Below are 144,179 nucleotides of genomic sequence, written 5' to 3'. Positions count from 1 at the left end.
CTGGCAGATATGATACTCTCCTAAAATAGCTATTCCTTCTGCTGCTCCAGATTCAGAAAAAAATCATACAACACAAGTGGAGATGCAGAAGAAAGACTAACTTTTCTAGCATAGAAACTATGATGATTTTGTTGAAGAGAGATGTTTTTGAAGCTGCTGGCAGCAACTTGTAGCTAGCAACTTTTGTGAGCCCAAGAGCAATGATGTTGAAACAGAGCTGAGTGCAACACTTTTTGGTTTCAATTCTAAGTTTTTGAAGTGGTCAGAACCCCTAATGTAAGGCTTACAATAATTTACTTTGTTCTGCTAATATTTGCCCTTCTTATCACCAGGCAAGAACTGTGACTTTGAACCATAAAGTATCAAAAATTAAAAGCCTCTACAACTCCAAAACGGGTCATGAACAACCATAAAGAATGTGTACCTCATTGTAATCACTTCTCCAACAAAGAGTTTTCATCTGTAATCTCACACTTGAATTATTCTAATTCAGAGAGATGCCCTGTTCTCTGCTGAAATTTTAAAATTACACTCCAATTATACTCCAGTTTAACACTGAATCCTGTCTCTTAAATAACGAAAATACTTTATGGTTGGCCTAGAAATTCATTTAGGGATTAGTGAACCCTGTTTTGCCTAACATGAATGATTTGCCTCACTTTTGTCCACTCAGAAGTAATTTTATCTTAACACTAATGAAACCAAAGTGTTTAACTTTTGTCACTTAACAGAATCTATTCAGTGAATAATTTTGGTATGAGCAGTGACTTATAACTGAGGATTTAAAACCCATATTAAGCCTTACTCTTTCTGCTCATTACCATTTTCAGCTTATACCCTTCAGCTCAGGAAAACGTAAATGAAGATGCTGCTAATACTTTTAATTTCATTAGTATTCTAATATTTCACCAAAATAATTTCAAATGGAATTGTATTTAACCCCTTTTGCAATATTTGGCAAGATTTATTTCATTAAGGAGGCCTGTGGCATCTGTAATGTATTCATCATGTTTCAAAATCAGTGCTCTACGTGAAAGCTGCTGTTTCTTGAGGTGTGGTTTGCAGTTATTTTGGTCTCCTTCACTGTTTGTTTTTTTTTTAACTGTTGCTTGCAAGAATGTACAAAGCAAGCTCAGTGACAAGATTATGCTGAATGATTGAAATGAAATTTACTGCTGAAGAACATTTCCAGTTTCTTTCTGCATACAGAGTAATTTACAGTACTTTCTACAACTGCAATGAAGAGCTAGCCCACTTCTTGCAGGGGTTTGGTGACATGAAAAATCAGCTGCTAACAGCTCATCGACCCATCATGAGAGTTCGGCCCCGGACTTCAGCATGGACTGTCTCCCATAATATTCTCATAGGCAAGCTTAGAAAGTGTCGACTGGATAAATGTACAGATTGGTTGATTGAGAACTGGCTGGCTGGCAGAGCTCAGGGGGTTGTTATTAGTGTCACAGAGTCTGGCTGGAGGCCTGGCTGGAGGCCTGTAGCTAGCAGTGTCCCACAGGGATCAACAAGGGGGCTAGTATTGTTTAACTTATTCATCACTGACCTGTGTGAAGTGATAGAGTGCCTCTTCAGCAAGTCTGCTGATGATAGAAAACTGAGAGGAGTGGCTGACAGTACTGTGCTGCCATTCAGAAGGATCTTGACAGTCTGGGGAGATGGAAAGAGAGGAACCTCTTGAAATTCAACAAAGGTAAGTGGAGGCCCTACACCCAAGGAGCATACATGATACCACATGTATCAGTATAGGTTAGGGGCTGATGTGCTGGAAATTAACTCAGAGGAGAAGGACCTGGGTATCCTGGTGGACAACAGGTTGGTCATGAGCCAGCAGTGTGCCATTGTGATCAAGAAGGCCAATGGGATCCTGGGGTGAATTAACAAGAACATGGCCGGCAGGTCAAGGGAGGTGATCTTCTGCCTCTACTCTGCCCTGGTAAGGCCACATCTGGAGTACTGCGTCCAGTTCTGGACTCCTCCATTCAAGAAAGACATGAGGATACTGGAGAGAGTCCAGTGATGGGTTACTAAAATCATGAAGGAGCTGAAGTTTCACTCCTTTGAGGAAAAGCTGAGGGAGCTGGGCTTGTTCAGCCTGGAGAAGGCTCAGGGGTAACTCATCAATGTCCAAAAGGATCTGAAGGGCGGGTGGTAAGAGGAAGGTTCCAGACTCTTTTCAGTGGTTCCTAGCAACAGGACAAGAGGCAATGGGAACAAACCAGAACACAGGAGGCTCCCTCTGAACATAAGGTAGCTTTTCTGTGCTGTGTAAGTGGCAGAGCACTGGCACAGGTTGCCCGGAGGCTGTGGAGTCTCTTTCCCTGGGGATATTCAAAAGCTGCCTGGACACAGTCCTCGGTAAATTTTTCTAGGGGACTCTGCTTGAACAGGTTGCTGGGCCAGGTAATCTCCAAAGGCCCCTCCCAACCTCAAGCAGTCTGCAATTCAGCGATTCTGCAATTAGTGCACATTCTAATAGGAGCTGAATCCCAAAACTTGTGTAAGCATTCTGAGAAAAAATGCCAGGAAACCTCTGTTAATGTAAGAGTAAACTAAGAGATTCCTAAACTGTACATTTCATACAAGAAAGAAAAAATATAAGTATCATAGGTATAAAAGTAATACTAACCATTCACAAGTATTCAATGAAAATAAAGACAATGTCATAATAATCTCTTTATAAAACTAATTTCTAATAATTCTAGTCATTTTTCTGTGTTGAAATGAAAAGATCTCCCATTAAAATACTACTAGAATTCTGTTGATTATATTATTATCACTATTCATCATGTTACTGGAAAGATAGAGACAAAGAAATGCAAATAGCTGATAAAAAAAAAAAAAAAAGATAAATGAGAGGCAAAGACACCTTTTTCCAAGAGTATCTCAATGTACATCACAGTAACTTTTTTTGTGTTTTGCACTGATTTTCTTGTAGCCACACACTCATTATTTTCAAATAATCAGTTTCATTAAGCTAACTTTATTTAGGATTTGTTCCATAAATTCAGTAACTTAATATATTTTAGAAAGATGTGGAATTTTTTGCAATCATGAAACCTGTATCTTAAAACAGTTGAAATTTCACTCATTGAATGGTAGCTTTTCAAGGAGCTAACTTTTAAATTGTTGTAGTCAGTGGTAACAGATGGAAACACTGTCCCCTTGTGGATAGGAATATGAGGAAAGTGATATTGTATCCTACTGATAGCAACGGTAACCTTGGGCATTAGGAGCTTCATTAAGAAATTAATTAGAATTCTGCCTTATATACTCCTCATGAATAAAAAAAAAATTGAATGTAGAAAATATCTGGAGGTCCTTTTAATTTAAATTGGTTGGCCTGACAGACAACACAGGGTAAAGACTGAGCTAATGTAACATCTCTGCTAACACCATCAGTCCATGCTATCATCTAAACCTAACTGCTCTAGGCTGCAGTGTTGCCCTCATTTGAAGAAGGCAGTTTTGGGAAAAATATCTTCAGAGTAGAGAACTGGAGAGGGCTCCAGTGACTGCAGGGGTATTGATTCATAGCTGACTGGAGACAAAGCTGTTGTTTCAAATGCTAAATTTTCCATAAATGTTACAGATTGCCCACACACATCATCATCTCTGATCTATAAGAACTACCAGAAGATGCTAGAACATCATAACTCAGATCTGGGATAATCAACAGCAGCTTCAAATTTGTGCATGAGGAAGCAGAACTTTCCAGAACTGCTTAGAAATTAGGGGATATTTCTCATAGGAAGTACTCTGGTTTACAAGTTCAGTCCCTCCCTGCTGCAGGCAGTCAGTCATAGCTTCTCTAACAAATTCATCACGTTCTTTATCAAGATTTGTCTCTTGATCATCTCAACTGAACGAATACTCTGAAATGCCACTAGAAACCTCACAATTCACAGCTCAGACATATTCCTGGTCACCATATTCCTTCCATCATCCTTTTGTTTAAATACCTGTTTTCGTCTCCTTATTGTTTAATCTGTGACAGACAGTAAGACTATTCCCTCCGAGCCTTCGTTTTGTTGAAGTAAGCGAGCCACCACTTGCAGCTTCATTGTACAGGAAGAGCTCTCCAAATGCTTTAATAAAATGAATGCTTTTACTCTTATCAATGCACAGTATTTCTCTGTCCCCAACAGAAACACTTTGATCGATACCTTCTTTGTCAGCTGTGCTTTTTTTACACCGAAATGTCTCACAGATACCCCCAGAAAAGACCAGCTAACTCACTAGTTGATCTCATCATTCATTTCTACTCATTATTTCCCTATTTATAGCAGATTTCTTTTTTCCCATCAATGCATGAAGCTCCACTGATTTAGAAACAAGCTGTTGCTATCCTTTGGAAATCTGCCACCACAAAGTCCTAAAGGTTTGTGGCTAAGCAGTTTCATACTGAGGTGCAGGTTTGCATGTGGCTCAGAGGGGAGTGATCGGTCATCTGATAAGAAGACTTCCCAAACTGCGGTAAGTGGAACTTGCAGAGTTGCTCTCCACAAAGAGTGTGTGTTAAATCTGCTGCTCTTTGTACGTGAATTAACTGAAGAGTTGTTTGAAGGGTTGAAGATGGAAATGTTGGGGGAATCATTACAGACTTAGATAGAGACAAACATTTATAAATATCTATTCCTACTTTTAGTTCAAAATATGTCCCATTCCTAAATCTGTCACATCAGATGAGTTCAGTGTGCACATCAGCAAACGGCTAAGGGACACCACGGGATTCCAGTAAAAACATCCAGCTATGTGCAGCAAGTCTACGCGGCAGATGCACGTTTGTTTGGTTTCATGCCACAGGCCACTGTGACAGCCAATTACAAATCAAAAGTGAAAAAGAGGAAATACTTTAAACTCATTTCCTCTGTCTCGGTCTTTAGTGCTAGGAAGGAAAGAACAAGCAGACTTTATTTCTGTGCTTCTGTAGCCCCCAGCCACTCTGAGCCACTCGCTGCCGCCGCAGCCCGCCTCAAAAGCAGAAGCCCGCTGGCGAACCGCACGGCCTCCCCGCTCAGGACGGCCCCACGGGGGTGGTGGCCCCGCGGGCGGAGGCGGCGCCTTCCCCATGACATCGGGGCGGCCGCGGCGCTTCGGCCCCCGCACGGCCCGGCCCGGCCCGGCCCTCCGTGCCTCCTGCCCGCCATGCCGGTGCCGGGACAGGGAGCCGAGGGGCGGCCGGCTCTGCTGCTGAAAGTCGTGATGGCCGGGGAGTCCTGCGTGGGGAAAACCTCCATCGTGCGGAGGTACACGGAGCCCAGCGCGGCTGCCACCTTCTCCTCCTCCTCCTACCTGGCCACGATCGGTGAGTGCCCGCCCGCCGCGGGCCGGCTCTGCCCGCGCTCTCCCGCAGCCCTGGCTCGGCCCCGCCCGCTCCCCTTTCAGTCCTCCTCGCTGTCCTTGGGCTGTCCGTGCCTGCCTGGCTTTTGCTGCAGGTGCCCGGTGGCATCCGCGTGTCGGTGCCTGGAGCTGGAACTGCCGGTTGGCTGGCCGGGGTGTGAGGGAGCACCGCAGTGCTGTGGTTCTGGCTCCAAAACCGCTTTGCTCCAGCTCTCGTGGAGGCAGTCTGTTTTGTGTTGTACTGATGCTCGTGGCTCCAAGTGGAGGCCTGGCTGTGGTACACCGCTGTGCCCGCAGAGAAAACTGCCTCTTCAAAGAGCTCTCGGACTTCAGTAGTACTCTCAGTTCCTCCGTCTTTTCTGACAGAAACTCTTGACTTTGTGTTAATGTGTTTTGATGGTGTAAAGTCAAGACATTTGCTCTAAGTGGCCATATATGTGACTGTTGAAGCAGAACCACTGTTGAGTTGGAAATGATCAGTCCCGCTGGGCCCAGAGGATGTAGCTGAATGGGGGACCCCATCCAGTACCCCAGCAGCCCTAGGGTGGCTGTCAGCTTTCTATTGCCACCGTGGTCCCATCTCTTGTCGCCCACAGAATGGTGAGCTGACCCCCTGCACGCATGATACAGACATGTCATGGATTTCTGAGTGAGAAATTTTAATTTTTAAAAGACTGCCCATATATAAAGTTACTTGACTTGCCCACATCAGGGTTTAAACCACTTCTCATTCTCCTGCACTTTCTTCCAAAGCATCTTCTGAAACCAACACAAAGACATAGTGAAATGGATCCTTAAAGCCGGCAATCTGTTTTGAGGTTTATCTAGTACTCTCAAGGAATGTCCATGAAAGTAAACATCAGCTTTAACAGTGCATTTTGTATTGGAACTTAGATTCCTAGCCTTGAGATTATTACTTTGAAACAGATTCTTTTTACTTTTAATTCAGACCGCCATAGAGTCAAAAACTCTGGTATACTGCAGATATTGAGAATATATTTCTCCTGTTGTAGGTTGAAAGACTAAAGAATAGCAAAGATGAAAACTGTTTTGTGACCATTGCGGATTGAGCATAACCTTATATAGTTTTATTACTGTTCCTATTCTTGAGTGATTTAAAAACATATGCTAATATGTTTATCTGAAATGGAAATTAATACCTCACATGTAGTATTTGTTACCTGCATGTGATTTTTAAAGTTATTTCTGAAATACTCCATCCCACCTAGTTCCATTTTACAAGACATATTAGAGCTTGGACTCTTAAACTCAATGAGATTGTTGGTGACGGCTTCCACAGTAGTGATGTTGAAGGTGGAAGTTCTGTACTCACAAGGACAGACACAGCTGAGAATATGGAAGTTTCAGTCTTTGCAGCACAGCTGTGGTCAGTAATGGTGTTAAGGAAGAAGACTCATTGCAATATTTCAGATTTTTTTTAATCATGGTGTCTTCTTCCTCTTTGTCGCCACTATCAAAATGAATATTTTCAGTCACGTGCCAGTTTTACACAGACTCAGCCCAGAGAACCCTATCTGTTGTGCAGCCTGTTGAATGTTCATCTGATACTAATTGATTTCCCTCTACCCGTTGTCCACCTGGAACACTGACGAGAGTAGCAGGAAGCTTATCCAGGCTGTTCAGACATCTGAGTTTCCTGACTAAACTGTATGTCACCACCACCCTCAGTGGCAAAGAGTCACAGCTAAAGAAGCTGAAAGGTTGTCTGGGAGCTGCGAAGAGTCTCATTTCTGTGTTGTCATGAATCACGGGTTTTTGCTACTAGAAAAAAACTGACTGTCATTGCAGGGGAAAAAAAAATCCTGCTAGGCTCCAGTAGTGAAATTTTCTAAAATTATGTATTTTATGAAAAAAAAAAAAAAAAACATGCATCCACAGTAAATTTTCACTGAAAGCCCTTTATGTGACACTTAAACACTCAAGGATGGATGCCCTTCCTCCTCCTCAATTATGCAGTTTGGGTAAATTATAAGCAGTTAAAGTTTTATAATTAAACTTATACGCATCATAAGGCAGGTGCATTGCATTGTGAATAGTAGGCTGTAGTAATGTTTTTGTTTAAACAATGGCATTGCATATAACACCACAGGGAAAGTTTATGAACAGAAAAGCCCCTCTTGTATACAAGTGAATAGGATTGCAAGCTCACAATCTCCCTGACTGTAAGGCTTTTACTTTGCTGGACTGTGGTGGCTGTGGTCCCACAGGCATGTTTTGTGCGGGAAGGTCTGTAGAGGGGTGAATCCTCCCCAACCTACTGTAGGGAACGTGCTTTAGCAGGGGGTTGGACTTGATGAACCCCTGAGGTCCATTCCAACCCATACAATTCTGTAATCTCTGTGGATACCCCAATACTCACTCACTCAGGAAATAGAACTTATGAACAAAAATTAATGATATTGAAGGTAAACATGTTGTGTGTTAACAATCCTAGTAGTAATCCACATCTTAATTCTGGTGGAGTTTATTTTCTGCTATGATTTTTGCAGTCGTTCTTAGCAAGCTATCTTATCCCATGAGTTGTTTTTCTTAGGGAAACAGTAATTGTTGGTGTTTGTGAGCACTCAGATACTACTCACATTCAGATATTCCTTGATGTGTACAGGAAAGAAGTGTCTGGATGAAGTGATGCACCAACATGGTAAGGGCTCGGTGTTTGATAGGAGAATCATGGTTGACACTCGACCCAAGTAAGGTTGCTCCAGGACTGGAAGAGTGAGTCCCAGCTGTTCCATGGGCTGAAGTCCGTCATCAGTCATAAGCACTCACAGCACAGCCATGGATTTCTTTTCACCAACTGCTGTTAGATTATGAGGTCATTACAACAGCAACCCGGTTGTTTCCTCTCGTTCTTGCCAGGAGCTCCCAGCCCTTCCTTTCAGCCCTGGCTATTGCTGAGCAGGACTTCTTGCCAGGAGCTCAGCGTTCTTCTAAGTTGCTCCAACTTGTGTTGTATCTGGACAGGCATATTTTTGAGCCTTCTATATCAGGACGTTCTCAGCTGTATCAGGGTGAAAAGTCTGTTGTGGTTTTCATAGAATCATAGAATCTTTTGAGTTGGAAAGGACCCTTAAAGGTCTTGTAGCCCATTGGAAGTCCTCTTGGAAGAGGACTTCTGCAGATGGTCAGAAACTGTTTCATAGATGTTGAGGGAGGAGATGAGCAATTCACAACTGAATTCCTATATGGCTGACTATTTTAATTCTTCTTAGACCTTGCTGTATTTAAGGTGCCTCAGTCCTCATGTGGGCATACTTAATATTTTGAGTATAAAGAAAAGAAATTAATGTCATGGCTATAAAACTTGGAAATAACTAGAATCTGAGCTTTTACCCAGTGTACACATTCTTTGTTTAATTTGACAGGTTAAAAGAAGCAAGTACAAGCTGTTGCATTGATGTTTATCTCAAGAGTGGTAATCAATGCTAGCTTTGTTATGTTATTCATCTTGTATAGTACATGGGCTGAAATGCATCTGAAATCTGTGAGCTGTCTCTTTGGCATTGTATTTCTCATTTTTCTTTTTTGTCTTTTCAATTTGCTAAGTTTGCATGAAATTTCATATAAAGACATGAACAATTCATGCATGCAGAACATATTGACTTCTGCTTTTCACTAACATTCATTGACCTTCTAGGTCAATAAATTTTGAAGTTGACTTAAGAAGTCAATATGCCTTATTTTAATTTAGATTAAGGTTTAGCCTGATTCAGCACTCTGCCTCCCTTCTTATAAACAAAAAAAGCTTATATCAATTTATTATTAAAATGTATGTCAAATCAGAACTGTTTCCTATAGGGCTGGGGATCCCTCACTGCATTATGGTTTTTCCCTGTGTTCCCAATGCATTGTTTGAAAGTGACATTCCAGCCTCCCAGTGCTCTCTTGGTCCCTTTCAAGTGCTCTAATATCAGTTGTAGAAAGTGATACAGATAATTAAAAAAAACTGTGTGAATTTCAGGAGCAAATGTTTTCCATAACGTTCACATTTCAGCTTACATGAGCACACGAACAAATTTGGCTTAAATTACATTTCCAGCTAACATTATTAATTCCATCAAGGAAGCTTTGTGTAATATTAATTACGGACACTGATTATATAATTTCATCTTCCCTTGCCATTGAAGCTTCAGTAAAAATTCATCAAATGAAGGACATGATTATCATAATAATTTTTAACTCTTTTGCCACATATACCCAAAAATGTTATTACCATTGGAATGTTGTATGTGAGCACATACTCTCCAGCGGACAAGCTACCCTGAAGTTACATGGCTGCACTTTGGCCTTGTGGATTCTTGACCATGGAGAAGGCCGTGCAACCCGCTATCACAGTGTTAACTTACCTTTACTTAACTTACCTTTACTTAACGTAGCTGACAGAAATAGCCTTCTTAATTTTTAGGGGGAAAATCTGAGCAGAGCAATCAGTAAAAAGTATTTCAAGTGTCAGCGGAATAGTAACTGGAGAGGAACATAGTTACAAGTGAGGAAATGCATCCCTCTAAGGTAGCAGGTGATAGCGGGCAGATTCCAGCCTCAGGATTGGCGCTGCAACAGCCCACAAATCCAGAAATCATTTACCACACCCGGAGTAGTATTTTGATAATATAGTAAAGGAAAACACTACAAATTATGAGGAAAGTATCTTTAAGGAAAGATGTGTAATATACATAGAGACAACATACAGCACTGGTTTCAAGTGCTAATGCCTGATTTTAGCATTAACACCCTGTATTTGGGATAAAGAAAGATTAAGACTGTGGAGACAGATGTTGCTGATTTGAATGAAATCCAGTGTATGCTCATCTTTGCATTTAATTAATACAGCTAATTTCTATTCCTGTTCATGCGGCTCTAGATTATTTTTTTAGGGATTTGTAAGTAAAAATAGAAAAATGGCACTTCGCATGTAACAGCTTTGTAAGTGTTTATTGCTAACTATAGCTGTTCTGCGATGAAATTGGAAACAACTGAAATCACCAGTATATTTGCCAAGTATTATTGTGCCTAAGCCATGAAGCTGCAGTCCTGCCACATACCTTTTAATGGAAATATGTACCTGTAGTTTCAGGGTATCCTTTGCTTTGACATGCCCCTCCATTGCTTTTATTGTAATGTATTGACACATAGTTGTTTTCACCATTGAATAATTTTCTTTTGCAACTTCCATTTTGAATGTGTATAGTTAATGAATTATTCTTTGTTTGGTATGATTCCTTTTCATTTTCTGTTTTAAATTGCATGATAACTAGCCTTGAGAAAAATTCTTCAAATGGAAATCCATGCTACTATAGAAATGTTACAGATTTTCTTCTTTCTTCTAGGCATTGATTTTAAAGTTAAGTGTATAACGCTTAATGGTACAAGAGTGAAACTTCAAATATGGTAAGTTTTAATCTATGTCACAAATAAAAGCTAACTAATGTACATTACAACATGAAAAAATCTCATATCTCATCTTTTTTTTAACTGCATGCCTTCATAAGGTGCAATTGTTACGTAGTAGGTCATTTTAAAATCTGAGTTTAGTAAGTTAAAAAGAAAATTGTTACTAGGTTGCTTTATCAAAATTCTGCTGTTGCAGCATGCAAACAATGCAGATCTACAAAACACATTAATTATATTTAATTGTATCAGAACACTGGGGGAAGTGACAAAGCAAGAAAATTCTGTATTTCATTACCGAACAAGTGCAGGCTCAAAAGACTGCCAAAAGAAAGCTATTTTGATGGATCTTTGGGAACCTGCACTCTACTTTTTTTTGTTTGTTTTGAGGCTTTTCTAAAGGGTGTATAGGAATGCTGACAGCTGTGTCTACATGCATCCCATACAGCAGGTTATCTATATTTACTGGTACCTAACTTCTGGAGAAGTAACTCTGTACATTAATTCTCTGACCAGTGTTAGATCTTCAGTTGCTCCACCTCAGGTTTTAGTACAAGAATCTTGGAGACTTGTTGGCAGCTTTCTTAAGCGGTAATTGCAGGTGGCAATCTCTGCATCCTCTTACATTGTGTCTTTTTCCCAAAACCTGTCTTCCACCTAAACCAGCTCCCTGTCTGTGTCACAGTTTACAATGTGCTTGTCAGAATATAGGATGTTACCTGACTCCTGCAGGGTTTGTACTCCAGAAATCCTTTTTTACCACCTGAGTTGTACTGGTGTTCTTGATTAACTGTATATAAAGAAGCAATGGTAAGCTTGAACTTAGAATTTGGCCACTGGTTGAGCTTTCCCAGTAGGTCGTTATTACTCAAACTTTCAGTGTATTTCTTTCGTTGTTGAATAAATGTGAAATCTGGCACCCAGATTCTCTTTCATCCTTATGTTTTCTTGTTCTTTTCAAGTTAGGGTTAAAAATTTTGTCAACTCTTGAATATAAAGTGATTTTTCTTGAGAGAAGGGGTTCTACAGTTTATTCATAGATATTACATTTATTTATTTATTGGTGACTTTTTATGATTTCTTTCAGGGATACTGCTGGCCAGGAACGATTCCACACACTCAGTACAAGCTATTTTCGTGGAGCCCAAGGCTTTGTTCTTGTATATGATATCACAAATCTGGACAGTTTTCAAGGTGTAACAAGCTGGATGAAAGACATACATGAGGTAAATAAATCTAACAGTGGTTGATTTTTTAATGAAGGTAATCAATAAATTAATGCAGTTTATGTTTTAAATGACTGCATTAAATTTATTATTCCTTGAGCTGTACGTTCCTAACCACAATGTCTTACTTTTAACTCAGTACGTAGTATGCCAGTAGGATTACTGTTACGTGAAACTGAAATACCGCGTAGCTTATCCAGATCAACCCCTTGCTGATACAGGAGTGTTTTTTGAAATAAACTGAAAATACATCTCTTAATCCGGTTTTGCACATACTGAGTTAAAGTGCTTTTGTCACCAGCGTGACTGTTCACAAGACCTACAAGCCAATCTCCACGAGCTCATCCCAGGATTTTAATTAGCTTCAGTGTCAAAATTAACCAGTGATTTCCCATTCCTAATTCTACTATTTTTGCATAGTTGCTTCATCTCAAAAATCAAATTAAACAAATCAAACGAAAGATCCTATTTCTTCTTGCTGGATATTCCCTTTCAGAGGATGGTTTCAAGGGGAAGGAGCAGACAGAGAGAAAGGACCATCTTTTTTTGGTGGCTTAGCTCAGTTGCTTGTAGCACTGCAGCCAGGGAAGTGTGGTTTCAGGTGACATAGGAAGTGATTCAACAGCACATGGCTGCCAGATTAGGTGTTAGTTCCCACCTACTTTGTCCTGGGTCTGAATATGTTCTTCCCCTCTGCTTCTGGAGCCTGTCAGATCCCTCTGAGCTTCACGGTACCTCTCTAACATGGTGGAAAATTAACAGAAAAATGGTTGGGTAGGTTTCCACTGCATTACTGGGTTTATGAGGTTCACAGAAAGGTCTGACAGATATTAGAGTTGGCATAAGGTAAGGGGGAGGAACAAGAAGGCCAGGAGAATAACGCGTGGGAACAGTGTGAGGAAGGAACTGGGGAGGGAGGAGCTGACAAGCCCTCAGGCATCAGATCCTTGAGCTATTTGTAACCCAGTATGCTGAGCCTGTATTACTCAGTCCCTCTTGATATGGTAGCCATTGGATAGAGACAGGTCCATTTTCTAAGTAATAACATGAAAGTTTGTAGTTACTATGATTGTATATGATTCCAAAAAAGATCATGCTTGTTGTTGATTAAAATCCAAGAAACATGCAGGCAGTTGTTTTTTTTTTTACAATACTTAACAAACTCCTCTGTGACTTGGTAGGAATATGACATGATGGGTGGAAGAGCCCGTTTTAGAAAGCAGGTTCTGAAAAAAAAAACATCAAATGCATCCTTTTCTCTTGTCACCCATTCAGTATACAGATGAATTAACGAACAACACATGGTCATATATCCAATAATATATGCTTAGGATATTAATACTGTTGGTAAGACATTGCATATACATTACTTCAGTATAAAGAACATTACTATGGTAATGTAGTACATCATTATCCTTGACCTTACAGCTATCTTGGAAGTCTTAGTGTCAACAGAGCGTAACTTCAGTAATGTGCTACAAAGGAAACCTGATGATAAAATATTCTTACTGACTTGTCTGAACACACTTCAACCTAAAACATGTGTTTTATCATTTTGTTAAGAAAAGTGTGTGCCCTTCTGTTAGGCAAGCCAACAAGTCATAACTAGAAAAGCAGCTCGTTGGACAGTTTCATGATTAGCTACTACTTAGCACACAGCTTGATAGTGGCTGGAAGCGTAGGCTACCCATGTACATCCACTGAGATTATATATACATATATAGTATTTATGTATATATACATAGGTAGCTCTGAAAGTAATGCCTCCTATTTCTTTCCATGGAAACAACAGAAAAAAAGAGCACAGTAGCACTATTTGATAAAGCAAGTATTCAGCTACTGTAGGGGAACTGTTAGGTCACAACCTGAGCTGATGATTGAGCACCTGGTGAAGGGGGTAGGGGGGGTGGCCGCCCCAGGAAGCACAGGTGCAAACAGTTTACCTGTGCTTCCCATGCGACTGGAAGGGAGTCCACGACCCAGCCCCCTTCCCATGCTCATCTAAGGGCTATGCTCTAGAGCACATCTTATGGACAAAGGCAGCTTTTTTGAAAGAAGTGATCTACAGCCAGAGATCCTTGTCACTAGCTGAGTGAGTCAATTTTTTTTTTCCTATATGCAAATATTGGTATTCCTAACAATACTTTGCTTTGTATTGCAAAGAACTTGTTAGAAGCAGTTTTGCTGCTTCACAGGGTAGACAACTACAAAGTGCTATTTTTTGACATGGTCACCACCACTAGCTCTGCATTTTTGCCGGTGATAAGCAAGAGTCTGCATGCTGTGCTCATCAAAATCTGCCCCAGTGGAGGTGCTCCACGGTTGAAACGCACCACCCACCGCCTCACTGTGCTCACATCCACTGGTTGCTCTCCAGAAATATTCAGCAAGTGTTGATAAATATCAGTGGGTGCAGAGTTTTCCATGAGCAGGGCATCAGTAACAGATTATTGCTTCGTACACGTTTCCGTGTCAGTTGCTGTTTTGTCAGACTGCTCCTCTTCTGCTATCTGCCACGCGGTAACAAAATATAACAAAATATTGGTGGGAAGCTTCAATCTCTACTGCCATATCACCAACATCCACCTTTGAGATCGCAGGCCAATGTGATAAAATAGGAGACGTTACTTTTGGAGCAGCCCACACACATATCATATGAAATACAGGCATTGGAGAGGTCATTCAGTCCTGTCATCTTTTGTTACAAAAACAGATGGTTGAGTCACTGGGCTAGTATGGACAAGCATAAACATGCTGTATCTGGGCCATGTGGCTGGGGTGGAGGGAAGGATGGGACTGGCCCTCATGGCCACAGTGCTGAAGAGGCTAAGCTTAAATCAGCAGAAGTCAGTCAGGAAATCATACCCGCATAACCCTCTTTTTCTGTTCATGATACTTAAAAGCTTTCATGTAAAATACTCGAGCTATTAATATTTAGTTTGTTTAATCTTATTGCCTGAAAGTACTACCTTAGTTTAAAATGTTAAAAACATACAGAAATACTCAATTTGGGCAATTTCTAGGAATGTAAATTGCATGATTGATTGTACCAATCTCAAGGCTAGCAATTAGTGAATGTTGTAATGGAGCTAGATAATAATAAAAAATTTAATTTAGTCCAAGTGTGATATCAATTTCTGAAGTGTCTTGGTGAAAATATATGGGACCATTCATTGCAAAAGAAGTGTTTTTAAGCAATAACTGTTAAAACACAGGGCGTATCATGAAAATTAATTACTTGCTTCAGGATGGCGACATTCCTTGCATTTGCTTTGGTCTGTAAATGCAAGCCAGTAATTCATACCCCAGCAATGACCAGTATTAGAGTGGCTGCTGCTTCAGCACTCTTAAAAATCTGCAAGGGTAAAAAAAAAAAATCAAAAAAAGGAATCCAGGATGGGTTTTATTAAATGCCAGACTGATAAAGTTTACACCTGAGCCGCTCAAACAGGATTGTTTGAAATGAGTCAGTAATTACATTGCACTTTTATTTTTAATTCTATAAATAGAGATTTTAAATGGAAAAAAATTTAAAAATCTCTTCAGTGTGCTAAGCCATTGCTGTTTTCAACTGTTGTAAAAACCAAAGCAATTCAGCATTCCTAGAAAATCCATTGATTTCTTAAAAACTTGCTAGTCAGGGCTATGAGATTGCCGGTAATGCTGCCAAAAGGTAAGGGGGAGGAACTAATTGAAATATGAGGAACATATTTCAATTATTTTAAGAGTGGAATCATCACTTTCCTATTAAAAATGAATTATTGTTTAAGGATATTCAAGACATAAATACATGGTAGCATATCTCTTATTCTAACACTTGTATTCAGCACTAGAAGAAGCTAATGGGATGGTTTATAAAAGCGCTTACTGGAAAAACTGAAAAACTACACTCACAGCTGAGTATCTTAGGACTTCATTGACAAATCCAGTACAGGCATAGTGGATTCATAATGCACTCATTAGGAGCACGATCGCTGTCAGAAAATTACTTTAGAACCTGAAACTGTTAATTATTCATAGATGATGTCTTATTTATTAAGGTGCTCCTCCTCTTTGCTAACATGGTTTTTAGCTATTGAATGCAGCTGTTCTGAAAGGCTGATTCTATTTGGCCATTAAAAATCAAATCCCAGTAACCAGGTACCAAAACCAGTTGCAGAAAGCAGTTCTTTCCAAGATGTGTTGAGGAAGCTTACATACTGGCAAAAAAATGTGATGTGGTAGCGGTCAAATGCATGAAGAGGTTCCCAGAGAGGATCTGGATTTCCACCCCTGAAGATGTTTAGAACTCAATTCCACAAGGCCTTGAGCAACTGTCAGAAATTTGAAGTTGGCCCTGCTTTGGGCACAGAGTTAGACCAGATGACTTCCCGAAGTCCTTGCTAACCTAAATCTCTGCATGATTCACGCATGGTCTCTGGGTCACCGGAAACTAACACAGATGGCAGGCTCTAGTTGTTTGGGTTTTTTTCAAATATACTGGGCCTGTTTTAATTGTGCTGATCTGCCTATGAAGCTGGCATTACAATATCCTAATGATTACCACCATGCTGGAAATTTTCTGCCAGCACTTGCTGCTATAATGTACTGCTTCTGGAATACATTAGCTTTCTTCTTGTGGTTTCTAAAAGAAATGACCCCTTAACCAGGGTATTAAATGTATGGGTGTGGTGGGTTACTGCTTGTTTTGCATCGTGCCCTTTTCTGGTTCTGTGCAACTCAGTGCAGCTGAGAGCTGGGATCTGGGACAGTATTTCTGCATTATGCTTAAATGAAAGCACTACAGCAAGGTGCTTTGCAAATATAAATTAATCTGACTTTAAACTGTTCTGAGTTTTAATTTCTCCGATGGGAAAGCTTGGTGCCAGAAGGATTGAATTGTTCCAATTCATAGGTGGGTTTGTTAGTACTCTTATTAGAACTGAAAATTTCTTGTCCTTGTCACCTTGCTAAATTGGTATGTCTGTAAACCCAGACTGGTTTTGAGGATAAATTGTTCTATGTCTAATTGAGTCAAAGTTTACTAAGATGCAAACAAATCATGCACGGCTGAGCATGAGCCAGCAGCGTGCCCAGGTGGCCAAGAAGGCCAATGGCATCGTGGCTTGTGTCAGAAATAGTGTTGCCAGTAGGAGTAGGGAAGTCACTGTCCGTCTGTACTCAGCACTGGTGGGGCCGCACCTCGAGCATTGTGTTCAGTTTTGGGCCCCTCACTGCAAGAAAGACATTGAGGCCCTGGAGCGTGTTCAGAAGAGGGCAACGAAGCTGGTGAGGGGTCTGGAGCACAGGCCTTATGAGGAGGGGCTGAGGGAGCTGGGATTGTTCAGTCTGGAGAAGAGGAGGCTCAGGGGAGACCTTATCGCTCTCTATAACTACCTGAAGGGAGGTTGTAGTGAGCTGGTGGTCGGCCTCTTCTCTCTTGTAACTAGTGACAGGATGAGGGGGAATGGCCTCAAGTTGCACCAGGGGAGATTTAGGCTGGACATTAGGAAATACTGCTTTTCTGAAAGAGTGGTCAGGTGCTGGAATGGGCTGCCCAGGGAGGTGGTGCAGTCACCAACCCTGGAGGTGTTCAAGAAATTAGACGTTGTGTTGAGGGACATGGTTTAGTGGGGTTATTGGTGGTAGGTGGATGGTTGGACTGGATGATCTTGTAGGTCTTTTCCAACTTTGCTTGATTCTATGATTCTATGAAATTCCATCACTTGTACAATTCCACCCAAGTCCTGGGAACAAGACATTTGTAATTGAGATCTTACTGTGGCACTTGGAAAAGTATATGGAAAGAGATGCATCTGTGAGAATCATAGTATGTATGAATGCTACACCTGATGCTGTCAAGGAGACTGTGGGGTTAGGGTATTCCTAACAAATTATTCGTCATTAGTACAAAGGATGCATTTCTAGTGTCACTGTCTAGTGTGCAGGAGGAAGAAAATTCCTGGCTTTCTGACCTTCCCCAGCTTTGCCTCTATCTTGCAACATGCTAATATGTATTTCTATCTCATCTTGGTTTCTGAAAAATGATATTAATGCTACACTTTTTCCTCAACTACAAACTAAGGATTAGAGTAGTGTATTTATCAGAGCTGGGTTCTCAGGTTCACTGTTTGGACCCCGAAACAAACTTCTGTTCCCATTTCAAACTGTAGTCAATGATTACAAAAATAGTGTGGCCCTGAACAACTGTGCTGTGGAAATGTGGTGGAAGGACAAAGTGGTGTTTCTGCAGGAAAAACTCACTTCACTGGATGAGAGCTTGGTAGAAAGAGGGATCTGGAGCCTATGGTGCTGCTCCCTCACGTGGCCACCCATCACAGCAGCCTGTGAGCGGCAGCCCAGCAGTGAGCACCAGCTTATGCCAAAACCTGATGGATCCAAACTCTACCAGACTGCTCAACAAACTTGGGCAACCTCAAGCTTATAACTTCCATTTTTTGGGAAAAAAAAAAATACAGTGCTGATACTGCCTTGCCTTTTTGGTCATTTTCCAAAAAGATCAGCTAGGTTTTCTCCAAGTTCTGATTCTTTTTATGTGAAACTTCAGTAAAATGTGAACTTTGAAACATTAAAAGCAGAGTAAAAAATCAGGAGAGTGAACCGAAACTGATGTATTTTTGAAAGATACCAAGGCAAAACATTTTTCTTATTTTTATTCCCAGGATTCAAATAAATTTACTTTTTTTTTTTTCTTTTTGTCTTGATTACATTTTATAGTACTTTTCCGTGACATGGGAAAAATGTTTCCTAACTCAGTTAGCTTGGTGAGTGCTGGAGTACCTAATAGCATCTTAACGACTGTAAAATAATCGTCCTCTTTTTAGCTATAGATCTAGCATTTGGAAGGCTTATTTCTGAGCTATAAATAAAAGAAGATGAAAATACACAATCAGCTTTTAGAAGCAGTGTAGAGCCATATTTTTGGCCCATTCAAATCAGTGTATCTCTACAGTTTTTATGCAAACTGAGTACCTGGTCAGATGTCTGCACAGTCAAACTGTGTTAGCCTTTAAGACCTCACCAGCACAGTCAGTTCTTCAGAATGAAGATCATTTTGTGTATACCCTTTGGTTTTCTAAAAGAAAGAAACTGCAATTTAACATCTTAAAAATCCAATTAAAGTGAAAAGTCATTATTAAATTTTATTAATGTATGAATAAATACTTACTGAAAGGCCAGGTGTCTCTAGCCTTTAAATTTTGTTAGTATTTGAAGTAGTGTAGAAAGAACATTCCCACTTCAAAAAATCTTGCTCTTTGTGCAGAAAGAAATTTGCAGTATGAATTTCATGTTTTTGTACAGAAAGGATGCCAGCGTTTCCCTTTGACATTTTACTTCAGAGTAAAGTCAAATGTCACTGGTAAAGCCTTCTTCTACATAGAACAATCTTTCAAATAAAAAGTTGATTGTGTGATGAGATTAAATTGTCTGTTTACTGTACCCTATTTTAAGGACTGATGTGTATATATATGTATATTTATGTAGGAGAACCATTGACCTTAATGAGTAAAGCTCCAATGCATTTTGGTCTATTAATCCAGGTTAGATGGATTCATTATTTTAGGCCTGTACTTTATACTCTTATGATGAGCTTACTTCATTTTAATACTGCATTATCTTGAACATCAGCTGTGGCTATGAAATGAGATTAGCTGACTCTAAAATGAGAGTGGATTAAAAAAATGAAATGGTGTTCCTTAATAATAAATCATGCCTGCTGCTATACTCTTCACATGAAGCAACTTAGTTGTGAAAGAGCAAATAGACTAAAAATAATGATTCTGTCATCCCTTAATGAAGAGATTTTTCCTCTCATTTCTCAGAAGGGAGATACTTGTGTCCATGTGCATCTGCGTGTGCTCTGGGGAACTGACTTGTCTGGGTCCGAGTTTGTCTTCTGGTACAGATTCTGAGAATCAGGGTTTGAGGGCTTGAAGTTGTTCAGTCACAGTACAGGTGGCAGCAGAACAGCCGGCCCTCAGCCTGGCCTGCCTGGATCGCTAGTGGAGGTGACAGGTCATTCCTTATCCAATTTTACTGCATCTGTAATGATAAATTATCAGTGTGTAGTTTTGTTTTTTTCTTGAGAAGGGGCATCTTCTGTCATATTGGATAGGTAGATGTGTTTGTGCATGTCTCTCCCCAGAAAACTTCTGAAGACATGAGCCTGCTTTAATCCTCTCTGGAAGAGAGATAGGGACAGCCTACAGCTTGATTGGTGTTATAAGAATTAAGACTTTATTGGAGATCAGAGATTTCATTAGCAGATTGTAGGGAGATCAGTAGCCTTAGATCAAACCTTCTGAGTCTTCAGAGAAGCTCTGTGAGCATTTACTTTCAAAGTACATCATGGAAACAGATTGCATTTGAGTTACTCGTCTCTAGACTGAGACACTCATCTTTTTCCATTTAGGCATCAAAAGAGGGTTTTAAATACTATGTTTTTAACAGCAAACGTCACTTCGCAATTTCCACTGTTCCATTTCCTTGTCATGATTGCAGTCATCTACAGTTACAATAGCTTATCTTAAAATAACACTGATGTAAAGCATCCAGTGCATTTCACAGTCATCCTGCACATAACTGAATTAGTGGAACGAAGGATGGAGACAAGGTCAAAAAGCTAGCTTTTTCCTCCTTTTGAAATCAGTGAGGTTTTAAACATTTTACTTCATTAAAAAAATATACTGCATTCTTCAAAGTGTCTTAGAATAATCAAACTTTTATGTTAAGATTGAGCACTTTTGCACACAGACAGCATAATTATAGTCAAAGTGAAGTACGGAGAGGTACTCTTTCAGGTGCAGCAAATTCCTTTGTTTTTTTCTTTTCAGTGCTGGATATAGACCTGACTAACATGCTAATCTGTAAAGCCATTACTTCAGGGAGGGCAGTGTCTGTGACTTTGGAGCATTTCCAGTCACTTTGAAGCCTCAAGATCAAGCATTCATCAGAAGATGGAACCCATGCACCATATACTTTACTCCTCCTGAAAGGTGTTCCAGACTATACCTTTTACTTTTAAGTGGCTTTTTCCTGCTCTCTGCAGTCTTACTGTTTTCCTCAGGTTCTCGCTAACTGATGAAATACATTTCTACAGATGGAAAGGTCAGGAGGAAACTTAGCCTTTACTTTCAAGGGAATTGTGTCGACAGTTTATGTGAGTTGAAGGTGAAGGGCTTATGTTGTTTGATATATATAATTTTTTTGTTAACTTGATGTTTATTAATGCTGGTCCTCTTTTAGAAAGCAGGTGATGAAGTGGACATAATACTGCTGGGCAACAAGTGTGATAAGGAGTCAGAACGCGTAGTTCCAAAACATAAAGGAGAAAAGGTACCATTGATCATTGATGCTTTCTTTGGGTTCTCCTGAGTGTGTATGACTACGAGCAGTTCCCATGACAATGAAAAAAGGCTCCTGAATTCAAAAAAATTCTGTTAGGAATTGCTCCAAAAGAACAGTGGTTTTGTTTGTTTATTTTTAACATGTGAACAGAAATGCATTAAATAACTCCTAGCTGCTCTCTTCAGAATACTGATTTTTATTTTGAAAGTTAAAATGATCTTAAATAGTTTCAGGCATTATAATAAAAATTTATTTTTCAAATTATATTTTCAAGTATTTTAAAATCTGCATTTCCAGAGCACTGTTCTAATATGGAATGCTAGCATATAATACACCGCACATTCTGCATCACTTTATATGGCGCTCATCAATTATTTTTATTTTTTTTTGCTACAGCCTAACCATATAGAACTATCATGGCAGCTTGCACACCGTGATCTTAATTATCTATAAGGAATCCTAAATAATACTGGACATCTGGGGGACATCCAGGTCCCCGAGTTTGAACTGTAGGTTACACAGCTGAGACTACAGTATAGTTTAGAGGGAGAACTAGTGTTAAGTGGGGAGTGCTGTTTTAAAAGACAATGGCAAATTACCATCACTGAAAACCTGTGAGGAAATCCATGAGCTATTCAATGGAAGAAGAAATTGTGATACTGATTAAACGTCACAGTATAGAGTATGTCTGTGATGCTCCAAAAGTAATGCCTCCTATTTTATTATATTGGGCCACAATGCCAGAGGTAGAGGTTGAGTCTTCCCACCAATATTCCGTTATATGTTGTTGCCATGTGACAGATGGCAGCAGAGGACCAGTCTGACAGAATGGTGTTTCACATGGGAGTGTGTATGAAGCAAAGGTTGAATTCCTTCACATGGAGAAAATGGCATTCATTGACATTCATCAACAATTGCTGAACGTTTATGGAGACCAAACAGTGGATGTGAGCATAGTGAAGCTGTGGATGATGTGTTTCAGCAGTAGAGACAACAGTATGAAAGACAAGCCACGTTCTGGACAGCCATGCAGATTTTTGAGTGTGGCATGCAGGCTCTTGTTCATCACTGGGAAAAATGCATAGTTGAGTGGTGCCTGTATTGAAAAACAGTGTTTTGTAGCTGAGATTTCTCTATCAAATAATATGATTACGCTCTTTGTATCTGTTGTAGTTTCCATGGAAATAAATAGGAGCCATTACTTTTGGAGCTACCTATGTTGTATATACCTGTAATTTTTGCGATTTGAAATTGTATACATCTGTTATATGAATCTTGGAATGAGACCGTCTAGTATGCAGTCAGATGGTTGAGTCAGACACAGTATACTGTGTTTGAGGAATACCACACTGATCGTTTCTTTCTGATTATATAAATACAGATTAGGAAAATTTTAAAAACAGCATGAAGTGTAATGTATCTGTGTACATGGAAAAAAGGTTGCTGAAAGATACAGGTATACTTTCACTCAAAGAATACATTATCAGAAACCTGAATAGTCGCTGGATACATGTGCACAAGAGGGCAGTATTAGGGTTTTGCATGTGGTATTAACAATAGCATTTTATGCATCCTTAATCATGCAATCCAAGTTTCTCTTAATGTAGTGTCTTTTTTTTTGAGGAACAAGTCTTCACCTCTTCACCAGTGAGTCTGTTTTCTAGATTTCTCCTGTGTTCTGAGACAACTCTTCAGTTACACTGTTTTGTTCTTTAATATGATTTCAAAATGCCAGAGAACCTGACTGAGACAGCTGGAGAAAGATTGAATTAGCAGAGAGTGAGCTAATAATGTCATCTTACTCCAAAGAAGAAAATATCCATATGAAAAGGGAAAAATGGTTTACAGCAAGTTCTGCCACATAATAATTCATACTTATATAATTTGTATTGCCCTGTGAATATAAGCTGTGAGTATTGTTCTGCTCAGAGTCTAGCAAGGAAGATCAAAGGATTCTCTGGGAATCTTACTGTGTGCGTTGGCATTTCCATAGCAATCTGTCATTGAGCAGCCATGGTATATCAGTGTATAAACTAAAACAGAGAAATTATTTTTAAAACAAATTTAAAATTGCATCATTTTGATTACTCATAAATTGATATACTTAATTTTAACACTGTGAAGTATTTTCTTGTATTAATAACTTTATCTCTCTGATTCTACACTAAGAAATCATAGTAGGATTTTACTAGGAAATATTATATTTTGAGATAAGAAAATTAAAATCGAACTTTGCTTTGGAAAAGATAATGGCATTATTTATTATTGTATTGTGTTGTGTTATTATATATTATTTCTTAGTGTAAGATATAATCTTATTTCACTTGGGCTCTCCAGACAGTTCTCAAGGATGATGTAAAATAAAATTTCCTAGTAGTATTATTGCCTTCAGTTTGTACATGTACTTAGGTATTTTACTTACAAGTATACTCAAGATGTTCCCAAAGGCAAACAAAAATAGTAATTCTTTGTGCCTTTCCAGCTTCTTTGAGGTGAACTAAGACAAAGCTGTGCTCATACCTGCAACTGCATTAACACTGATTTTATTATTTTTTTAATCTATTCAAATTTGGAGATAACTTGCTTGCCACAACACTTACCAGTCTGCAAAGTGAATTTGAATAGTACGTATATTAGTACATATATTTCTGGAGTCTCCCTCCTTGCAAATACTCAAAAAGCTGCCTGGACATGATCCTGGGCAACCTGCTTTGGGTGTCCCAGCTTGAACAGGGGTTGGACCAGATGGACACACAGGTTCTTGTCAACTAGTCCATGATTCTGTGATTAATATTCTTTGTCCAACTTCATGCACAGATGGAGAAAATAGGAGCACGTTGATAGATGTAGTTGACAATGTAGTAACATCATGAAGGCTGATGTACTCAACGTTACTTTTTTCTTTTGTGTTGGTCTTTACATGTGGAGCTTCTTGCCAGACCTCTGCATGTTCAGACAGGGCTTGGGGAGGAAGCAGATCAGCCATCAGCAGAAGAACACTGGGTTAGAAACTGCTTAGGAAAGTTGAGCATATCTGTGGGCATGATGAATTTCACCCAACTGTGCTGAAAAAGCTGACCAATAAGTTTGAGGCCTCTCAATCATTTTTGAAAAATCATGATGCTTGTTAACTGAACAAAGGCCAGTATGACATCTGTGTTTAAAATAGGAAAGAAAGGAGGGTTCACAGAACTATGGTCAGTCAGCCTTCCATCCATGGAAGGATCATGTCATGAAATCCTTTTCCATCCATTTAAAGGACAAGAAGATTATCTGGCAGAATCAACAGAGGGTAAATTGTGCTTTGCCACCTGATTGCCTTCTGTAAGACCAGAAAATGAGTGTGTGAATGTGGAAATAATGGTGGTTTGAAATATATTTTGAATTCAGTTTTTTGTCTCTCTCTCACGTGGCATCTGCACTGGAAGCCAGGAAATGTGTGCGGGACAAATGGACCACTAGATGGACTGAAAATTGGCTGGACTACTAGATGCAAAGGGTAGAGATCAAGGCTGTATGTCTAGTTGGTAGCTAGTAAAGAACAGAGTACATCAGGGTCTATGGTGGGACCCAGGTTGTTCATCATCAGTGACCTGATGACAGAATGAGATTTGCATGTGGTATGAAATGTAGGGGTGTGACTGAAACACCAAATGGTACAGCTTTAATTCATTAGACTTTGATAAATTGCAAGCTGGGCCTACAGAAAAGTCATAAAATTCAATGAAGAACAAAGATTTCCAACTGAAATGGAATAAATCCAGTCATCAGTACAAGCAGAAAGTGGCTGTCTGAGATAGACCCCACTCGAAGGATCGATGGGTTACAGTGAACACCTGCTTGAATTTAAGTCAATGGTGTCCTCTCATTGCAAAAAAAAAAAAAAAAAAGTATACTGGACTATTAGAATGATAATGGGTATTACCCTGTCTATGTAGTGCTGGCACAGGGAGTATTGTGTAAGTTTTGGCTGTCCCATTTCATGAATGATGTTTAGGTACTGGAGAGGGTCCAGCAGACAGCTGCAAGTATGACTGGGATCTAGTACGAGTAATCCATGAGACCTGGGTAAGGAGGAGGCTGAAGAATGGTTACTGGTCTGTAGCAACTGAAGTGTAGTTAAAAGAATGACCAGAAAAGATTATTCTCAGTAGCAGCAGACAATAAAGCAAGGGACAGAAGGCACAAATCCTGGCTTGGGAAGTTCTGATTGGAGATGGGGAGAGACAATTTCACAAAAAGGGTGGCCTAGCCATGGAAGAGGATCCCAGAAAAAAGTTGCAGAATCTCCATCCTTGGGGGATTTCAAGACTCAAGTAGGCAAAGATGTAGCTGACCCTACATCTTATGGGCAGTAGTCCCATTTCAAGTGGAGTTATCTCTCCAAGCAATGTATGTAATGTTAAAAAAAAAAAAAAATTATTAACATGGTTTGTGCTTATCAGAGTTTCTACATAGGTCACCTTTAGACATCTCTGACGTGATGCAAGAAGGAAAAAAGGAATATTTAGTAGTAGAACCTGTGTACTTTTTAATCTGTGAAGCAGTCTTCCCCTCTTTATTAGCCCAGTACTTTAATTACCTGTATTTTTCTTTATAAACCCTAATCAATAATTGTTTTGTATTGATATGTACTGGCAGTTAAGTGATCTTAATTTTACGTAACAAGCTGTTGTGGTCCCAAAAACTGTTCATTGCAGTCAGTTTGAGTTTAGAAGCAGTCTGTCTTAAGAAACATACCAGATACCTTCTTCATTTTCAAAATTATATTTCATTATAGTATTTTGGAAAATAAGCCATTTTGCTTGCTTTTTTCCTACCTTAATATCAACCTTACAATGTTTTAATTAAAATATTACACTCAAATTCTTGTACTTTCATGTCTTGTTTTTGAATTCTTGTAAAGTGCCAGTTTTTTTTTTTTAGGTTGTTTCTAAAGCTCATTGAAAACAATCGTAACTGCCAATCATATAATGGGTTAGGCTGGAAGAGAACTTAAAGACCATCCAGTTCCAACCCCTTGCCATGAGCAGCGTTGCCATCCACCAGACCAGGCTGCCCAGGGCCCCATCCAACCTGGCCTTAAATACATCCAGAGATGGAGCATCCACAGCTTCTCTGGGCAAACAACATTAGACTTTCTATCCTAATGAAGAGTCTTCGAAACAAATTAAGTGGTGACTTAATTTGTGCTCATACATTATGAGCAGTAGGAGTGTTTTCTTTGATTGGGATTGCTTTCTCCAATGCGTACCAAGAGGGGATTTATTGCAAAGGGAATAAATAGACCCTCTCATTATGGCTTTTCTGGCAGATATTCTTCCCACCTTAGTCTTCTCCCTTGGGAGGCAACAGTCAACTGTTTTTCCCCACAAATTTAACTGTATAAATTAAAATAAGTTCAGAATCTTAAAAAGCAGGGGATTTTGTAGTGTTATTTTTCTTCATGCCTGTATATTATCCAACCAACTGTAAGAGAGGTACACTGGAATTGAGCAAAACCAAACAAATTAAATAAAATTAGCCAATATAATGTCTATGCTGCCAATTTCCTCTAAGCATTTTCATTATTCACCTATTACCATAATATGTTTTCACATACACGTCTGTTCTTTGCATGTTTGTTACCTCTGTTCTTTTCTCTCTTCTTGGTGAAAAGTTGCATTTTTTTTTTTTACTCCATCATGCCTGCTTTTCTATGTTTTTTGTCAAATTTTTACCTGTCCTTTTCTGCAAGCATTCTGCTAATTTCCTGTAAATAATTGCCTAGGAGACGATTTATTTTCTAAACAAGTCAAAACATTGAGAAGAGATCCACTAGGGTGTATTCTTATTCACAAGTAAAGGTAGGTCAAAAACTTGTTTTGAAATTGCAGAAATTTAAAAAGAATTATTTAAGACATATCTGAAATTTATACACTGAAGATAAACATAGAGTACTTTACTAAACGGACATTTCTTAGTCAATGTTTATATAACATGTTGAGAACCGTCAGAAGCACCTACATATCTATTGCTATTAGTATTAATGATTTTTTTTCCTAAAGACTGTTCATCCCATTGCCAACTTTTTTTTTTTTTTCAGCTTGCTTGGGAACATGGGATACCCTTTTTTGAAACCAGTGCCAAAGATAACGTGAACATTGAGGATGCCTTTTCAGTCTTGACTAAGGAAATACTGGAAAAGGTAGGCTGAGAAGAAATTAAAAGGAAGATTTCGGGAGCAGAAATACAGAATAGCTTTAGCAAAGCACAGCTCATGCTGGTTTTGCATTATGCAGCTATATTTGAGGATCCTGTAGCTGTAGACATATGAGGAGAGACATAGGGAAAAAGAACTGTGGGAGGGCATAGGAAGGGAAGAACAGGTACAGTATTGTTCAAGGAGAAGGTAAAAACTCAGGAAAGCTGCATTTGTGGCTTTCCTTCCCACCTTTTTCTTCAAGGGAAGGGTTAATACAGAGCAGTTATAGGATAGTTCCATTTCAGAGCCAGGAAAATTCCTTTTTTTCTTTTAAGTTTCCGCAGCATATGCACACTGTTATGAAGCAGCATGTTCATGGCAGGAGTGGACTTTTTACGTTCAGCAATTAAATGTTTTGTCCAGAAATCATAGCTGTTTGTTTGGCTGATTTACGCTAGTGCTTTTGAAGTTATTAGAACCTGAAGAGCTGAGTTAATTAGTGGTAGAATCAATATTGTAGCTGTCGGAATCAGCATCTTTAGCCACCTAGCTTGTGTTGATTAAAAAGGTCCTTGCTATTCAGGGTTTCCATACAAAAATCTTTTATGGGACTGAATTATTGTTAATTAGCTATGAAAATGTTTTGCTTCACAATTTATTTTTAGACAGTAGAATATTATTTTAGACATTAATGGATGTTCTTCATGCAATGCATTATCATTGCCATTCATCACCAATATCAGTTATACAAAACTAGCCTTCCATTCCGAATACTCGTGAAGTCGTAATAAAGATAAATGAGCAAAATTACTGACAAAGTCACAAGTTGCAGTGCTTTCGTTAAATAGCCAAAGGGGATGGTCAAGATAGTACCTGACGGTTGGACTGCTTCTAAATCAGGGTCCTGTCCTATCATACAACAACACAAGCTTTAGTTTGTAGGGTTATTTTGTTTTGTTTTTAATACATATGATTTGAGTTCCCTTAGCATGAAAATAAACTTGGCAACTTAACTGCCAAATATCATTTCGATGAGGAGAACAATGACGAGTCCTTGAATAGTTGGGAAAAAGTCAAAAATAAAATAACTCTGATTTTCTTGTAAATGAAAAAGACGTTTTCTACTGTAAATAAATAATATATTTGTAGTATGAAGCATGAAAACTACAATCCAAAAGTTATGATCATAATGCTGTGATGACAAATATCTGTGAAGCTATAATCTCTGCACATTGCATTTGGTAAGATCTGGGAGAATTCTCTGCAGCATTCAGAAATGATGTTTGGGTATTTCTCACTCCAAGATCACCTGCGTTCATTTTACTTTAAGTGGAGCTTTAGTATTCCTACTAATCTTCATGAAAATCCATGGGGTTTTAGTGTGGCCATGCAAATAAATTTAGACCATTATATTCCAGCATGGAGTATAATTATTAGAACTGCTTGAGAATGCAGTTGTACAGTCTACATGCATGTATTTGTGTTTGGAAAATATGTCCTTGGGAATTTGTAACTTTGTAGCAATATTTCACTCTATCTAGGAATATTTGGGATCCATATTGGGGCCTCATTTATGATTACTTTGGTGTGTAATTTGCAATTGTTATTGAAAGACATTTGTTGATAATATAAACAAGAACCCCTTTAGCCCAGCTGGTTCTGCCACTGGCCTAAGAAGAAAGAGTTCAGAGGAAAAAAAAGAAAAATCCGTTGTACAGTTTCATCTTGGTTATCAGGTTCAACAAAATAATTCGCTTGTTCACAAAACTGTGAAATCTGAATGTACTACGTAAATTTTAACTTCCTGAAACTGGTGAAATTTTGGAAAAGAAAAAGTTGTAGGAAGTGTGACTGCTAACTGTGAAAAAATGACACGATAGATGCCAGTCTAGATCACTTCAGTCATACATCCATTCTGCAGTAGTAAAATGCGTTCATACAGCATTGCGCAGCGCTTTGGCACAAGACAGGTATGTCTGAGGTAGACATTGGGCATTTTTTTATTAACTACTTTTAATAGCAAACACATATAGATTGCGAAGATCAGCATCTGGAGTTATATAGGTCATACTGAAGTAATGAGCTTCTCGATTTTTTTGAGATTTAGAACAAGTTGTGGTTCAAATGAGTATTCCCAATTGGACGTAAAAGGTAGATTTGTGTTATCATCATTTTGTGCTGCCTTTTTCTATTTGTAGAATAGATTTAAATCAGTAGAACGTGCTACTTTTGTAAGACTCTGCTATCTCTACTTTTGTGGCTTTACTTTTATTGAGCTTAAGAGAGGGAGATTACTTCCGTATCCCTGTGATTCAGATAACTGAAGCGCTATTTAATTTTTCAGATATTTATAGTCTGTGAAAACCATTCTCTGATGAGCTTCAATGCCACAGCTCTAAATTGCACAGATAGTCTCATTAAAACAATCAGATGTTATTTGAGAACTTACATTGGTAACAGCTGTGGAGTTATGCCATATTTTGAGAATAGTTAACTCTCAGTTTTCAGTCATAACAGTTAATAATAACTGATTTGATTATATTGGAAGGTCTGTAGTGGAAATGAATGTTAATGGCACTTAAAGCTTTTCCCAGAGGTTTGCTTAGACCTGTTGACAAATACGTTTTTTTTAATTCACAAGTCTTACAAGTCTAAGATATGCCTAAATGTGCTTATTAGTTGATAACAGCTGTTCCTTAGCAGTGTTTCAGGTTGCCAGTGAACTATTTGTACTTGTGATTCAGTCCTTCAAAAACAACCAAACCCCAAAAATTACCACCAAGAATGCAGTTACTGTTTACACTTCTGTGTTGTTTGGATTCATGGCTGACAAGCAGAACTCTTCTCAACAAGCTTTTAAAAAAATCTTGCAATTTCTCTCTTTGTGGGTGCAGTGGTTGGTGTTTTTCTAAAGTAGAGGCAGAAGGATGGAAACTATATATCAAAAAAAGAAAAAAAAAAAAAAAACTAAAGTTCTTGCTGTCTTCTGAAGACTGCTATGAAACTAACCAAAACTTATGTTCTGTCTACCTCCCAAAAGAGACTGACAGCTATTATTTTAATATTATATTAAATACATATCTTCTGAGCAGAGTACAGTCAAAAATCCATTTAAGAACTTTGCTTGTACTGTTTAGGTTAACATTTAGAGTTTAACAGTTGGATGTAATTTGAGATGAGTGTTTGAAAGTAGCAGGCCCCAGTTCTGTCTTTCCTTGATCTCTTTAACTTCCAAGACAACAAGATTTTTGAGATAACACAGTAGTGTCCCATTCCTTTGCTCCTACAGTACTTCAGGAACTTGCTAGCTAATCTTATACAAAGTTGACAGGTCAAACTAAAAGATAATTAAGCTCCTGCGGACTTCCTTGTAAATAGGATGCGTGGTGAAGGAGAGGTAGAATACTCTGCAGATAGAAAGTCTCCAGTGTTAGTTCATACAGTATTAGACAGAAGTAACTAAACAGAGACTAAAAAATGCTTCAACCAGCAACTCTAGCTGGAGCTTGCAGCATAGATACCAAATCTAATTCACTGCAAGACACAAATCCATAGGAAATCAGAATTCATTATTGCCAAGGTCCCGGGAATTGTAGTTTGTCCAAAAGATCCCTATCTTAAGCAGTGCACATTCAGTATTTATTGATCCTTAGTCATGCATGAAGCCTCTGGCTTTATTTGTCCTTTATTTATCTTGTACTGACCACAGAATATTAATTCTTCGTGAGGCTTTTCATGATGCTCTTAATGCTGTATTTTAGATCTATTTTAGATTTTTATCTTCATAACCTTCTTAGTAACACTAAGTAGTATGTTCAGCATTGCACACGTGGGAACTGTGGAACAGACATTAAAGCAAAAAGGATAAATGGTACCAACTCACATAGCGTTGCAACAGTGTAGGGCCTAATTTTACTATACAATCTTGTTTAATTCAGAAAAATCTGTTCTGAACACTGAATAAGCCAGACGTTCTTCTGGAAACAGTAACATATAATTAGGCCATGTAAATCAAAACTTAATCATAATGTTTGAGTATGCAGGATGAGATTCATCTTAGTGTGCAACCTTAGCTAGCAAAAATGACTAGGCTGCTGTAGTTGTTTGGAATCATCTACAGTCAGTGGAAAGAGAAGTCTTCTTAGGATGTAACTCTGTTCTGGAGGTGCCTTTCTCTCTCCATTGATGATAGAGGACTGTGTATCTCAGCCTTTCTGGTTTTATATTATTAAAGTTAAATAAGTTCAAGGAGATCAGAGTAAAGTTACACAGTTGGCTTACTTCTGACATTGACTGGCTCTGAGAGATCTTGACTTTGCAGCCTGATTGCTTTCTTAAATAGAGCTTCTGAGGTGAAATTATATTAATCCTGACTCAGATGATCAGTAGGGTTGAAGTTTTTTAAAGCATAGTTTTTTCTTAAGTTTGTGGAGCAACTGTAGTAAAACGTTGTCATAGTCTACATGTTGTTAACAGGAGAGGGAGATAGAGACCCACACTTTGTCAGTGGGTTAGACGTGCCTTAGACGTCGTGGAATAGCAGGTTTTGGGAACAAAGGCTTCCATTCCCATCTCTTGAAGAAGGTGTTCTGCAAGCAATTGTTGTCCTCTCTTTGTCCTCTCCTACTCCTATCTCTACCCCAGAAGTGATCACCTTCCCTGCTAACACATCTGATACTGCTTGTGTCCTGTTTGGAAAGGACTGTCTTGTATTTTGAACAAGTAACTTCAACCACAGAATTACACAATACAGAGAAAGTAGGACTCAAGGAAATGATAGGACTGATCTTAATAATTGAGCTCTTGTCTTCTGGCTGTGTGGGTGCAGAAGTCCCATGATATTCATTGCATGAGGTCCTCTGGCATGCTTTGCTAATCTTTGTCAACCATCACCATTAAATATAAACAGCAAGACTGCAGTCATTAACTACAATAATTTTGTATTTGGGAAGAATAAATTCCCCAGAATTTAAATAAGTTATAAATAATAGTAGCTTCAGTTACAGTCTGTTTTGCTCATTTCTCTAAAACCAATAATTTTCCAGCAGGCACTCTGAGTTTGCCCCCACACTGGCTGGGGGCATTGAAATGTATAGAGAAAAATTCTACAAAACCCGTGGTGAACTGTGTCTCCAAAATAACTAAAACAGTATAAAAATACTGAGAACTGGTGCCAGAGTAGGTGAATCCAACTTGGCTTAACACTGCTAATCTGAACAGATTTCCAGCAAGGACCAGGCAGCTGATCTTAAGTAAGCTGTATGAATTTATTATATTAGAAAGCCTTCAAAGAACTTCCCTTATTTTCTGATGCTATTTCTCTTTGTATACAAACTTACCTTTATTTACCTGATTAAAAAATAATAATTAGAGGGATTCCAGTCAACTTATCACAGTTCATTTATCTACAAGTTAGGTATCCATTGTAAGACAGTGACACAACCTCTGCTTAGAGCTGGTGAGGAGACCAGATGGCTGTGGGGACCAGTTCATCCTGTCTGATTTTCTCCACTGATTCTGCAGGGAGCTTAGAATGCTTAAACAGATGTCTGTCTGTTTGGTGAGACACGTCTGCTGTGCTATTTAGCAGGAAAAACTAGTATTTCAGCAGTAGATTTCAATGTCTTACTAGAATCATTATGGGGTAGAACAGCAACTATTTCTTTGGTGGTATTTTCAAGATTCCGCTTCAGCATCATGGACAAAGTGAAAACTTGAGCTTCTCCATACCACTTCGGTTCCTTTCACCTTTCTGCTGCTTTCTGTTGTTTGCTGGCTGCCTTGTAGGGAAGAGTTTCATTAGGCTGAGCTGAAATGTGAGCTAGAAGGGAGCCCTGAGTGTGGAATGTTGCCGGCCTTGTTCTCTGAGATGGGCGAAATTTGCATACCTCCCCTCCTTAATTTCATGTGAGGAGGGTGCTGCAGCTCTCCCAGGGCTTCGCTGGATCTCAGCACTATGTGGGGCTGCTCTCATTGCTTCAGCTCTTCGTGCAGGACTTGTAGCATCTCTTCAGGTTACAATTACGCCCTTCTTAAATGTGTGTAAAGCTCATTTGCTTAAATGAATCCCAAGCCCTTATCTGCTTGATGAAGATCCTGTATGAAAGACTTACCAAACTGAAGTGATACTTTAAGTTTTCAACATTTACATGTCTTTTAAAACAAACGATTGCCTCTTCTTTACTTGTGAAGAGGTAGTTCTTGTCTTTCTGTCCTGGGTAATTTGTTGCTAAGTACTATCACGTAATGATTTTACAGACAATAGGAACAACTTTGTTGTCAAGTAGTTTTTTGCCGTTATTAATCACCTATAGTGCTAAGGATCCTTGCTGTACCTACACATGAACGGTTTACTGGCTGCCTAAAAGTGGGATTCAGCAGTAAAATATTTTCAAATAAACATTCTAAGCATTTAAGGAACACACTAATTATTGTCCTTTAACTGAAAGCATGAAACGAAAACATTCAATGCCGGGGGGATGGGGCTTTGAGCAACCTGGTCTAGAGGGAGGAGTCCCTGCCTACAGCAGGGGTGTTGGAACTAGAAGATCTTAAAGGTCCCTTCCAAACCATTCTATGAAATTAGATATAACACTTTAAAATTACCTCTTTCCTCTAAAGTTAAATACATCGTGAATTCTGAAATTGTTCAAACAGGTATTTTTCTGTAACACTCTTAATATTTGAACTGATTTTTTTTTCTTCTTAAGAAAAAGCAGGTGTGAAATGAAACCTCCTCATCTTATGTCCGCAGTAATCAACGCTCAGTATTGCTTCTTGGTCTCATCAAAAGTGCATTTTAAATTTCTTTTTGAACCATTATCTTCCAGATTTTTTTTCTTAATATCTTATCTCTGAATCAGAGTGGTGTCATGTTTTTGAGGTGACAAGTGTATGGTTGGTTAGATTCTTCTGGAAAGGATTTCATACTTAATATTTACAATCACCACTCAAAGACTATAAAATACTGTCTCCATCTAGCACAAGTCCTAATGGCCACTACTTGTATTCAAGCATCCTACAAAGCAGCAAAAAAAAATGATTTCATGCATCTTCTCCAAATTTTAGGTCATGTTAAGTGTTGGCAGCTGAAGGGGAGTAAGACTTACTTTAACATTAGGAAACATTCATTTTCCCCACATTTAGATTCATCTGAGATATTTTAGGTGAACCTTTCTGGATATAGTCAGACAATTCTGTGGCACTGTATGTGTAATTTCTGGATTCTAAATAATGACTAGCATTGGACTACATTATGCCACTTTTTTTCTTCTCCCTTTTTCCCTGTGCTTTAAATATCATGGATTCCAGCTCAGACAGCTGTCCTTTCTGGAAGCTTCTCTTTATTGTGCGAAGTGGTTGTTTATGGCTGTTGGGTTTGGGTTGAGAGAGGAATGTGGTGATTCCAGTGGTTGTGCTCACTTCTCTGTATATCACTGCATACTTGGTTAACCTGCCAAGAGGCATACACAAGAATGGCAAGTAGAATTCGGACTTCTTTTTTTTTTCAAGGCCAGTGACAATGATCTCTATATCATTGTGTTTGACTTCAGGTTTCAGTATTCATATTTTTAGAGTCCAAAGTTGCAACATTTACTAGGACTGTATTGCACAACTGGTTTTGATTGTTTCTCTGGTCAGCACTAATTATCTAGTTGAGTTTATTGCCGAAAGGAAGAGTTCCGGTTTTGCTGATTTTGTTTTTTAAATCTGCTTTTGCAGTCTGCAAATAAATGTTTTACCAGGGTGGAGAGCTGTTTTGATAGTTCTATCGTGATAAAGACTGAGTTGATTCCATTTGGGGCTATTCCTGTTTTTTACGATAAAGAAAATACAGCAACTGTAGTGAATTTCACAAAATGCAATATCCTTTTTATCAAATAATGGTTTGTGCCTTTTTCTAATGGGTGCTCTTGACCTATATTTCTCTATTCATTTCAACTGGATTTTTGCATCTCATGCCTAATACTTCAAAGATTAAGGTAATTAATAGCAAATCTGTGAAAATTAGTGCAGTCAACAGAAGAACCGGTATATCTTGAACAGTTCGTGTAAGTAAAGATTTACATGATGGTTTGTAGTGTCTCCTCAGAAGACATTACATTCTCTGTCACCTTCAGAGTTAGAAGAGATGTTTGAAGCACCTGTAGAATGTAAATACACCAAGCTGTAACTTGCAGGAGCATCAGTCTCCCTCTAATTTATTAGAAAACTCTAATCTCATATTTAAACATGTAAAGGGAAAACATATCTAGTGGCCTCGACGGGTCTTTTATATATTAAAATATGTGAAAATTCGAGTTTTTCAACTACTGTGTTCCAGTTATCTTAATTAAATGTTTGCTTTTATTTGTTTTACAGAAGTCCTGGGTATTATATGACTTAGATGTTGTGGATCTAAATGAAAGTAAGAAGAGAACCTGCTGTGCATTCTGAAATATTGCTTATTATTTCATTTCCTCTTCAGAAAATATTAACTACTACAAGGGAACATAAAAGATTTTAAAAGGGAGTCTGTAATCCCAAAGCACAGAATTTAGGCATCCTTTTTATTACAGAAACCTTGCTGCCAAATATTTTGACATGTTTATATTATATTTTTTTATTTTTAATGTGAAGTTAAAGCAGTTATCTGACTTTTGAATCATTTGCATACAAATGGTTGCACAAGTGAAATCTAAGTGTACTAATTTTCTCTTATTAAAAACATTTACCTTAACATTTTTTGTGCTATTTGTATCAGATTTTTAATGTAATGAACATTGACATCACACAGGCAACCTTTCGATAGGTGAAATCATTTATACCGTCCACAAGATAGCATACGTTTAATCAGCTGATACTCAGTGTAGTCCTGTAAGATGGTTTTCTGCAGATTTTTGGTTTTGTTTCTTTAATATCCATTTCAGAAACGTATGTCTTACTGGAAAACTTTTGAACAGGGAGGTTGCAGAGATGATAGCTGAGGTAAAAGAATATCCCATATACAGTATCTGTATATGGGTTGCTGAACCTTCCTCTAAGGAAAAGCAGAAAGCACAAAACAATTGAATGCATCCAGTAATAATTATCGTGCTAATATAGCCTTATCATTCCATAGAAACATTCACATGGGTTTTAGCAGCATACCTGCATTTCTAAGAGTTCCTTTTGTCATAAATGATTACTGTATTAAAAGTGTACGCAGTGTTTGTTTGATGTGAGGAATTTATGTTATTTTCTTAGAGTATAAATACATCAGGGATCTGACTCTGTTCATTTGGATCGGTTTTATATTGATATATAATAGCTTTAATTTCAGAGGAGGATATCACATTTTAGTATAATTTGAATGAGGGCAGAATAAAGATGCCATTTTCTTTTTCTTCAGTTAAAAGAAAACAGGACACAGAAAGCAAAAGCAAGCTGGGAAATCTGAAGAATTTTTATGGTTATATTGTTCTTTTTTATTTTGTCTGGGTTCTTTGTTATTAAAGTTAATAATTCTACCACCCTTTGCAGAAGAATAATAGTACTAATAGTTCTGTGCAGGACTGTGTGGTGAGCTATCCTAGTACATCCAGAATAATGAACTCCATTGGCTTAGTGTTCTGGAATGCCACTATCTGAAGTGGGCCTGCTTCCTTTTTGAGGGCTTTCTTCAGGTTGTTTTTTCAATCAAATTTGGTATTGAGACAGTGACCTCAGCTCTCAGGTACTTTCTGAAGGATATGGGACCCAGTACATCCGAGCGTTCTGTCAGCTTACTGTGCCACCAGCTATTCAGTGCACTTGCAGAAGGGGAGTGAAAGACAAGGTTTATATATTTACATCTGATCACTAGACTACTACTTCTAGCCAGTAATTTAAACTAGCATTTAGAGCACAGTCTTAAAGAACAAAGGATAATCCCTGCCTTAATTATAGCCATAGCAGATGAAGAAAATAGTGCTGGAAGGGATTTTGAAAGGCTGTCTAGTTCCTCCTCTTATCTCATTCTCAGATCAGCTGTCCCTGCTGTATTCCAGGAAGATGTTTAAAGACCTGCGGTGAAGGAGGGGATTTCACTGTCTCTCTGAGTAGTGTACAATCCTTACTGAACTGGTTTTGCAGGCAGGAAGTTTCCTAATACCTTGCCTAACTGCTGCACATGGAAAGCAGGTTCTCTCTTTCCTCTTTATGTGTGTTCATACCTTTCTATGTCCTCCCTTTTTTAGAACTCTTTTTGCCATTTTCAGTGCACAACTCCTTATTTTTGAGTTGCTTCTCAGCTATCTTGATGTGTAGAACTGAGAAGTTAGCAGACTACTCCAGTTTAAATAGCAACAGCTGGTGAGGTTAAACTGACTTTTTTCATTATCTTATCCACGATCTCCCTACTTATGCATTCCAGTATCAGCATAATGGAAGATAGCCTAACGTAGCTAACTGTTCAGTGTGTGTGATCTTTAATCTCTCCTCTGAAGAGCTGCTTTTCTATCCTGGCACTTACTTGTGCAGTGGATTGTTCCTCTGTATGTGTAGAACTCTCTGTTTCCCCTTATTTAGTGGCATTTCAGCTTTTCCAATTTGCTAGCATCCTTCTGAATTGTCATGCTGCACTCCAGCATAGCTGGAGCCTCTTCCTGTAGATACAGCCTTTGCATGTGAATAAGTGTATTCTGTTTAGTCATCCAAGATGTTGGTGGAAATACCAAATAGCTCTGGATTCAAGACAGGTCTCAGTGAAGTTCCATTCAATACATCCTTTCAACTTGGGAGTACCAATTATTTCAATACAATTATGCACTCGTGCTGTATACTTCTCTAGACCTTCTATTTTCCTTTCAGTTAAGAGCAACTTATGTGTAACCCTATGACCCTCTCTTTTTCCATCCTATTCACAAAGCCTGTTACCATCTGGTAGAAGTGATCTAGATTGAGCTGGTGGTGGTTGTTACTGACAAACCCATGCTGTTACTTCTCATATATTTACTTTCAATATGCTTAAAAATGGTTGGATTGCCTGTTCAAATCAGGGTTTTTCTTAGAGTAGAAATAAAGATAATCAGTTTGTAGAGCTTTTTCCTTTCCACATTCTTCCTTTTCCAGTTTTGTGGAATCTCACTCATTCTCTGTTTATTCTTGGAGTTAGTTGCAGCTCTAATACTGCTTGTACCCTCCGGGTATTTCATCATATCCAGTCTATCAGAAATCTTTTACTTATCTAAGTATTTTCCAGGATATTTCTTCATTCTTCTAGCTTAAACTGTTAGTCCTTTGTCAGTGGTGCTAGTAGTGAAATCACATCTGCCTTTAACTGAAGACAAGGGATTAAAATATTAGGGTGTCTCAGTGTCACCAGTGACTGTGTGATAATTAAATAGATTTCTCCCTCTGTAGAATAATGGATCAGTTATTTCCTTGGTCTTCTCACTGTACTTTTTTCCATCTTCCTTGCTATCTTTCAATTGAAGTTGTTTAACATGTTTATTCATAATTCAGTAATTTGACCTACTTTCTGCTTTCTTTCATGTCACTGAAAAATCTCATGATTCGGCCAACTTAGTTCACTTTCTCTCCAACCCCTGTTCTGATGAAATTCTGCAGTTTTGCCTTCAGGAGTGGATTTCTGCTGAACTTTAAGCTGTCCTGAACTCACACAAGTTTTGCTACTGGTTCTCAGAGTTTGTGTCTCCATTCAGTTCCTCTTCCTAACAATAAATATAAATCAATAGAAGAGGGTCAGGTTGAGCTGCAGGAGTTTTGTTGTTTCTCTGTGTAATAGGAATTCCTTCGATGTATTATTTAGTCTCACTGGGTTTTCGGTTACGTTGGCTTAGGTACTATCCAGTCACTGGCCCATCTTAGGGAGGTGCAAATATTTAGGTTCCCAAACAACAACAAATGTTTCCAGGCCGCTCAAATCTCTTCACAATACTTTGCATGAGTAAAGGTTGCTTGGATTTTATCAGTTGAGCAGGAATAGCATTCTCTTTCAAAACAAGGGATTCACAGATGTCAGCTATATCAAACATTGCTCTCTTTGAGCTCCCCGCTCACCTCAGAGAAAGGCTGGTATTTAGGAACTGATCCTGAAGTGACCACTGCATCTCCTATTGTTTTCCACCGGACTTGTAAATTCTGCTAATCAGGCCTTTGATAAAGCGGCAAGTCATGTAGGAAGAAGGAATGCCACTTCATGGGTGGGTAAAGAAATGCCGACAAAAATGGTGTCACACGAAGCTTACAGTATGAGGCTTGGAATTCCATTTAGTGTATGCTTTCTACAGTATAAAGCAAGCTAGCAGATGCACGCTAAAATCAGTTTATTTCATACAGCTCAATTTCCATTGTTGGTGTAGATATGAACTGATGATCACCCTAAATCCTTTAAAAATTATTTTATTGGCAATTGAATAAATATATTGTTTTTTTTTCTGCCTTCTACATAAATATGTTGTAAAATCAACCCAGTCAATTCAAAAGGCATTGAAGAATAGGTTTTGGAGTGATTGAGTCCCCTTGCCACTCCTTATGGCTTTATGGCTGCAATTTTCTGTACATACATAGAAAAAAAAGTCTCTGATTGCTGCCTGAAAAGCACATGCACAAAAACTGTGATATAACTGAGGCCCCCGTCCTGGAGCAGATCCGCCAACATTCATTTCTCTAAAGATCTGGTGGCTTTGTTAGTATTTTGCAGCACCAGCAGGAGACTTGGGTAAGAGATCACTGAATGACTGAGGCCTTGCTAAACATCAGAGAAATGATTATATCTGAAGTGTTAATTACGCATAAGGTGCAGTTAAAACAAGAAAGAGTTGTGAGATTCTTATGTTCTGGTGATTTGAATACTTTGTATGCAGTAGTAAAATATACTTCAAGAAGGTTCAGCTACAGTACTGGTAGGACACATTACAAAGTCAATTTAAGAGCTCCACTAAGACATTTAAATAATAATAGGCTTTATGATTTCTTTTTGCCTGGAAATAAATAAATGAAATTTAGATGGTATCTCTAAGTTGCATTTAAAAATATGCATCCTGTTCCAATGGAATGGGTAAGAAGAGGTCAGGTTTCTACTGATGAGAGATGATGCAGGCATTGCTATGTTTGAAGACAGGCTTACAGATGTATGACTCCTAAAACTGACAGAGAAAGTAATCTTTAAAGAAAAATTAGCAGTAACTGAGGGGCAGCCTATTGCAGGGAACCAGCTTTAGCAGGAGGTTGGACTTGATGGTTACCAGAGGTCTCTTCCAACCTCTGTGATTCTGTGGGAGAAATGTTTCTGCCCAGGCAGCAGAGTTATGTGATGCCTGAGAGAAGCCTGTGAGGTGAGGCTGTGTCTGTCCTGAAATTAACACAGGTTGGGATTGCTTTTAAAGCCACGTCTTGACAGACCCGTGCTCCTGGTCCTAGTGAATCCCAGTCTGACCTGATCTGCTTCACCTTACACACAAAAACCTTGGCAAACCTAAACAAGTTAAAACCATACTTTGCTTTCCATATTTCAACAGCAATGCTTTTAGCTATTATATCACTTTGCACTTCAATAGCTCAATTCACCGAAGTAGTTCAAAGCATTCTGCAAACTTCATAAAAAGGAAGCGACTTTGAAAAAAAAAAAAATCCAGTGTCTCATATTTGTGAAGCTAGCAATTCCGGTAAGTGGAATCTAACAGCACCAGGACCGAGTTCAGAGAATGAAGGACTTTCATGGGGGTGGGAAATCCCTACCCAGACCCCTTTAAAGCAAGTTAACTTGGGTTTGTGTCACCCCCTCTGGCTTCCATAGTCGTCATTTCATCTTAGGGCATGGACGGAGCCTGTCTGCAGCCAAGCAGAACAAGAGCAGATCTGTCTCAGCTCTCCTTGTTCTCATGGTGCTGCTGGCAGCAGCCATATAGCACGCAGATATGGCAGGGCCTGATACAGGGCAGGAGGAGAAAGGCGCAGGGGACTGCAGGCAGATAAGGAACAGTGGGGGGGTAGCAAAACATTCTGTTTTATCACAGAATATCCAGAGTTGGAAGGGATCCACATGGATCACAAAGTCCAACCCCTGGTTCCACACAGGACCACCCAAATCCAAACCTTTTGTCTGAGTGTGTTGTCCAATGCTCCTTGCACTCTGGCAGCATTGTGCCATGACCCTGGGGAGACTGTTCTGGTGCCTGACCACCCTCTGGTGAAGAACCTTTTCCTAACACCCAGCCTGACTTTCCGGAGATTATGTAAGACTTCACAGAATCATAAAATCATTAAGGTTGGAAAAGACCACTGAGATCCCCTAGTCCAACCGTCAGCTCATCCCCACCATGCCCACTAACCACATCCCTCAGTGCCACATCCACACAGTTCGTGAACACCTCCAGGGACAGTGACTCCACCACCTCCCTGGGCAGCCTGTACCAGTGCTTCAGCACTCTTTTGGAGAATAAATTTTTCCTAACATGCAACTTGAACCTCCATTTGTGCAACTTAAGGCCATCGCCTCTTGTCCTATCACTGTTAACCGGGGAGAAAAGGCCGACTCCCAGCTCAGTACAACCTCCTTTCAGGCTGTTGTATTCCCATTTCCCTCAGCTGCTCCCCATAAGACTTGTGTTCCAGATCCTTCACAACTTCGCTGCCCTTCTCCAGACACACTCCAGGGCCTCGATGTCTTTTTTGTTGTGAGAGGCCCAATTGCATAGGGCACTGAGAAAGGAGAACCAGCAGCTGATTTTCTGTTTCATTAAGATAATTGAATAGGGAACACAATACTTGTGCATGCAGTGACAGTGGTACGAATAAACCAGAGATCTTCCAATGCCCGTGCACCGCTCTTCATCCTTGAAACATCCATTTGTGGCTGACAATTGAAGACTAAAATAATGAAGTTGACATCTAACTGGATTTTTTTCTAACGTAGGATGAACTTCACTACACTAAACAGCCGGACTGCTAACTGTAAGCATAAACGCACACACACTGACTCGGTTTCACGTTACCCTCCGTGCCTGACGCGAGCCCCGAACCCTCGACCTCAGCGCCCCACGGCTCCGGGCGGCAGCGCCAGGTGCGGGGTCGCGGAGCGCCCGCGCCCACCTGCAGCCCGCGGCGGCCGCTCCGCCCCGCCCCTGCACGTCGGGCGAGCGGTCGGAGGGTGGAGTGAGAGGGCCGGGCCGGGCGGCGGCGCGCCCCGCCGGGCGGGCAGCCCGGCACTTTCCTTTTCGGAGCGGGGAGGAGCGGCAGCTGCGCAGGCGTTGCTCGCACCCTGTTGATTAGTCAGTGCTGGGATGGCGCTTCCTGGGCCAGGCGCGGCGGCGGGCGGCCCCAGCCGGTGCCGGGGGGCGGCGGGAGCAGCGTTGGCCGCCCGGCGGCCCTCCCCCTCCGCCTAGCCCGGCATGTCCCGCGGCGGCAGCCGGCGCTGAGCGCGGCGAGCTGCCTCCCCGCTTCCTTCCCTTCCGTCGCCGTCCCGCCGGGTTTGAGCAGCCCCGCCGGCGCTGCCCGTCCGGCTCCCTCCCCTCCGCGCCGCTGCCCTGCCCGGGCCAGGCGGGAAGATGGACCCCGGCCCCTCGCTGGGCTTCAGCCTGAAGGACGTGAAGTGGAGCGCGGTGGCCGTCCCCCTGGACCTGCTCGTCAGCACCTACCGCCTCCCGCAGATCGCCCGGCTGGACAGCGGTGCGTGGGGCGGGCGGCGGGGCCGCGCGGGGGTCGGGCCGCTCTTGCCCGCGCCGCTCCGGTACCGGCATTGCCGCGGGGCTCGGGCTCGCGGCTGAGCGAAACGTGCCGGGGTGCGGGGGGGGCTGCTCGCTGCCAGCCCCGGTTAGAGCGGTGCGAGGTGCGGGAGGAGAGCCGGCGTGGTGGCGCGATGCTGCGGCAGGGCCGAGGGAGGGGGAATATGGCACGGCAGAGCCGGGCACGTCGCGTGTCACCCTGTCACCGCTCGCTAGGGAAGCGGCGGAGCTGTAAGAACGAGGGGTGACGTGAGGAGCCTGCGCGGCCCCCGGACAACTTTTTACTGCTGTTCCCTTGGGTACCCACCTGCACGAATCTGTGTGCGTGCGCCTCCCGCCCAGGGGATGAGGAGCCAGCCTGGGTGGTGGCGGTGCCAGCTGAGGAGGCAGCGTGCAGTGGTTGGGCAGCGCAGGGGCTTCTCCGGAGGCTCGCACTGCTACTTCGCAACAGCATTGCATCGCAGTTCCCTGAAATGGTCCTGCTTTCCCATCCCTGAAGGAGCGTGGAGGATAACTCAAAATTTGGAAAGTGTCTGGATTCTGTAGTGTGTTAGCATATGAAATGGCCTTGCAGTTGCTTGATGGAGCAGATTGGAGCTCTCGCAAAGTTTTCTGTTCATTTGAAAAGTGAAGGAGTGTGGGCACTGTGCACTGTGGCTCCCCATGTGCTGGGCAGGACTGGGGCTGGGTTATTGCTTAACTGCAATTCCCATAACCCGGCAGCGATCCCCGCCAGGGCTTTTTGACTTTGTCCCCTGGTTGTGAGGCATGCTTCCCAGCCTTTGCCCAGAGCTGCTGTGCAGGAGGAGGCTGGAGAAAGCTACTCTGCCATTTTTGCTGCAGCTGGCCATTCTTCATGCTGCCAAACCTACTTTGTCCTGCGATAGTGGTAAAGCTGCTGCGTGAAGGAGTTCCTCCTGTGGTAGTACCTCCTGTCCCTGAAGCAGCCAAGATGGCCTCCAGTCATTGCACTTAAGGCTATCAATGCACTTGCAATTCCTGGCAGCGGTTCAGTCTCTAACAGGGCACATGTATTGATGACTTACTGATTTCCCTCTCTGTGTGTCAGGCTCCTTCTCAGCCTCTCTGCTCCCTCTTGAATCGCTCCCTCTGGAGGAAGCTGGGAGTGCTCTGTGGGTGTTCTGAGGCGCACAATCCCTTCCCCTCCACCCCTTTTATGGATGTCTTTTTGGGGGATGTCTTGTGCCGTACCTGGTGAGAAGAATGTCCCGTAAGTGTTGCAGAGATGGAAGTGCTGCTCGTTTGTGCGAGGGCTGCTTGTCCCCAGTGCGCACCTGAAGCATATGCATACACAGGTGGATGCAGGCAGTCGTGGACTCTGTGACCATGTCCTGGGATGCCCAGACAGAGGCAGCTGCTGCAGGGAACAGGCGAAGGCTTTCAGGCCTGCTTTCCCTCCTTGTGCAGATGCACCTTTTAACTTAAGGGACTGCAGATGGCAGACAGATCAATATTTTATAAAGAACTCAGACGCCATGGTCTCAGTGATACGAAGAGGACGCTTTTCCTATCTTCAAGAGAAGCTGTCTTGCAACAAGAGAAAGCAGGCGCGAATCATTGCATGGTGTCCTGAGGAGACGAGCTGGGAACATGCAGTGTGTTGGCAGGTGACTGGAGCAATTCCTGTCCTGGGTGCTCACCCTGTGTGCCTGTCTTTGTCCTGCAAAGCTGCCAAGTAGAGCTCTGTCAGAATTTCTTGATGTGGTACTGAAGGAAATAAGTGCACAATCTGTTCCAAATGTGTATAATCCTGTGCGTTGAGAGCTGTACCCTAACCTGCCCATCTCTACACCACTGAAGGTACAGTTTGCAATTAGTCACCAGCACATCAGAGCGGTACTGGCATGGAAGTGGCCTGTTCTGTTCCTGAAGTGCTGAGCTCCTGCTGTGGTTGGTGGGAGCTGCATAGTGATGTCTGTCTTCAGGCACCTTTTTGACTTTGATAGGACAAGGAGAGGCAATTTTAAACGAAAAGAGGGGGAGAGTTAGATTAGAAGTTAGATGGAAATTCTTTACTCAGAGGGTGGTGAGCCACTGGCACAGGCTGCCCAGAGAAGCTGTGGCGCCCCATCCCTGGAGCTGTTCAGACCAGGGTGGATGGGGCCCTGGGCAGCTGAGCTGGTGGGGGGCAGCCCTGCCCATGACAGGGGGCTGGAACTGTATGATCTTTGAGGTCCCTTCCAAACCAAGGCATTCATGATTCAGTGGCTTCGTGACTGGCTGCTCTGTCCTAGCAGCTGACTGTTTTTCAGGCTGATTGTCTGATCATTGTGAGGTGCTGGGATGGAGTTCATTTCTTGTGTAGAACCAGGAGTTAGAGGGGGACTGAAAACCTGGAGGCATATTTTCTTGACGAGAGACATCCTTGCTGCATTGTTTCTTCATTTTTTTAATGGAGTTTAGCGCTCTGTGGATAATGCTCTTAGATGATACACACACAAGAGCTCCAGTTTTTCTCCTGCTGCCTCACCTTCAGGCCTTGCAGTTGGAAGGGGGAGAAGGGCTATGATGAATGTGGTTTCATGCTTGGAGTTAAGATGTGCATCTCCTGGAAGAGTGCCCTTAAGTAGTTCAGTTTGATTTCTTGACAGGATGAAGTTATGAAATATTGATGTGCACTAAATTTGGTCCTCTGCAAGAAGAGAGAATTTTTCTGGATGGCATGGGATAAAGGAGGGATGGAAGGAAGTAGTCTCTTGCTGCATCAAGGTGCAGGTGGGAGCAGTTAGGCAACAGTGCCTACCTTATCTATCCTTAAATGGTAAATTTGTCGGTGTCTGGTTCTCAGGTGATATTCTAGGACTACTTAGTTGGGTTCCAGTTATCCTTTTGGATGGAAAGTTGAGTTTTTGAGATGGCCATTTTGAAGATGGCCAATGCCTGCATGTTTGATTTAGTTGGCTTTGTGTTTTAATATTTTTCTGATGAATGTTGTTAACACTGACTGAACAAGTAGAGCAAATGGTGTTGCTCTTGAGAGGAATGTTTTTCCAACATATATAACAGCTTAAATGTTTCCAGAGGGCAACTCAAATACAAAGTGTCTGAAAGAGTACTTAGCACCATCCCACAGAAAATGAAAGAGCTGTGTATAGTGCTGTAGTGTGGAGTGGGCTGTTTCGGATGAAAAGAAGCAAGATTCAAAGAGTGGGAGGCGAGCATGCTTTGTGCTGTGCTTTTCCTGCTCTATTCCCCCTGCGCCCAGTGCTGCGTTGTCACAGCGCATCGCACCTCAGTGACGCTGTGAGGCCTGTGTCTGGGGTTAGCTGGGAATGATGTCCCCCTTGGAACCTGCAGCAGAAAGGGCTCGTGTTGGAGCCTGGCCATAGGGCTGGAGGTGTGCGTAGTTGGTCTGAGAACACGCAGGTGGATGCATGAGGAGGCTTGGGAGGGCTGTTTTTGAACAATGAGTAGAAATTGATGTAATGCTGAAGTGATGCTGTGTGATTATTTCAACACTTTATGTTTCTGGTGATTATTTTTCTAGGATAGCTTTGGAGGGTAAAAGAGAAGTGCTATCAAGGTTAAGATCTGGCAAATGTTGTTTTGCATAGAGCCGACCTTCAGGCCCAAGTGTTTTTCTGTAAGTTCACTGCTTGCTCTTGTGCTTGATGGGACTCCCTTTCACCCTGCCACTACTGCTGTGCAGCCAAAAAGCAGATTGCCGGCGGAGAGTTGGACCCACAGATTGGCTGCAAAGAGTTTTCAGAAATCTAGGCCTCGTGTATGAAGACCGGAGTTTCTGGGATTAAGAGGGCATGTGATCCTCTGGTGTAACTTCATTTTTTTTCTTCACAAGGAATAAACATATTTGTACGTACTCTAATAATGCGTGAGGGAAACACTCTGTAGAGATCAGATGTGGCGGCACTTAGCTGGGTTGGGGAAGCCCTCAGCTGGCGGAGAAGTGATTCCCTGCTGTGTGCTATGAAAAAACATTGGTGAAATTTTCTGGAGGATTGCTACAAGCCTTTAAGACTCAGAAGGAAATTATTTTCTGTAAATGTGTGGTTACTTTTAGGTGAAATGGCAGAAATAGTGGCCGGAAAGAAGGAAAAATCTATGTAATAGGCAGCAATCTATTTATAAAGGTGATTTCTTAGTCCTGACAGAACTCTTGTGAAGAGCAGCACTGGGGTGAATAGTGAGTTTGTGCTGCTGCTGCTCCTGGGGACAAAGAGATTTTATTTATTGTAAGTATCCAGGTTCCCTTTTTCTCTCCCCTTTTTACAACCTTTCCCTTTGACATCCTTCTGCTCCAGCACTCTCAGTGGCCTGTTGTTTCCTGCAACACGTTACTGAGAGGCTTATTCCAGTTCTAAGTAAGTTGAAACCGAGCACCCTTGCATCTTATCAAAGAAGATTGTACTGAAGGGAACATCTTGGCCGTGTACATAATGAAAAATTCATATTGCGTCAGTCCACAAATGTGGGTTATCTGTGCAGCCAAACAATGCTTGGAAACTACAAAGAATCTTATTCTTTTTGTTCTGGGTGCCGCTGCCCCTGCTTTGATAGTCCCGAATGACCTCCTTCTCTCAAGAAGCCGCTGCAGAGTGCCTTGGTAGCCTGCTGGTGGTGCGAGGGGGTGCGAGTCACATGGGGGTGGGACGTGGCTTTCAAGTAGACCAAAAAGGGACTTCAGATCTGCTGAGGCTTTGAGCAGATGCTGTGATCTGACCTCCCACTCTGGGTATGTCTGGCTGCTGTGCGCTATGCTGGTAGGTGACAGTTGTTGTAGACTGTGCAGATAGACTAAATTTTGATTTTTGTAACCTACCCATCCTGAAATATGTTATAGCCACATGGCTTGATTTCTTCCTTAGGTGCTGAGCAGATTTGAAACTCCAGTTGCCTGTACTATATGTTCTGCCACTGTAGTGAAATCTCAGAATCATCTCCTTGCTTTCTCATGTTTCCTCCTTTACATTATGGTCTACTGTATTTCCACCAAGACAATCAAATGAAAATGCAATTGACAGGTTGCCGCTAACCACTGGTACTGGTTGTTGGTTTTTGTTGTTGTTTTTCTTTTTCCCCTGTTGGCATAGATGTGTTCCAGGAACATTTTAGTGAAAAAGCTTTTAATTCATTTAAAATCTGCAGCTACCAAACAGTGTCTGTGAAGATTACAGTGCCCTGCTGGAGATGGAGTCCAGTAGCTTGGCAACACCTGCTCACAGGGGTACCACTGGCTTCTAATGAGGCAAATAACAGTTCAGCAGCATACCTGCTTTACACCTAAGATCCATGCTTTTTTTTTTTAAGCTACTTTCATGTTTGGCAGTGGTTTTGTGCATACTGTATGTTCTGTGACCTGTGTGTTGTTTGCACTACGCTGGGCTTATGGTAGTGCTGCTGTAGGACAGCTAAGTTGCAGGTAATTACCATCCTGTTATTTATTGCACACTTAATAAATGTTCAGATTTCTTGCTGCCATACATAATGTAGAACTTCAAGATTGTGGTTCCTGCTTCTAAATTTCTGACTCCATGTATGTACTGGAGCAAACTTCCTGGACAGTTCTGTAGTTCAGGTATTGGATAATGAAGCACCATTTGTCTTTTTGTAACTGAAATTCAAGAGCTGTAACTTTAAATCCAGGGACAGAATCCTAGGGGAAACTTAGTGTCTTGGCTTTTTAAGTTTCAGTTATGTATAGCATTTAGAAATGGCACAAGGCGTAGATAAAATCAAAAGAATTAAGGTGTCCTAAACAGTTAGTGAAACCCTCGATCTTAGAACAGATGAGGTGCAATGAATCTCATGCTGTTGTTGCAAAATGTGGTAGTGAGGAATGATGCATGTGTAGGAAAGAAGGTCTTTGTTTCTTAAGCTTTGTCTGTAAGTGCTGTTCTGGGACTAGGTGTTCCTGCTGCAGTGACTACATGCGTTGGTGCTCCCTGTAACAGCACCGTGAAGGCAACCCAAGGGAACATGCCAGGAAGCAGTGCTGGAGGAGTTGGACGACGTGGTGTGGTGCCCCAGGATCCTGTGCGCGTTGAGAGCGGTGTGTTCCCATCGTTTCTGCAGTGGTTTGTCAGCAGCACAGGGCATGGGTGTTGCTGTGTTTCCTCTTGGCATTAGGAGTAACAAGTCGGCTGGATTAGGGAAGCTTAAGTTCCTCCCCTATAGGAAAATATGCATCATCTTAGTGTGCATTGCGTATGACTCAAAGAACAACCTGCCTAAAACTCAGTGAGCTAATATTTCAAGTCCAAAATTTGTGCTCTGAGTGCTGCTTGCCTTTGGAATTCATTTCATGTAGCGTTTGCGGTCTGCTTTCTTCATGCCGTTTGTAGTATGAAAAGCTTGTGGAGCTAACTTCACTGTGCCCTCATCTGTGAGGCACATCTACTAATCCGAGCAACTGACACTGTAATCTAAAGACCTAGCTCAGTTTTATATTTCTGTTCTGTGTGAGCAGATAGAAGGGAGCATCTCTGCTGAATCATGTCTGCCTTGGGGTCTTTGTGTTGGTGTGAACGTCAGCATAAAACTCCAAACACTGTGGCCTTGCCAGTGTACCTGCACCCCTGGCTGAGGCCTAGCGCCAGCTAGCAAAGCTGCTCTGCCCCAGTGCCTCTGGCATGGCCCTGCTGGGAGTGGGGCTGGCAGAATGTGGAGTCCTGCTGCCTCCTGTGCTTTGCGTTGGTTTTTAGTTTGTGCGAAGGACGAATGAGAAGGCTGACATCTGGTTCCCAGACCAGGTCCCTCGTGTGAAGAGTGATGAGTCTGAGCCTTATGAAATGCAGGCAGCCCCTGGATCGAGCTGTGGTGCAGGCCTGCACTGAGCCCTAGGAGCTGCTGGGGTTGTGAGTTTGGGAGATCTCAGCAAAGGAACCCATGGTGACTTGACTGTGAAAAACAGCAAGCCTCGTTGTTGCAGGTGAGATTGTGCACAAATTGCTGTCGAGAGTTTTGGTGTAGCCAGGAGTAAACAAAGACTTGTGCTTTCTGCTCTCCAGGCTTTCTAGTGTGGAAAGGTGTGTGCTGATTCTTCTGGTATTGTCTCCCTGTTTTATTCCCCTGCTCCCAAACTTACACAGGCTACCTGGAGAATCTGTGGATACTCCATCCCTGGAGGTGTTCAAGGCCAGGTTGGATGGGTCCTGGGCAGCCTGAGGTGGTGGGAGGTGTCCCTGCCCAGGGCAGTGGGTTGGGTGGCTTTTGGTGAAGTGAGGGACTGAAAAGCCTCTCTGACAGGGCCGTATGCATCATGCTCTGCTCTGCTTTGTGTCTTTGTGATCATAACAAAACTCCTATGTAGTCTGGGCGAGGAGATAACTTGCTAGGCAGCAGTTTTAACAAAGATGACCTGGATCTGTGGCATGAACAGCAGTGGCCCATGCATGGTGCTGTGCAAGGGCACGTTGTGTGAGGTTGTGGCTCACACTCCATATCCTCCTCGGGCAGTTGGAGGAGGATGTAACTAATTGGAGAGCCTGGGGACCAACAGCCTTAAACTGTTTATTCGCATGATGTTTTCTGCACTGCTGGTATGGGGGGAAAAAAATGAATAAATGATTTCTTCTGCAGGATAGTGTAGAGAATTGTTGTGAGGCCTTGAGAATCCCAAGAAGATAAAATAACATGTTTTCTCACGCTTGCTTTTGTTTCTTCTCTTGGGTTTTAGGTTGCTGTTTGAGCAGTGCATAATAGGTGCCTCTCAGGGATAGGGTATTTGAAGGGTCAGCAGGTGAGAAAGTTGCCTGCAATCTTCTGGGCAAGTTCAGTTAACCACAAGGAGTGACCCGTAACTGTATAATAGTTCTCATCCTTAAGGGCAGTTCAAGAACATATTCTCAAGTCTGTAGCAGGTGTAGAGGGAATGGCTCCTCTGGATTATAAGGACAGTAAATTAAACTACTCATGTTGTGGGTTACTGTGGTCTTGGGTCAGGTGTTTGTGGGAGTGCTGTAGCGTTGCATGCTGCTGGTCTATTTACAGGATGGTTTCTCCAGAGATCACTAGGAAGAGACTGAAGAAGTGTTGAGCCTCTGTGACCTAGAAAATCTTCTTGCAGTATGAATTTGCCTTTTAAAAATGTTTGCTTTAAAACTTTATTGGCCTTTTTCCTGAAAAGAGAGGGACTGCATGTCCAAGATTGACGTGAGAGTGCAAGTGGAGAAAGGTAGCTGTGCGTATGTTAGGCAGTCATTTCCAAGCTGTTCCTGCTAGCCTTACTGAGAGCCTGTGCCCTTTGCTCGACTGCTGAGCCTGCTACTGTGCTATTGGACCTGAACAGAACACCGGTTATGTGGAGGTATTTCCAGGGACACTCTAAGGTAAAACACCCAGTACTACCTAGTAATAGCACATGGAGTGCTGCACGAAGCTTCTCCAGGTTTTCTTTTATCCTCTCTTGCTTTGAGATTGTACAGTCCTCCCGTTCACCTCTTCCAGTGTTCCTAGTGTATTACTGCTGTTTCTGTCCTATTGCTCCAACACAAGTGATTCTTCTACCTGCTCTAAGTGAAAAGAATGTCTGGCTCTGAGGGAATCAATAACTTGTTTCTTGGACTAGACAGCATGTGATGTTTGGCAGTACATGTATCAGGAGTGATAGCTGACTGTGCTGCCAGAGGTGAGGAATCAGGCAGGAGCAATTATGTTGGACATTTCTAGAGACTTGAAAATTTCTAGTCACTGAGACCAGAAATTCAACCTGCAACTAGTTGCTGTGGAATGGAAGCAGGTATTTTGGACCCTGCTGCAGAGAGGTGGCACGTATCCATGCAGGTAGCATGGGATCTCCCTCATCCTGTACTCTTTTTCATGTGTTGACCTGCTGTTTGGTTTAACTTCATTGAAGTGGGCTTTCCTGGCAGGACTTGAACACAATTTGGTAGGTTTTTCCTGTAATGCTGCTGCTTCTTGACTGGCTCCAGATTCTTGCTTTACTTACAGTGAGTGAGTGGAGACACTGTATGCTTGTAGTAATCCTTGCCCACTTGTTACGGGATGTGACTTAACTGGGAGGAGAATTCAATGTGTGCAAACCAATTTCTCTCTTTGCTAAGAGACTGGTTACTAGAACACGAAATTATTCCTGCTTCTATCTTAGCAGTCCTGGTCAGGCTTCTTTTTAGTAAAAGGTCAAAATGCCCCTTTTCTTCTCTGAAGGAAGCTATAAAAATGTGTACTGGCTAATTTATGTGAACATGCCTGAGATGTTTGTTGTTTTGTTATGGCCAGGCTTTTTTTCTGCCCTAGTCTCCAGATGTGAATCTACACGATACTCATAGTAGGAAAAATACCGAAAGCATCGGTGTGCATGTGAATCAGGGTTCTCTATGAATATACAAAATGTGACTTGTTACATCTGTGTGTTATTGCAATCACTGAACCCAGGATGTGGCTAGAGACGAGTAACAAAGCTGCCATACCATTGCAACTGAATGTAGGACAGTCTAGAGATTGGATCATCCCTGTTGTGCGCTTTATGGGTTGTATTGTCAAATATCATTTGTGTTCCTGTCAATATAGAACAAAATATCTTGAGACTGAATAGCCTTTGGGCAAAGATAAATTATTCCTCAAGGGGAAAGTGGGGCATGATGGGTTTTCCTTCACTGTCATTTCTGCCTGCAGCTCACGGAAAGTAGCTTTCCATCTTCACAGGGGGTGCTTTCTTCTTTTTGTGCATTCCTAAGATGATAAAAGCTATTATCAAAGGGACATTACTCTCTTATCCCTTATGTTTTATTAAAAACAAAGCTGTTCTTCTTGTACCTTTCAGTTTGTGCAGATTTTTCTGAAACAATGAGAATTAATTGCACTCAGGATTAGGACTGTTCTTGGTCAGGAAAGAACAAGGTGCAGCAATGCTTGCATTTCTCATGTTGGTATTCCCGTGTTGCTCAGATACTCTTACCGTACAGAACGTAACCAAAACGAGCATGTGCCTAATTACTCCTGAACACCTACAATTTCTATGCATGTATGTGGTCAGCCTGTGTTTGAAGAGGCATTATGCTGTCATTAGTGGCACTTGAATTTTACAAGGTGAAGCGGGAAGGATAGCGCTGCCGGAGCTGCCATAAAGAGTGCAGCCCCCCAGCATCAATTAGCGCGCATCAGTTAGCGCCTGCGCTGTGTCTGACAGCGCGGGGACCCAGGCCAGGCAGCTCGGAGAGCAGCCAGCGGGCATCCTGGCTGCAGAGCGGAGCTGAACTTCTGCTTGCTCCCAGCTGTTTTTATTCCATCCCTACCCTGCTGCAGAAATGGCAGGCAAATTAAAGTGCAATGATGAGCTCTTGCGAAGCCAAAGAAAACTATCCTTGGGGAGCTCCTGCATTTTTGGCTACTTTATTTTTAATTGGGAGTTTGTCCAAGATGCCCTAAGTTCAAACAGGGATCACTGCCATACAGTACAAAGGAGCATAGTGTCTCTTTAGGACTTGGGTTGTATAATGAGAGGGCTGAGCATGCTTGCTTGGCTACTGTTTAAAAAAATCATCTAATTATAAATCATTGACAATAGGCAGCTCCCCAGCTCTCATGCTGTGCCCAGGAAAAGTCTGAATGAATAGGCTGCTTTTCTGTCTGCCAGGGTGATCTAGAATCACGTTCTGGATCTCACAGCCATGGGGTTGACGGGGTCAGAGGCTTGTTCGTGGGCATCCTGAATCCAGGGAGCACCAGCCAGATCTCCCTGACAGGATTCCAACCATCACACCTGGGAAGAGGGGCTCCTACGAGCAGCTAAAATTCAGCTTGTCAATTAAAGCAACCATTTTGTTGCTGTGCTTGGAAATAAACAGGAGGCCAGTAGAAGCACGTAGTGCAACGCTAAGTGCTGACCTCCCACCTCTTAAGTATTAAGCTTGTCCAGCTAGGCAGCTGATGTTAAACAGGCTCTTGGAAGTGTATCCTCTGGTGGCCCTCGCAGTATTTACGGATGCTTCTGAGAAGGAGCTTTCTAGCATGAGGAATGCTTGCCTCTGGTAAGGGAAAACCTCAGCTCTCTTAATGAGGTATTTAAAGGAGCTGATTTGGATGGCAGCACACTGCTCAGAAATCCCATTAATGCTGTGCTTTTCTTCGGTCAGGTAGTTCTGTCATTCCCTTTATCACTACCAATCAGTTATTGGTCTTAATTTATAGACTTGGTGCCCTGATTGCAAAGGACAAATAAATGCTTTTAACTCTCTTTTCCTTGACTTTGGCAATGAGAATTCAAAATGGAAAATAAACTGAATCTATGCATAAATTCCTGTCTCCCTTTCTCTACAGTAGCACTAAAGTAGGCTGGAATCCATGCATGCAATGAAAAGTTATTAAGCTTTCTCATTCACGGTACTTCTGAGCTGTAATCATTCTAAGTGTCATTAATGTGGGATTCTTTGCTCTTAGAGCTTCAGATTTGTGTTCTTAAGTAACTTCAGAATGGATTTTCATAAGAATCTCAGATTTTTTTAAATTATTTGGGTGATTCTCTGATCAAATATCTTTTTTTTCTTTTTTTCCTTTAAAGTCTAAGGTATCATGATAAATAGTTGGCACTGTTTCACATGTTGTGGAGTACTGGAGTAGTTTAAAGAATTGTTGTGTCTTTCTGCAGCGGCTTGCAAGTAACTGAGGTAATGGACTGTTTTGTTGGACCAACCTTACAGCTAAATCTATAAAGTGGATAAATCTGTAGTTACATCTGATAATGTTCAGCATTAATAAGAGTAATTACGACAGTGACAGAAAATCACTGTGTCTTGGAATGCAAATGTTAAGATACTGTTGTACTGTTGTTTTTTTTTCCCCTGTGTGGGAGTGGAGAGCAGGCTGTGTTGAAAGATGTGCTTTGACTTGCTTGGCTTGAGTTCATAAAAAGTAAGGTTTCTCGTTCTGGGTTGTTTGTTCTGAAGGGCCGAAACAAATGCAAACAAAATGCAGTGAAATCTGAGTTGTTAGTCTTTTTCTTTTTTTCCCACTAATTTTCATATGAACACACATCGAGGTGCCAAGGTTGCTGAAGTCAGTGGAGCATTCCCCATTGAAGGCAGTGGCACCAATGTGCCACACGGCATTGGTGTAAAATATTTGTGCTCCTCCTCCCTGCAGTGGGTTGAACAGGTTTTTTGAGACTTGCTAAGATGATGTCTGTGCTTTGGCAGCTAGAGAAAAGCCTGTATTGGAACAAACCGGATTTTTCAGTGGATTAATCTGTCCCATAGCCTTATAACAAGATTATGGTTTATGCTGATTTGTTGCAACAGTACTGGTATATCCAGTTGTTCCAATAGCAAAATGTTAATCCTAAAGAAATAAATCTGTCTTCTTGCTGGCAAGCGTGGAGAGAATAGGGGGATGGGAGTCTTTTCTCTCTTGTTGGGTATTAGTGGATGGTAGCTTGAGTTCAGCATCAGTGGTATTGAAGCAATTTGATTGTATCTGGCTTTTGCAGAAGGATTGGAAATTGCAAAAGCAAAGGCTTGTCTACTTTCTCTTGATTGTGAAATACTTAATGGTCACCCAAAGCGATGTTTGATCACAGTGCTGTGAGGCTGAAGGATTGCAGAGGTACACAAAGCACTGCAAGTACTGATACTAGTCTGCGGGTAAGGCTGTCATTGCTCCTTGTTTGCTGATGTGCTCAGTGAAGCAAAATGGAAGTCCTGCTGTTCAGCCACCACTGAAAACTGTCGCAGTGTGGTCGGCTGTAGCCAGCAACAGTTGTTTCATCTAGAGAAAACTTCTATGAGTAGCTGGTAAGGGCTGTGCTGTGAGAGGGCAGGGCTGGTGGGCCCAATGTCGTAGGCTGGGCTGATCCCATTGTCCGTGGCCTCTGGGGACCAGCAGGCTGAATCTTAGCTTGAAAGACAGCACACGTTTTTCTACTGGTTTACCTGATCTCCCCTGCTTTAGTTGCTATTTTTACCTTAATTTTGGCAAAGAAATGAATTTGTTTTAATATCAAAACTTTTGTACTGTCAGGGTAGCCTTTCATCTACTAGAAGATGTAGAGTCTATACAATTTGTGGCGCTTCAAATCAATATTACGTTGTATTTCTTTCAAAAAAGAGGGGTGTTTGGGATTTTCAGTCATGCCAAATACTGTCTGACCCTGGCAGCAGGAACCAGCACAAATGAATGTGCTGCTTGAATGAAACAGTTAGACAGAAATGTATTTAAAACTACTCAGCAGATGGAGAAGTGAAGCTAAAAAGTGAGATTGATTATCAGTAGTCTCAGATGTAACTGTAATTTTTATTCCCAATCTTTGTGTCACTGTTCATAGGGTTGTGTAGCTGAGGACAGTCTTCTACTTCCATCCACTGTGCTCGGACACAGATGAGACCACTGTCAGGCTTTCCAAATGAATTGGCTCACTTTAAATTAAAAATTTAGTATACTATTCTGTATAGCCCAGAGATGATTAAATGTTAATGCTTTTTTTTTTTCTTCCTATGTTGCTCCCAGAGACTACAATATTTACCCTTCTAAGTCACTGGCTATCTTCATTTAGGTTTTGTGTGATCCACCCCCATGCAAGTTGTTTTGCTTTTCTTTAACCAAAGAAATGTATCTGATCAGCTAGATAATTATTATCCTTTTTTTATGTCTGTGTGGAATGACAAAGTGAGACTGATAACATGGAGAGGCTTTCAAGGAAGGGTTTTTGTTTGCTTTCCCAGCGGTAGCAGTATTTTCTACAATTCAGTGCTCTTTTTACTTCCCTTCCGTTGCACATTTTATCTAACAGTAACTCTCCCAAGCATCTGTTCTGTCCTAATGACAAAAAAACAAGATTTTCAGCCTCTGTAGACTCACTACTCACAGGTATTGCTCTAAGTGGGATACCTCATGCACCAAATTACTTGTGGGGGGTTTTATATTTGTTAAGAAAAATTAGTGGTGTGAATTTTTTCCATACCAAATCTCATTGCAGCTTCGGAATGGGAAATTTGGATGTTGTTCTCATCCTATTGAACTTCTTTCTGACCTGTGTTTAGACCAGTGCAAGTTTTATTTCTGCTGAAGCAATAGCAGTAGCAGGCTGAACAGCTCATTGAGATTTGACTCAGTAACCAAACACACCTCCAAAGGTTAAGCAAGCAAATGACCCTAGCAACACTTACTCTTTGACATTTGCTGAGATATCTCTCTATAGGTGTATACCCAACAGATACTCTGGAGTATGATGCAGCATGCGGGGGGAAAAAAAAAGAAGTTTAATTTCTTCCCTCACCCTCCTTCAGAGTTCAGATGAAAGGTACTTGCCATGAGGAGTACTTTGAGCAGGCTGTATGATCTGATATTTACAAATAAAAAATAAAGTTCATATTCAGAGTTAAAAAGAAGTTTGTGTTTTATTTCCCAAAACGTAAATTCCAAACTCAGTGTTGTAAGAGAAGAAAGTGTGGGAGAAGAGGCAGCTGTTCTGCTAGGGTAACACAGCTGTGAGTTGGAGATGAAAGACCAGATGCTGCTAGCATTGGGGTAGATTACAGGCAAGGTGGATCTGTCCTATACGCTGGTGCAGCTTCAGTCTGTCTGAAACAGAATGACCATGAAAAGATTTTAGGTGAAGATGACACTTCTGAAGGAAAAAGGACATTTGCTCATTTGTTCCTTTTCTAGCCTTGATGACTACTGACTTTGGATGGTCGTGTAACAGCACTTCAGGTGTTTGATTAACTAGTAGAATGCGCTAAGCTCATTTTTGAGTTGTCATGTACTCGCTTCCTTTGCTTCTCCTCCATTGCATGTATTAAAACCAGGGAAGACTGTTTAGGAGTGCAGTCTTGTGTCTTGAGTGAAATAATTCATACTATTCTTAGTAACTCCGGTTTAGACTCCGGTTTGAATAGATGCTAAGCCTCAAAGGTACTAGAAAATGGGCTACCTGGAGTTTCAGTAGCTCACCGTCATCTTAAAGGCAAAAGGATGCTGTAGTACTCACCCTGGCCCTAAGACCTGGTGATACTTCAGAGGCTGCCTTGGGAAGGCTGCAGTTACCTGTGGTGCTCACAGATCCTCTTTGCCAAGCAAGCTGAAGGGTGTGTGCGAAGTGCCAAAGCTAATGGGAGTTCTGGGAACAGCTGGATCTTCCTGACCTGCCCTTGTCTCCAGGTGTGCTGTCTCATCAGTGCTGGGCCCTCTGCTTCCCATCTTTATAAGAGAAACCCCGTGCTTGCGTTACAAGAGGAGCTTCAGCTTATACCTGCTGTGAATCTTCCAGCAAGTTAAAAAGAAATAGTTTACCCTAGGATGCTACCCCTCTAGGAACTGTGTGACTAGCAAATGTTTGTAGAAACTCAGGTTGGCCTTCTCAAAAACAAGACAACTCTTCCTAGTTGACTGGTGTACAGTGTTGTAGATTCTTTCTTTTAACTTGGAAAAGCAGTGCTGGCATTTATTTGTGTTAGCACTGTGACCTCCCTCTGACCTGAAATGTCTCTCTGCACAGAACCATGAAGGCCATAATACATAACACTGTCTTCTTTTTAACAATGGATTATAATTTCATTTCATCCTGGCTGGAGCTGTGCTTACCATAGGATAATGTTGAGGTGTATCTTAATGCATGGCATGTTTGGCCCTCAGCCAGGAAAAGAGTCCCTGCTGCTTGACCAGTGCAGCAGATACCGTGTAAGTAAGGAAGGCTCCTCAGTGCTGTGCTAGCATGTTAAATAAATAAGAACCTCACTTTTCTCCAGTTTTTCTCATCACTCTGCTTTCTGTTAGCTTCTGGTCATCGCAAAACAAACCTTCTTTGCTAGCGTTCCCTTGTAACACCAGCCACGTGCGGACAGGTCTTCCCGATCCTACCACAGAGCTCGCCTGCCTGGGCAGCTGCCTCTGCTTCTCCTCAAATTAACCCTTCAGTCTCAGCAAGCATTACTACAAGCTTGAGTGGGAGGAAGGTTGGAGTTACTCATTTGTGTAGGGATTTTGTAGTTACCTGGCTGAGCGCCCACTGAAAGGATTTGTAATGTTGCTGAGATTTTCCTCCATAATGATTTGTTATGTGACTGTAGAATGTTAGGTGGGATAATTCAAGCCCACCACCTACTTATCAAGGAAGCCTGGGTGATGCACTTAATTGTACAGCAGCTGTTACCTGGCTGCAGACAGAGTTGAGACTTGATGAAAACACATGGCACGAAGCCTTGATGAATTGTCTCTGGGGTTTAGCAGGCATCTTCTTCACCAGCTATTTCATAGCAGCAATCTTACTTTCGTCATGAGTTCTTAGTTATTTTCTGTATTTTCTTTTTGTTCCAGGAAGATCAAATTCTGCTTGCTCAATCTAATGTGGAAGGGACAGCGTTTAGCTCTCTGTACAATCCTCTGTGATGAATGGGATAAGGGGAATGTCTCCCTAACCATCTTCCTGGCAGGAGGAGATGGTATCCAGTTCATCTGGCATGTGCAAATGGTACCTGTTACGTTGCTGGAAACTGCATGGACTTCCTCTTTCTATTCTAATGTCCCTAGACACAAAGCTTATGCTTTAAGGGAGTGATACAAACACTTAACTAGGATGACAAAGTGTGTGGCATTTTTAAATGTTTATATTCCTGTAGATGGCTGCTTATTTTTAGCAATGTAGTTTCTGTGAGTGAATGAGTCATGTTGGTCTACATGTTTTGCAGTAACTTGAACGTCAGCTTCTCAAAACTAGAATGAGAATCCTGAAAGTTCTTGTGTTTGTTTTTTTTCCATTTGTTTCATTACTTTTCTTTCGTGGTTGGTGTTGAAAAGTCACTGCTATCTTTGGCGAATGAGGATACGTGGAACCATCATGAATTCTCTTGCATGGAAATGAATGGGCTAAGCTTTAATTGTTGATCTAGGAGGTGACCAGGAGTTGGGAGAGCTCAGGCCCTTCAGAACTGGAAGGTCTGCAGTTCTAATGAAGTCTTTACCTTAGATGTTTGGAAATTGAGAAATGCCAAATGAATTACAAGTACCCATTCTCAGAAAGTGGTAGTGACAGCTTGTGGGGAGGTCAGTGCTTGCTTCAAAAGAAGCATGCTTGTGTGCCATGGCTTTACCATGGATAAACTTGGGCCCAGCACATAGCCAGCCACTGTTTTCTCATCTGGTTCTGAAACACAGCAAGTGAGAACAGAAACTCATTTCTGAACTTGTAGATTGAGGTATCCTGCTCCTGGCCTTGCTGCAGTTTTTGACTGTTCATCTGAAGCTGGAGTGTTTACACTGACTGAGCCAAGATTTGGCAAACATTGGATTATACAGTTCTAGAACTGGAAAGAATTGTGAAAGGAGTATTGGCATTTAATGTAGGTGGTATTTAATAAGCATAAGAATCTTGATTAGGCAATTATCTTTTTTGTGTTGTTTTTTAACTGTACCAATGTTTGAAGAATTTTCCTTTCGTGGTCAGCATTCCCTCTGCAGTTGTTCTTGAACAACAGCAGGCTTTTATTTGTAGTTCTTAGGAGTTGCACGGATATGAAGTTTTGCCAATCATGCAACTAAAAAATGATGCTGTCTGATTGAGAAGGAACACATGAGTAGCTGTTAAGGCATTGCTTCAGTGGTGGGGGGTGAAGTAGTCTGCGTCTTGATCTTGGTCACAGTGCTCACAGGGTTACAGCTTCTTTAGGAACACACTGGCTGACTTCTCAGTTCAGAGGTGTGAGGTTTTTATTGTAAGGATGGGTGTCAGTGCTTCATTAGGATTTACATGCTGTTAGCAAATCATGGGTTTCTTAGTCTCGGGCATTATTACGAATAAAGTTGACTCATACTTTGAAAAGGTAGCAAACTTGGGGAGGTGTGGGGAAACATGTGATAATTCCTTGCTTCTGACTTTTATTTAGGGGAAAGAACAAACTCAAGTATTTGCCTGTAAATTCTTTGTAGTGGTATAATTACACTGCAGGCATTTGGGGTGGGGAGGAGAGGGCGAGATACAGCTAATCTGTATTTGATCGTAAGAGACAAAACTGTTAAGTAAGGATGAGTGACCTGTATTGTGTTTTCTCATGGAGTCTGATTTTTATGTAAGCAGTAGTGTAGGAGTATGTTGAATAGGTGAGAGCTGAGTTGCATAGTTTGTGGATGTAAAGGCTGCTGACTTCTCTCCCACATAGCTAAAATGTGATTAATGAAAGACTTGCATAACCTGTGTTACTAAGATGGGGGAAAATCAGATTGGATGCATGTGTCTGTGTTGCAAGCTATGGTTTGCTGGGAAAAGTATGAAGCGCTACATATGGGTGTGCTTGTCCAGAACCTGAGAGGCATAGCCTGGTTTGGAGGTATCCTCAGCCTGATGAGAGGAAGCTGGTCTAAAGGCACCGGGCAAGTCAGTGGAAGGAATTAGAAAGAAGAGCGTGTATCACCATGTTCTGTTCTCATTCATATTTAAAGCTTCCTTGTATTTCCCCATAGCATGGAGGCCATCATTAACCAGATGTTTTAGCTAATCCATTAATCCCTACGAGGAGCAGCATCCTCTAAAGTAACCCCAGGAACTCAGCTCACCCTTGGCTACAGAAGCACAGGGCATGCTAGTGGCAGGCCTGCCTGCTGTGCACATCCACCTTTTGCTCTGCTGATCCAGCTTCTAGGGTGAAATACTGAATTTGTTTCCAATTTAATCTCTTCAAGCAAATGGTTGTTGTAACGAGAGTTGTGGTTTCCAAGATTCTGCTTAAAAAATACTACTTCCAGCTGTGGAGTTAATTAGGTAGTCACTCTTGGGCCTGCCTTCATAATACCTTTTTACACTCACCTGTCCCACCCAGCTTTAGGAGTAACCACTTAAACAGATCATGGCCTGTGAGCCATGACTGGAAGCTCCTTTTTGTAATGTATATATATGTTATTTATTTATTTTTACTGAGAACATCATCTTTCATCCTCAAGGACAACCTATACTGCAATTATTTCCCTGCAAATCCTAGATGTAGAATTCAGGCTTTCTTTAGGTAATGGTCTGAAACTATAACTACGAATTGTAAGGCAAAGTAAAGCATACCAGGGGTGTTTCATCTTTTCTTCAAAATTTGTTTACTATTGTCAATGAAACTAGTAAAATACTAGTTCTTCCCTTAGGTGTCATTGTTTTTTTTGTTGAGGGATGGAATAATTGCTTGTTGCCATGGGTTATAGAAAGCATGAGTTTAATACTCTGAATTGAAACATGAGTTTCAAATAGACCATATATTATCATCATGTTTCCCCCCAGAATTTTAACTGTCCGCTGGAGTAAGATGAAGAGAATTTTTATGCCTATTGTGAGTTGCCTTGTGAGTAGAGAACAGAAGATGCTCTAAGTCAGTGAGCAGGAGCTGGTGCTCAGCAGACTGACTGCCTGGCTGGGCTGCCTTGGGACTTGGAAACCAGTTCTTGAAATGCTGTGCCTACTTGCTGTCAAAATCCTTTTTTTTAATAGAATTTGACAGCCCATGGGACAGTAGGCCCCGTGAGGTCCATCTCTTGGGCTCATCACAGCGGGTTGGAAGGGACCACTGGAGATCATCAAGTGCAATCCCCTGCTAAAGCAGGTTCCTTGCTGTAGGTGTCATAGGAAAGTGTCCGGTGGGTTTTGAATATCTTCAGCGGAGACTCCACAACCTCTCTGGGCAACCTGTTCCTGTGCTTTGTCTCTCTCACAATAAAAATGTTGTTACTCATGTTCAGATGGGCGCAAACTGGAACACGGGAAGTTTTGTTGCCCCTGGGGTGTGCAGTAATCGTTGCATATGGTGGAAAAGATTGCCTAGTGTAGGCAAAAAAGCACATTGGGAATTCTCTCCCCTTTGCAGGGCCTGAACAAGGAGCAGTTTGGTGGTTGAGACAAAGTCTTATTCTTCCACTGAGTTAAGAACATGGGAGGACAGTGCAGGGATGCTGTTGTTTGCTGTAGTAGCTGAAAGAAATGGGTTTTCTTCATACTTGATTCTAGGGCTGAGCTACTAGCTTGATATTTTTTTTTTTGACTGCAACAGCAGAGGGTTGGTGGGAGAGGGCAAAAATATAATGTAAAGCTTAATTATTTTTTGAATTGTTTCCTGTCTAAGTGCTCCTGAAAGTTCATTTAACTGCTTTCAAGGTACCTTGAGTTAAGCTGTTTTCTCTCTGTGTACAAGCAGGGCTCTACGAGTGTAAGAGCGGTCTGCTCCGAGTGATGATTGTGGTGCGTGTTAGCTTATTTTTCCTCTCAAGCAATAGGATTAAGTTCACATATACAGGAATAGCTAGTTACCTAGTGGCTTGCAAAGGGATAGAAAGGCAGAGCTGAAATCTCTATCTGCTAGTGAGATACCCAGGTGCTTAATAGTGATGAACAGAATTTGGCTTCAGGTGGCTATAGGTTAGTGATGTGCTGGTCTTTTAACATATGGAAATGTGTCTTTCTCCTGATACCTCTAAAGTGTAATAACTGATTGGTTTTAGTATGGATTTCCTTTATTTAAAGATTAAGAGCTCTCAAGTATATGTATTAAGTGAGATAGGTGGACATAAACAGGAGTATGAAAAATCTGTTTAAGCAGAAAGCTGAAAAAGCAGTCTGAGAGCCACTGCTGAGTAATGAACAGCACATCTCTGTGATACTTTGTATTCAGGCACTGGGTTGTTTTGTGTTTGCTTTCTTTAAGATAAAGTGCTTACCTTGCAAAATGAATACTGTTTAGAATTGCAACTTAGTGCAATTAAGTGGATTTCTTAAATGTCTGAAAAGTAAATAGTTATAAGAATACAATGCTTATTGTGAAGTCTTCCTAATTCTATAGGCAATAAGTGTAATTTTAAAATCGTATATCTGTTTTTCAGGAGAAACTGTAGAAGGCCTTCGAGAGACTGATTACCTCCTGATTCATTCGTGTCGGCAGTGGACAACAATTACAGCTCACAGTCTGGAGGAGGGCCACTATGTCATAGGGCCAAAGATAGAAATCCCTGTACATTATGCAGGTAATGCTGTTGTTAACCTGAAATACAAATTTCAAGAAAATGAATTGCCTACTACTTGTGTCGATCGCTTTAGTTGACGGAGTGAAGCTAAGTCTTCAATATCAGTGACTGTGAATTGACTTCTTAATTTTTAACATTTCTGTGTTAAAAGCCCGAGAGCCTTCAGAACAACAGTGCAGTTTTACACTGGTGCTCCTCAGTAGTTCTTTGTTGTTGCCTGCCTTTTTGGATGATGTGGTAGTATCATTGTTCCAAGTAGATGGGTATGGTGCAGGTAATCAATGTTTATTTTATGACTTCAAAAATTAGCTTTACTTTCCATAGAGAGTATCTTATTTATTTTTGTTTTAGTACTGTTTCTCACTGCTTAATATCCTTATTCACAAGCTGACTAGAACAGTACTAAATGAATGGGAAGTACTTACCTTGCTGCAGTTAAGATACGCTCTCCAGCTTTTTAATTTTTTCTGAGTGCAAGAGCCATGGCTATAAAGGAAAGATGTGGGCTTAGTACTCTGCTTTCACTTTGTCTTCTGAATAGCCACTTGTCAGTTGAGTAATCTACACAGTTCTTTTACTGTCTCATTTTAAATCTTGGTGTAATGAGGGTGGGCTGAGTTGTACGAGAGCTGACTGAGATGTTTTAATTGCGTCGCTGCTGCAACGACACCATACTGTAGCGATGGGACTTAATGCTGTTTCTTTTTGGAGCTGACTTCTGGAAGCTTAATTTTAAGACGTCTAAAAATTTCAGTCTGGTGACATTAAAACTCGATGTTAACTTCTTTAGTATAAACAGTTTCCAGTGCTTGTGCTCAGTAACAGCGTTTTTTACACCTCCTGACTCCATAAACTTCAGTGCCATGGCCAGATAAACACTTTACTTCCTTCAGACTGAATGGTGCATTATAAAATCCTCACTGATCCATGGAAGGAGGACAGCATATGACCTGGTTATTGGCACGAAAGAAGATTGGACTCTAAAGTGGTTTACTAAAGCTTGGTTATTAATTTTTAAAGATCTTTAAGATATCTGTGTAAATTCAAAACCTGTCCCCTATGATACTGCAAGTGTCTTGATGTACTTTTCTTCTTGGCTTGTGTTAACACAGGACGAGGGTGTGTGTTTAGTTGACAGAACACATTTTGCTGTCAAACAATCTCCAGAAAGTTCTGTGACATTAAACTCCTCACTTGTGAGACAAAAATGCAGGCAAGTTCACAAATTGCTGTGTAGTGAAGGTACTTTGTAAATATCTGGTGGGCTCTGATGCTGCCCAAGGAACCTCACAGAACTGATGGGTGCTAACTTGCAGTGTCTGAGTGCACGAAATGTGTTACCTATGAGAAAGGAGAGACATGTCTAAGGATGTGAAGGCTTAGCTAGAAGAGAACTGCCAACTGGTGCTTGGGTGCTAACATCTAAAAGCATTTGGAGAGATCTTTTGTATACTAAAAACGAAGTTATGCTGACATGGCATATCATACAGCTGTGTAGGGTAGTGTTGAGTGAGCACTCAGTGCTGCATTCTGCAGTGCCTCATGGTATGCTTTCAGGATCCAGAACCCCATGTGAAAGTGACTGTCTTCAGTGTTAGGCTTGTACTCCCCAAAGCAGTTACAGTTCCAGCTCAGGAACTAGCTTTGAGCATCTGCTCTGCTGTAAGCAGTGAGAAGTCTGAGCAGTGGGAGCACTCCAGAATCATTAGCTTCTCAGAGGAGGATGTGCTGCTGCCAAAAGGTAGGATGTTCAGCTGGCCAGGGCCCTAGGAACTTGCTGGCACAGCTCTCCATTTGCATCCAAGAACTTTCCATCTTCGTAGAAAACACAAATAGAACAATTGACAGACTGTATTTATGGGGTTCAGCCGTAAGTTCTTGGTTTTAGGGATGGGATTTTTATGTCCTCAGGCAGCAATGCAGCTTACAAATATTTACCTACAAGTTTTGGATTGTATGACTGCTGCTTTTTTTTTTCTAGATTGTAACTTTGAATCTTGTCAAGTAAGAAGTCTTGCAAACGTGCAGCTGGCATTGCTTCTTGTACTGCTGACCAGAAAGGTCCTTAGACTTTGAACATAACTGCTCATTAAAATGATCTTTTCAGCTTTAGTGAAATAAATTTTCTTTTCCCCCACAGTGACATTTTAAAATAGTAAATTGCAGCATGATTTGGGTTGCTCTTGTTGAGTAGAAAGGGAATTTGAAACTAATCTTATTCTCCTGAGGCTTTGAGTTTACATACTACAAAGTCATCACTCACATGTATAAATACAAGTATAGCATAAATCTGATTTTGCTACTTGATAAAATCAGATTTTGGTACACTTATTAAACCTAAATACAATAAAGCCTGGTTAAAGAAAGAAAAGGCTGTATTTTACATTTATGTGAAATCTCATTACTGCAACCTCTGTTCCGTAGTACTGCTAGCAGGAAGCTACTACCCCAGTTGTTTCTGTTCAGTGAGATGTCTGACATGGTTAATTTTTGCTGTTCCTGTCAAACAGTCATATATGACATATTAGTCTAAGGGTTCCCTCTTAAATATTCTTTCCAGTCTGCTTCTCTTTAGCTAATGTAGCATTAAGTTAAATTTTCATATAATTAAAAACAAATAGCTAATGTATTTCTGGTTCCTACAACAGAAGAGGTCTTCGTGTATTTAGAATGAAGAGTAGATCAAAATTATTGTCTGATAGTGTCCTGTCTTGGTGTAAGAGAGTGGACTTCAAAGGCCTCCCAGGTAAACCACTGCAACTTACAGGCTTGGGTGTCCTTTCCTTTCATCAGTACCCATCATTCACATTTGATACTTCTGACAAGTCCTTATCTGCTCTGTTTGAGCTAGCTTTAACTACATTCCTAATATTAAATTTCTATTCTAGAAAAGAGTGGGTATCATCTACACTCTCCAAATGCTGCCACTGGTTTTGGCTTAGGCAATGATGTAAATATTTTCTTGATAAGTGTCTCCCTCAGTAACCTCTGGAAAACACTGTTGTATGATCTGAATTTGATATCTTGCAGAATTAAACTTGAGATGAATGTCTCGTGTTCCTCTGTAGCTGTGTGGAAAGACACGAGTATTCGTGACCACTTCTCACACACACCACCATAACTGAAAGTGGTTGAAGCTGCCTACAGAGGGCTTGAACACTGTGCCCTTCAGGTGTTGGGTAACCTTTGTGTTACATTCCAGGGTTATAGAGCTCAAAACTGCCAAAAGTGTTTGTGAGGTTTTATCAGCCCAAGCCACAGAGGTCTTCTGCTCTGACGGAAGAGACTTGGGTTCAGGCTGTTGTGCATGCCTGCACTATGGGACCATGGCTTGTTCTGGGGGCAGATCAATGCTCTGCAGTGGGATGGAGCTGGCTGTGGTTGCTGAAACTTGCAGTGTGGGAAAAGCAGCACAGAGGGCTGTGCAGCAAGCCACAAGTGTGCTCTGACTGTTGCCTATGCAGCACAGCCTTTTTTTTCTGACAGCCATACTAGTGTTGAGCAGAAAGAAGGAAAGAATGCTTTGGTATGAGTTGGCAGCATCAAAGTTACTTTGCCCCAGTTATTTACTCCCATTTTTAATCACATCGCAATAGGACCTTACTATTGCTTTTAGCACTTCATCTCTGTTTGGCCACTCGTGGTTCATTTCCACCCTTGTGGTGTCTGTTAGAGGCTTTTTGCCTCCTGAGAGGAAAGCTGTTCCCACTGAACTATTGTTATTAGCATTGTTGTTTGTTAGTATTGTCTAAATAAAATTGACACCCTCTCTACCATTTCTTTTTTTTTCTAATCAGCTTTGTCCAGGGTTTGGAGGGAAACAGCTCTTGCATCAGTGCTGCTGTCGGTGTGTTCATGTGAGGCAACTCATAAAGAAAATACTTCTATTAAGATACTAGAAAGTAACACCCTATTGCAGGGTGTACGCTGTTGTAACGTATCCGGGGTGTTGGAAATACTCTTCCTGTGACCTCATGCCTCCTAGCCACAAAGTGAAGGTGTCTGATTACTAATACAGAGCAAACACTTGTGCCCTGTCCAGTTGCTTACCTAAGTATACCGATAGCTTTCTTAATGTCTTTGAAATGAAGAAATATAAAACCTTGTCCTGTGAGCCTTCCCCAGGTGGGGCAGCTGGTGAGAATGAGTCAGAAATCTCTTCTTTGCTTTTAGAACCAGCGTAAATGAACATCCTACCAAAACCTGTTTCGACTAGTTGGATTTGTTAATCACAGAGCAGTGCCTGATAGGCCCGTTCCTCACTGCATCCTGTTAATGAGGAGGAAGACACTCTGCGGGTCTTCTCAAGAGTGAACTTGCCTTTGCAGCTGGGGAGCAGGAGACATGAATAACATGCAGCAGCAGCAGTTTCCATCTCCTGTCTCTAAGACAAATGTGCAGTGCAACCGGTCCCACTGTTGCGTGCTCTGGGATACTCACAAGTTGGACACAGGGAAGAGGGTGCTGAAGTGTGGTACGAGTATGGCATCTCCCATCTGTCTTTAGATGCTGGCAACAGCTGCTGTTGATCGCCCTTCGATCTCTTCTGTCTGAGATGTGGAGGAGTGTGGTGATGCAGAACGCTGCTGGATGTTTAGCAGAATGTTAGCTCTTCTCAGAGTATGCTTACCTTGCGGACTTGAAGAGAGGAGCAGACGTTATACAGGCGAACAAATGCTTGTTGCTCAGTGACTTCATGGTGGCTGTAGCCAACTTATATTACTTTGGAGACAGGCTGCTTTACTGTCTTTCATTCAGTTTAGTATTTTCAGTTCTGTTAGGAAAGTTCAGTACTGTCTGCTGGTTAGAGAAAGCAGAGGTAGACAAAGAGCTCTTTTGCTCAGCTTTGCCTTGCTACAAATAGAATATAGTTTTGGGAAGAGCTAAGCTTGTTCTTTTGTGTATGTGGAGGAACACAGCTCTGATGGAGTAACTTTTAAGTTCAAAGAGGTGAGTGAGATCTGAAGCAGGGAGGGACAGTGCTTTGGAGCTGAGAACTTATTTAGGTGAGTCCTCTCGAGCAAACAGGTACACCACTCCCTGATATGAAATGTGTTTTGCATTTTAATTTGTGTTTTGCTTTGAACTTAACCTGGCATCCAACTATCACATAGTTCTCCTGGGGCTTTTGTGCTGTACGGCTGCACAAAACAGGGCCTGAATTCAGTGTTTCTGAAAGAGGCAGGCTGTTGTGTGTATGGGCTGGTAAATGATTAATGAATGTATGTCCTCAAAAGAAACCTAAGACAGAAAACAACCCCCATATTTAGCCCCCAGTACTCTAATTTTGTTTTTATTTTGCTTCCTTTAAAAAGGTTTCTCTAATCTTAAAAGCAGTTAGAGGTGCGAAAGCTTTACTTCAAGTGTGCTGCTAATAAAAGTGCTGCCACCAGCATATGGCCTTCATGGTTTTGAAACAGAATTGCAACATTTGTAACACTAAACATTTGATTCTGCCAAGTTTCCTGAGAATTGCAAGCCTTTTTTCCCCATAAATAATAGAAGAATGTATCTTCAGTATTCATTTGAAAGAGTTGTTGTAGAGTGGTGCCTGGGTGTTAGTTTGCCTCCTCAATTCAGAAGTCTTAGAGCAATAATCTCCAAATCAATTTAAATTGTCCATGGAGTATCACTCCATGCTTTCTCTGTTGGGGAAATGACCATGTCTTAATCTATATTTATCTACTCATTTTTTGTGAACTCCAACTGTATCCTGGACTGCATGAAAGAGAGGTGGCCAGCAGGGTGAGGGAGGTGATTTTCTGCCAGCAAAAGGATACGAAACTATTGGAGTGCCTCCAGAGGAGGGCCACAAAGATGATCAAAGGGCTGGAGCACCTCTTCTATGAAGAAAGGTTGAAGAAGCCGGGCTTGTTCGGTGTGGAAGAGAAAGCTCTGGGGTGACTTCGTTGCAGCCTTCCAGTACTTTAAGGGAGCTAATAAGCAGGACGGAGATTGATTTTTACACAATGTAATAGCAGTAGGACAAGGGGGAGTGGTTTTAAGCAAAAAGAGAGGAGATTTGTTAGATGTTAGGAAGAAATCCTTCTCTCAGAGAGTGGTGAAGCACTGGCACAGGTTCCCCAGAGAAGCTGCTGATGTCTCATCCTTAGAGGCGTTCAAGGCCAGGTTGGTTGGGGCCCTGGGCAGCTGATCTGGTGCACTGCAACCCTGTTTACGGCAGGGGAGTTGGAACTGGGTGTGCTTTAAGGTCTCATCTAACCCAAGCTATTCTGTGATACTCCTTTTTTTTTTTTTTCCCCTCAGCTACCACCAGCTGTTTTTCTGTTCTTGAGAACCAAGGCTTTGTAGTCTGACAACTATCTTCATATTCCTGGATTTTTAAAAACTGAAAACTAGTGGATGAACTACTCTTCCATACATCAATAAATCTGTATATTCTTAATTTGTGAGGTGTTTTTTTCTTCCATAAACTTAACACCAAGTTTAGCTGATGTCAGACTTCCCATGATTCCCCATGGCCCTATCTGTTGTTTCAATTTCCGTGTCTGTTTGAATTTTGGCAGATGCATCTCTGCTGGCCTACAGTGCAGTATCAAATCATAAGATAAAAATGCAGGCACTGAAAATGCTGGCAAAAATTGCTTATTTCTTTTGCACCTTTGTGGTCATATTCTTCCTGTTCCTTCATCTTCCACCTGCCCAGCATTGCTGAGTCAGATGATGTAGCAGCATTTTACATAAGTTTTAATTAAAATATTCCCTTTTTTTATTGTTCATCTGTACTGGAGAATCTCTTCTACTTTTTTTTAACCTATTAAGGAATATATGCCTGTGTTCCAATTATTGTTGCTTGCTTGCTGACCAGATTTTTTTTTTTTTAGCATTGGTAACATGTCCTGAGCCCTAGGAGTTTGTTCTGAGCATGTACGGTATTTGCTTTCTAGGATTGTCTGCTGGCAGCTTCCTAGGATGCGGGCTGTGGATCAGAAATACCTTTCTGTGTGGGGAGATGGCTGAAGTCTAGATTCTAGTGGAAAACAAATGTGCAATTCTTATCAGGTTGAGCCTCTGAGAGTCTTCTGAAGTATTCACAACTTCATAGCTCTAGAGTCAGCCAGACTTTTTTTGCAGTGTCCGGTTTCCTTAAAGTTACCATCCTCATAAAGTAAAATCAGCAAACTGTGAGACAGACTTCTTCTCTCTTTGTATACTTTACAATCTTAAGTCTGTGAGAGACTTCTGGAGTCTCCTGTCTACAGAATTTGTAGATTTTATTTGACTTTCAGAGTGGCCAATGAAACTATCAAATTTTGTGTTCAGTGTTCTTGTGATACCCCATTCAGCCTTTTAAGCTCCCCTCCACATTCAGTTCTGCTGCCTGACATCTTTCAGTGCTATCTCAATGATGTACTTGGCAGGAAAGTGTTTGATTTAAACACAGTCACTTTTCTCTGCTTTGACTTCCATGTCAGTGCAACCTTACCCTTGTTAAAAAGCCTAAGATTTGCTTCATCACAGAACTTTGTTTTGTTGGTGAGAAAGGATAGCAAGTAGGAGGAGAGAGGAAAATTAGCAGTTTTACAACTGCTGATTTGAAGTATCGCATGTTCTTCTCAGAATTCCACAGTTCTTGGCTGTTACTCCAAGTCTGCAAACATGCAGCCTGCTGAAATTCAGCTGTGACCTTACATGCATTCACTGTGAGGTTTTTTTTGTTTGTAAAGAAGCTGATAGCAGTTGCATCAATTAAGGTAGAGCTCTAGAGGCTTGTACAAAAGAAATTAACTGAGGGCGAAGAGTTTTTAAAAGATTGCAATTGAGGTAAGGTTGGATAGCAGCCAGAAAACTCTTTCCCAGAAGAGATGGGTGAAGTCGCACGGGATTTGCTCAGTATTGCTTGAATTATTTTGCCTTAACTCTTGGCTGTTACGGTGGAGCACTGAGCTCATTTCCATGATAGCGGAAGGGCTGAAGTGCTTGGGAGAAGGATCTTAAAAGCTGCCTAACATAACCGCTAGGAATCACAAGGGATAAGTCTGATCCACCTTGAGAGCTGCACGTGTCTTTAGGGCTACACTCGAGATTCCGGTCTGCTCCCACATTTCCAACCACTTGAGACTGTTCTAAGTACTGTCTGTGAGGAAGTGGGGAATATGGCTCCTGTATTCCCAAGAGGATGCCGTTCTCTTCTTTCATGAGATGTAACCTAAGGCCTTAAAAGGGAGGATGTACATGAGTGCTGTGGTGTTGAAAGCTCCTGCCAGTGAAGCTGGGTCAGGAATGGGCATTTCTGTACTTGCATAAGTTTCTAGATAGGACAACTGGAGATGGAGACACACCTGCAAAGCAGGACCCTACATTTTTTGCCTGAGTACATCCCTCCTGCATTCTGAAAGTGGGATAGGTGGAAGAACCACCCGGTTTCGGGCGTGATCTGGGGAACTAGGTATGACTTAAGTGTGAAGCTGCTTCATCCTTTCCTGCCCTAAAGCAGATGTGTAGGGAGCTAGAAAACCATACTGTTAAAAAAAAAAAAACAAAAAAAACAAAAAAAAACAAAGGGAATTAGAAGGTAGTAGAAGATCTATTAGCCTGTAGTCTGTAATTGTAAGTCTGGAACTTCATATCTGTTTTCACAAGGATGTGTGTGCATGCACGTATATATACTCAGCTAATTCTAACAGGTCTAATGTCATCCATCTGGCCTCGGAGTTGATCCTTGATGGGAGAAGAGAATGAAGAGAAGTCAGTTGTAAAGACATGCTCATTGTTTAATCAGCAGAATGTATGTGCCTTCTCTTCTGTGCCAAACTTGAATTTTTATAAACAGATGTTCCAGCTGAAAACGTGTGTTTCAAGTTGGTAGATTGTAATGGTAATGGTTTTGTTTGTTAGACTGAACTCCTGTGCATGAAGTAGGGTCTTGTGTTTTTGTATGAACAAAGTAGATGGAGAATGAAAAAACGAGAGTGCAAGTGACTACTATAAAAACCCTTGCGAAAAATGATGCAGTCCTCACTTTGACTATCTCATGACTTTTAATCTTACCTGGATTGTAGCGCGTGCCAGTAGCAAATGAAGATTTTCAGAGAAAAGTACAGTTCTTAGTGTTTAGGGGATTTTGATATGGCTTACTGCTTACCCTTTAAAAAGAAAAAAAAAAAAAACCTGTTTGGCTGTATTCTGCAATGGGAATTCTGCATGGGAATTTAGAAGGGGAAGAAATTGCCATGAGGCCTTTTCATTAGCCTAAGAAATCTTTTAGACTGAGTGTCCCTTTTGCTCCTCAGAATTGGAGGGGGACTGTTGTAACTGAGCTAATGTGGCAAGCAAGGCAGAAATTACCAATGTCTTTCACTTCCCTAAATACACAGCCCAGATGACAGGAGTCTGCAGCAGGGTTCCATATAGGTTGTGTTTCTCTGTGGGGGTAGCTGCAGAGAAATTTGCTGCATGGGATGATGTCATCTTGTGAATTTTCGGATGCCCAAGCAAACATTTTTCCCCGGAGCTGGTATTTGGTGCGCAAAACAACTGATGGGAAGTGTGGCAGGAATTCTTCAGGCAGCATCCTCCCCATGGAAACCAGCACACTTCACGTCTGGGAACGAAAGCCAGTCACGTCAGTGCTGCCTATTAAAGCGACTGACATCACAGACATCTTAAGCTTCAGCTGAGCTACTGTACCCATTGGTGCCAACAGGAAAATAAAACCATGCTATTTAAGCCATGCATAAGTCTGTTTATATGGAGAATGTAATTTGTGTGTTTAATTTAGCCTGTGATCCAATAAGATAATTTTGCTGTGTCAGGCTGGGGATGGTACTTCTGTGGGCTTTGAAACTTTGAGAAGTGGAAAAATTGTCTTTTTTCTGTCCTGAATGATTGTGCAGAGACTTTCTGTTCTCAGGTGGAAGGGTTTAACTTGTTTTGGTGTGTGTGAGAAGGGGGAAACATGGGTATTTTGCTTTAGATACTTCAGAATTAGAAGTAATAGATAGAAACAGAAGTCTGTGCCTCATTTGCATGAGATGCAACCATGAAGCTCTGTTTCTTCTACCTGTTCTCTTTGCTGCAGATGAGACCCAGCTTTCCTTGTGAAGCAGAGTGCCTGGGTTGATCCTGAAGGCAGGCAAAGTTTGGACAAAGAAGGACATACAGAGCACATGTGCTACATGTTCGTAGCACTCGTGAGCGTCCCCAAATGAGGATTGGCAGGCTGGTGAGCCACCATACCTTATGTAGAGCAGGACCTTTTGAATCTAGCTGCCAGGAAGGTTATGTTTTTCAGAGTAGTTACCTTCACAGCACTCTCTTTAAATATTTGTCACTGGTTTAACCTTTGCTGGTTCATCTCACACAAATTCCATGCTGCAGTAGACTGGGGCTGACTGTGTTTGGGTATCTGGAACAGCTCGCACTGGCTGTGTCTGTTCGTTGTTGGTTTGGTGCTCACCTGATCCCTCTCCCAGTGTGCCTGGGGACCAGCTTCTCGTGTGCAAGGTCCCATTTTTGTCACAGTGACTGCACATGTGCAGGAGAAAGGAAGAAGAAAGCAGGCAATTAGGATGCATGATCACACCTGAAGGTTTCTGAAGGTCTTCATCAAAATGATGGGAACCACATTTGTCATCTTCCACCAGAAGAAAAATCATAGTTGGTGGTTTTGTTTGTTTGTTGTTTGTGGTGGGTACTTTTTTTTTTTTCATTAATAAACTTTTAAATCTAAGTGTGAGATGCGTATCTGTAGAGAAGAAAGGGAGTGCAGGAGGAAGTAGCAACTGGGAAAAGCCATCTGATTAGAATACGTCATGGGCCTCTGCTGTGTAAATAAGGGCTGTGTAGGGCAAGGGGGACTTCTTTGAAGTTTGATAGGAAAAATGGCAAAATGATGCACTGAATGGCTTGCGTAATCCAGTTATTTGGCTGCTGTGTTCCTGTTGATTATTGGGGATTAAAGGGGAGACATTATGACATTGACCGAAATAAAATAGTGCTGTGTTTGACCTGAGTGTCTGAGTTGAGAGATTGTCAAGAGGGTGACTTGGAAACCCAGAACCAGCTGCTGTGAGGGATGTGTTTCTCACACAGCAGAGGACAAGGACTGCAGGAATGTCTGTTGTGCAATGAGAAACTCTGAGTTAGATTTGCAGTGGGGTAGTAAATCAGCTCCCATCCCCCGCAGACACTGCTGATACCTTAGGTGGATGAGATGGCCATTTCTTGTGACTGGTGGTAGTGTTGAGTTTTTCTGTAAAATGCTTTCAGATCTCCAGGAGGACAGTTGCTATAGAAACAACATGAATTGAGACAAACTTGCTAACTAAGAACTGATGGAGAACCTGAATTTGACTTCAGACTGGCAGTGTCTTAAAACAGGATGTAAATAGAAGAGGCTGACATTTATAGTAAGATCTAGTGTGCATATGTTCCTATCTGAAAAACTACCTTATTCTAAAAAAGAGGCTTAGAGCTGCACTTGAAATCCTAGGGTGGATTTTTGTGGTGGTGGTCACATTTTTGGTTGTTCTTTTTCGGTAACTGATCATTGTGGCTGTGCAGGAGCCCAGCAGCTGTCTGTGTGTTACCTGTGTTTCTCTGCTGGTGTTGTGCCCACACTACTGAAGACGCCGTTGTGGGCTTGGAGTTCAGTAGAGCTGCTCTGGGTGCAGGGTCCGGAGCAGACACATTTGTGTTGCTTTCCCGATCTAGAGCAGCAAGCAGGCTTCTCAGTCAGCTTGCTGTCCTGCAGCCATTGTGCTGGGTGTGGGAATGAGCAGGAGAAATGCTATGGCAGTGCTGGGGAGGGAGAAGGACGAAAGGGAGGTGATGATGGAGGGGGAGGCAGGAGGCAACAGCAGCAGTCTGGGTGGGGATGGAGGATAGGAGGAGGTGGTGGGGCTGAGGGTTCCTTCCTGGTTACCATTTTAGCAAGAAGTGGCTTTGCTGATTTGTATTTCTGGTTGAAAGTCTAATGACTAGAATTAGTCTCGTCCAGAAGAAAGAGACATATGGCAAGCAAATGGCCCTTTTTAATGAGCCTCCCACTCAGCAGTTGGCTGCTCATCCAGTTTGTGTGTGGCACAGTGTTAGAGCAGCATCTCAATGCCAGGAAAAAAAAAATCCTGCAACCTTTTGGTGGGTTTTCTTTGGAGAAGTGGGGGAACAGATCATAATGGAGTGTTGCAGAAAAACAAATCTTCACATTACCTTTCTCCATGCTTTCTTACCCAAACTACAAGGAAATGTTCCAGAACGTAGTTCAGGGAGCTGGAACACACCTGTTCTTTACCTCTTGTTGGTGATTTGTTACCATGTGTACCTTTTCACAACATGCAAAGTTTTCTAATGATAATTAAGTGACATAATATCTGATTTCTGAATGTCACAGCAGTCCAAAGGCCATAATATGTGATTGCAGCTGGTATATAAAATCATGTTAAAATTAATTCACGACATGTTCAATGGAAAATAGTGTTTCTGGTAGACAGTAGTGGATGTGGAGGATTTGGAGGGAGCATTGTTCCTAAGCTGTCGGTACCAGTAGTCTGGGAGCATGAGATTTACTGTGACCAGTCTTTGCTGCTGGTGTCAGCTGTGCGACTGATCCAAGAGCAGTCCAGTGCCAAGGTGTAGCTGTGCAAGGAGTCACGTGAGTAACAACATATCCAGTTATTTATGCCCAACTTCCTCCTTTAGATGAACTTGTGGCAAGGTCAGGCTGTCCTTCAACACTTAACCTTGCCTGGTGAGCAGTATTCTGTGCTGTGGCAATAACGTTTAGTACTAGATCTGAAGTTTGTTCTCAAAGTGCAATTTGTGTGTAGTAAATGAGAAGTGCCCTCTGCCATTGTGCTGCTGCTCATCTCAGGTGCAGCGGTGCCACTTCTTCCTGCTGTGGATCCTAGGGCTTCTCCCTGACATTCAGGGACTGTGCTGAGAAGGCAAGGTGCTTTGCCACCTTCTGCATGTAGATACCCAGCCTGTAGCTGCAGAAAGAAGGCTTTTTCTGCAGGCTGCAGCTTTAAGCAGTGCTGCCACACCAGGCTCAACTGAGTCCTTTGTCACTGTAAGGAACAGCCTGGTTAAGTGTTTCTGCAAGAAAAAGTAGTAATGGTTCAAACCCATCTCAGCAGGACTACTTGCAAGAGGAATGGGAAGTGCTAGAGTTCACTGGCACCAGTGCAGCAGCACAGCACACGTAATCCTTTGACTCGGTGTTATTTGCTCTCTCTCCTGATGCTATGAATAAAATTCTTTTTGCTCTTTCAGAAGAGGATGGGAAGCAATTAACAGCAACGATTGTGCACATCAAGCCCTTTTGATAAGATATGAACCAGCTACTGCAGCTTAAAATATCCTCTCTGAGCCCACTGTTATCTAAGCAGCCTGGAAGAGGAGTGGCACAGCTCTGCTTGGATGCTGCCAGGTCTGGTGACTGGCAGACCAGGCTGAAATCTGAGTACAAGATTTCAGCTGGCCAGCAACGTCTGGATGTTTTCTTTTTTGGAGCTGTCAATCTGCAGCCCCACAGGCTTTCTCCCAGCCATGACTATTGCACACTGCCCAGCTCTCCCTCCCCATCCTGGCCTGGGCATGGCCCCTTTTTGTTTCAATGACTGGTGCCCAATTATAGCCCTGCAACATGGGGTGAGGGGGGAGAAGGCATTTGGATCTCTCTGTTTGCCAAGTCATATTCTTGTAGTAAGGTGTGAGTAATAGCCACTATATATGTACATGCACACAGATGCCAGATCTCACTTTGATTTGATTTCCAAGGAATCTGTTTGCCAGAAAGCAGTCTACTTCCAGATACCTTTTCTTCATGCACAAGCTTTAAAAACCATTCAGTGCCAGTGGGTTGATTTGTTCTGGGTGGAAGGAAACATAAGTAATTTTATTAAGGAAGTTGCACTCTTCCTTCATGGAGCAAGTGACTGAAAAAGCAATACCTAATTCTGCCGATGTAGCTGAACTGAACAGTGTTCTTTGCTGGGATGCATACAGAGATTACTGTTTTTATTTGTTATTTTAAAAATGCTTGTTATTCCACTGTAAAGGGAACACAGTTTGATAGAAAGATGGGTTGAATGAGCTCAAAGAAGAGTTGCTGCATCCTACTGGCTGTACTCTAAGCGGTAGAAAGTTATAATAGTGACTGATTCTTTCCTTTCTGGGAATAAGCTAGTCAGGAGTCTAGTTTATTTCCACTGGCCTAAATTCATCTGAAAAAGGGTAGGGTAAGTTTAATGCAACATAAAAACAGGCTTTTAAATTTTCTGTGTCTGTCATTGCTCAAGAATAGACAAAAGAAGGTTCTTTTATATGCAGTTTTCAGAAAAACTACAGTTCTTTGGACTCTTGGGGTTAAATGAAATCCTGAAATACATTAATAGCAAAAGTTTCTAAGAACTTAAAGCTAACTGCTATGTTTTTGGGAGGTATCATAGAAATGATAAAAGAAAGATGGCACCATAGAAACTCATAGTCGATGTTGTGTGTATTGATGAGTAGTGCTGATTGGTTTTTTAAATACTTCAACTTAATGGTCCAGTTACAGTGATCTTTAGTCACGCTTATAAAACAATGCAGAGGAGAACATAAGGATTATTGATTGTGGTCTTATCTTGAACAGCAGTAAGTCTGGCTCTTCAAAATATGAATTCAAAGTTTCAACTACTGCATTCAGAAAGGCAGCCCTTGACTAATACTTGATCATGGTCATAGCTCAGTTGGATTGGTTTAAAGCAAACTCTTTTTAAAGGCTGATTTAGGTGTCTATAAAGCCCAAAATTGTGTATGGATAGCTATTTGGAAAACTACAGGGTGGAATCTGATTGGTTAATGTTTGCCCTAGGCTGCAGTATCATCGACTTTAAAAGAAATCAACAATAGAAATGACTTTGGTTTTGGCGGATGAGCTTTTTGTTTGTTGTTCTCCTTGGTTGGAGGGATGATCTTGGGAACTAAGAACACTTTGACTAGTGTTGCTATAAATGTTGGTCTCCCATCCAGGAATTCTTTGTACTAAACAAACAAAAATGTTTTTAAAGATGTTTCCTTTTATGCGAGGAACCATTAAAAATGAATATAAACATGCGTACTTATTTCCTCAAACATTTTCTTTCTGAAACTGATAGAAAAATAACCTTGTGTGGTGATTTCTTGTATCTGGGGCCTGTTCCCTGTAAAGCTACAGCCCTGCATTGCATGTTTGCACACACCGTACCATGTCATGGCTTCTAAGCCAGACAAGTTTCACAAATGAGTTTTGTTTATAATTAACAAATGCTGCAGTTCAGAAATTTGTCTTGAATGATCGCTTTTGTATTTTCAGGGCTTTCTAGCTCTCACTGGGTAATTCTTCACCAAGTATAGTTTTCATGTAAAAGGCTCATTAGTCTTTCATCTTAGTAATTCCTCACTGGAAGAGACAGTTCTTTACTCTCCATAGGAGGAGAGGGGTTATGGCTCATCCTTCATCTCAGAACTTCTGGGTAATGTTTGAAGTAAGTGAAGAAACAAGCAGCATCAGGGAGTGATTAGACCAAGCTTTTAATTGGCGTTTCAGGTCAGAAGAAAGCTCTCTCTATTCTCTCTCACTCATAAGTAGTTCTGCAGAAGTATGTAATGTTTCCTGAGCTGATCCGTGGATTTTCTTTTATAACAGTGATACCACTAATCTCCCTGGGAGCAGAGCTATATTACCAGTAAGGGTTCTTCAGAAGAGTCTACTTCTAATTATTTGAAAATACTTGTATTCTCTGGCATTCTGCTGCTTACTACTATGGCTCAAATAATGAGAAATGTAGATAAGTGTTGTGGATGGATGCCTTGTAGCTATTTGAACTGCCATGGACCTAGCGGCTTACTGCCATGGGAGGAGGTGGGTGTCACTAGTGGGAAAGTTTTTGAATCTTACTGAGAAAGAGTTAAAAGGGTACTGCCTCAGAAACTTAAACTGATCTGAAGGCTACAATAGAATGTCTATCCATGCAGAAATAAATGGCAGCTAAATCAATTTAATACATAAGGATGCACATAGTTAATGCAGATAAGAAAATAAAGATGTATTTGTTTAGCTGACTCCATGATAAATATAGTTTGAATATAGTAGCAACAACAATAAAAAATGCGTTCCTACAAACTCAGGCCATGTAAGTAGTATTATTCATTTAAAAGACACCAAATCAGTCATTTCCTACCACCTACAGCCATGGATTTATGGATGTTATGTTTTGGAGCACCAAATCTAGGTTCCTTACTCATAGCTCTGATGTCTAGGAACCATAGCATAGGAGTAAAGAACAATATAAATGCACTTTCTACTGTAAAGGGGAGGAGTAACAGCATGTAAAATGACTTCTATTATTTATTAATAGTACCTCTTCTCATAAGGATTGGGCTGCAGAATAAACCATATCCAATCAAATATTTAGAAACAGATGCACTCGCCTGTTGTTTCTCCTCTCTTCCATTCCAGTGGATGCAATTGCACGTATAAAAGCTAGTTGGTAACTATTAATTCTGTATATCTTTTTACTTCAGGAAAAAAAAAACAACACCCAAACTGTTGCTGTACATAGGCAGCTTGTTTTGATGGCCATGTAAATACATAGAATTTTTCATAATGACTAGAATGTATTTGATGTATAAGTCATTGAGACAGTAAATGTGAAATCCCACTGAAGGGCTTCAGTAGACTTCTTTCAGTCTGGTGGTACATCTTTTGATGGAGATTTTGGTGTTATATCTTTGGTTTCATTTACAAACTTTTCTACATTGGAGTTATTTTTCAGAATTACCACTTCTGGATTCTTAACAAATACAGTGCTTGACTATTCCAGAATGTCCAACTAATAGAGATAACAAAATTTTGTCGGCAAACAGTTGCAGGTGTGACATGGAAATCAAGTTTGTGTGTCAACACCAGTATTATTTCCAGTAGTGTAAACAACGAGACAGTGATTTAGAAACCTATCAGAAATCTGGTAGCATCTGGATTGTAATGTAACATCTCACTTGGAGCTGCAAAGTCAGAGTTATGCTGTCAGAACAGGTGGTTAGATTGCCACTCATTTTTTTTCTGTCGTTTTGAGCATGCGTGTTGTATCACCTGAATGCTTTAACTGCACAACAGCCTCACGTTAGCAAACGCAAGTCTGAAGTAAACACATGAAAAATCCTTAAGAGATTGCTAGGGTTGCACAAAAATTGGGTAAAATCCCCCAAAAGAATTTCATGTTTGGAAAAATTCCAGTGAAAAAGGTTTGCCACTTTTATACTATCAGATTGAATTTATTTATTTTCTCCTGCCTATGTATTAGCTTCAGGCATTGGCGACTGACCTGAGTTATATTTTTGGAGTTGATGTCTGTATTGTATTGATTGTGCTATTCCTAAATATAGCAAAGTCACTTTTAAACTGTTCTCTCCCTTTTGTTTTGAAATTACTCAGATTGTCCTGCAAGTTCAATGCCTTAATGTTTGCCTTTTAAGTAAAGGCTCTCTGGTTCTGAGAACAGTGAAAAAAGTAATAGTTTAAAAAATATCTTTACGCTGTGGTGGATTAGCAGAATTTTTTAATGATCTTTTTGAATAGCTGCTGAATGTGAATGTTTTTTGGCCACTTCAGGTGTTTAAACGCTTCCTTCTTTCATTGTGCAATTAAGAAGACTCGTATGTTATTTAGGCAGAGGTCATTATTACTTCCCTAAAACATTACAGGGATATGGTATTAAAGGCTGCTTTGAGTTAGAATAAAGCCTACTTAGGTCCAGAATGTCGGCAGGTTTCCTATGATTTGTTCAGCTCTGCAAAGCTTTCCAGCAAGAAGCTATTTGTGGCTGCAGCCACGCAAGGGTAAGGCAGTGGGTTGTTGCTGCTCTTTGTTAGATTTAAAAGCACCCTGTTATCTGGGTAGAGGGCAATATTTGTGAGACCAGTTGCAATTTGGTGCTGAGTTGCAGAGTGTTCATGGGCGCAGATGCAAAACCGGGAGGGCATCGTGTAGCTACGATGGAAAATGTCTGTCCAGCCACTGACAGCTCACAAGTAGCCATGGCTTTTGGAAGCGCTGGATCTGAGCTCCAGCCCCGTGCCCCAGCTGCACCTCATCTGCACAGCCATCCTGGGCTGGAGCAGCTGGTGCATGGCACTGCCCCACCACTGGCACGGGGACACGGCTGCCAGAGGGCGAGGGCGGAGGACACCTGTCACAGAGCCCTCACGTGCTGCTTCTGTTCGGTAAACGGAACATAAATCACTGCAGGAAGTAGTAAAGGCAATAATTTATAATCCTAACTTCGTGATGTAATCGAGACGCTTATAAGAGGGGATGTTGTAACCGTGTTTCCTGTTTTATTAGTATTATCTTGTGTTGCAAAACTGTTCCTATTACGGCATCTGTTTGTAGATGTGTTTACTTGTAAGGGCTGGAACTTTTCTTTCATCCACAAATTAAACTATTAATGTCTGGTGTGTTTAAGTTACACCCATTTGCCTTTTTTCAGTTCTTGGAGGATTGCAGTCTGCATTTTAACGTTGTCTGCTGACCATATTGTATCAGAATTGGTTTGAGTCTGATTTATGACATTCTTCTTTCATCTGGACTGTCAGTTTCCTCTAAAAATACTGAATTCCGTACACTTTTCCTTCCTTTTCTTCATTCTGCTGAAGCTGGCCACTGGGAAGCCCTTGGTCTGTGTGTTATTGCTTACACAAAATGTAGATTTGGTATAGGAGCTTGTTACAGCATGTTTTATGCCAAACATATTGACAAAGGTTTTAAGCAGTACTAAAATCTAGCCAATGAGGGCTTAAATAATACAGCTAAAGTGTATGAAAGCAAAACTTGTTAAGCTGTAGTCATAATTTCTTAATGATCCTTTAAAAAAAATCAGTTGCAGATTTGCTAGGAAGCTTTTGTTAGGGAGCTTTTTACTTCTGTTTCTTCAACAGAAAATACATTTCTTTAACAGGAAAGGTGTTTGGGCCAGATTTTATTCCTCCCAGTGTAGAAGCTAGTATGTTCAAAAATGCAATTTCAGCAACTGGTCTTCAGCAATAGTGTATGAAAAACTCTAGCCTTGTGCTGAAGGAAATTCAGGGCACCTGGGGAAAAAAAAAAGGTTATCTAACTTCAGCAACTTGTTACTTATGGCTTAAGACCAGCTGCAGTTTAATTAAAGTATTAAGTGGCAACTTCCAAATTAAAATAATACTTGCACAAGTGGGCTATGAAACCATTTTTAATTGTTCGTATGAGCCCTTTGTGTTGTAATACGTAGTGTCTAGGTTACGCATGACCTACTAGGTTTGCAAGACACCTGCTCACGTGTTAGCATGCGTGCACTCGGTGCTATCTGTGATCAGCTGGCAGGCTGCAGATTACTTTCTTAACAGCTCTCCTTTCTTTAGAAAAGTGAGCATCTGTATGAGATACTTGATTTCAAACTGAATTTAAGTTAAAATTGGGCAGTGTTTTGTTGTTGGTCTTTGTGGAGCAGCCGTAGCATCTTAAGGGCCACTTGGTTACATAGGCAAATAGTCCTTGTAGGGCAGCCTTATCTAAAGCACCACTCAGATACACAGGCGAACAGCCCTGGAAGTGGAAAACTTCCACCCTCCCAAAGGCACGTGGCAAGTGAGGGTAAGAGGAGATGGCAGCAGAATGTGTAAGTTTAGTACGTACTTTGGGTGCAGCACAGATCTTATTTGAATGGCTATATGATTTGATTTGATTTGATTTGATTTGATTTTTTTTTTTTTTTAAAGCTGGCAACCTTTTCAACAACTGAGTGATGCTTCCTGCCTCCCTTTCTTGGTAGGGAATCTGTGTGTTCTGCCAGAAAGCAGCTGTCATTTGACACAATCTGTTCTGTGCTCTGGCGTAGGCTGGGTGCTCAAAGGGGAGCTCTGTTGATTCTTACACATTAGGAGATTAGGGAGTGACTTCAGCCTCCCTCGGTTATTAGGGCTTAACAACCAGCTGCAGAGTGAAATACTTGGAGCTTGTCTCACTAGGTTTCTGCAACGAAGTGGGTCAGAGTTGTGTTGAAGGAGGGAGGGATATGCTGTTTTGACATCTAGGCATGCTTTAAGTGAATCGCCGTGGGTGTGGAGATGGGAAAATTGGGGGATTTTTTTAAGGAGTTCTTGAAGTGGGATTTTTGGTTGAAACATGAGGTCTGTGTTTTTTTTAAACATGCATATACATATTTGTGTGTGCATATATATATATACACACACTTTTATGTATATATATATTTGAAACTATATTTACTGATTACTGCCATCTCTTAGTGACTCTTAGCAGTTGGAAATTGTGTGATGCTGCCGCTGAGACCAAATTTTTTTTTACAGAGAACTGAAAAATAAGTGTGACAATACCAAGCTTCCTTAATAATAACAAGTGAAGAAAATAGAGATTTCTGTAGAATTAAACCTGTTTGGGAGGTACTCACCACCGGAATCACATGCTAAGACCTAGTTGCAAGTTACAAAAGACACTTGTATATAAGATTATTTCTTAAAGTGAGTCTCATTTAATAATTGCCAATACACAGTATTTTTCCGTCTCCTGGAACTTCTGAGAGTTCTGTCTAAAATGTTTCTTCAGAACAACTTTGGGAGAGTTATTGTTGCTTATCCTACTTGTACATAATTAACTAAAGGCTCTGTTTCAGGCTCTCTGTCAGTGATTCTGCTACAGACTTTCCAGTCTGATATGGAAGTAGCAGGTTTTGGGTGTATTAGCTAAACTTAACTGAAAGGCAGCATGGCTCAACTGATTACCCTTTAACACTTTTTCCACTCCTACAACTGGATGAAGAAATACTTCTTGTAATCTTTTGGTCTTAAATTAAGGCAAACGTGTTATGAAGGCTCTTTTTTATGCTTGATATTCACTTGTCTGTGCAGAGAGAGGACATGGTTTAACTCGTAGGCTTAAACTAAGGTGATTTGAGAAAGTTATGTGAAAAATCAAATGTTAATTTATATTTGAGGTTCTCCAGTGGTTATATGGGAAAGGTGTGAAAATGTGATCTGTTTTTTTTCCATTAGGAAAGCTGATACGGATGGACAATGCGTGAATGTCTTCCAACTTCGAGAAAGATGGAAAATTTACCAAAGAATGTAATGGCTTAATAAAAGACAAGTGTTATCTTCATTGGCAGCATCACACTTTATATGACAAGCTGTGGCACTTCTTTAGCTTCTTTAAAGAGAAAAATATGGAGGTGAAACTTAGAACTTAGAGATGTCTTCATCTCTAAATTGTAAACTTGAAGTTTGTCACAGTAATTCAGAAAACTCATGAGTTCCACAGACATTGTGAATGGTTCAGCTGTTCATCTTTGTTAGAGATCACGAGATCAGATCCTTCTTGCCTCTCTCCCACCCCCTTCTCTCTCCTCTGTAAAGGCTGTTTTGTTTGTATAGCTTCTTGGAACAAAATCCACTGACAGCAGTCGGTGCAGTAGATTTATTAAGCAAATACAGTAGCTCCTTCTGTAGCTTCCTTTCCTGTACCATGCCTGTGACCCTTGGAGATTTTCCAAGATAACGTCAGTCATAAGCATGATAGTTGGATACATTAATTATGCTTATATGGAGAGCTAGATGTCTTAGACTTAACTGATTCATTGTTACATTTCACAAATCGTGCCAAGTTAGCTGGTTCTGGGAGGTACTGGTTCCAAAGCAGAAGGCTTTGAAGTTACGGCCCATGGGACCCCTTACTGTTGGTCTGTGTATAACCATCAGCAAGCACAGTGACACCATGCTGCTCCTCATTCCCAACCCAGAAGTAAAAACCTGTTATTTCATTGCTTGTAAGTAGCAGCTGTGCTTGCTGTGTTCTGCAGGGGCTACTCCAAAAGTAATGCTTCCTATTTTATTATGTTGGCCCACAGTGTCAGAGGTGGATGTTGGCAGCATGGCAGTAGAGGCTGAGCCTTCCTGCCAGTATTCTGTTACATGTTGTTGCCATGTGACAGATGGCAGCAGAGGGGCAGTCTGACATGGGAGTGCGTATGAAGCCAAGGTGTGTCACTGAACTCCTTCATGTGGAAAAAATTGTACCCATTGGCATTCATTCATGCTTGCTGAACTTTCATGGAGACCAAGCAGTGGTTGTGAACACAGCTGAGGCGGTGGGTGATGCATTTCGGCAGTGGCAGTGTAAAAGACTAAAAGACAAGCCACGTTCCAAATGGCCATGCAGATTTTTATAATCGTGGTAGGCATGCTCTTGTTCATCGCTGGTGCAAATGCATAGCTAAGAGTGGTGCCTATATTGAAAAATGTGGTTTGTAGCTGAGAATTTGCTCGATCAAGTAGTGTTATTGTGTTCTTTGCATCTGTTGTAGTTTCCATGGAAATAAATAGGAGACATTACTTTTGGAGTGACCTACGTACATAGTAGTGATATGAAATCAGTCTCTGGTAATTTTCTTCATTCAGTAATTGTCTATTCTGTGACACTGCGTGTTTTACTATTCTAAGACCTTTTTACATCATTCCCCAATGTAGCTAATTAATTGTTAGAGTTTTTCTGTAGGCAGTTTTATTCCTGGTAATGCCTTCTTAGATGACCTCTCTTCCCTGCTAAGGAAGAGCATCATTCATCATGCCTATTGCTGCTACCCAGGAGGCTGTCTTGATACAGCATACTCATGTTGGCTGGTAGATTTGTGAAGTTAGATGTACACAGGATTTTGCTTTTAATTTTGTTGTTTGTTGACCCACCTGAATATTTTCCAGTGGAGATCCTCATATTTCTGTGGCCAGTTTAGGCCCTAATGTCACAAAAAAACTGCTCTTCAAGATTCGTTAAATGTAGTCAGTGGACCACTGAAAGGCTTTATTGCAAATGGAACAAACTTGAAAATCTTCCCTTTCCTTTAGAACTCCCCTGTGTACTGAACTGTTCATAACTCTCATCAGATGCATCTTCTCTAAGCCTCTGTAGGAGAATATAACGCATTTATATATATATAATGCAGTTGGTAGAAAATTAAATACAAAGCAAAAAATTAAGGGTCATACCTCACTGATTAAGCCTACTTGAACTGAGTACTTTAAGCGATGTGGTACTCATCAATCTGTCTTGCAGCTAGTTAAAAGACATAGGTGGGGTACTTTTCATCCTGTTGTAGGTGCAACCTACTTTGTGTTACAGTCCTGAAAATCTTCGCCAGATGTGTCCATCGGTTATATTTTCACTAAGGTGTTATACTGAAGTGAGCACTTAACATGGAAATCAGTTTGAAATAGTGATGGAGACGGAACAAACTTGGCAATGGTAAACACTGTTGTCTGCCATGTGATGTTGAAAATATGAAGCCTGGCAGAGTAGGAGGAAAGAACCAGGCTGCAGTCACTAAATATGTTGTTTGCTGTCAAGTTCTCCAGTAGTCTGATTCTTCTCTAGTGTGTGAATAGGATGTAGAGATTTTACTCTTCTTCAGGTTGCTTTATATATAAAAATCATAGCTACTTTGCAGACTGAAGTGTGCTTACATCAGGAAAAGGAGTACGCTAGACTCAGATCGTGAAACTTTTGTTTATGAGGGTTCTTGATTGCATATTGACTCAGTTATGCTAACTGATTGAGATGGCACTATACCAAATTAAAGTATTTGCATATTGCTACCACATTAATCAAGAATACCTCTAACTAAGAATAACTTTAACTACCAAGGGCTTGATTTTGTCATCAGTGCTCTGCAGCATAAAATTTTTGTGGCATGTATTAGTTTTTGCTTAACAAGAATGGAGAAAGGTACATTTCCTAGCTCACAGTTTTTCTGCAGACTTCATTTGAGTGGTACTTCTGGCTCCTGGATTGGCCTTATGACCTTCAAAGGCAGTCTGTGGTGGATGTTGGTTGCTACCAATAAAAGTGATTGTTGGGAACCAGTGAAAACAGTGTTTTCTAGCTTTTTCCAGATGTGTTTTTGTTTTTGAGTTCTCTTACTTTACTAAATACTTGCTAAGAGCTTTCCTGGAGATTCAGATGGTGTCTGTAGTCTTGTAAATCAGTTTGTAAACATGTTTAATTAAATTCTCTTTAAGGACCTAAGGTTTAGAGGTAGTTACAGTTGTTTTGCAGCGACTAAGAAAGATGCCTGACAATTTTGCATGGGTGGATAAATGTTAGTAGTGTTGTTCAAGCATCCGAAATAAGCTAAAATTCACTGATTGTCCTCAGTCTGAACTGAAACTAGCAGCTCATGGCTTACATGGGAAGCAACAGTTAATGTACTTAGGCTTGAAATCCCATCCTGGTGAGCCAAATCGAGGAATATGTCCCATGGAGTATATTGTTCAAAGGAAAACTAGCTTTCAATGTATGGCCAGTACCTCACTGGAAGAGGTAAGGTGGCCTTATGCGATCACAGGAGAGACCCTGGCCTTTTGTGTAGGGTTGTGACTTCTAATTGGTGACTGGTTATTGTTGATTGACCTAGTTCATGGGTGTCCAACCTTTTTGGCTTGCCTGGGCCGCATTGAGTGAAGAGGAATTGTCTTGGGCTGCATACAAAATAATTAATATAGTAAATATATGTATCAGAACTACTTTTTTAATATATATCCTTCATTAAAGCATAAAAAGAAGAGAGCAACAAAATGTGAAACTAATGGGATATGCGAGCCTGTTTTTGTGAAACTAATGCATTGCTCTGGTTCGATGGCAGTGGCTCAGTTCTTAGTGAGTTCTCAAGGTGTTTGTCAGATTTGTGATGAAATTTTGCTCTTCCTATACTTCATCCTTGAAAACAATTGTTTGCAAATGTATGTACTGCCAAAAAGCGATGACATGAATAAGGCTTGGCTGTGAAGCAAGGGAGATTTCTGTCTGCGAAGACAGGGCTTATTGAATTCTGGTAAAGAGACATGATCAGACTCCTGAGTTGAATATGTGATTGCAACTCTGTACATTCTATTTGAAATTTCACAGGTTTTATTTATGTTGACTGACAAGGGAGTCACAAGTATTCAAAGAAAAAGGGTGTTTTTTTGGAAATACTGAAACCTATTCTCAAATTCCTTTATCAAAATGGAAAGCATGACTGCATATTTTTCTGTTCACAGGACTGTGTTTAGCCAGTGTATCAAAATGCAAAGAATTACTTGCCTTGAGTTGTCACTGCTCTGCGCCCTCTTCGTATCCCAATTTCCCAACAGTGCCAATTCCCTCTTCGTATCCCAATTTTTTTCCCAACAGTGCCAGTTGCACACTGGTGTTTTGTTGCTGTGAGCAATGGGTGTCCTAAACCTGTCCAGCTCCCTCTTCTGAAGGGTCACACAGTGTTTATGTTGTAGAAATCAGTGTTCATTGTGCAGTTCACAAGCAGGCTGTGAAGTCCGCGTTGCTCTACAGAGAGGGTGCTGTTCCTCTCTACGAAGCAAAGGCAGTGCTTGGGAGAACATGGGGGCACATGCTTCTGAAATTTGGGTACAGAAACCTGAGCCACTTCCCTACTGAGACTTTCCGAGAGCTGTATCTTCCAGTGTCTAAGTTCAAAATGAGAAAACCAGTGTAGGCTCTTGGAAAAAAACCAGTGTAGGATCTTGGAAATCCCAGTGGACTGAAGAGCTGATGCTGCAATGCTCTTGTGGTCTTTCAAAGATCTGAACTTAATGGCTCAGGTGGCCCTACAAGTCCTATTTTTCTGTGGGTGCTACATCTAGCTGATGGCAAAATGCCAGGGGATTCCTGAGGTATCAGCAAGGAGAAGGCCTTTGGGTAGCGCTCTGAGCAGTCTGGGTGCTTTCTCTCTAAGTCAAATAACTGACAGCTTTTTGCATAGTGGTCAAAGCCGTGATAAATTTAAAATGTGGATAACCTGGAATGACTTATTTCTTTTTTCTGCGTGGAAAAAGTGAGAAATAAGGAAAAAATGAAGTGCAGAGGGCTGTTACCTGTAGTGTTTGTAGGCACCTTGTTTCTCTGCAACAATTTACATAGCAAGGCATAATATTTTTGTTAAACCAGTTGGAATTCCAGATGCAGTTGGAAAAGGCAGGCAGGCTTTTGGGTTCACAGTCATTAGGGAGGAGCAGCTATTTTTGCTCTGCATGGGTGGGATGAGGCATGCAGAGTCCTTGATGAAAGGAAGAGATGGAGGATGTGTGTAGTGAAATAGGAGGTCAAAACGTGGTTTGATGTACAGCAGAAAATGAAGAGATTTGTGAGGAAGGATGTTGTAGGTTCTGGAACCAGTAGCTGTAGTAGAAAAATGCAGTGAAGATTTCTTAAAGATAGCCACATTCTTTTTTTTTTTTTTTTCCAGTAAGAGATATTTTTAAAATACTAATTCTAACAGTGGGTTTTTTTTTTTTGGGGGGGGGGGGGGGAAGTAGTGCATTTTTGTACGGCAATACATGTCTATCAAACTGGGTGTGCTTTATTAAACTAATCTCAAACAGTTCGTCCTGTAGAAGATTGAGGATGTTGTTTTCAGTGTTTTTTCACACTTACCTGATTGAGAATGGGTGAAAGATGGCTTATGTTCTGCAAGGACTTCTCAAAAATATTCAGTTACTAGCTACTACTAAAAGAAGGGTTCAGAGAGCAAACTCAGTGGTGCATGATCTTATGCTGCGTACATTAATCATTTGTTGATTAATCTGAATAACAGACCACATGTGCAAGAGTTCAATTTAGGCAGTTTAAACATGTTGAAAGTCCTATTGGTGTCTTCTAATACATCTGAACTCAAATCTACTGTAAGAAAATTTTAATTCTCTAAATAACACTTTACCACAGCTTTCCTTCTGGTTTATTTCAGATCCTGAACACTGTAGTCACAATAAACATCAGATGGAAGGATATAAAATCAAATATGGTATGTTGGACTGTGTAAAGATGCCATGCAGGCAGATAGAGCTACATAATAGCCATGTAGTGAAAAGCGCAGCAGTGCATCTGTTTCAGAAAGCGAGTATTTGACCTTCCTAGATTTTTCATTAATCTTTACTGGAAGTAGTAGGTTTAGTTGTACTGAAGTTTAGGCAGCATCCTGAAACATCAGATGAGCCATAACGTTCTTAATGATGCTTATTGTTGATGGATTTGGGAGCAGAAGAAGTCAGGGACAGGGGGTCTAATTGCTAAATTTACAGGAATACTGGCTAGTCATTTATAAATATTAACATGCTTTGATTTAGGAATACATTGTTACCAGACAGGACTGCTGTTGAAATTGTTTCTCTTGGTACACTCAGTAAAATAACATTGCTTCCACAAAGGGCTCCGAAATCATAACTAAGGCTAGGTCATTTCTATGCTACAGCTGAGCATGGGGGTGCAAAAGGCAAACTGGAAAAATGGCGTTTGTAGTAGCAAACTATGTTTAGTAAAATGTGGAAAAAATACATTTGAAGGAAAGGCTAAATGATGTTCATTGGCAGAAAGTACAACTCATGTCTACTGATCTCTTGTAAGACAGTAGTATCTTTCAATACGAATGAGTAAGGTTTTAATGGCATTTGCTACCATTACTTTTAAAAGTACTTCCCTGCCCTGTCAGATTTGAATGTTGTTATGAAATACTCTACTTGGAGATACTCAGTAACTAAGTTTGCCATATTTAACCATTCAGAAAACCAGCCAATCCAAGCTGTTTCTTAAGTGATATACCTTCCTCGGGCCAGGAAACTAGTTCTTTGTAATTGCTATTACTTGAAAGCAGTTTTCAGGATGCAAACTATTCTAAGGATGGCCTCTGCACTCCATGTACAAGGTATGTTGGCTTACTTGAACTCCTTCCTGCTGCTGTGTCTCACTGCTTTTAAAAGAGAAAGCCAAGGATTTTGTTTCTTTCCAGAAAGAAAGCTACAGCCTGGCACAGAGCAGCTTCCAGAACTTGTAAGATAAATGAGGAAAGGAAAATATTAACTGTTACTTGCGAGGTGTCATTGAGATGTCCCATTTTGTAGTTACTAATTTTCTCGGTTATTTCTGCCTTTTACAGTATTACTTCAGTGTTTATTTCTATAAACTCTTACGTATTATTAGTGCTTCTTGTGTCTTTCCTTAGAAGGGGAAAAAACATGTTTGCCTGACACCTTTCAGAAGGAGGATATTAATAGAGGCTTCTTTGTTTACTTGATTTCTTTTACTAATTTACTTTGAGGAATTCAAGGCCTGTATCAGAACTTTAAGCCCATCTTAGGAGATAACTAGTAGAGAGAGAGTAAAGGCATGTAAAGTTTTCAAACAGCAGATTGTCACTCAATACCAGTCTGTCTGTCCAATTGCATTCAAAAAAATTAGGAAGTTAAGACTTCTGTGGTTACTTCCTAGTGTTTGTTTATCTATTCTTTAGAAGTTATTGGAACTTAAGTCTCTCACACTTAAGTGTGCGTAATATCTCTCCTACCTATTGCTTTGCATATTTAAAATACTTCTCAGAATCATAGAATTGTAAGGGTTGGAAGGACCATCTAGAGACCATCTAGTCCAACGCCCTGCTAAAGCTGGTTCCTTACAGTAGGTTACACAGGAAAGCATCCAGGTGGGTTTAAAATACCTCCAGGGAAGGAGACTCCATAACCTCTCTAAGCAGCCTGTTCCAATGTTATGTCACCCTCACAGTGAAGACATTTTTGTCACATTTGTATGGAACTTTCTGTTTTTTGGTTTGTACTCGTTGCTCCTTGTCCTGTCACTGGGCACCACCAAAAAGAGATTGGTCCCATCCTTTTGACTCCCACTCTTTAGATATTTCTAAGTGTTGATAAGATCTTCTTGTCTTGTCTTCTCTTCTGCAGGCTAAACTGTCCCAGCTCCCTCAGCCTTTCCTCATAAGGGAGGTGCTCCAGGCCCCTCATCATCTTTGTGGCCCTCCACTGGACTCTCTCTAGAAGTTCCTTGCCTTTCTTGAACTGAGAAGCCCAGAACTGGTCACAGTAGTCTAAATGTGGCCTCACCGGAGCAGTGTGGGGAGGGAAGATGACCTCCTTTGACCCGCTGGCCACGCTCTTGTTAATGCCCCCCAGGATCCCATTGGCCTTCTTGGTCACAAGGGCACAGTGCTGGCTCATGGCCAACCTGTTGTCCACCAGGACACGCAGGTCCTTCTCTGCAGAGCTCCTTTCCAGCAGATCAGCGCCTAACCTATACTGATGCACGTGGTTATTCCTCCACAGGTGCTAGACTCTACGTTGCCCTTGAACTTCCTAAGGTTCCTCTCTGCCCTCTCCTCTTCAGCTCACTGCACATCTAGCACTGTCCTTGCTGTTTTGTTTCAGCAGTCCATTTAGAAAACTGTTGTAGCAGAATTCAGCAAGGATGTCATCTATTCCATCAAATGCTCTAACCTGAGCACAGTTCAGGAGTGAATTTTGTAAGTGTTTAAAAAACAGAATATCTGTATGATGAAGACAGTTGTTTTTATACATAGAGAAGCTGTCTAATCTCAGGAATGTTTTAGAGTTGCAGCCTGTGTGTTCCCTTGATGGGTTTTTCCTGTCTATTTTTGTATTGCTACAGAGAAAGAAATCAATGCATGAAACTGAGCCCGCTGCTTGTTTATCTGAGTGGTCATTGCAAGTGACTCTTTCCCAATTATGATCCAGTTCTCTAAGATGTTATACCTTATTGTAACTTCAAAGAATAGGGTAAATAAAGAACGTGTTTCTTTCTCTGTTCCATGTTTTCTTTAGTGTTTTTTGTTGTTGTTGTTCTAGTGTTATATTCCCTTTTTTTCATCCCGTCTTCATTTGTTGTTGTTTTTTGATGGTATATTTTCCTGAAAACATGGCAGAGACATTGTCCATGCTGAGCTGCTATGTTGAAAGGTGGTTGGTGATAACCAAAATGAAAGCCTTCCCTTTCATCCATGCAGAGAATTGGGATTCAAGCAAATAGTATTTATGGTCTGTGTCTACCACTCTGTTATGTCTGTATTTATTTAGAAAATGACCTTCTGATATGTCTGAAAATCAGCTATCCCAGTCACTGATGGTTGCAGTTGGAAAATTGTTGACAGCTGAAAGTAAATCCACTTTAAAACCAGAGTGTGAAAAAAGGTTGAAAGGCAGGCTTCAAGCACATTGCTGGCAACAGGCATCAAAGACCTTATTTTAAGCTAAAAATTTAGTATGGAAAACAAATTCTTTAATAGTTTACTTCTGTTTATAAATCTGAATATGAGTCATCAGTGTCATGATGTTGCCGCAAGGAAAGGGGAGGAGTGAAGTGTCTGAGATAAAGCTTTTAGTTTTTAGGATGATATCGTTCTGCTCTCTTTGCTGTTGGTAAGCATCAGTCAGCTTAGTAGCATCTTTGCTGTCCACACTGAGCCTCAACATCCAGATCACAGCAGCAGAAATAATCACAGCCTAGGAAATACAACATTTGAAGGAAACATTGATTTGCACCTTCTAGAGAAGGAGAAAGTATTTAAGAGGAATCAAGCGTAACAAATGAATTACTCCCCCACCCAATCTACTGTGTGTAGGACAAAATAGAGGACTTAAATTCTAGCAAGGGAGATGGAAATGAGTTATTCCAAATATTCCAAAAGCTTTACCAAATATGAGGATGTGACATACTGGCAACAATTGCCTTGGCAGATGGTTTGGATGTTTTTTAGAAGAGGTCCCACATTTTCCAAAATTGGTTTAGAGACAGTAACTTCTTTACTGGAAGTGAGAAAAGAGCGGGAAGAGAAGGGATTTAAGAGCGAACCTTTGGACATCTGGTCTTGTTTTCTGTTGTTTCAGAACTGAAGCTGTATAAAGCTGCATTCTTATCTGTTCTTTCTCATCTTTGTGTTTTTAGTATTTTTATGAATGAATTAAATGTCTCGACAACAGGACATAAGAAGTAAATGAAACCAGGCTACAAATTGATCTGCTGTAAAATGATATTTACTTCAAAGCAGACAAAAATAAAAATTGCATGTCCAGGAACAAAGAAATACAAGTTATGCTTATAGTGGAATACTATTTTAAGAAACATTAGCTCTGAAAATGTCTGGATTACCCACTGTGAGATTGTCTGATTTCTGTGGTAAGTGGTCCTAATGCAATCAATGGATGCATAAAACAGAGGCACATACAAATCTTTTTTTCTTTGCAACTGATGCGACTGCAGCTGGAATACAATTTATGGTTGGTTTTCAGTGAAGGAGTCAGTGGTGGTAAAGCAGAGTTCCTAGAACAGGCATAAAAAAATGATGGGCTTGAAAATAATACGTTGCTTGCAAACTCCAGGGGCTTGGAAAGGAAGTTAGTTTAATTCATCTGTGGTCTCCAAAAGCTTTACCTTATCAAAATTGTGGAATTAAGCTATGTGATGTAAGAGCTGAGCATGCCTGCTAGACCAAATCATGACAGAGCTAGCAGTGAAAGTGAACAAAATGTTAGTGGTGAATATGAGGAAAAAATGTGAATTTGTGGGTAGAACTTCCTTCCCTGGCAATATTTCAATCAAGACTGAAGGTGGAAATTTTTCTCCCCATTGGAAAAAGCAAAAATCCATAAACATTAACTCAAAAGAAATAATTCATTGCAGTCCTGTGTCTTCTGCTATTAAAGAGATTAGGCTTAGATGATTACATTGGCTTCTTCTAGTTTCATGATTTATGTTGCAAAATGTAGGGGAAGTTAAATGAGAGATTAGCAGCTCTCGTGGGAGTGGAGTGAGGGTTTTCCCATGACTGGCATTTTGTAATACCTCTTTGAAAGTGTCTGTTTTGGTCTTTCTGCCTGTTCTTTAAGGTAATTAATCTTATTATTGATTGTGATGTCAGAGGAACATCTTTTAGCTCTTTTCTTTTTAGAGCAGTGGGAGGTAGGAAGTTACCATCAGAGGAGTTCCTGTCAACTCTTGCTATTATTATTTTGTTTCAGTAATTTTTTAATTTATTATTTTGCGTAATGCCACAATTTTATTTCATTCTTATTGAAGAAAAGAGAGAAGATACTATACAAACGCATCCTGAAAGCTTTAAAAAAAGAAAAAAAAAAAAAAAAAAAAAAACCCCTAAGGAGGAAAAACTGGAACCAAGCAGTTGGTGGTGTGGATATTTCTCATGTTAAATATATCGTGACTTATTTTGGAGGAGAGGAGGGTTGGCTTTTATTTCCAGTATTTGTTAACCCTTTATAGATAAAGCCATAAAACTATCAACACTTACATGTTGAGAGAAGCGGCGACAATGTACTGTGTAAAGGGAACTAGGTGGTGGTGAAAGATTGCTGACTTAAAGATGATATTGTTTACAAACTTTGGTCCTGAAGTTCTCTGCAAATCTTAGTATGTTTGGAATTAGTGATCCCCAGAGTCCAGCAACAGGCCAGCGAAATAGTTAGGGGGCATTAGTTCATGATGTACGAGGAAAGCTGAGGGAGTTCAGCATGGAGAGTCCTCCACGGGCCAGAGGGGGTAATAGAAAATACAGGTCAGGCTCTGGAAGACGAGTCAGAAAGGGAAGCATGCAATATCCGATGGGGAAAAGTCCACTTGGGTATAAGGAAAAGATGCGTTGCCGTGATGGCAGTTAAACCCTGAGACAGATTTTCTAGAGACACGATGGGTTCTCCATCTTTGGACACATTCAAATTTTGATGGAATGCGGTGCTGGAATCCACCTTTGAGGTTAGTCCTGCTTTGAACAGAAGATTAGACTTCATGACTTCCAGAGGTCCCTTCCAAATTAAATTGTACAATTCATTAAGGACATCATGGATTTGTGCATTATCACCACAAAAATCCCTTCCTTTTGTGTAAGAATTACTCTCCTGCGTATGATTAAAAGCTGATCCTGTAGTACTGAAACTTTAGTTTAGAATTAAAAGTTTTATTCCAGTTTTTATGAGAATTATTTTATGAGAAGCTGTTAGGAATTAAGCAGCAAGATGAGAAAAAGAATGAACCTTCTGTTATCATCTACCATAGACTGGTAATTTTTTTTTCCTTTTCCTTGTAAAGGAAGCTCTATGAGATACTTCAAGGTGTCATGTTAAGTCATTAAGTTTGTCATGTTTCTGTTTCCCTAACTTCTGAATTATAGTATGAGAGTCACAGAATCCTTTGAGTTGGAAGGGACCTTTAAAGGCCATCTAGTCCAGCTCCTCTGCAGTGAACAGGGACCTTCACAGCTGGATCAGGTTACTCAGAGCCTGGTCCAGCCTGGCCTTGAACGTCTCCAGAGTCGGGGCTCATTGTCAAATTCACTTCGTTCTCTATTTCTGCTAGGAGCTGGGAATTCGTGTGGGAGCTTTTCCTCCCCCTCCCTCTTCTTCCTTGCATCCATGTATAGTGCTTTCTAAAGTTTACAAATGCTGCCAGGAGAAAATTTGGCATTTCTATATAATTTAACTGTTCACTTTTTCCTGATTGATAACAATACAGTTTCAAAAATACTAAGAATGTTCTCATTTTGTAGTTTGTTGTGAGGTTTATTTTGTACATAATTTGTGACTAATTGGCTATTACACATAGTGAAATTATTTTTAAATTAGACACTTTAATTTTTAGTCAATTTTGATGAAGTAAAGGAATTTTAATGCATTAGCTGTTGGTGTTTCTGGGACATCCTATTAATGTTTGAGCCTATCGTGGGCAGGTCTTGAGTTCATAGCCGAGGTTCACTTAACAGATGGCCTTCCTTGGCTTACTTGCTTGTTCTCCTCCCCCTCTTTTCCCTTCTCTCTCAAAGGTCTCAGTGCTTATGGCTGTTAACTTGTGAAAACTGGATCCTGCTGGTTCAAGTCCTCAGGCGCCCAAGTTGGAAGTAATCACACGCATCTGAGTGGTTGTTCTGGTGTACATGATTTTCTTTCTCCTTCAACCTTCTTGTTTTCTCCCATACAGGAAATTTTCATCACCTCCCTGCTGGTTGCCTCTTAGGCTAGTCAAACATCCACTCAGTTTTTCAAGAGGTAAAAGGAAAAACTAAGTTCTGTTGTCTAAGACTTTGTACAAATTATCACCCTTTTGCCCATTTTTCATGTCTCCCCCCAGAATATCTGTGCCTTCAAACTTTCCTGTGGTCAGATGTAGTAACCCTGATAAGTTTGAGCCATGCTATTTCATTTTCAGTATGTTCTGTTCCATATTTCCCTTAAGCCAGGTCATAATTTAGTTCTTCGGAAGCTCTTCCATGCAAGTTGGCGGACTGGAGCTTCAGGCAGGAGTGGAATGAGAAGGCTTAGTGACTGTCTGGGAGAGATGCCAAATGGTTTCCTCTGAATCCTCACCTCTCTTTTAGCCCTGCTCCTTGGGATATGATAGATGCACTGCTGCTGCAGTGTAGACTTACCTTTTTCTAGCTGAAGGACCACTATTTCTAAGCTTTGCAGTAAGGATTTTAGTTTGTGAATTTAATTCCTTGCTAGATATAACAGTTAATACGATTGAGCTTGATTTCCCCCCCCCCTTTTTTTTTTTTTACCTTCCACAATTTCTTTGTTATAGTGCTGGTAACAACACTTGCCAAAAATGTTCAAAATAAAAATGAAATAATCCCTGTTAGTGCAGAATTTTCCGCAGATGTCCTGACCCATGTCCCATAGCTCAGTACAGGTATTCTTGAGGGACAGGTCACTCATAGGTTCCCCTCGGAGGAGGGGGTGAGGTGCCAAGTCTGTGCTCTGGCACATTCAGACTCTGAAGCCTGAAGCTCCCAAGTACCACTTAAAGAAGACAAACTTCCTATTTGGAATCTTAATGTTCTGAAAACATTCACAGGATGTGCTTGCTTTAGGATGCTTAAACAACTCTTATACTACATCACACCTGCTTCTTGCGCTGAAATCCAGCTTTGCAGCAAGTGGCAAAAGTGCAACATCTTCAACTTCTTTTTACTGAGCAATAAATTCTATTCTGTTTAATGATCATAAATCTCGTGCTGATGATGGTCTTCTTTGCTTGAAATTAAGAGAGGAATTTTTCTATTCATTGTACAGTACTTGAAAGTGTTGCTTTAGTGAGCCAACAATCTTACAACTTCATTCTTTACCAGCTAGATGTACTCTGAACTATTTAACAGAACCATTTTACTAAAAATCCTCTTTGAAAACAAATTCAGATACCCAGGAAAGCCATGGAAACACATTTATTTTGTTGTTCTTCAGCTGAAAACAAATGTTCTGTTCTCATACCATGTGAAACTGGAATAGGTTCAGGTCAGGCAATGCATTTTCATTCTTGGAGACTCCTTGGCAATTATAACTACAGACGCTTCCCTCTTCAGCCCACTCCTTTCACTTCTAAGTCTGAGAACGAGAATTCGTTCATCATTTGGGAATTGTGCTTGCATTTCTCTGGGCCCTGACGAATACAAGTATGTTAAAACTCTAAGTGGAACACATTTAGTATGTGAATTGGATTCTTGGGTGTAGTGATATAAAAAATACTGACATCCACTGAAAATGGATTTTAGTGGGAATTTTTTTTTCTGGAATTCTGTAGGTGCTTCTATAGTTCTTTCTGTATTACTAAATTTATAATGGAGAATATTAGTCTGAGTGAGTTATGTCAGATCATCAAGCTTTCCTTAGCTGTGATCTAAAATGTCACTGATAAACCCTAAAACCTTGTGATTATATGAATGCAACTGTCCCCTAAACTGCAGTGGATGCTAATGAGCTGTGTTAGGCAGACACTTTGTGCCTTCATCCCCAACCTTCACCCAACGTACAACTAGGGCTATGCTCCCTGTGCTAGTAATTGTCTCTTTCCTGAAAAACTAAGAAGTCCCCAAGAGTGGAAAACACTACATATAAAGTTGTGCCGGCCCTTCGCAGGGATGCAGCCTTGTACCCTAGCAGGACTAAAACCAGATATTTGCTTTATTCATTTCAAAATTGTCCTTCTATCGCCTGTATACAACTTGATAGTTCAAGTGGCAGCAGAGGCTTTAGAAGGCTGTATTGTGCTGAACAAAATGAGGACTGTTCTCCAAAGCCTGTTCCCTGATACACAGGGTCCATCTATACTGAGCAAAAAAGAATAAGTAACAACAGATTACTTGTGCAGGGAACCATTAAATACATTGTCTATATGGAAGATTTGGGCCTTTTCTCAACATTGCATTCATCTACTTCTGAAAAGATCTCCCTTCCCCCTCCTCTGTTCATGACCCCACACCTTATTTTTTCTCTCCCTGATTTTTTTTCTGCAGAGGTTTAATGTGCTGGAGGTGGCTGGGTATTTTTCTCATTGAAATTTATGTTTTGCATAGTTAGCAGGTCAGCAAACTGGCTAAATAAAAGCAAGAAGGGTTTAGAAGAGTCTGAGCCAGCCATTTACAAATAAATCTCTTGGGGTCTCTAATCACTAGTGAATCTAGCAATCATTTTGATTTGAAGGGAGTTTAAGGATTGTAAATATTCTGTAAATCTATTTTTAGTTTCAGCACCATTGCACAAAAGCAAAGGATTGAGTGCTGCTTCTTGATCCTTTCCTACCTCTTACAGCAGCCTGGGAAGATTCAGTTTGCAGCTCTGCATGCTTTGGCAGGGCTTGTTTGAGCGCTGTAATGCAGATGTTAACAGCAGCCTTCTTTGGAGTCTCAAGCTGCTGCTAGCATGCGCACTGGTACTCTTGGATGTGCAGATGCAAGCCACGCTGGTTTTTCAAGTCTGTGGAAGACACTCAAATCCAAAAAGCTGAATTAAAAAACTTCCTGTTCTCCCCCTCACCCCTTCAACCTTTTTGTGGTGATTTTGTTGTAGTTGTTTTTTTCTTGAGGAATGACAATCAAACAGATCTGGGACATAGACCTTAGACTAATGCAAATGCAAAAGTATCTATAATTAAGGATAGGATAATGTGAAAATATTTCTACTCTATCCATACCCGGTGCATGAGAAAACCTGTTGGTATTGTAGTGTGTAATGCAGTGGTACAGAAGTGAAGAAAACCACAAAATGGAAAGAGTTTGCTCAGTAAACTCTTGATTCATACAAATTCTGGATGGATATTTCAAGCTTTCCTGGCTGTTTGTCTTAAAATAAGTTTGAATAGTTGTGCTGTGATTCCCACTGAGGAGAAAGCAGCGCCCCCAGACTACTGAAAATCCTTTACTCATCCTTCTGATTTGCTCTTGCACCTGGTAAGATTACATGCTTTGGTCTTGTTTGTCATCATTCTCCTAGGCACAAGGCTCTCAAATGACAATGGAAATTGCAAGGGTGAGCTTATGTAGGAAGAATTAAGTGATTGGATAAAAGGCAGTGGGGTTTGTGGATGGATTTGCTTTCTCCTGCTATGTCTGCACTTGGCCTTTTCCAGAATTCCTTGTAGCCTGTTCCTGACAGTAAGGAATTTGCAGGAGCCCCGTGAAACATAGATGCTCTATGAATTCACAGCCGCATCCTTTATTTCTGCCTTTTACTCTGTTTTCTTCTTTATCAGTATTCCTGAGTTGCTGCTTTTTCCCCTGCAGTTGTGACTGCAGTTGGCTTGCTCCCCAAACGTTTTTTTCTCAACATTTAAAAAATAGAAGGTGCTAGATTGGTGTAATTGTCATAAAACAAAGCTAACATGGAGGGAGTGGGGCAGTCAGTCTCGATGATTTGCATTTCTCTGAAACCTTCATAATTTGGTGGTACTTAAATATTTGAAGTAAAATTCTGAAGAGGTAGGTTAATGTTACTGAAATTTCGCTTTGGTAAAGGTGTCAATGTTTGCCTACAAATGCCATCTGGATACCTGTCAGTGTAATGTTTGCTCTTCGTATTACTCTTTCAGCCTTTAAGCTATTTCAGTGGCTTCTGGCTTTTGCTCTTGATATACAAATAAATCTTTGACACTGATCCTCCTTTTGATTCTTCCCATCAGTTCTGATGCCAAATGTAACAAAGCTCCTGTGCACGTAACAGCATAACCATGCCTCTGCTCCTGCAGGGGTGAGTTGCAGCTGTAGCCCTTGCCTTGCCACCAGCCTTTAGGAGATTTTTGTCATGAAGTTAGAAGAGCCCAGAAAGCCAAGAACAAACTCCTTGAGACCTGTCTCCAAGGCATCAGCTCTGGCACCCAGGGCAAGGAGAAAAGGCAGGGCAGAGGATGAATTGTGGCTTGCCCCTTCCATGGCTTTGTGTAAGGCTTTGAACCTTGCCCTAAAGGCAGGCGGCTTGCCCCTGCAAGGCAGGGGGCTCTAACAATGCCCCCCCTTGTGCTGGCTGCCTTCTGCACAACTGCAGAATCAAGGCTTATACTGTAAATTGCCTGGTGAGAAGGAACCCCCTTCTGGTGTAGGAACGATTTCCCACTCTGCACAATGAATGACGCTGAAATAAAGTAGTTTAATTTTTAGAAAACTGTCGACCCTGAAAGGATTGAGCTATTATTTTAATTACCGTAATGAGCAAACACTACTTGGAAGTCATTAAAAGAACATATACATAGCTCCAGATCCTGCTGCCTGACGTGTACTGATGAAACAGTTATTTAACCAGAGGGATGCAGGTTAATTTTTCTCTGCTACATTGACAGCAGTGTGTGTAAGACATTTTGCTGTTGCTTTGTATTGCATTTCCATCACCAGGAAATTTGTCGTCAAATACAGGCTGTTAGTGTAAGTATGGGTGAACTCTGCAAGTGAGGATACATAAATGCTCTTCATAGCTGTCTGAAATCAGTTGGCAGAATTAACTTTCTGTTACACCACTCTTTCTTGGGAAGGCTAACCTGTTGAAACTTACAGGACCATATATTGAGTTCAGTTTGAAGTGTTTTGTTGTTTTGGTTGGTTGGTTTTTGGTGTTGAATTTTTTGTTTGTTTGTTTTTTAATTGAAAGACTTCTCAAATCCACAGTGGAAATAGAAAATTGTACCACGCAATAACTGGTGACTGCAAGCTTGTGCATCTCCTGCCCTGCTGGATTTGAAGTAGTGACTTGAAATTTGCTTCCCATCTTCATGGTTCCCTGACCATAATGTTGTGCAATCGGTTGCTCTGCTCCAAGGATTTCTTGGAGCAGTTCTCTCTCTTTGTGTATATATATGATTCTGACTGGGGCAAAAAGATTGATTCTGTAGCTGGGAGAGACTGGGCTTTTAAATCATCAGCTGAAATGAACAGTAGAGGTGTGTAGTATGAATGCAAGTTGCTTTCCGGTTTGTGAGTTTATCCAGACCTGCCTGGGGGCACTTGGTCTGTATGCACGCATCTTTTTCTGTGGTGGCGAAGCACTGAGAAGGCATCTCAGAATAGTTCTGCTGCAGAGAAGAAGTAAGTCCCACACGTTAGATCTGCACGAGGGGCAGAAAAGTTTAATCAAGCTGCTGAAAACAGAACCAGTTTGTGCACTCAGCAAAATAGATTTCATAGGAAAGAGGCTGCTGGAAAAAAATGGACAAGGAAATGGCCAGTGTAAAGTGAAAAGCAGATGAGATGCGCAGGCTTGTGTTCTTCCTTCAGAAAATTAATCTGTTGATGCAAATTTGTGTTGTTTTTTTTTAAAAAAAAGTTTTTTTAATCAAATCCCTACTCATCTCATTCTCCTTAGTGTAGCTATTGTTCAGCTGATGGGAGCCAGAGTGCTGTGCTTTGCCCAGACCTTCCTGATGGGCAGCTCCTGAGGATGATGGATGATCTGATCCAGCAGAAACACTGTCACTTCTATGTCTTTAAATTGCATATGCTCAGTACTTCACACATTTTTCTCAAGGAGGCAGCCAAAACTCATAGCTCACAGTTCTCAATGAGGAATGAGATCCCAACTGTGGACCTTAAAGAAAAAGCTGAAGAAGTGCGATACTGGGGGGGAAAAAAAATTCTGATTGTTATCACCCTAGTGCCTTCATGTGGATGGAAAGAGTTGTCATTCTAAGAAGTTATTAGTATTCAGAGGTCGAATTCTGCTGTAAAGATAGATCAGACAACCCAGTACTTGTTTATTTTCCCTCACGTAACATCAACACTGCTTGAGTTCAGCCATGGATGAGGAATCAGATTTCAAAAGGGAAGTGAAAACCTTATTTTTGGACAGAGTTTGGGTATCAAAAGCAGAAACATGTTAGAAAGCTTGATATTATGAGCTTTATGTATGGTTTAATTTTTCAGTAGAAAGTATCATTACATTATTTGGAGTTCCTGGATTAGCCCCTAATGCGTTGTGCTATGATCTTGCATAAAGACATAAATTTTGTGGGCTTAGTATTTCTGTCACGTGAGCTACTAATTATATAGTTTTTCTGTTTTTGAAGGTAGTATCTGGTTTAGTTCACTTTTGTTGATCGTTATAGAGTGATGTGCTATATGGCCATAGATAAACTTATCCTCTTTTATTATTACTCTGGGGACAATGCCTGTTAATTTTTCTGAAGGTTTTTTAAAACTAGAAGAAAAAAATCATTTTTAGTGGCATAGATTTCTTCACTGTTTTATCCTTTACTAGGAAATTGGGGTCATACTGATTTCCAGGTGTGCTACTGCTACAGGAGAGTCACAGGTGGTGTTTTCAACACATTCATTTGCTTGCTTTTCATTTTCTTCAGAGTAATATTATTCTGTGTGAGGGAAAGGGGGGCAGGAGTGTTGGCACATCTCGTGATGTTTGACAGGGAAGAAGTAACACAAAAGGCAATGCTAAACCTTCAGCTCTGCAAAAAGATGAGAGTAGAGTTCACACATCTGCTCTCTGACACGGCCTTAGACTTAGCTCTGGTAAACCCTGAAAGTGAGACACACTTTAGGTCTGCCCACACAGCACTGTGAATGTTTAAGCTCACAGCATGTACTGACTTGCCTGCTTTACAATTACAGGGAAGCAGCAGCAGCTCGGTGTGTGGCAGCAACCAAGGTTTGCCTGCCTGGAGTCTCTGGAAGGCTGATTGCATTGCTGAGGATTAAACCGTGTGTTGCCCTATCTGCATGGCTGCTGTCAGGCCTGCATGTTCAAGGAGGCAGATGTCTGTGATACTGTACATGATGCTTGTACACCTTCAGTCTGTTCAGATACAGCAGTCATCTTCTCTGCTGTGGAAAACAGCCACCTTCCTATCACACTGCAGATGTTTATCGCTTTGTGGTGTTGGGCTATTGTAAGGCTCATTTAATGTGAATCAGATGGAAAGTGCATAGAGTGGTTTCCTGACTCCCGTCCAAGAAAAATCTTGGGTCATCTGGCATACAGTTTTTTGAAAGTTGGCTCTACTGCATCTTCCTGGAGCTAGCAGCTGAGATGTGTGATCAGCCGTGAAGCGCCTGTAGCAAGCAGGAGTTCAACACCTAGGGTATGATGAAGAATAACCCACAGGTACTCAGGTATACAGCAATCTGAACAATTTAGGATTAAGAGTCACTAAGGGAAGCTTGCCTGTTGTACTCAAAGAATGAACAATCACAAGGAAGAAAGGTGAGGACCCTGAAATTAAAAACTTTGACATCCCTCAGTCAGAGAGACTTTCTGGTAAGGTGGCATAGCGATCTGACTGTATCTGACTTAGCTGAGCTGATCGCTGTCTTTCAGGGACTTAATTAAATGTGTTGTATATCAGTTTAGTTAAATGACCAGTGAAACTGTATGTTGATAAGCCAATTAGCTATTGCACTGTATGTCCAGTCAATGGAAGCAGTACCTATGACTGCTTCCTGTGAACACAACAAGTACCATTGGCCAAGTTTTCTAATGGGAGACTGTATCTTTCAATGACAGGGTTTGATCCCCTCAAGGCAACACGGTGTGGTAGACTGCATCCAGTTCTGAGGCCCTCAACACACAACACGCACAGACTTGTTAGGGTGGGTCCAGAGAATGGCCACAAGCATGATCCAGGAACTGGAGTACCTGTCCAATGATGGCAGGCTAAGAAACTTGGAGTTATTCAACCTGAGGAGGAGAAGGCTCTGGGGATAGCTCAGTGCAGCCTTTCAATACTTAAGGGGGGCTTATAAGGAAGACAGAAAGAGACTTTTTACAAGGGCATATAGCAATAGGACAAGGAGTATCTGTTTTGAGCTAAAACAAAGTAGATTTAGATTAGATATAAGGAACAAATTTCTCACTATGGAATTGGTGAGACACTGGAATATGTTGCCCAGAGAAGTTGTGGCTGCCCCATTCTTGGAAGCGTTCAAGGTGAGATTGGATGGAACTTTGGGCAGCCTAATCCAGTGAGGTTTCCCATCTCTTGGCAATGGGTTGGACTAGATGATCATTAAAGATTCCTTCCCACCCAGACCATTCTGTGATTCTGTGTAAGTGTGAGAAAAGTGCTGGGGTACTTCCTTCCAGCAGGTGACCCTTCTCCAAATGATCTGCTGCAGCAGGATAATTAGTGTGCTTCTCTGTATCTGTGGAAAAGGCTCAGTATGTGGGAGGCCACTTACACAGTTGAGCTTTGCTCTTGCTGGGTTTGCAGTAGTGTAGTTGAAAAAGGAAGAAAAGGAGATTTTTACGAAATTACTGATTCAAGAAGTGCAATTTGTGTCATTTGAAAGGAAGGGTTTCTTTTTGCAGCTCTGCTCCCTGTGCTTAAAAAACTGAAATAGTTGTTTTCCTGAAAGGTAGCATTAGGCTGGTGAGGAAACTATTTCAGTACTCTGCAATAGCACTGGCAGAGACTAATCTTTTGACAGTTCTGAATTTTCAGTTGCTTCCAGCTTGATTTACCAGTCTTTCTGGTCTCTAAGCATTACTTGGTCTCTCTTTCTCTCTCCCAACTTCTCTAGTAAACCAGTTCTAAGAGTCTAAAACAGTTGTTGTTTTCCTATCCATGGATCCTTCACCACCTTAAATCTTTGTGTTCACGCAAACTGCCTAGTATTGATTTAGTTTCATTATTCAATGAACAACTTTTCTTTTTGATTCAGAGGTGCTAATGGTATTTTTCTTAGACTCAGAGGTAGCGCTGATGTAACCTTGTTTTAAAGGAAAAGTTCTTTCATGGAAGTCTAATGCACAGAGTTTCTGTAGAGCATTTGCAGCTGATAATGTTAGCTTCTGTACTTAAAGATTAGTGTGTAATAACATATCTAATGACAGTCTAGCATCTGTGAAAGCATGTGTGCATTCAAAGATGAGTAGGGGACCAGACACTTTGATAATTACCACTTCACAGCCTTTTCCATGAAAGGCTACACAATAGAATTGGTACAAAAATGGCTTTTAGCTGGAGATGCCCCAAGCCAGTATTAGAGAAAATATTTCACTACAAACACAGATAACTTATTCACTATCATTTCAGGAAGCATTAGCAAGGTGCGGTGTAACTTTTAAAATCATGTATTATCATTTACATGGAGAAAACAAAATCACCTGAGTGGTCTTCTAGAAACACAAAAATTAAAGCACAAGATGTGTAGTCTGTAGCATTTACTTTCTGTTGGGCAGTGTTAGGCCAGGCTGGCTGTTAACGGGCGTTTCATTTACTCTCAGCAAGCTGACAGACGTAAGAAGGAAAAATTGGCTGGATGTGCTGTTTCTTTTCACCGTTCAGATGCAACTGTAACCATTCAAACGGCCAAGGGGGGCTTTAGATGGTAACCAACTTACTTAAGGTACTTTATTGAACCAATTAGTGAAACAATTTGTGTGACAGAATACATTCAGAAGAGCTAGGGAAGATGTGTACCTTGCTTAGATCTTTAGGTTTATTGTCTTTGTTGGCTTTTTAAGGAGACATGAAAATTAAATGAAGTGATGATGCTGAAGCAGTATGCTCTTATCCACCAACTCCATTCACTCATTTTTCAGCTCATCTGCTTTTTTTTTTCTGTGACACTTTCACATATGCTGTGAACGTATGCCAAAATGTTGATTCTTAAAAGCTGCCTTCATTCATTTTGTACTGTTATTGAGAGCTTTCTTGACTTTGTAGATAAATTGCACAACCCTCAGTCAGCGTTGGCTTGTACTGGAAACCAGATAAATGATTCTGACAGACTTTACTGCTTTTGCACACAGTGATTGAAAAGATGGCTTTTACCACATGCGGAATACAGGTAGCAAAACACCTTCTCAGCCAAGATGATGGTGTAAACATGACTACTGGCTGTAAATAAATGTTAGAAATGTTTGCTGCAAATTATTTTGCATGCTTGTTGGATATTCCAGTGTTATGGACAACAACATTTTGAGGGCATAACTTAATACATGTATTTAGTGATTTTTCAGATTGTCTATTATTTTGGCTTTACACTTGTTTAAATTATCTATAATATAGTTTTAGCTGTAGCATAAGTAGATTTAATACTTTGGCCGGAGACCTTAGCTGAATAAGCTGGATCTACTATGTAAATAAGGAGTTTCTTTGGAAATTGGCTTAATTTCAGTTTGAAATACGTTGTTTAATTTGTTCCAGAAGTAAAGTGAACTTTTTTCCAGAGATTGCTCATAATTGCTGGTGGTCAGACCTATAATAAATTGCATTCACACCCAATTTAAGCATTTTATAAATGCGTAAGCTAAGATACAGCCTGTGCCAGGCTTTGGGGGGTGAGGGAAAGGAAAAAAAAAAAAAGAGCCTTTCCTAATAAAATACTTTTCAGTTGCTTGAAAAAAACAACAGCCTCTCCCTTCTGTTGTTGATATGCAAGTGTTGAGAGCTATTAGAGCAACAGGTCTTCTAGTAATTTGCATGAAATATTTCAATAGATTTAAGTTGAGGAGCAGGGTGGGGAAATAGGATTTTATGCTGGAGATTGCGAACCATGTGTATTCAGTGAGTGAATGAGATACAAGCTGTGGAACAATGAGACAGTCTATAATGCACAGACGTTCTTTCAGGCTACCAAGCCCAGGCTCTGAAGACTCTCTCCACATTGATAAAAATGTCTAACTCTGAATGAAATATGCATATTCTGCCTCATATAAAGCCCTGTGAGTTACCAAGAGCTGGAACTGCTGACTCAGTCATTGTTCCTGGTTTTTAAAACTCTTCCCATTCAGTTAATTATAAAACCTGTTCCTGAACATGAAACAAAAGCACTTTGTATACAGTATTGGACTGCATACATTTTAAAGATTTCTGCTCTGTGAATGCTTTTTTTCTTTAGCTTTGTTTATTGCACTGAACGTGCCTGCCAGCAGCAGTGCTGCATACATGGCTGTCCTTGTCAGCTGGGCTATTCTACCGCGCACCGGCCTACACTCGTACCACGGCCTGCGTAACGGGGAGCGGGGTCAGAACCTGAAGGGCACAAAAGGTTGCTCAAGCAGCACAACAGCAATGAATGCAGTTAAAGTCAGGCCGTAGAAATGGAGATTCTGGTGTGGGAGTAGTCGGATGAAAAGGTTCTGTCAGCAAAACAGCAGAAAGAGAAGGTGATGGGTTTGTGAGTGCAGGCCGTATCTTTACGGTGGGACAGGAACACTCATAGCTTGAGTTTTGGTGGGCATTATATTTATGAAATAAACAAAAGCTGTTGCTGAGTTAGACTAAGTTAATGATTAAGCTTAGCAGTCATTGCTGTTTCTTTAGCAAAAGCTTTGACTCCACTAGATGTAAAAGAATGTGTATGAAGTCATTTGGAAAAGCCACCTCAGTTCTGTCAAATATATGTTCTGAAAGATGGCTTCCAAATCCATCAATTTGTCCAGTGGACAAGACTGGTACAAATTCAGAAGTTGCTTGTTTAGAATCTCTGAAATCCATGTTGTGACCAAAAGTATGCTTCTCCATTTCTGCACATCTTCATTTCCTTCCTGTAGCAGTAATTCTCTCTCCCAGTTTTTTAATCAACAAAATGAAGTGAAACAATTCAGAGCAGGCCTGGCACAGAGGCTGGGACCTGATGGTTTCTAAATTGCAAACGTTTGCTTTCTTCAGTGCAGTAAACTTTTGGTCCGCTAAAATGATTACCCTCTTTCCAAACTCAGTTATTCTTCTAGGAATGATGTCTCTTCCATCTGTCCATAGTTTGGACTGTGACATACTGCTGCTCTTAAACTCTTCACTTTTTCATTGATACTTCAGTTAAGAAACTTAAGTCTGTTATACCAACCAAGATATTAAGAGTGAAAAGGAAGAAATGCTTCTTCCTATGTGGATTCCCATGAGAAGGTGTCTTCTTGAGGGAGGGACAAGACTGTATGAAACTTGGAGTCATATGTTATAAACTACAGCTGCACCATTGCTGGTGGCAACATCAGCCTAAGTAGATGTTAATGAGGAAATTCATGGTAAAGGCAGAATTTTTTGATGCAGCTGTGATACAAAATCTCCAGCCCGTCTAGTTGATCTTTAACAGGTATTCTAATATGGCCTGTTTGAGCCTGCTTGAACCTAGTAGTATTAATTTCAGATGTTAACGAGGGGTTCATTCTGTTACTCTCATCATAACTTTCTTCTGTGCCTTAATTAAATGTTAATCTATTGTAGACAGCCTTGTTCTTGTAATGACTTGAGACTGGCGTATACTGATGATCCGGGAGGAGATCACCTAGATAATAAGTTTAAAGACAGACTAAGTCTGTACTACCTCTGAAATTTCAATGTATGTAATGCCTTTCGCTAAAATAGGAAAATCTGCTTGGGTAGAACAATGCAAAAAATAGAATTTACCGTTTCAAAAAACATATGCTTATCAATAAATATTAATACTGGAAATTAACGTTCTATTTCCTGGACTAAATAAGATTCTCCTAAGAGGCTTATATGCCATCCAAGGCAAATTTTGTTCCTGAACTTGGATTTGCAGATCTGAGCTGAGTTACCACTCCTCAGGTCTGATTTTCAGCTCTGAATCAGCTTTGATGTGTCAAGTATAAATGAAAGTGGTTTATTTGCTCAGAAATACAAGTGATTTAAAGTACGATAAGAACAGTAGTCACATACTTTTTCACATTTGGTACCACGTCTTTTTCCAGCCTTTCATAGGGAGGACAGTTTCTGGTGGAGGCTTCTGTTAGGTGGGGGACGCATTGGCTTTACCTTCATTTCAGATCATTGCTGGTGACAAGCATTTCCAGCAGAGGTTCTCATAAGGATCCTGGTTGCCTCTGCAGGAATGAGAGTTGTTAGCTCTTTAGTGACTTAGCATTTTCTTAACTGAGAAGTAAGTGGCCCTCCAGTGCAGCTTGAAAAGAATAGCAAGCACATAAGGAAAGCTTCTTATCAGACATCTGCTTGTAAACAAAGTCATCTCAACGCTGTCATGCAAGCTCTGGATTGTTTTAGCTGGGCTCTCTGTAACTTTACTCTCTTGCTCTTGATGCCTTGTGCTGCAGTCTGAATTAGCTCTGCTGTTCACCAGGAGAGCATAACATCTTCATGCGTGTGTGTTTATGATCTTACTGTTCAACAGGAAACCAGCAATGGCTTTTCTTGGTAGTAATGAAGAAAGGCAGACAGTGCAGTAGCCACCAGACTGCTCTGCATGGCCACTGAAGTGTGTGATCTTGAATGCTGACAGAAAACCGTGGATTTTTTTTGTGGTATCTGCTGGCAGCACATGGGAAAGGAATGAAATGATGTTAATTACTAGTTAGATTGATGTTAACCCAGTGAGTAAGTTGAATCTAGTTAACTTCTTACTAGTCAAGATGCTCCAGCATGACCCCATAAAATGGAACATTTCATTGTGGTAATCTAGCATTTGTGATGATAATAACTTATGAAACAAAGGGTAGAGGTTAGACTTGTTTCCTGTCTGTAGTTTTACGTAATCAGTAAACTAGATTTCCCTCTCATACATTTTCTGTTACTTAAATCTGCTTTAAACTATCATCAGTCACCATTTGAACTGATTTCTCTACCTTATGCTGCCAATAGAATCAGATACTTTGTTACACTGTTTAAGAGTCATAAAAGTAAGATTTGGAAAATAGGATGCTAGGCTGTATCATCTGCATTGCTTTAGCAGCTCGGGATTAGAGGTTTAGATGAGAAGCGCAATCATTGTGTTGCAGTGTGGGGAAACTTGGTTGGATTCCCTCCCTTGATCTCTCCAATGGTATGCATATGAGCAGGTGGTGCGTCAGCATGCTGATGCTCTGCTTCGACATGTCTCACTAGGTTCTGATGCTTGACTCATTATGCTGTGGTTGAATGGGTATTTGTACAGCAGACATAACACGGAGAGGAATAAAGGCATTTAAGGCTTCAAAATCTTGATAATACTTCTGAGAAGTAAAGCTATTCATCTGAAGGGCTCCTTCCCCATGAAACATTGCACAATCTCTGACTGAATGTGCCATTGTGCCTTGCCCTCTGCTTCACAGGGCCATAAGTTTAGCTCCAGTACACTTGATGAATTCTAATTGTATTATGTTTACTTAGATATGTCCCTAGTTCATCTTTCATCTGTTGTTTTTTTTAATTCATTCCCAACATTTCCAAATGACTGGGGACAGCTGGGGACACGGGAAGTACTCTTCTATCCCTTTCCCCTCAAGGAAGAAGTATAGACAGGCGGCTCTTAAAAAACAGAGACAGTATTTCAAAGCTACTTCATGGTGATTACAATGTAAGATTCAATTGTAGCTTTTCTAGTTTGTGGGCCAGTCCTTACCCTTTGGAAGCTGAGACTCTTCTGTTTTCCTGCTGTATTCTCTACCCTTTTATAACCTCCTGTAGCTTTCAGCAGGCTACAATACATTAATAAATTCTTATGAATAACTCAGAAAAACTTCCATCTTTGCACCTTACTTCTCTGCCTCCTTTATATAACTCTCAGAAGTTGTCAGTGTGGCGAATAAGGGTGAATCTGTACCAGCAAGGGTTTCCTTGCTCTTTTTATTTGATGGAGAGATTAACTTACCACATAATCATACCCACATCAGTTCTCTGGCAGATTCTAGTCCAAGGTGAAGCCAGTAGCTTCTTTGATGAGGAACCCTGCTAGATGGAGCAGTAGCTTTCCTGTCCTCTCCTCGGGCACTGAGCTCTGAGCCTGTCTGCACAAGTTGGCTTGAGGTCTGCTGTCTGCTCCAGTTGTTGAAAACGGCATTCTGTAAAAGCAACATGCTGTTTGTATTTGCCATTTTCCTCCATAATGAGTCTTTTCTCCCTTGACTGTCTCCTCTACAGTGGAGACCTAGGAGCATTTCTGCTCCAAAACACCTGAACTCCGTGGTAAACTTCTGTCCTGTGGAGAGCTGTGAACAAGCTCTGGATTTCTGCAAGCTGGAAGATGACAAAAGCAAAGGAAGGCATTAATTTCCTGCTCACTGGTACTTCTGCATGTCTGCCAAACCATTTGTTATTGACTTAGTGATACATTCCCATGTTCAAAGTGTTCTTTGCTCTTTCTGCCTTCTCTCAGGTCTAGGCATCTTCAACCAGTGTCCTTGAGCAACTCTTTGAAATGCTAAAATGCCACATATAGGCTCTATGCAGTGACATTTTGACAGTGTCAACTCAAATAAAAAACTGATTTTAAAAAATTGCACGTAGGTTGGAGCGGCAGAAATTAGGATTGTTTTAATCTATTATTTTAGAGTCTTTGGTTTGCCATGGTTATTCTTGACTGGCTGTATTATCTGAAGATTAGGAAAGGAAGGAATAATTCTCACATATGACATAGTTGATGGAGTGGAAAAGTGAGGAAATAAACTGACATTCTCCCTAGCATCTAGCAAGCTACCTCTGTTTGCCCTCCTTACTGTTTCTTATTTACTCTTTAGCTGTTCAACTCTGCTCAGTTATATCAAGGATCACCCTTTTGGAGTGGAAGAAAGTTGTTTCCTATCATCTTGATGCATGGAAATGCAAAAAAAAACTGTAGACACAAATCATCTTTTTCCTGAATTGTGGTGATCTGGAAGGTAGAGAGCCTTTTCTCTTTGACTCAGGTCTGTTCTTCTTTAAAATACTGAAATGCAGTCAGCAGTCAACAAATAATATGAAACATAAACCTCTGCAGTACTTTGGCTATCCTGCTGTGCTGTCTGCGCATTCTGGAGAGGCTCAAGGCTTTGCATGTAGTCTCACATAGAGATGTGAGACTTGCTAAGTAATCAAAGCTGCTGAAAGACAATACAACTCCTGCCTCCTTAGGGAAACTTCTAACAGTGAACGCAATTGAGCAGATGTTTTGGTGATCTTCCATGTTTTCTGCTGATGACATACAGCTACTTTTTTCTTACTATTTACAGAACAGTCTGATTTTTGTTTTGGATATACAAGTCAGAGCATTTATAACATCTGGGCTGTTTGGGTGTGAAGGGGAGATTGCTGCTAAGACCAGCAGACCTTAAATTGCAGAAATACCTGAATGAGGCGCATTGCAGTTCTATACACCCATAAACTTGCAAGAGCCTGAGCAGTGGAAGTGACAGAAGCAACTGAAAGGCCGGAACAGAAAGGGCTAGTTAATGACCTAGGGCAGATCCTGCTCGCAAGTGTTCGGCTTCTGGCAAGAAGGAAGATGGACCGATCTTCCTACTCATTTTTAATAAATGCCTCCATAAACTGGGGGATAAGCCGTGGTTTAATTCTTTCCCTGCATTTTATCTTTCCAGATTCATTTCCTTCAGTAGTGGATTTACAGTCTCTGCTGTAAGTACCTTCACACGGAAATAAGATTTCATAATCTGTGTAGATAATATATACTAGAATGAAATTGTTCCAATACTCTGTCTGCCAGAGGCCAGACTCAGAGATAAAGAGATATAAGGCTTGCAGTGGTTGTTCATTACTCCCTTGCACTTGGCTGCAAAGGAGTAACCACACCTGCTCAGTGGGCCATGCAAATATAACAAATATCTGATCTTTCTGAACCTGCGCTGAGGAATGTTTCATTATTCTTTCTGTAGTAGCAGTAGAGAGGAGGATGAATAGTTCTATAAAGGTGTAGCTTTAGATTTTCTTCAATTTTTTGTCACATTCCTCATTAGTGCAGTTAAATTGTGCAGTAATTTGTTTAAGCTTGCTGTCACTTTTGTAAAGTCTCTTGATGGAATTTTGTCTGTTGTGAAGGATAATAAAATTCCATTTCAGGTTGTAGTCAAGACAGTCTTACGTCCATTTGACTTGTGTTTCAGCTATGCTCTCTTTTTTATGGCAATTTGAGTAGAGACTGGGGAGGAACATAATAAGTAATTGTCTCCTTCCTCCCTGTTACTTACTTGACATCTGGCTCGAAATTGTTTTGCAGGCCCCTCTTCTGCCCTTTTTCTCCCCTTCCAGTAGAAAAGTCTGCCTTTTTCAATGAAGAAATAAATTCAAAAAAAGTCTATAGAAAATCCAGAGGGTTTTCCAAAGGAAAAGCATTTTAACGTCCAGTCCTGACAGCTTCCATGCACAGAATACTTGATTTCATAACAGGAGAAGATTAATGCTGCCCTTTTATTATATGCTTTTGGGTCTGTATGTACTCCTCTGTAGTCTGCCTCCTTGTGAATTGCTGTATATTAGCAATGAAGGCACAGACAGCTTTGTGTTTGTGCAGCTCAGCTGAAGGAAGGGAGGATGACACAGATAGCTACATAGATGGTTCTGAGCATCTCTTTGTACCAGAGCAATACTCCAGCTGATGTTGGTTTTTTTGTATACAAGAACATGTGCAAGCCTGCTGTAGCTAGCAGACCCTGCTCCTAGTTGCTGACAGCCTAAAGCTTTTGTTCTGTGGGGAGGAATTTTTGACTATTTTGTAGAAGTTTGAGTTGTAATGGATGACTGGCTTTCTGTTGCCACCAGACCTACGTATTGTTAAATAAATTGCAGTCATAGTAAAATAATACTATATACTTCCAGACAGAGTAACTAGAGGACCTAGAATTAAAGACCTCGCTCAAAGTGCTGGATGGGTGTTGTTTGGATAATGTTATTGTTAAAGATGATGTTTTTCTCCATTATTCGTATGAATTCATATGTTGTTACTCTGTTCAACTCAATTCCCACTCTTGGGCAAGAGTTCCTGATTTATTTCTGAACTAGCAAAATGTTATCTCCACAGTATCTCACAGTTTCCAACAATTATGTAGCTTCCATGCAGTATTGTATTCAACTCCATTCTGTACGTAAGGGTGTTAAATCAGAGGTAACCCCACTAGGTTTAGCAGATCTGTCTGAGGTTTCTAGAACTTGCAGTAATTTTGTTTGTTTATTCCTCTGGGGACTTTTATACTAAAGTATAAAATGCCATTGTAAATTGTAATCACAGTTTGCCTCAAATAGTGACTGCAGCTGGGAATCCCACAGATCAAACCCCTAGATCCCAAATTGGGCAATCAATAGAGTTGTAGCCAGGTGGCTGTGCCATTAACTGAAGAGGGCAATGATGCTCCCTGTAGAGCAATTCCAAAGCAAGCAGGAGCGAGCTAAAGCCAGTAGTTAACCCACGGAGAACACTGTGACAACTTCTGTCAAATTTAAAAACGTGTCATCCCTAGTGACTATTTGTGTAATACTGTCATTGGCTTTGTGCTGCAGCGTGGTTGTTTCTCTGTGCTATCAGGCACTCCCTGGTTCCACACGTAATCCCTGCTGCTGCGTGATATCTTGGCGCATGTAGGTGAAGGTCTGCCGTCACTCGGCTTGTGCACTCTCCAGAAATTCCTTCGTAGGAGATCAGTGTGTCTGGATGGAAGAGGGCCTGCAGGCCTGGAGAGTGCGTCTTTCTCCGAATTAGGAAGCGGCTGACAGGGAAGACCCAAAACCAGAACGACGCTGTCTGTGTATGGTGACCTGGCAATGAAATGCCTAGTTGTCCTCCCTTCATCTCTCCCTCTCTGTCCCTTATCAACAACACAACTTCCAGCTTCTCTTGCCAGAGCACCTCCCTGCCTGTTTTCCAGAGGTGCAGTCTACATGGTTCCTCCTTGATTGCTTTGCGCCAGAATGGGCTCAAGGAATTCAACTGCACAATGCTGGTATATTTCTACTAAGTTAAGTACTTGAAGTGCTCTTTTCAAATGCTCATCTGCTGTGGGTTTCTTATGGCTACCTGTAGTGTCTAGCAGGGATAGCTTTGTTACTCCTAAAATTTCTGCCCTTCATGTTGGAAGTACTGTAAAGCCTGTGGAAGAAGTTGCCAATGTTTTTTTGGGTCGGGCATCTGATTTTGTTAAAACATTTAGATACTTTCAGGAAGCAATTAAATTTACAGGGTAGAAATTTAGACCTACTTAGCTAAAACCTTTGCTCTGGGCATCCTTGAGCCCCAGGTTTCTCCGCACAAGGCAGAACTTTGGTCTGACCTGGTGAAGCCATCCCTGCAGTGTATGAAAGCAATGTGGTTCACTGTAGGAATGGCATCACCAGGTCAGACCAAAGACTTACTGTTCCTGCTACAGGAACAGTACCACTGATGTTTGAAGTACTTGAGCTGGCTTGGCTGAGCTTCAAATAATGGAGTGTCCTGAAGCAGACATAGAGTTAGAATAACTCCCAGATGACTGAGTTTTGAGGGGCGGTGGTTTATTAAACAGTTGCAAAACAGCACATGAGAGACATGACATCTTTAGCTGTTCTATATGGGTGAATCCTCTGGACATGTCTGATGGGGATACGCAGGAGAAACAGTGTATGGTGCACAACAATGCGGAAGGAATACTTCTGTAGGTGGCAGACATCCTGATGTATTGGATGAATTTTCATGAAGTTGAGCACTGTGAGCAGTAGGCCAGTGCCTGGGTGCATTGCTAATTTTAAAATATGATTTACAGAAGATGCACAAACCTCAGATTTTAGTCAGACGACTTCTCATTTTCTTGAGTTGCTCCTTACAAGGAGGCCTGCTATGCTGTTCTCTCACTGAGATCATCCTTTCGCCTAGTAGTAGTTAATGTTTCTAAATTTAGGGAGATTGCTCCACTGATCTCTCACACAAACAGCAACGTATCTGTCTGAGTTTTTTATGGCTGTATTTATAAAACAAACTTCTAAACCTTATGTTTGTTACACACAAGAGCAATTGCTCCTTGGTGCTGGTCCTTGCCTCCCACAACACTGAACACATAGGGGAAAGTCAGCAAGAAGTGCTTCTTCCTGATGCTTGTCTGAGGCTGGCCATCTTCAAAAGGGTTTTATATGTGTATGGTTTCATTTCTTGCACTGCTGAAGTTCTCAGAGGGCTTAGCTTGTAATTAAGGAAAGCTAGATGCTGTTCCATGCTGTTCCACTGTTAGGAAAGTCTAGGAGAAAAGGAATGTAGCCTCACGTTCTTTCAGAGCTGTTTGATGACACTAAAATACATACTTCAAAAAAAACATGTGTTTACAGCTTTGGGTTTTATAGTACTGAGTGTGTTTTCTCTCTGTAACACTTCTATTATTAGGGGCCAAAAAATGTTATCTTTACAGATACTATTACAGTGAATTAAGTACATAAACACAGAAGCCTTAATAGTTATTTACTGTTTCTAGCCAGCATGCGATAAAAGGATCTTTTAAAATCTGCAGCCCCCACACATTCTTTTTGTTCTGCCCTGGTGAAACTGGGTGTCCTTCATGGCAGGTTCGGAAGGCTCTTTGCAATCTTTCATTTTGTATTTTGGCTGCTGATAACCGGAAAAACTGACCGAGGAAAATAGTGAAGAAGTTGAGCCAGCAGTTGCCACAGTGACAGTTGTCCAATGTAAATATCTTACAACTCTTCTGTTTATCATCTGTTTTCAGGGCAGTTTAAGCTGCTGGAACAAGACCGAGATATTAAGGAGCCAGTGCAGTATTTTAACAGTGTGGAGGAGGTGGCTAAAGCATTTCCTGAACGAGTTTACGTCATGGAGGAAATAACATTCAACGTTAAGGTAGTCCCTGAATAAATATTTATCTCTGTCTCAATGATTAACTGCTACAACCTTTATATACATGGCAAACGAGCAACAGCGCTGTGTGGGAAGTGTGATTTTTGAGACAAATGGGTCTTTAGTTCTGCCTTCTGCGGTGGTGCTCTTTGGGATCATTTTTGCAGCACTAAATCAACACATCCTAGAAGGACTGTCCTATCCTATGGCACTTTAGGGAGCAGTCCTGATGGTGCATCCCATAATTCATCTAATTGGGATGTTTCTGCCAGATTTTAAACAAACGTTGTTTGTTGCCCCCTTTGTCCTCCCACTTCCAGCAGTCTGAATTTTATTTTCTGGTAAGCAGCAGCTGCTCAAATCCCTGTCCAGAAAGCCTTATTCTCAGAGAGCGTGCGTGGTGAAATGATGGTGTTGCTTCTCTCAGAATTACTGTAGCGTTATTGTGAATAAAAGAAATAGAAAAGATGGGCTTGTTCTGTGTGTGTGTGTGTGTGTGCGTGTATTTGTGCATGCACACCTCTTGAACTTGTCTTTGGATCAGCAATGCTGGTAGAGAGCTTCCCATCGCCAAACTACAGTGCTATGGCATGAAGCGGTGGTAACAGAACATGTTCATCTCCCTTGTCTTACCCATAGTTCCTGGAAGATACCTACACAAAGTAGGTCAGTTCTGGCAAAACAGCAGAACAGCATCCTGGAGCTGGGATGCAATGGTGCCTATTTGCATTGTATACTCTACGGAGGAGACTGGCTGATGCTGCTTGTGCAAAACCAGTATAGAGTTTTCCCACTCCCGGGTGTAATAGTGTGGGATTTTTATAACCCACATATCTTTTAATGGCTTCTTCTCTTTCTTGCACTGCTGGAGTTGGGGAACATCAGCTAGACTGCATTTTTTATAGGTGTGATAAAAGATTGCTGAAGACTGCTATAAGTGCTCATTAGTTAATTCATTTAGTGACATAGACTCTTGCCTTTCAGGACAGTACTTTTTTTTTTTTTTTTTTTTTTTTTANCTCTTTCTTGCACTGCTGGAGTTGGGGAACATCAGCTAGACTGCATTTTTTATAGGTGTGATAAAAGATTGCTGAAGACTGCTATAAGTGCTCATGGAAGATGGCATTTAGTGACATAGACTCTTGCCTTTCAGTACTTTTTTTTTTTTTTTTTTTTTTTTACATTTATGCTACTAACCTGAAACCATGCAGCAGAACCTCTCAAGAATGAAAACTACAGAAGAAAGATGAAACACTTGAATTTTTAGGGTATACTTAGCCAAATGAAGGCAACAAGAAAATTCCATTTTTACCCAGGAAGATCATTATTATCTTGGAACTGTCAGCCTTATCCATTGCTGTGCCAATATTTCTCAGTGTATCTGTGTCCAAATCAAGAGCATGGCACAGTGAAATGCGCAGCTCTGATTTTGGAAGAAGGCTTTTCAAAATATAAAACATTATGTCTTGAGTTTAGCACCAGTATTCTCAAATCTCTTTGTCATGTTTAGCAAACTCAGAATTGAGCGTAGCCTACTGTTATATGTCAAATCCATCTTAAAAGATATTTTAGTCATACTCTTTAATGTAAATAACAGTAATAATAATCCAGGCTTAACCTAGTTAAACAGTTATCTTGGCAGTATTTATCTTGGCAATTTTTCCTGTTTCATAGAAATCTATCCCAAAGTTGTCATCTTCTAAAAAATGAATTAACAGGACTTGTAAAAGTGTTTAATAAGTATATGCAACAGAATGATGTATGCTACAATTTAGTGTAAGAGAGGTGGTGTCAAAATGATTTGGGCAAAGGGAAGAATGCAATTGATTTCTGTCCAAAGCAGTGTGTTCGCTTAAATTAAGAATATCAGAAGTTAGCTAATCTGATAGAAAAAGAAAAAATGTCTAAAATATCTAATGAAGCACTTACGATGAGGAGAAGTCTTGATGTCTGGGAATTTTTTCTTATTCTAAAAAACCCACTCCTGTGGATAAGTTTTGAAGAAAGAGCCTGTAGAGTTACAGAATGCCACTGGACAGTTCCTGTATGATTGTGTTGAGATCTGTCTGAGCTGCTTAGGCAGTATTTTTCAGCGAATACTGTAGTTTAGAGAACTGCTGCTTTCTCATTTACGAACGGAGGTTTTATTTTATTTTCTGTGCGTTCAGTTGTTAAAGAGGAAAATGAGCCACCTTACCCTAGGGTAGGCAGAGGACACATGTCTCCCTTCCCTCCTTACTGTTTCCCAGCTAGACAGGCTTTCTGGGAAGTGTGCTGGGGCAGGACATTTAGGGCCTGTGGTGTACCTGAAGGAGTGCTATAAAGCATACCATCATCAAGCAGAGCTGGGAGTAGAAGGTAGAGTCACAAGTACTTTTCACAGAACAGCAGGAATTTGAGATTAAACCAGATTTTTGTAATGGTTAGAATTACTTAAGTTAGTTTCTTTAGATATGTGTATGTGTCAGTACTGTGCTTGTATACCTAGTTGGTCGCCTCAGATACCTGGTAGCCAGCAGCATCTACAAGCACAGTAAATCTGAGTGACCTGGGAATAAGCTAATTCCCTTCAGTCATTGTCCATTGGACAAGGTACGAATTCCTGCTCTCCAAAAATCAGCCCAATCGGCGTTACGAGACCATTTAAATCTTCCGGGATAACATTTTTGTCCTGAAGATAGGGTGATATCTCCATAGAGAGGCTGTGAAACTGTTTGCAGAGGATTTCCAAGGATGGAAATGTGCATTAATTAGCTAATCCTGTAATGGTTCTTTTCTGTTGAAGACTTTGTTTGATTGCTGTGAACTTTTGATAGCTGATTTGTTTGATGTAGTCCTTTGATTTAAGTGAAATCTCATGATTTGGTTGCAGTTCTGTTGGCCCTAGTAAACTTGCCCCAAGTTTTCAAAAAACACATACTTAGAAGACTGTAACCCACGCAGGCATTTTCAAGTGCTGCAATGAAAATTTGGCTGAAATCAGTCTGTGTACAGGTTTGCAGCTAGTTCGTAGTACTTCATCTTGAGAACACATGCTTCAGTCCCCTCATTGCCCTGGGCCTTTATGCCAGCCTTGTGAGGCAGCCCTCCTTCGGCCCAGGAAGGTTTTTCTTCTCTTCCCCAGCACACAGGTGGCACCTTGGTGACTCTGGTACTGCGGTGCTGAGACTGCCTCTTTCCTCCAGAATCTGGTGCAGTTTGCATGAGAGAGAAGTAGACCTGCTACTTGCTGATTAAAGGCTGCTCTGAAGGGAGCCTGGGTAGGAAGCTCTGTAGCTTTCATGTGCTGGCCTTCCTGACTTATGCCAGCTTTTAGTGTAGTAATCAGGGCAAAGAAGCTGAGAGGGAAGCATACGTAGACTACCACGTAGACTATAACCAAGAGTTATAATTGCTTATTCTGTCTTGTGAGGCAAGCGTTTATAAAAGAAAGAATAGTTAACTTCCTTGAAAAAGTTTGATTATTTTTTCTGCTTACAACTCTTCTGGACTCTCTCTTTTATATTAAATAAAAATCTTTATCACTTTCTATACCCTATAAAAAAAATTATGTTCTGGTTGTTCTCTTGGCTTTAATAGTAAAATCTGTATGTAGCAACTGTGCATCAGAGGCCTCACAGTTAAAGGAAAAAAAATTCTAGGAAAAAGTCCTAACGTTTTTACTGGCAATGCAATGCTTGCATTGCTCTAATAAGATCTAGCAGGTATAACAAGTTGTATGAAGCCACAAATCATTTTTATAAGGAGTTCTTACATGCCCAAGTGATTAAGGACTTCTGCCTCTTAACTGTAACAAATTAGAACAATTGGAGCTCGAGACAGGATATTGACTCAGGTGTTATCAAAATCTATTTTTCTAAGTTAACCTTTCCTTAAGCAAAAGAAACAGTATGCTTGAGATTTCCCAAAAGAACGTGTTGCCTAAATCATCATTCATCACTTTCCTGATGCCTGTCTTCTGCAGTAGATACAGTTGGCTTCTGAATGGTTATTAAATTGCAAGTTTAAAAGATTAGAGTGACTTGACCCCCCCTGTTTGACAAGACATCTGCAAGCCAGCAGCCTTTCTGATCAGCAGCCTGGTATCAGTACTGAACTGTTAGTATGGATCAGTATGTGTAAGGGTGGAGAGTGGGTACAGTGTGGAGTAGACTGCTTTTGGTTGTGTGGATTTGTTCAACATATTGGGATTCTCATATTGGGATTTGTTCAATTTGTATATCTAGTTGTTTCTAAAAGGCTTTGCAGGATAGTGTGGCAAACGCTGCTTCTTCCATAGAGCTAGACACACTGGTTCTCACCTATTATGAGAAAGTGAAGATTGGCAAGGGCAGATGGGTGAGGGTGGATTAAAACTTCAAAACTGATTGTTTTATGTGTAAAGCAGTGCTTTAACAGAGAAGAAACAAGAAGAGAAATGTGTTTGGGGAAGGAGTTATTTCAGGATGCTCCCAAGGCTAAGAATCAGACAAAACTTAATGTTTATCATGGCATTGAGAGGTGTGGCATTTACAGCTACAGGTTGTTGCACTGGATTTGTCCAGTGAGGAACCTTTGTTTGAAAATGAAGATGTGAAGAGGGAGCATACACAAAGTAATTAAAATTAAAGGGTCTGAAGAAAATGTGTTCGCCTTCCCTCTTCTTCCCATTCCTTCAGCTGGTCTCTCTTCCTTCCTGTTGCAAGGTCTTCTGTTTTCATAGCTGAAGATTGAAAGCAGGCCTGGTGAAGCCACTGAGGAGATGAGGGCATGGCTCCAGCATGGGCAAGACAAAAAGGGGAGGCAAGCTGAAAGTGCAGGGCAGGCTGGAGTCACACTGGGACCAGTCAGCCCTCCTGGTGTGCTATACAGCTGAATGAAGGCTTTTTGGGTTCCTTCTGTAACTCTACATATTTTCCAGAATTATGAGGAGATTCCAGCAGTGTGCCAGAAGAACAGATCATTAATCTGTGTCCATCTGTAGTCTGGGCTGCTTTAACTGCTGCTCTAAGATAGAAGACAATAGTGCCCTCTCTTTCATACAGGAATTGTATATTGTGGGATGTGCTGCCAGCAGTTCAAAGTGTATGAAATAGTCTAGGGTTCTGACATCCCTGCAGTGATTTCACAGCAGGCAGTGCATGTTATATACTTCAAGTGGTAGTGTAAAAACATGCAGGGGTGCTTGAAGGTATGGATCCTGTTGGGTTGGTGCTGGAAGCTTAGAGGATAGAGGGCTTGGTATTATCCCTGCTGCCTTTTGGAAATAATTTGTGGTGTACTTTGGGAAACAATAATACTTTGGGAAATCAGATCACTTTGTCTTTAAGCATACTTTTTGGTGTGAATCAAATCTGTTCCCAGAAGCTCCTAACCACCAGGCGGCTGTGTCTGTCTGCTTCACTTTCAGAGCAGAGGAGGTTGAAGGGAGGCCTCATGGCACTGAACTCTGCTCTCTGGTGACAGCAACAAGACCCAAAGGAATGGCATGGAGCTGCCTCAAGACAGAGGAATATATTCTTCAATATCTTTATTGATGACCTGGATGAGGGCATTAAGAGCACCCTCAGTAAGTTTGCAGACGACACCAAGCTGGCAGGAAGTGTCGATCTGCCTGGGGGTAGAGAGGCCCTACAGAGAGATCCGGACAGGATGGATCTCTGGGCTGAAGCCAGTGGGATGAGGTTCAACAAGGCCAAGTGCCGTCTCCTGCACTTTGGCCACAACAACCCCAGGCAGCGCTACAGGCTTGGGGCACAGTGGCTGGATGGTTCTGTGGAGGAAACGGACCTGGGAGTATTGGTTGATGCTCGGCTGAGCATGAGCCAGCAGTGTGCCTAGGTGGCCAAGAAGGCCAATGGCATCCTGGCTTGTATCAGGAACAGTGTTGTAGGGAAGTCATTGTCTGTACTCAGCACTGGTGAGGCCCCACCTCAAGTACTGTGTCCAGTTTTGGGCCCCTCACTGCAAGAAAGGCATTGAGGCCCTGGAGCGTGTTCAGAGGAGGGCGACGAAGCTGGTGAGGGGTCTGGAGCACAGGCCTTATGAGGAGCGGCTGAGGGAGCTGGGATTGTTCAGTCTGGAGAAGAGGAGGCTCAGGGGAGACCTTATCGCTCTCTATAACTACCTGAAGGGAGGTTGTCATGAGCTCGGAGTCAGCCTCTTCTCTCTTGTAACTAGTGACAGGACAAGGGGGAATGGCCTCAAGTTGCACCAGGACAATTAGACATTAGAAAACACTACTTTTCTGAATGAGTGGTCAGGCGCTGGAATGGGCTGCCTGGGGAGGTGGTTGAGTTACCGTCCCTGGAGGTGTTCAAGAAACATTTAGATATAGCGTTGAGAGACATGGTTTAGTGGGGTTATTGGTGGTAGGTGGATGGTTGGACTGGATGATCTTGTAGGTCTTTTCCAACCTAGCTAATTCTATGATTCTATGACTGGATCTTAGGAAATATTCTTCAGCAGAGGGTGGTGGGCGTGGAACAGGCTGCCCAGGGCTATGGTCACAGCCCCAAGTGCCAGAGTTCAAGGAGCATTCGGACAGCACTCTCAGACACAGGGTTTGAATTTGGGTGGTCCTGTGTGGAGGCTGGAGTTGGATTTGATGGTTGTTGTGGGTCCCTTCCAGCTCAGGATATTCTGTGATTCCCAGGCTGGTGGGAGCCCCCCAGGGTTCATCGGTGTGAGCACAGAGCCCTGTACCTGCATGGGATTAGCCCTACAGCAGGCAGACTGGCCAGGAAGCAGCTCGCAGGAAAGACCTGGAAGATGTGGAGGTGTGGCAAGGGCAGACAGCAGCACATGGGGCTGTAGGAGCAGGAGTAGAGCCAACAGGTCAAGAGATGTATTTGTTGCTAATGTTCTGCACCAAGTATTTACCTGCTATGTACTTGTTGTGAATGTTAATTAGTAGGTGGTAAATAAATAAATAACTGAATTAACCTCACACAAGAAGAGAAGCGTTAGCTACCTGAACTTTTAAGAACTTAAAATTTCAAATACACTTGGCCTGCTGGGGTGTACCTGCAGCCTTAACTTCACCATAGTAAGATTTTGTGAGCAGAAATGAAATCAGTTGTGCAGTCTTAGTGTTTTGGTTTCACTTTTTCAATTCTTTGTTACCATTTTAGACAGCAGCTGGTACCTTACAGATATTTTTTCAGAAGGAAGAGCACACATTATTTTTCTCAGTGTCAAATTAGAATAGCAGCATAGTTTTTCTTTAGATTCAGCCATATTTTGCTTATTGTTACGCTGTTACTATATTCCAAGAAAAGGGAAGAATAATTTCCAAATTTTTTAAATTCAGAGTAATTTTGTCTTTAAACATGACTGTCTGATGTCACAGTCCTTGTGCTGTTGGTTGAAGTGGATGCCACTAATGAGCAACTGCTTCCGTGACCGTGGCTCACTGTGATGCTGTGCTGGCTCAGTACCTCCTGTGGCTGCACGTTTTAGCCGCCATGTCCTTCAGAACGGGCTCTTCACAAAAAGCTCAGAAGCTGCAGGTTGTCAAAGCAGCAGCTCCTGCAGTCATGGATTACAGCAGCTCCCTCGCTTCTGTCCCTGCTGTGCAGGAGGCAAGAGGAAGCTGTAACACTGCTGTCTCACATTAAAATGTCTGACAGTGTTGCCCAAAGAAGTCCTTTATGGGGATTTGTAATTACTAGAAACCCACATTCTTATAGAATGTGCCCTTTCAAGAAGAGATGCGGTGGACTGAATGGGATGTGCACACAGCCCTGTGTCTTCAGCCCCATCAGCTCCACTGCCTCACCAGCAGCAGTGCGAATGCAGTGCTTGGTGATTCTGAAGAGAAAATGGCAATAAGCATCATTCTGGTGTTATCAGCAGAAAAATCTGAGTGCTTTCCTTTTGTGTTGCAGCTTTTCATTATATTGTCTGGCCAGCGGCGTAAACTGTGACTACTGTGTACAATAAAATCCCAGTGGTTTCCTGGATTAGGCCAATTAGTATTTGTTTGGATAATTCAGGGCTTGAATGGCTTCCTGTCAGGAAGTGCTGAGCTGAAACACTCCAAAGGCACACCTCTTCTGAGCTGCCTGGCCATTTGCTCCGAGAGGTTTCCAGAAGATAATAATGACTTTACAAATATGAGTGAATTGCGGATCATGTCTTACAAGAGGAAGCATTATTTACAGCACTTCTCAATTACCGACTAATTGGAATTACATCTCTGATTTCATGCAGTGGCTGTCCTGTGACGATGTCCAAGTCTGAAGGCTGGAATGTGAACTTCACATAGCTATGTGAAGTCTTCAGGAGTCACGTAGATGAGGGAGGGATATATTTTTCAACCTTATTTTTGGATTGGCAACTTTTGAAAAATATGTTCAGAGTTCCTGAATAAAATAGTCTGTAGCAGGCCTGTGATGATGAGCTGATGTGCCTTCTTTTATGAATAAGTATCTGCTGCTGCTGAAGAAGAGCTTGTTAAGTTCTGGTCGGTCACATTAAGCCACTCAAATAGAAAGCAGAGCAGTCTTGTGCGTAAAGAGTTATTCCAGTCTTAAGGAAATAAATTCAGGAATAAATGAGCCTTGGACATCTGTTTTGCTTTTTTTTTTAATTTCCAGTACAACTTCTATAGTAGAAAAGCACACACATGGCTTTGCATATGTTGTTTAATCTCTTAAATTGCAATTATGATCAAAAAATGAGGAAGGAAGTCTAAAGGCTGAGGGGGAGTTGGGCGTGTGGTGGGATAGAGCCAATATTCTTGACTTTTCCTTCAGGGAATAGATCTGTCATTCACTCTAGCTGTGAAGAGGTTATATCAAAGGGGTATGTTTCATTCATAGTGATGAGATCACCTTTTCAGCTCTTCAGGGAGATGAAATTGATGGAAGAAGAATGTTTGCTTCCCTCGAGAGCCTGGCAAATAAATTACAGCAAAAACAAGGAGCGAAGAAAAGATACCCAAGCAAATCCAGATAGGCTCTGTCATAGCTGTGTGACACAACTGGCTGTTTGAATTGCTGGGAGTTGTCCTTTATTTTGAAGTTTGTTATATTTGTTCTCATGCCTTCTTTGGCATTTCCAAGTGGCTGCTTCCCCTCTAGTAAGATGAAAGAATATGCAGAACTATAAAAAAGGTCATGTGACCAAGCTTTACGTTAAACCTCTCGCATGTGTCTGACTACTCAGCTGTTCAAATGAAAATAGTATAGTTTCTCCCAAAGTACCACCTTTAAGTCCAATCTTGTTAGGTTTAATATGATTTGCGATGTTGTTTTCAGCAAGCTAAAAACAATTTTTTTCATTATTATTTTGCAGGTGGCTTCAGGTGAATGCAATGAAGACACTGAGGTTTACAACATTACCCTTAGTACTGGGGACGAGCTCACTTTAATGGGGCAAGCAGAAATCCTTTATGCAAAATCTTCGAAGGAGAAGTCACGACTCAACACCATCTTCAAAAAAATTGGTAAACTTAATTCAATTAGCAAGCTTGGCAGAGGCAAAATGCCCTGCCTCATCTGCATGAACCACAGGACCAATGAAAGCATCAGTCTCCCATTCCAGTGTAAGGGCAAGTTTAGCACCCGCAGCCCGTTGGAGGTGCAGATGCAAGAAGGTGAGCACACAATTCGTAATATAGTAGAAAAAACCCGGCTGCCTGTTAATGTAACTGTGCCAAGTCCTACTCCCAGAAACCCTTACGACCTGCATTTTATCCGTGAAGGACACAGGTACAAGTTTGTCAACATTCAGACCAAAACTGTGGTGGTTTGTTGCGTGCTTCGTGGCAACAAAATTATTCCCATGCATTTTCCCTTGCACTTGACACTTCCAAAATTTACTCTACCTGACAGTCTTGTGAAGGGGGAGCTGTGGCACGAATCCCTCATCCAGCATTGGTTTAATATATGTCAGGAACAGTTTGACATAGACGAGTATTCCCGTGCTGTGCGCGATGTGAAAACAGACTGGAATGAAGACTGCAAAAGCCCAAAGAAGAGCCGGTGCAGCGGGCATGCTCACGTGCCCAACTCCCTCAGCTATGCGCGGGACGAGCTCACGCAGTCCTTCCACCGGCTGTCGGTGTGCGTTTATGGCAACAATTTGCATGGCAATAGCGAAGTGAACCTCCACGGCTGCAGGGACCTGTGTAACGAATGGGCTCTGTTTTCTCACGATGCACTTCAGTACCAGGATTCTGGTGACAGTAGCAGCGATTATCTTTTTCCTGAGGTTGGTGAAGAGTCGATGTTTCTGCCTACGAAACCAGAGCTTCCTTACGAAGAGCTGTGGTTGGACCAAGGGTCTGGAAAACCTGGCGAGCAGCCGCTCACACGCTCGCTAAGTGAGAAGAACAAATGTGACAATTACAGAGGATCCTTCCGATCAAAGTGTGGTAGTGCGTCTCTTCCTGTGCCTGGGACAGTCGACGCAGCAACAAAGTCTTCAGATGTTTCCCTACCTCCACCTCCAGTGCCTCCCAAATCAGAAGCAGTAAGTCAGGGTTGCTTATGTTGGTTTGTTTCTTTTTCAGCAGATGAAGAGTTTGCTTGGGAATTCTTTAGGGGAAAGACTTTGAAGGGGGTAGAGCACGTGCAGGGAAATAGTGAGAAGAGATGTGCAACTTCAACTAACCTCGTACCAACTGTAAGTCACATCCTAAAAATCACCCAAGTATATTTAATGTAAGTGATTTAGTAGCTTAATCCTGATACTTCCAGGATTCACTTCCTTTCCTTGCTTTTGACGTCATCGCTCCATGTGTGCTCTGTGTTTTCTCATATTTTCTGTGGCTGAAGTGTGTGGGATACAAACCCACTTGGAACTGCCACAGGTCACCTTAGTGTGTGCGTCTTCCATTAGCAGGCACTAATACTAAGGGCAGCTGGAATTTTTACGTGTTTGAAATGTTTTTTTTAATGAGAGATCATCTTTTCTGATGCAACTCTGTGGCAAATTTTGGGGATTATTAGGTTCATCACCTTCAACTACATGTCATGGAGTGATTATTTAGTTCTGTTTTGGTAGTGTTTATTGAAAGAATTTCTGCTTAAATATAAACTCCGCAGCAGAATTTACAAGTGAGCCATTTAGAAGACTCAGTTTTAAACAGAGTGAATTCTGTCTGAGGGTTTCTGATGAAAACTCCTCGGAGTAATCTCTTTTCCAAACCTGAATTGTCAAGAAGATTTCAGAGGCAAAATTACTAACGTATTTTTTTCTACAGGAGCTTATGTGGGTTGGGTGGAAAGTCCACCCATTACATGGTCCCTTGATGTAGTCCTACACGTTAATTAAAAAAGAAAAAAAAAAAACATGCCCGGGGAAGAGTGGCTGTGGAACTTTAGCAAGATTAAATGATACAAAGTTGATTGTGTTATTATTTAACAAATCGATTAGTCATTTTTGCAGGTTTTTTAAAATGAAATTTAATTAAGGAAAATGTCCTTCTTGCAAGTTGAGCAATATTTTCAAAACCATGACTGCACAGTAAGCTGGGGCTCATCCGAGACCAAACTGCAGCTCGTGATGGTGATCCCTCTGCCATTACCATCTTCCTGTCTCAGCAGCGTTGGCGGGAGCCTTTCCCTCATGAGTCAGATCACAGCCTGGTTGAAAACTGACCTGGTTGAAAACTATGATTTATTTCTTTGTGCTGGGTCAGCTTTCAGTGGATTAATGTGCTGCTACGCAGCCACTAGGGAGGTGCTGTGAGGAGAGAGAAGGCATATGCCAGCACAGGTGTGAAAAGCACAACTGCAGCCCTTCAAAACTTTCCCAAAAAGCAGCCGCAGCAGCTTCAGTGAAGACAGGAAAGTCAAGACATTACGTCGTCTTAGCACAAGGAGTGTTTACGCGTTGTGTCTGAGTGCTGGAACCCATGAGCACTTCCTTGCCTTCAGGGTCAGGTATGCACCGAAGCTTTGTCCAGAGTGTTTTGGAGAAGCGCCTACTGCACTGTATCGGGATGAGCTGCACTAATGTAAACCGGCACGGGGCTGCTCCCACCCTTCTCCTCTCCCAGGCACATGGGCTTGGCTTTCCTTTTGTGCTGGCTCTGGCACTCCTGTGCCTGGGCAGGGAGCCAGGTCTGGATGTGGAAAACGATTAGTTTCCTGCTGATTTCTGTGAGCCAGACCGCTTCAGCTCAGGGCTGGAGCCGAGGCAGGGGGAGGGCGAGGAGGAAGGCTGCTGTCACTGTGGCCAAGGGGGAAGGGAATGCCATGTCCTTGAGGTCCACTCGGCCTGGGTGCTGAGAGGAGTGGGCACACCCGACCCCGCGTCATGCCTTGGGGACCCTCATGAAATGGAGTCCCTTCTGGGGACAGCGACATGGTCTCTTGGGGGACATGTGTGTGTTTTGCCTTTTAACGTCAGCTTGAGAAGCATGCGTTTTTGTCATGTCCGTCGTACCAGGACTGAGGTAATGTGCCCCTGTTCTGTCAGCAGTTTCAGCGTGGCTTCCTAGCCCTGCAGGAGAACTCATTTCTGCTAAAGCTATTAGATTGCATTTAGGGGTGGGCAGGGTGTAACCTCGTGAAAAATAAAAATAAAAGATTGCCTCTCTGTAGATGGGATAATGATTTAGAATCAGTTTTGTGGCTTCCTGGAACAGCTTTGGAATGAGTCTCAGTGACCAGCCGAGCTCATCAGTGGGCTGGGGCTGGCTGAGGTGCTTGCATGCTTTCCATGTAGGGTATTTATAGAATAAGTGGATCTCAGTAGCTGCTGGTGAACATGAGGTTTAGTCATCACATCCTCTGGAATGATATTCCATAGTGTTTCTGTATAAAGCTTGGCAGGCAATTGTATTTTTGCATGCACTAAATTTAAAATGTGTGTGTAGGAGCTGGCTGTAGGAGAAAAGGACGTTCAGGTGTTTCAGAAGCTCTTCTGTCTTTCTTCTTACCCACAGGGCAAAACGTTCTGATGTAATGTGTATTTTCTAAATACCTTTCAGAAAATCAAAGTAGCATGAAGGGAAAAGAGAAAGAAAATGACCTCTGAATTAAGGCCTGTAAATCAGAAATTGCTTTGGTCCCAGAACACTAATTTGCATAATATCAGGGGCTGTTTTCCTGATTGATTTACAGCATGCCCAGATGGAGCGTGGTGGAGGCTGGCGCTCCTGCAGGCTGTGTTACACTGGTAGCAGTGCTGGTAGCAGGGGGGTTGGTACCAGGGCCAGGGGGGCTTGCACGGGTGGTACCACCCCAGGAGATACCCATTGCAGTGCTTCCTAAAATCCTTGCAGCACCTCATGCCATCGGGAAGAGGTCACCATTACCAGGCTGACCATGGGAAGGAGTGATTGAGTGTGGGAGGAGATGTCCCGGGGCTCTCATTGCAAGTGCACTTTATCTCTCCCTGGCAGCCATGTGGCATCTAGCGCTGCTGGGTGAAAGAGTGCTCAGTAACAGCAGCAGTCACCAAGGCAGACGCTGTGTCACACCACTGCTGTTCCCCCCCTCTCCCGCACTGTTTCATTGCTGTTCTCCCCATGAGCGCAGATCTCCTGCGAGGTTTCCCCTTGCTGCTGTCGGCTTAATGTGCAAAATCTCCCTTTCATTCCTCTGCTGTGTCTCCCGAGAGCTGTGCCTGGCAGCTGTAATCGCAGTCTTGTGACAGGGACCAACTGGGACTGCAAACTGGTATTATTTACGGCCCACTTCTGATCTGCAATCTAGGTCAGCAGAGGAGCTGGGTGTAGTTAGCTCTGGCAGTGCCTTTGAATGTTAGTATTCTTCCCAGGAAAGAACTGCTATAACCCCTTGACCATTTGCTGTGCCCCAAGAGCTCCCCTGAATGGTCTCTGACCCCCATGAGTATGTGTTCCGTGGCATGCAGTATTAGCTTTGCCTAGTCTGACTTGGGGAAAGAAAAATATGAAGTCCTTATGCATCCTTGGGGCACAGCACTAAAATGGTTGAAGAGTTTTATGCCTGAATTCAATAACAAACATGAATAAAATTGATTCCTTTTTTTTTTTTTTTTCCTGAAAGAGCAAATAAGAACCCTTAGAGCAAGATTTATTTCAGTATTTTATGTTGTCAGGCATTTCCTGTAATTTTGTCTTGTTATGAATTAGGGAAAAATGTACTACAATGTCCCAGTCCCCAGTTTTCCATTTCACTTTAGTACTAAATGGGTTGTTGCATTCTGAACGCACTGAAGTGGATTGCAAAAGGTTCCACATTTATTTTGTTTTTAAATAAATTAAATCACTTTAATTGCTAATTATGTGTTGCAAAACTGCTAGGATAACTTCTAGTTCTGCAGCGTTGGTAAATTTAAAAATAAACTAAGTTTCAAACACAAAGAATTTTCATATTCCAGTGTATCTGAGATGTTTTCAAATGAGGGGAACGTGGAGATCTGCTGCTGCCTTGGGGAATTGGTGTGTCCTCAGAAACATTGCCTGGCAGTCTCATTCTCAGCAGCCTTGCACACCTCTAGGCCTACTAAGTTGCTCTCCCTGATATGTCCTCATGAGATTAAGGTCTTCACTCCATTATTTTTCTGATGGATCTGTATCTTGGTATTTCACTCTTCCCTAGGCAGGACCAAACTAAATTTTACTTAAACTGCTCTATGGTCATGTGTTTTAAGCTGCAAAGTTAGCTGACTGCAATGAGTAGACCCGCTGGCTTTGTTCCTAGTGTTTAATATCAAAGTCAGCTCTGAGGAAACATAGCTCTGAAGAAGACATGCTGTATTTTTGTAACGCAACTCATAAGTGGTTTTTGCTTTATGCAACTTTTTAGCAAAAGCCCAGATCTATTCTTGTAGGCCCCCACCCATTTCATTTGCATTACCAAAACTGTCTGCTGCTACCCTGTTCCTAGAAGCAAGGTTTATGTGGCTGGTAACAAGAGGTCCTTCTGCTTGACATCTACATGGATGCATTATTTGAACAGCCTTTCCTGCTCCACACCTTTTACCTTCTACATTTTCTAGTTAACCATATCTTGGACTACTTTGACGTAAGGACTGAAGCTCCAGATTTGAATTCCAGCATCCATGTAACTAGAGCATTCCAGTCTCCCAGTCTGAACTCAAGGTGTGGTCCATTCATAGTTTGTACACGCAGGATGGGGAGAAAAAAAGGGGGGAAGGAGATTTTTTTGTTTATAATTTACCTATTGAAAAACAGCTCCACTTATCTGCCTTGTCAAGTCTGGCATTAGAAGTATACCATGAAATATACTGGGGAGGAGGAGCACGGCCGGTGGTGCCGTGGCCTCTGCTGGGCAGCCCAAAGGAAGGGATGGAGCAGTCCCAAACCTCACCTCAGAGGGCAGACAGCAGTAGCAAGGAGTGAGAGTGGCCACCAAGGTCAATTCTGTTTAGGGCTTTCCTGCAGATAGTTATGTCCTGGCTGCATCTGGTAAATCTGCAATGCGTATACTGTTCCTGGGGGAGGGAAGCAGGGAATTATCCTGGAGCTGGATGGTGAGTATCCCCGGTGAAGTCAGTCAGGAAACATCAAAGTCTGTTGAGATCTTTTCATTACGTAAGCTTGGTTTATTACATCTAAATAAACAACACTAATGGAGTTTGAGCCTAATGAATTGCTTCTTACAGAATGTAAAATATCTGGAACAGTCTGTCTGGTTTGGTATGTCACTGGAAGGTTCTTTTATATAGTTTCATTGCTGCTACTTTTTAAATGAGTGGATCTCAAACTGCTTCAAAGCACCCCTAAAAGATCGGTAGTAGCTCTACTGGTAGTAAGGCGTTCTTTTGGTCTTTCTTATGACAGCCACATACTGTTACAAATATGTATACTTAGCATCATTTCTCTCTTCCCCTCCCTTTTTAATTATTTCCTTTCACAGAAAAGGCCTGAAGCAGATGTATTTCATCTGTTGGAGAGCACTGTTGCCCAGATTTTCTGTCTGCCTACTTACATGTTCTTTTTTACAGGTAAAAGAGGAATGCAGGCTCCTGAACGCTCCCCCCGTCCCACCACGGAGTTCAAAACCATCTTCCACCAGTCCTTCCATCCCTCCTCGCACAGTCAAACCTGCACGACAGCAGACGCGCTCTCCTAGCCCTACTCTGTCCTACTACTCTTCAGGACTGCACAACATGTATGTTATTATATAGGACGTAGCAATTTGTATTAAATACCTGCTTATACTTCTATAGGTAACCTCACTGTAAGATGGCAGAGACTGTTTGACTGGATAATCCTATACAGTTCTGTACAATTCTTAAATGGCTTGAATCTTGAAACCAGGTAATCTCAAAGCTGATTTTCAGGTGGAAGTTCAGTCTTGCATGCATGTAGTGCTACCTGCTTCTGATAACTGGGGAATGAAAGGGTGTGGTAATCCAGAAATATTTCATGCCAGCTAACTGTGAACCTACAGGTGGGTATGATGCAAAGCAGTGAAGTCGGCAGACACCACTCAGTGTGAAGTGAGGAAAAGGCAAAATGTTTCCAGGCAGCTCGTAGATCAAACCCACTTCAGCACAAACTTAAACCACAGACTGGAAAATCCGTTCAGGCTAGTTGGAAGTTGATGCTGCATTTTGAGCTACCTGGCTGCATACCTTTTCTTTGCAATGCAGTGTTCTTCTGTGTATGCCTTTTGAAATCTTTCCTTCTTTTTGACTTGGATGTCTTGCTGCCATTATTTTTTGTACCTCTTCAACTTTGTTGCTAAGGAAGTTCCAAGATACTCCCTGAGTATTATGAATCGATCAGAAATGCCACTGAAATTGTTTCTGCCTAGATGTAATTGGTATATAACTCCTGGAGTTGCCTTTGTAAGATATACTACACATTTTCAGCTTAGTGTTGTGTATCTGGCAATGATCACTTGATCAAGGCTGCTCATTTATTTTTATGAAAGCCTACTGGGGAGATCTGACAACGCCTACTCTGTAGGAGGCTAAGCACAAGACCTCCCAGAATCTAGGGCCCACCAAATGCTATTTTCTCTCTTCATAGCTAACAATGCTTCTGTCTCCCAAGAAATCAAGGAAACAATGAGTAGTTTCTCATGCAGGTGACTTATTTGCCTGGGACTTCACAGAATTCACATGAAATTAATCTACAGCTTGGGTCCATACCAGGTTTCTCCACTTTGGTGTGATTGATCTAGGGCTGCTGAGGAAGCTGATGGAAAATTGATGTTGTGTGGAATAAACAGATTACTGGTGAGGTTACTTTTCAAGTTTTGACATTTTGATCTTATTTTCTGGATCATAAAGGTTTGCAACTAGTTTTTCACCAAACAAAAACAATATGATTTCTCCTTTTTGGCGTATTAAAGCCTGTGAATTGGAGGTTTTTGTTGCATCCTTTGGCTCTGAGTCTTAGCATGATAATTTTAGTGCAGTATGAGTAAGGAAATGGTTTGCAAATATTTTATCACTTTTCATTAATTCTGTTAATCTTTTAAACTTTTTAAATGTTAATCTTTTAAATGTTCCCATTTCTAATATTGGATTAGAGAACAGAAGCAGGATCAATCAGTGTAATTCCTCTGTATGGTTAGTTGTTCATAACACCTCATTGACTGTCTACTCTGAATTAGATGGCCCAGTGTCTAGATTTTTGGAAAAATGTTTTTCAGTAAAATGACCAGTTGAAGGCATATCCTTGATGAGAGTGTTCTGTTGTTTTTCTTTTAAAGTGTGACATGATTATAATCCAATTGCTTTTATTGGCAGCTTTGTGCAGGAAAAAAGAAATGTTTGGAGAGCATTGAGTGGGAGAGCAAGTTGTTAGAGAGGGAAACTGTGATGGAGCTTAGTTTAATAACTAATTTTTCAGTGATATAAATTAGAACTGCGTTTATGCATCTGTCTTTTGCTGAGCAAGTCCAGGTTGGCTTCCTCTTTAACTCACTGTAAATGCAATGGCAATCTATTCAAAACTGTGGCCTTCGAAAGCTGCCTCCCTCCTCAAACAGTTTTCATTGAGCTGCCACGGAATTATTGCCTAGTTTCTTTCTTGACTAATAAGTTTCTAAGAGAGAGGTGAGTAATTAAAACAATTATTTCAACTGTTGGTTTCCCTCTGCTGTATTAGGTAAGGATTTTATAAGTCTGCTAATTGTTTTTTCAGTGTTCTGGCTTAATTGGCCAGAATTCCAAACATCAGCCAAATCCTTCAGATTCTCTCTTACAAAGTGGAATAAAAGCAGAGAACATTCACTTCTGGTAACAGATTGTATGCATTTGTTAGCATTGCAGTCTTTTGGAAAAGCCTGGGTATAAACAGTCAGTTTCCTTGGACAGGCTGAGTTTGATTTACTGCCTGGAAGTAGGTCAGGGTAACTTTCTTTAGGTGTCTTTGAAAAGCAAGGGCTTTATGTCGTCGCTTTTTAAAGATACGAACAAACAAGTTACTGTGGCTTAAGTTTAAAACCTGGTGTTTCAGCGAATACAGCTCTGTCTACTTACCCTTCCAGGTAAAAATCTTCCTTTGGTGGTAAACAATAATTCATTCAGTATCATTGTTCTGTACACTGGTGCAGTTCCATAGCAAATGAAAATACTGGCCCCAGAAGGGCTTTGATCATCTCATATGTCAGTCAAACTTGTATCTACTGCAATGGTGACCTGCCCCTACTATGGGTTTTTACATACTGTGATGCATCTGTGGTATTTAAAAATGAAATACAGGATTAGAAAATGTTCTAGTGCGCATGAAGCTATTGGTTTACCATGATGATGTCTCTCAGGAATTTAACAGTGAAAATCGGAATATTTGGGAGATGACACAAAACTGAATTGAGACATCTGTGTTTTTTTCTGAGCTTAAAGAAGCAAAACATGAATCTTCCTCATGAGGCTTTTGGGTGTATCAGCATCTCATCAGGCTTGTGGGAAAAAAAAACTGTCAACGTTTGTATTCTTAATTCAAATCTGAAACGTTCTGACAGCAGAAAAAAGATTATTTCCTTACAACTACTTCCTGATTTTGTAAGATGATGTATGGATTTATTCACACCATTTTTTGGTGCTAACCAAATCCTTTCTGCTTTGTTCCTTAAGCAATGTCACAGAGAGCGACAGTGTGAACCCAGCTGAGAGCAGCACACCTGTTTCATGCTACCCTTGTACCATGATGAAAACCGAATCCAAAGAGCCTGAGAACACAATGCCTTTTGGAAGCCCCTCAATTGAAGCTCTGCCTTCCAGATTATCTTGGCCAAACCATTTTTCAGGAACTACGGAAGGCCAGAATAGGAGCGATTTCCTGCTGGATCCAAGCAGGAGCTACAGTTATCCCAGACAGAAGACTCCAGGCACACCAAAGAGAAACTGTCCAGCACCTTTAACTTTTGACTTCGATGGGTGTGAGCTCCCTGCGGGGTACTCCCAGCTGTCCCCAGCAGAGTTCAGCAACATCTCCAGCTGCCCAAAGTCAGCAAGTTACTCTCTAGACTGCACTGATGAGAAAGCTCTGGGAGACAGTAATGCAAAGCAGAGTCATTCATGTCCTGCCTTACCTCCTCGGGCACCAAAGTCAAGTGAAGAGAAACAAGTTACAGACATGTGTCCTTTGCCACTAAAAATAGATGGTGCCGAGGAGGAGTCAAAAACTGATTCTCCAGACCTCCTGGAAGATCAATATCTGGTTAAAAAGGGCATGCAGGATACGTTCTCTGTGTCTTATCCCTTCTCGTCTCCCCTCCACCTCCAATTAGCACCAAGGTCGTGTGGGGATGGCTCTCCCTGGCAGCCACCCACAGACCTTTCTGGACTCTCGATAGAGGAAGTGTCTAAATCGCTGAGGTTTATTGGTCTGTCAGAAGATGTCATATCTTTTTTTGTTACAGAGAAGATTGATGGCAATTTACTGGTTCAGCTAACGGAAGAAATCCTGTCAGAAGACTTTAAGCTAAGCAAATTGCAGGTTAAGAAAATACTACAGTTCATTAATGGCTGGCGGCCCAAGATGTGATGCTGACTAGTTTTTAGTGGGAACTGTATGAGATGTGCTAGAGGCACTTCGGCTAATACATCACTTCCTGTTTTTTGCACTAAGAGCCCTTCCTGTAAATAGTAGTAGAAAAATTCTTAACTATGCAGATAAAAGTTTTTGAGTGGTGAGCAGATTTTTTTTTTTTGTATGTCAATAATAATGGTAGAGAATCTGCAGAGGTGTGCCTTGTGCATCCCTGAATGTTCAACAGCTGCTAAAAACTGGACAGTAAGGGAACTTTCACTCCGTACTCTACTAAGACTTAATCATATTTATTACTGAACAATTTGATGCTGAAAGACACACACCAATCCAGTTTACAGTTTTGTGTTAACTGCAAAAAAAAAAAAATGTTTCTTATGGGAGTATTTCTGTTCAAATAATGTTTGACAACATGCTGTGACTTTTTTTTTTCCTCTTCTGCTAACAAAAAGCATGGTCAGAGATACACAAACAGAGTTTTGACACTAGGTCTGAAAATGTTTAGAATTGCTGTGAAGTGCCACTAATACAGTGCTGCTGCAGCATGTTTTTATTAACAGTATCTTCATGACTACCTGAAATGTGGGTACGTTTTCCACTTCACTTTGAGAGAAAAGAGTTAAGTGTTTCAAAACAAAACTTGCTTAGCTCAGTGCCCAAAGGGGAGGGAGAAGGGGGATTTTCCTACTGAGCCACTCTGCCCTGGCCAATTAAAAGTTTATGACCTGTATGTAGATTTCAAAAGTTGCTTTCGTAGTCATATAGCTGCAGTCAGTGCCACGACTTGGGGTCATGCAGCTTTCCCATGTGAGAGGCAGCTCCTTGCACAAACCCTGCCCTCAGCATCTCCGGCCCCTCACAGCTGCCAGCACGTCTGTCTGAGCAGCCCAGTAGCACAGCCCTTCCATTTGCTTTGCTCTACCCAGAGGAAACCCATTACAATTCCTCTGTTGTTGTTACCATCATCTGAAAATGTGCTGTGCTATTCTTGGAGTCAGATCTGTGTGGGAAGGTGATAGTACTCCTGCAGGATGCCTTTGAAATAAAACATTGGTGAGGTGCAAAGGAACAGGAGCAGTGCCTGCCATGCAGATAAGAAGGGGCCAAGTGAAAGCTTGGGCCATGCCTCAGGAAATGCTTGCGATGCTTAAGTTCACCTGTTTCATTTGCAGTGGACTAGGAGGACACGAGTGTCGAAGTGGAAGGGACTGTGCAACCACACTGAGATGTGCTAACTCAATTGCCCAGTCGCAAAAACTTGCTGCAATAGATGCCGCACAAAAGTACCAGCCAGAAGTGAGCACAGAGATGGGAAGAGGGGCATGAGGCTGCCCCTGCAGACCTTTCAAATTGAAGTGTGGAAAGTTAAAAGTAGTATTGACTATTGATAGTCCATTGCTGAGTTCTTGTCATTGGCAGAGCTCTCAGAAATGTCTAAATAACTTAGGGTCCCGAGATCCCCTGCTTTCATAGTCATGAGTGATGGATTTGTGGAGGTCCTCAGGAAAGTCTGTAGAGCTCATCCTCAATGCTGTGTACCCAGGACCCTCAGGCAGTCAGAGACAGAGGTGCTGGAGCAGCTTCACAAGCCACAAAGCAGAGCCCTGCCTGGGGTGACCATCACCTGCCTCTCAATCTTTTGTGAAGGACACAGAGCACCTCTTCAAGGCACGTAGTGGGAGCATCAGGAGAAAATACAGAACAAAGATGGGAGGCTTGTTTTGCCTTTTTTTTTTTTCCTCAACAAAATAGATTCATTAAAACGAATGTATTTGCAAAGGGAGCTTTCTCTTGCCTGGGCAAATTTCATGTCATGTCTCCATGCTGAACAAGATGCATCGTTTATTCTGCAATACTGCAAACCATCAGTTCCCAACCAGAGAGTAAAGCCCAACTGCATATGGGTACTAGAAGGCAGTGAGCCAAAACATATCCCTATAGAAAAAAACAAGAATTCATAATCTTACTCTTCTGTGTTAATGTATTGACTTCTAAAACAGTAACTTCTTTCAAATGCATTTTAATTAATGTCCTAAAATATTTTAACTGCCGTTAAGACTAAATTGAATTAGAGTACCGGTCAGATGTGTAGGCATGTGCAAATTCAGATCAGTTCTTTTTAACCCTCATGTCAAAAGAGCATTCATCTATTAAAGGGACAGATTTGAAATATCGAGTACCTCTCTTTGGTTTTGCTTGGCTTGTTAATTCTGGGTGAAAAAGTGAACGGTCTCTGTCTCTCTGGGATTGCAATCTTGACATTAAATATTTCCAGAAATTGCCATCCCTGAGAAAATAGTGTTCTTTGACTACAGATGAACACCTACCATGTTTCTGTGCTTACCTGCTTGGAATGTGTTTTTTTTTCTTGCGAAAGAAGCCTGATGGAATCTGCATTCATAAGTTTGCTGCATCAACATCACACGTGCATAGACCAGAATAGAACTGGCCTGTAGAAAGGCACAGAAATGTGCAGTGATTTCAGAAGCAGATCCTACGTACAAAAGTACAGCTAAAACCTCTTAATTGCAAACTTGCTACTGATGTCCTGCCAGTTGTCTTATTCTGGCTTAGCACTGCTTACTTATTTTTATGCATAACATGTTAGCATGTGACCTTTACTGTAGCCCAGAGCAGCCCATCACCTTCACTTTCCAAACCTTTTATAGCAATTCATGCATTCCTAACCTTTGTGTAAATTAGAAGACTGCAGCATTGAGCCGCTGTGCACATGCCCAAGCAGGACAAAAGCGTCTGTGCTGGTGAAATCAGGAGAGCAAAGAGCAAACCATTCAGTTGGGGTGTCATGACTCAGTTGGACTTAGGTGTAGGCAGCCAGGATGGGGCAGTGCTGATGCCCACAGAATCTCATTTCCTCCTGAGCTGAAGGTCGGTTGCTTTGTGTTGTTTGTAGCAGGTATGCTTTGTGTGTTTAAGGGTGCGGTGTGATTTAGGAGACATTTAATGACTCATGCACACGTGCATGTTGCTGACATGTTTTTGAGCTTAAATAAGATGCGGACTGTGTCCTCGTTAGTGTTAGCCAGATTGGTTGAATACCAGTGTGTTCGTAACGGTATTAAAGACTCCCGTTTGTCATTGGCAGGAGGTACTAGCTCCTGTCCTTACCACCCGCTGCTTTGTAACTGGCCCCAAGGCCTAACTGTGCTTCTGCTTACATCTGTACCAGAAACCTAAGCAGTACTGGGGTCTGGGCCCCTCGAGGAGCCCCTCACTGCTGAGCTGTTTGTGTGGGCACGTGCATAGCTCTGGTGCAGGCCCAGCTCTGAGGAAGCAGTGACTGTTCCTTGGGAGCAAGGTGGGTGAAACTGAGCTGTGGTCTGGGGGACAGTGAAGTTGGTCTCTTGGTGTGGAGTTTGACCAGGCCGATGTGAGCTGTGCTGGGTGTCCTTAGGGGCTGAGAGTGGGTTCTGGCTCATTGTGTCTGCTAATAGAAAGGGAGCTATTGAGTTCAGAGAATGCATGTCATGTCAGACTGGGCCTAAAATCTTACTTTTTGGAGATGCTCTTCTAATACAGGCCAGTCTTAACCTTTGGTTTCCTTCCTCCTGTTATGTAAGTGCAGGACTTCTGGTGCTTATTTAGCTAGTGGAGTCTGAAGTTGTGTGTTACCACTGGGTATTTTGTTTGTCTGGGGATTTTTGGCAGCAAAAATTCTGGCCTGTCCATTGTGTATGGACACAATGGACTCTTGGCACTGCACCAGGAAATACATCCTTTCTATGCAGCGTTCGTGTGGTGCAGGCACTGATGCTCCCTTCAGCTGTGAAAACTTCATTCTAGCACAGGGGCTTCTCCAGAATGGAAACAGAATTGGCAAGAGGAGAAATGGGAGAAAACTTGAGAGGAAATGCTGGTTTCCTTTAAACACTCATTGTGCCTAGGATTAAGATTCTTCATCATAGAATCATAGAATGGATTAGGTTGGAGTAGAACCTTAAAGATCACCTAGTTCCAACCCCACTGCCTTGAGCAGGGCCCACCAGCTCAGGCTGCCCAGGGCCCCATCCAACCTGGCCTCGAGCACCTCTAGTGATGGGGCATCTGCAACCTCTCTGGGCAACGTTTTCCAGTGTCCCTCTGAGTAAAGAATTTATTCCTAACATCTAACCTATATCTCCCGTCTTTGAGTTTAAAGCCATTCCCCCTTGTCCTGTCACTATCAAACTGTGTAAAAATTTGGTTCCCCTAGTGCTTGTAAGCACCTGTCAGGTACTGGAAGGCTGCAGTGCGATCTCCCCAGAGCCTTCTCTTCTCCATGTTGAACAAGCCCATCTCTCTCAACCTTTGTTCATAAGAGAGGTGCTCCAGCCCTCTGATCATCTTAGCGGCCCTCCTCTGGACCCACTCCAACTGTTTTGCATTCTTCTTGTGCTGGGGGCCCCAGGCCTGGACATGGTACTCCAGATGGAGCCTCATGAGGGCAGAGCAGAGGGGGACAATCCCCTCTCTCTCTCTGTTGGCCACCCCTCTTTTGTTGCAGCCCAGGATACTGTTTTTCTTCTGGGCTGCAAGCGCACACTGCTGGCTCACGTCCAGGTTGTCATCCACCAGGACCCCCAAGGCCTTTTCCGCAGGGCTGAGACCTTCCCCACAGGGCTTCTCCACAGTTTTATATTGCTGCCTGGCTGGCTAACCAAAGTTGTATTGAAATCAACTCAAAATGCACATTTGCATTCTTGCTGTATTGTAAAAATTGCCTACAGCTAGAAATTTGGAGACAGAAAACATTTCGTCCCTCCAAAATTACAAGGAAAATGTGTTTTGAAGTGTTCTTGCAGCTAGAAGCACGGGTTTGAAGTAAATCTGCATCGTGCTTTTTTTTTTCCCAATACATCAGTTTTATTTGCCATTTCAACTGACTTTATTCCACAACAGCTTCAAGAAAAACAGTGTAAATAGCAATACCGTTTCAAAGGGCAGCATACTTCCAATCTGTCTGTAAATACTTGAAGTGTTTTCTCCTGTTTTCTTCTTGAATTGACTCCTCAAGTTGCCTCCCCGCTCCATGAAGCATGCTGGTACCAACCAGTTGCACGCAGGGGCTGGGGGCCAGGCTGCCTCCAAGCAGGTTGGGGTGAGGGCTGAGCGCGCTCTCCTGCCCCGTCTTCTCGATGTCCCAAAGCAGCAGCGTGCCCGCATGCAAAATGAAAGGTACGAATGAAATCGTAATCCAAGCGATTCTTTTAGTTGCGGTATGAGGGACGTCAGGGCAGTAAGGAAATTCAGGCCCCTTGTTGAGACCTAGCAATAAATGACTTTTTGTTTGTTGTGTCTTAAGCTCCTAGTAATCCAGGAGTTCCTCGGACTTTACCATTTCTGTGCATAATAACCAAATTTTCGGAGCAAAAATCTACAGAGTGTGATTCTCTTGACTTGGGTGATCTTTTGAAGTATGTTAAAAGTAACTGTTAGTTCTTAGCTCTTTAGATTCACTTTGGGTAGGTCATAAATGAAACATTTGGGGGGAAAAAAAAAGAAAAAGAAGAGCCCCCAAACTTCAGCTTAGTGCATTTCCGTTACGAAACGAAGCATGGTTTTTGTGGGAATTCTGTGCTGTGTAAAAGGCTG

The 144,179-nt window shown here is 41.4% G+C and overlaps 2 protein-coding genes and 1 long non-coding RNA gene across 7 annotated transcripts in view; 2 read left to right on the top strand and 1 right to left on the bottom strand.

Annotated features, from left to right (window-relative positions):
- The window catches only part of LOC110393184, an 11,873-nt gene extending 9,935 nt beyond the window's left edge, over positions 1-1,938 (bottom strand). Inside the window, exon 1 of the long non-coding RNA XR_002434874.1 lies at positions 1,559-1,938. This is a non-coding gene — a long non-coding RNA (uncharacterized LOC110393184). The remainder of the gene's footprint in view (positions 1-1,558) is intronic.
- Positions 4,908-36,713, top strand: LOC110393183 (ras-related protein Rab-10-like). Of its 3 annotated transcripts, XM_021385744.1 has the most exons (6): positions 4,914-5,320; positions 10,704-10,764; positions 11,852-11,990; positions 21,237-21,326; positions 27,424-27,525; positions 35,884-36,713. In XM_021385744.1, exons 1-6 carry the CDS (start codon positions 5,161-5,163, stop codon positions 35,956-35,958), a joined length of 627 nt encoding a protein of 208 aa, XP_021241419.1. In that variant the 5' UTR covers positions 4,914-5,160; the 3' UTR covers positions 35,959-36,713. The 3 variants fall into 3 exon arrangements, with proteins under 3 accessions (XP_021241420.1, XP_021241421.1, XP_021241419.1); XM_021385745.1 differs by lacking the exon at positions 21,237-21,326 and having other exon boundaries at positions 4,908-5,320; XM_021385746.1 differs by lacking the exons at positions 27,424-27,525; positions 35,884-36,713 and adding an exon at positions 21,735-25,228 and having other exon boundaries at positions 4,909-5,320.
- GAREM1 (GRB2 associated regulator of MAPK1 subtype 1) lies at positions 42,692-140,871 on the top strand. 3 transcript variants are annotated; one of them, XM_021385741.1, is made up of 6 exons: positions 42,692-43,152; positions 63,984-64,124; positions 118,566-118,696; positions 127,973-129,151; positions 134,585-134,751; positions 137,672-140,871. In XM_021385741.1, the coding sequence occupies exons 1-6, from the start codon at positions 43,032-43,034 to the stop codon at positions 138,582-138,584; spliced, it is 2,652 nt and encodes an 883-aa protein (XP_021241416.1). In that variant the 5' UTR covers positions 42,692-43,031; the 3' UTR covers positions 138,585-140,871. The 3 variants fall into 3 exon arrangements, with proteins under 3 accessions (XP_021241416.1, XP_021241418.1, XP_021241417.1); XM_021385742.1 differs by lacking the exons at positions 42,692-43,152; positions 63,984-64,124 and adding an exon at positions 114,468-114,504; XM_021385743.1 differs by lacking the exons at positions 42,692-43,152; positions 118,566-118,696 and having other exon boundaries at positions 64,004-64,124.

The sequence above is a fragment of the Numida meleagris genome, chromosome 2 (genome assembly GCF_002078875.1).
Source record: "Numida meleagris isolate 19003 breed g44 Domestic line chromosome 2, NumMel1.0, whole genome shotgun sequence".
NCBI classification, from domain to species: domain Eukaryota; kingdom Metazoa; phylum Chordata; class Aves; order Galliformes; family Numididae; genus Numida; species Numida meleagris.
This window is presented reverse-complemented; position numbering and strand designations above follow the sequence as displayed.

Coding starts and splice junctions, on each gene's coding strand:
- LOC110393183 (XM_021385744.1), top strand. CDS start 5,161: ATGCCGGTGCCGGGACAGGGAGCCGAGGGGCGGCCGGCTCTGCTGCTG. Junction 10,765..11,851: donor AGAGTGAAACTTCAAATATG/GTAAGTTTTAAT, acceptor GATTTCTTTCAG/GGATACTGCTGGCCAGGAAC. Junction 27,526..35,883: donor CTAAGGAAATACTGGAAAAG/GTAGGCTGAGAA, acceptor TTTGTTTTACAG/AAGTCCTGGGTATTATATGA.
- GAREM1 (XM_021385741.1), top strand. CDS start 43,032: ATGGACCCCGGCCCCTCGCTGGGCTTCAGCCTGAAGGACGTGAAGTGG. Junction 64,125..118,565: donor AATCCCTGTACATTATGCAG/GTAATGCTGTTG, acceptor ATCTGTTTTCAG/GGCAGTTTAAGCTGCTGGAA. Junction 118,697..127,972: donor AAATAACATTCAACGTTAAG/GTAGTCCCTGAA, acceptor ATTATTTTGCAG/GTGGCTTCAGGTGAATGCAA.